Source organism: Sminthopsis crassicaudata, chromosome 5 (assembly GCF_048593235.1).
Source record: "Sminthopsis crassicaudata isolate SCR6 chromosome 5, ASM4859323v1, whole genome shotgun sequence".
Taxonomy (NCBI): domain Eukaryota; kingdom Metazoa; phylum Chordata; class Mammalia; order Dasyuromorphia; family Dasyuridae; genus Sminthopsis; species Sminthopsis crassicaudata.
In genome coordinates this window covers 10,138,948-10,260,843 of record NC_133621.1, presented here as the reverse complement: position 1 = coordinate 10,260,843, position 121,896 = coordinate 10,138,948, and the positions used below count along the sequence as shown (strand labels likewise).

The following is a 121,896-nucleotide window of genomic DNA, read 5'->3' as shown; positions in this document are numbered from 1 at the left end:
TAATAATAGCATCTCCCCCCCCCCCCCCTCCTCCCAGGGTTGCAAAGAGGATCAAATGAGATATTTTTAAAGACCATAGTCAGTAGTAGGTTAGCTGTTAAGGACCATGTCTAAGTGTAAGGAGCAGGTCAATTCTCCAAGAGCCTCCACAGCTGTGAATCAGAACATCTGAAGGAGTTGCAAAGCAGACTTTACTGACACAGGTGTTGCTTGTAGAATGGCAATATAAATGGGAGGCAAAGGGAAGAAGAAACAGGTCAGACAATGCAACGGCCTCTCAGCAGGGAGGTCAGGGAACAGCAACTGCCTCTTTAGTCTCCTTGAATCACCACCATCCTCTCACAAGAAAAGAAGAAAAGGTCTACCAGAGGTAAAGCAGAATTACATATTGTTTTCCCAACAGTTAGCAAATCTTGTTTTCTTTCTCTTCTATCTGGATACTGGCCAGGACTTCTGCCCCTCCCCAGTTCTTGCTTTTACAGCCAAAAATGAAAAAGTTCAATGAATGAATAATTTACCACTTCTATATGTATATGCTCAGTTCTAGCTTAGCACCTTTTGACTTAGCACTTCTGTTTTTATAACCAGTTGGAAGACTTTTCACCATTACACAAGACTAATCCCTTCCTCTTAGACGTGGCTTGAAACATGGTCACTCCAAGTTTCTATATGGTTGGTTGGATCAAAACAAAACAAGGAAGATCTGTTCATATTTAAGGACTGGCCTTTATATTCTTCACGGTACCTTCCTTATGACAGTTAAATAAAGAGTTGATTTTTTTTTTTTTTTTTTTTGGTGGGAGATGAAGGGGGACTTCAGTATTATATTTTTACTATCTATGCTTTGCCTATTAATGAAGAATTAATATTTTCCAGTTACTCATGTCTATCTTTACTTACATATTCATGTTTTATATGTGTATACATGTAGTCTCTGTTTATATCTTAGTAGGAAGAGTCCCAAGTATTTTGTACATTCTATTGTCATTTTAAATGGGATTTCCCTTTCCAGCTCTTTCTGCTGGCTTTTGTTCCTAATAAATATGATGTTTTATGTGGATTTGTTTTATGTCCTACTGATTTTCTGAAGTTAGTTTTTAATTCATTCAATATTTTAGTTGACTTTCTAAGATTTTTCTGAACATATTATGATACCATATTCACAAATAATGATTTTATTTCTTCTTTTCCTCTGCTTATATCCTTCTTTTTTTCCTTCTTTTTTTTTTTTATTTCTAACTAGCATAATCAAATTACCAAAGGGTTTTTTTTTAATAGAACTAAAAAAAAAAAAGGAAAAAAGATAAAATTCATCTGGAAGAGCCAAAGGTCAAGAAACTTAAGAAAAATAACCCATAAACAAAGGAAGAAAGGGATTTAGGAATGGCAGATCTCAAACTATATACAAAGTAATAATTTTTAAAAAATTATTTTATGATTTTTTTTATTTATATTTAATTAAGAGGAGTTGGGGCAGATTAGATAACCTAAAATAGTGAAGCAAGTGAACACCAAGTGTTAATTAACCCAAGTATTCCAGCTACTGGGAAAAAGACTTACTAGATGACAAAAATTGTTGGGAAAATTGGGCAGGAGTATGTTAAAAATGAGATTTAAGCTAGTAACTGATACCACATACAAAGATAAATTCCAAATCTGAAAGGTTACTTAACAAATTAGAGGGGAAAAAAAGAATAAATTACCATTTGGATTTATGGATTGGAGAAGAGTTCATAATTAAAATATAAAATGAACAATTTTTACTATGTAAAATTAAAAATTGTATAGAATGTATAAATGTATAAAAATTAAAAAAATATATAAAAGTTTAATATAGCTAAGATTAAAAGGAAAAGTTGACTTGGAAAAATTCTTTGAAGTGAGCTTCACTCATAAAAGTCTCATTTCCAAGAATTGATTCAAATTCATAAGAATAAAAACAATTCCTTAATAGAAAAAAAAATTCTAAATTTATGAACAGGGAGTCTTCAAGAAAAGAAACCCAATCTATTTTTAGCCACATGAGAAAAGAATGCTACGAATCACTTATATTGGACATAGAAAAAGGAAAACTAAGGCAAATGTGGGATTTTATCCGATATATTTATCTGATTGACAAAATAGACCACAAATGGCATATGTTGGCAGAACTTCAAGAAAGTAGGCAAAATAATGCATATTAATGAAGTTGTTAATCAATACAAACATTCTAGAATATAACTTATTGCTATGCTTCCAGTTGTTAATAGTTTTGATCTCCAAAAACATAACAATAATTCTATTTTAGAAAGAAAAAGAAAAAAAGGTTTTCTTATGTACAAGTTCCTTCATTTTATGTATATTATACCATTTCTTTTTAAAGTGACAATAAACTGGAAAATGAATGAATATGCCTCAGTTGGAATAGCTGAACAAAATAAGGTATATATGTAATATAATTTACTTTGCTTAACTATGCTTAAGTTTTGTTTTTACTTTTTTTTTTTTTTAATTAGAAATGAAATTTTAAAAAAATGAATGCTGCCTATGGGGGGAAAATAATTAAAAAATAAACTAAGTAGTGAGGCATTTTCAGAACTTTTTCTTCAGAACCATGCTCTTTGATGTATAAAGTCTTCTGTCCAAATTACTTAAAAAAAAAAAAAAAAAAAAAAGATGCATTTTACTGGAATCCTGACTCCTTGCTTTCTTGAAACTGCTCTGTGGGAATGAGCTCCTTTTGTCAGGAACAATAAAATTTGAAAACAAATGAAAAGAACAAAAAGCTGTCCTTGCAGAATTGGGTTCAGCTGTTTCTCATGAGCCTATCTGTAATAAAGTAGGTCACTTCTTCCATCAGATTAATGAAATGGTCCAGTCCTTGGCCTTCTATAAAATCACATCCCTAGAGCCAGTATGATCAGTCATGATGTGCTCGGCTTCTTCCTGACTCAGGAAGCCATTATTTTGCCATTCTTTGTTCTCTTTTATCAAAATTGCTTTGGGAAGGTGTGAAGATGGCCCTTCTGACTCTTGAAACATTCCCCTAATGGTGTCACCAATTTCCTTTGCTGGCAATGGCTCTTCTCTGTCTCTGGGAATTGCCCATGAGATGTAGTTATTTCCCAAAGAGAGTGTCTAAAAAGCCACAGCAAAGTTTACAGGCTTTGTTACAGTCCAGAATTCTGGTGAGACTGTTACCTACTCATGCACATATTCCAATCGGGTCAATCTAATCCAACAAACATTTATTTAGTAATGCACTATGTCCTAGTACTCTGTCAAGTATTGTAGATACAAGACAAAAAAACAAGATAATATCTGCCCTCAAGGAGCTTACATTGTACTGGGGGAAATGAGGCATACTGAAACTAGGAGGCTCAAAGTTGGGAGCGACTCTGGAGAACATCTAACCCCTTTATTTTTACAGATGGAAAGAAAAAAATGAGGTCAAGAGATCACATGACCTGTTTAAAACCACACAGGAGATGGGTTAAAGTTGGATCCAGATCATTTGAATTGAGAACACATGTGGTTTCCAGCTAGGCACACAATGGATAGAGTACAGTGCCTGGAGTCGGGAAGATCCTAGTTGAAGTCTGGCCTAAAACATTTATTAGCCCTATATTCTTGGGCAAGGCACTTGACTTCTGTTTACCTCAGTTCCCTCATCTGTAAAATGGGGTGAATAGCATGTATATCATGGGATCAAAGTATTAAGTACAGAGCTTGGCATGTTAATTAATGCTACATTAATATTGTCATTGTTATAATCATTATTTCTAGGGTACCATAGTCAAAATACAAATTTAAGAGGGCTCAGTTGGTCAGTCTAAGGGGTTTCTCTTTGGTCTTGGCTTTCTTCCCTACTGTCATCTCTATCATAAAGGCTTTAGAATTTTTCAAAGAGCTTTCCACACATTATCTCCCTTGAGCTTTCATCCAGCTTTTGTGGCAGATGATTCAGGGAAGCTTCTTCCCATTTATAAAGGGTCAGAGAGACTATGACACACTACGTCACACAGCTAGCAATGGTCAGAGGGAAAATTTGAATTCAGGTCTTTCCAACTACAGCTAACAGTCCAGCATATCACACTATCTCTTGCTAGAGTAAGAGGCACAGTTGCTAAAAGGAACAACTTCCGTGACAATTAGAGCCAGAATTAATTTAAGTCCCTGTTGTTAGAGAAATCTGCCTTGTTTCCTTCCATTCCGGCAGGACCTAGGAGGATCACCTTTTATTCCATTTTCTCACATCTTAGCTTATATTTGCTAATTGGATGCTCTTGTAGACAGATGGTGTTAAGCAGCATTTTTAAAATTTCTTACTTTAGGGGCAGCTGATATTGACCATTTATTACATCCCTATACAATAAAATAATTCATAAAGCTCAAAAAATAAGATAAAATAAAAACAAAATCCAGCAAATATAGTGGCTTCTGGGAACAGATGCTGAAGAAAGAATTTTCTCCTTCTCCTTTTTTGTTCTCTTCTTCCTTTTCTTCTTTGAATTTGAAATAGGATTTTTAGATTTCTGGGAAAGCTTTTAAAACTGACTCACTAGTATTTCATGAGAGGAAACTTGTAGAAAAGTAAATCCCTGTTTATAAAGGCCAGAGTGCTCACCTTAGTTTCCACTCCCTCTTTCTGGACTAGTGCAATCACACAGGACACAAACCACTAGCAAAACATCAGCTTGTGGCTCAAGGGTATCTCATCACATACGACGCCAGGCCCTGAGTCAGGAAGTCCCGGACATTTACAAGTTTTGTGTTCCTGGCTTCTATTTAGTTTCTTGGCCATATCTGACTCTTGTGATCCCGTTGACCATAGCATATCAATACTCTTCTTCAAGGGGTTTTCTTGGCAAAGATGGTTTATTTCCTTCGTTAGTGGATTAAGGCAGTGTTGTCCAGCATCACACAGCAAATGTCTGAGCCTAGAATTTAATTCAGCTCCTTCTGACTCCAGGTTCAAGTACTCTGTCCAATTGAATCATTTGGCTATTTTATATCTTGGACAAGTCCCTTAATCTCTTTTTGCCTCAGTTTCTTCATTGATAAGATGGGGCATAATAAGAGCGTTCATCTTATAGAATTATTGTGAGGATCAAATGACATAATATTTATAAACTACTTAGCATAATTCCCGACTCATAGTAAGTTCTCTATAGATGTCATTATCATCAAAAAACTGGGAGATGGGGTGGAAGTCAGGCAGGAATGACCTGCACCAAAGCTGAAACAAAGGGTGGGGTGACTGGTGTTTTGCTTATGTGTCCCTGATTTTTTAATGGACCATTAAAAGCAAAAGAAACTCAGTGCCTGTCAACTAGTTAACAATAAAAATGACTTAAAATAGGCAACTTCCAGGTGATCCATTTCCTTTCCTTCCCTTCTGGTAATTGTACTCAATAGGAGTTCCTCCTTAGCCCAAACCCGACCCACCCTGCACCCTTCATTCTCTTTTACCAGGAACAGTCTCTATCCATGTGATAAATATCCTAGCCTGAGGCTTCACTTCAGAACATTTGCCCCAAGCCAGCCATAGGTTTGTCCCTTCCTCAGGCAAATGATGTTGTTTGGACCCTTAGAAACATGTGGCTGAAGCCAAAGATAATTAGTGCTAATGGATTGATTAATGATTAAAAAAAAAAATACAAGAATGATGATTTCCTTCCTTTTATGCCTTCCTGTGTCAATACAGAGCCATAAATGAACCACAATTCACTCATACTCTAAATGAATAGCTGAACATATGAGAAGCAGAATTGGCATAGAAAGTCCCTTAATAAGATACGGCTTTCATTTTTCTTTACACTTAAGCTTTTCAGACTGCAGACAACAAAGAATAAGGACAGAAAGTTGCCTTCACAGAACCAGAAAATCTCAGATTTGAAAGGAATCTCAAGGGCCAGAGAGTCCAACCACCACCTGAATAGGAATTCCCTTTCTAGAAGCCCTGAGAGATGGTCATTCAATCTTGGCTTGGAGACCTCCAGTGAGGGAAAATCCTACTCTCTCTCCAAGCCAGACTGACTTTCTGTCCAGTAATAGCAGAACAGGAAGTGAATTAAAAACTTCTCATTTCCTATTCCATGGTCATTCATAGTAAATGGATTAAACATGTTGGTTAAAAATATTTGGTGCTTTCCCCCTTCTGAACCAAGAAGATAGATACTCCGTGCTCCAGGGGATATTTCTTTTCTTTCTTTCTTTCTTTCTTTCTTTCTCTTCTCTTCTTTCTCTTCTTTCTCTTCTTTCTCTTCTTTCTCTTCTTTCTCTTCTTTCTCTTCTTTCTCTTCTTTCTTTCTTTCTTCTTTCTTTCTTTCTTTCTTTCTTTCTTTCTTTCTCTTTCTTTCTTCTTTCTTCTTTCTTCTTTCTTCTTTCTTCTTTCTTCTTTCTTCTTTCTTCTTTCTTCTTTCTTCTTTCTTCTTTCTTCTTTCTTCTTCTTCTTCTTTCTTCTTTCTTCTTTTCTTCTTTCTTCTTTCTTCTTTCTTCTTTCTTCTTCTTCTTCTTTCTTCTTCTTTCTTTCTTCTTTCTTCTTTTCTTTCTTCTTTCTTCTTTCTTCCTTTCTTCTTTCTTCTTTCTTCTTTCTTCTTTCTTCTCTTCTTTCTTCTTCTTCTTCTTTCTTCTTTCTTCTTTCTTTCTTTCTTTCTTTCTTTCTTTCTTCTTTCTTTCTTTCTTTCTTTCTTTCTTCTTTCTTTCTTTCTTTCTTTCTTTCTTTCTTTCTTTCTTTCTTTCTTTCTTTCTTTCTTTCTTTCTTCTCTTTCTTTCTTTCTTTCTTTCTTTCTTTCTTTCTTTCTTTCTTTCTTTCTTTCTTTCTTTCTTTCTTTTCTTTCTTCTTTCTTTCTTCTTCTTTCTTTTATTTCTTTCTTTCTTTCTTTCTTTCTTTCTTTCTTTCTTTCTTCTTTCTTTCTTTCTTTCTTTCTTTCTTTCTTTCTTTCTTTCTTTCTTTCTTTCTTTCTTTCTTCTTCTTTCTTTCTTTCTTTCTTTCTTTCTTTCTTTCTTTCTTTCTTTCTTTCTTTCTTTCTTTCTTTCTTTCTTTCTTTCTTTCTTTCTTTCTTTCTTTCTTTCTTTCTTTCTTTCTTTCTTTCTTTCTTTCTTTCTTTCTTTCTTTCTTTCTTTCTTTCTTTCTTTCTTTCTTTCTTTCTTTTCTTTCTTTCTTTCTTTCTTTCTTTCTCTTTCTTCTTTCTTTCTTCTTTCTTTTCTTTCTTTTCTTTCTTTCTTTCTTTTCTTTTTCTTCCCTTTAAAAACTATATTTATTTAAAACTAAATACAGAATAAGAAAAAAAAAACAATAAATAAAAGGAAAACAAAATAAAAATACACATTGCCATATGCCTGGCAGAATATCAAGGAGGATTCAAATTACATAACAATAAATTTTTGTTTTAAGAAAGCATACGTAATAGAAGAGATTATATATTCCTGACTATCCATTTTTTTTGTTTGCTTCTTTGTAGGTTATTTTTTGCTTTCTACTATACACTTTTTTACTTAATTCTTTTTTTCATCTTTCCTCCTTTTATCCATCCCACCTTTTCTAAGCAAAATACACATTATAGTTGTATATAAACAATATTAATATGACTGACTTATAATATAGATTTTTCTTGACTGAATCTTTAAGTTTGACTTTTGTCTGAGATCAATGATTAGTAGCCTTACTTAAAAAAATACTTCTTATTCTTATTGTATTTGTGTATCTCTCATTTTTTAACCTTGTTAACTCTTTTACTTTAGTTCTATTATTTAATTTGCCTATTACTTAACCTCCCTCTACCCATGAAACCTTCCATTATCTTTTCCTCTTGCCTTATTAATTCATTCTTTATATGAATAAGTTTTTAGACGTACAAGCCCTTCTCCTTCATTTAATGTCTCTGTGTCGGTTTTTCTCTATACCTTATTCATGGCATGAGTACTAATTTTTTTCCCTTTTCCTAGACAATTTTACTTTTTAGAGTCAGATGGATACTCAGTTCTGCTCCGTCTTTCTTTTGAATACCTAGTTACTGATGTCATTCTTAGATATATGGCTTGTATTTCCATGTTTATATTTCCTCAAGTTTGTTCTTGTTCCTTAAAGGAACTCCTTCAAATTCCTTTAAATTAGTCTTTGATGTTGACTCTGTTAATTTTTTTTTTTATTGAGTTCAGATTTGTTTGAGAAAAAATCTTGAAAATTTGTGAGTTCATTGATTGTTCGTTTTTTTTTTTTTTTTTTTTTTTTTCATTCCTTATGTTAGTTTTTGTTGGGTATGATATTTTGGGCTGCAGGCCTACTTCCTTTGATTTTTAATTTATGATATACTTGATGTTGGTTATTGTAGTTGCTGATCCTGTGTAACTCTAATTGTAGCCCCAGCATATTTGATCTTTTTATTATAAAATTTTCTCTTTGATCTGGGGGTTTCAAAATTTAGCAATAGTGTTCCTATGTTTTTTTCTTGTTGTGTCTCTGTGAGGTGGTAATCAATGGATGCTTTTCTATTTCTACTTTCGCTTCATGTTCTATCACTTCAGGATAACTTTTTGGATCATTTATTTCTTGCTTTATTGTCAAAGTTCTTTTTTTTTATCACAGCTTCAAGGTAGTTCAATTATTCTTATGTTTTCTCTTCTTAAAATGTTCTCTGGATTTATTGTTTTCTCTTATAAAGTGTTTCACATTCTCTTTTATTTTTCATTTTTTTAAATTGTTTTGTTATTTCTTGATTTCTTATATCTTCATTGGCTTCCTCTTGCCCAGTTCTAATTCTCAAAGAACTATTTTCTTTAAGACTCTGGATCTCCTTTTCTAGTTAATTGCCTTTCTTTTCATAACCTTCTTGTTTTTCTGGAATGGTCCTCATTTCTTTCTCACTTTAAGTTTCCCCTCAATCTCTCTCATATGATGTTTAAAAGCTATGTTGAGTTCTATAAATTATTTTGGAGCAAGCAGCCACTTAATGTTACTCTTTGGAATAGAAGAGGATTTTTTAAACTTCACTGTCCTCCTCTGAAGATGAACTTTGATCTCACCTATTCCCACAGTAAGTTTCTATGTTTGGGTTCTTTATTCTTATCCTGCTAATTTTTTTTTAAAATGAGAACTATTAGTATAATTATGTCTTGTAGAAGGATGGTGCCTCTAATTTCACATCAGCTCTCTTCTGGCTTGGAACCCCAAATTTAGAGCTCTTCTCTCCTGCAACTATGCACAGCCAGCAGTGTCCTACCCTACTGCTTCTGTATTCCTAGTGTGCTGCTTCGTTCTTGCCCAGGACCATGTCTCTGCAGCACAGATGGATTGGGATTTCTCATTGGTAGTATTCCCTCAGATTTCACAGACTGAGATCCTGGCTCTGCATTCATTCTGGGAGGTGAAAATTTCTGTGGTTCTGGCTGAAGGTCCAATGACATCTATTCCCAGGGTTCCCCACTTGGTGTTTCAACAGATTTTACCTGGAATTGTGTACATTTCACACTGGTTAAATACCATCCTGGAGTTTTCCAATCTTCCCAGGTTTTCCCAGGAGGACCCTTGTTTTGCCCCAAGTCTTTGTTTTTCCCAATTAATGTTCACCCTGAGGCACAAATAAATTTGTACTGTTCATAGGGGAAATCTCAAAATCTTGGAATTTCTGACTAATCCTTCATTTTCCCAGAATCCTCCTCTCCAGGAACTATTTCTAAAGAAAGGACTTTTAAGATCAGAGGCAGAAGGAGGCAGAGGGGTGTATGTATGATGGTTATTTCTGCAGCTTAGTACTACAGAGCCACAGAATTCCAGGGCTGAAAGGGGCCCTTGAGATCAAAAGGGCAGCTTCCTTCTTTTCTTCTCAGGGAAACAGTACAGAGAAAAGTAAAAACTTTCTCAAAGTCCCACAACTAGAAACTGACATGGATGCTGGATTTGAAGCCAAAGGACCAGTTCTGCCAATGACTGCTTGAAGACCTGGTTACTTAGCCTCTGGAACTTTTGATTTCTTAGTCTGTAAATTGGAAGCTTTCAATGAATGACCTCTAAGTTTCCTTCTACTTAAATAAATGAACTACACTGATTTAGAGTTTAGGTTCAAGGTATAGCTAGCATTTACATAAATTGAATGTTACTCATTTGATCTTCATAATAGTTCTATAAAGTATATGTTCTTATCCCTATTTTGCAGTTATGGAAACTGCATTTGAAAGCAATAAAATATCTTATTCAGACTTATAGAGTTGGTTAATGTTAGTTTGGATTTGAATTCAGAACTTCCTGACTCCAAACTCAACACTCTGGCCACATGCATCATCCAGCTGAGACTATGATCTCTAGGCTAATTTATAGACTTGTTCTTTCAAGTATGTCAGGTCAATATATCTGTTGGGATTTGACCCAGATAATTTCTTAAGAATCAGGATGGACTTGATTCAGCTTTGATAATCTTCTGCTAATCCCAAAGCCTGGAAATAAATGTTTATATGTTGGCAGGACAAGCCTTGTGTCTGGAGAAGACTCTTTAGCTTTACAATATTAGAACATATTTTCCCTGTATCTTAACTTTCATTTTAAAAAGCAAGGGAAAAAAAGAAAGTACAAAAGAAAGAAAGGAAAAAAATCATGACTTTAATGAAGATTTTCCCTAAAGCCAATTTCTCTAATGAACTATTACACTAGTTTAAATACAGATTCCCTACTTGTAATTGTCTGTATGTCACAGATCTCTTGGTGGTTTATTCCACTATTATTATCACCCTGTAGTGATAAAGGAGCTAAATGTTTCTTCCTGATGTGCTTGGCGCTGGTGATAGCTATGGGTAAGGACAGAGCAGCAAATAGTACTCAACCTAGAAGAAAACAAGAAGCAGTTGCCTTTTCAGGAGTATGGAAAGATGCACTAATCATCTCAGTATTTGAGGAAGAAGGCTGTGAGAGACAAATCTTTCTGTGGTTCCAGACCCAGAGGATGCCAGACTGAAAAAGATGGGACAAACAGAAACCAGCAGTAACTCAATTGCTATTGTACAGTGAAGTGCCATGTTGAAGTCTAGTTTGGAGATGGGAGAGACTGAGGCAGGGAGGCTGATAATATTGAGGGAATGTAAAGTATGGGCTAGCTCCCTGGAGGCCTCAGGGTCAGCCAGAGTCAAGATGAAGTCTTTAGGGGGAGAAGTAAAAGAGGCAGACAAGCAAAATCCTGGATTCTGGAGTCATCAACCACTCTCCTCCTTGTCCTGCCACCAAGTGCCTCTGGTCTCTCCCTCCACCCTCCAATCCTTTCCTATAATTATCTGAACACCAAACATTCAGAAAGCACCAACAGTGAGAAAAGCCATTTATCCAAATGTATGCTAATAGTCATTATCTCACATTGAATAGGTAATTAGCCTGATTCAAGCATATCTTTTTGGAATTTCACCCCTCTACAGGGGAAGAGGAGATGTGTAATGGTAATAATAGCTAGATGAATAGAGAGAATCAGACAGATACCAAATGTCATGGAGGTAGAATCCAAGCCTTTCTTCAGTAGCAATTATCAAGCATCTACTTTGTCATGTGATGCCCAAGTTGCTAACAATACAAATTAAAAACAAACAAATAAACTCATAGAAGTTTACATCCTATACTGAGGAAGCAATATAAATTAGTCAAAATGATTTCAGGGGTGAAGGAAAACAACTTAAGAGATCAGGAAGGACCTTGCATAAGAGATTATGCATCAGGAAGGACCTTGCTTAAGAGATTATGCTTGAATTGATTTATGAAGTAAGACAGGAATTCTAAAAGAAGGGAGGGATAGAGAGAGGAAAGGGACCAACTTGTAGAAAAGTGCAGATTTGTGTTGGAAATGGAATTTGTATGTTTCAAATAGTGAATAGAATAAAATATCACTACTAATATCGCCAACAATACAAATCTTTACAATAAATCTAGGAGGCAGGTAGCATCATCATGAGCATTATTCCATTTTACAGTTAGGAAAACTGAGGCAGATAGAAGTTAAGAGATCTACTCTGGGCCACCCAGTTAGTAAATGTCAGTGTCTTAGATCTGAACTGGCTCCAAGTTCAGTGCTCTGTTCTAAAGTTTCATAAACTATGGCTCTGACTTCATATGGGGGAAGGTGGTCATGAAAATATTGGCAATAGTAAAAATTATCAAAGATTCTGCCAAGATATAATTCTTCATGTAAAAATAAACAAGCACATCCATCTCATTCTATGCAAATTTGCTTTCATCTTTAACAAATGATAAAATTATGTGCATACCAAAGCATTATTTTAAAATACATTTCTTTATGATTTATTATCAGTAAATGCTTTATTTGGATACCAGTTTTGTATACTTATATACCAGTTTTTACATAAATTTTGGGGGTGAAAAGGGGTCACGAGTGGAAAATATTCAGAGTCCTGTTCTATCCATCTGCCTCTTCCCATAAATATTCAAAATACGATCTATGTGTTGTTGTCTATTTTCTAATCCTGCTAACATTTGTCAGAAGTTGTTAACATTTGGACAATTCGTTGGTTACTTCTTTAGCTACATTACCAGAACACTAAATTTTATTTTTTAATCTTATATATTTTTTGTTAATTCTTATGTACAAATCATATTCAGTCCCATGTCACCATTCACTGTGCATTCCTTTATTGCTCTAGGGGATGCCTGGAATCTTGTTTCTTCAGAGATGATTCAGACAATCTAAGCTCACTGGGGAATTCTTGGGTTGGTCATAGCAAATGATGGTTGAATGTATACTTTTTTTTTTTTTAAATTTAAAAGGCAATTCTTGAGACATGGTCAATATGGAAATGCTTTACTTGACTGCTTATTTTTTCAAATATTTTTGTTTCCTAACTCGCCTCCTTCCATAGGAAGTATGGGACGCTAAAAACAATGCTTAATAATAAAAACATAGTTGAAATAATAAACTAAGAGATATTCTAGTGCATGTTTGTGAATACACACACACACACACACACACACACACACACACACACACACACACACATATACATACACTCACATCCCAAGCCAAGCAGAACCAAACAGGAGATAAATCCTCAATGAGAAGCAGATATGAATGGGGATCACTGGGAGGCTTTTAAGTAATGGGACATCTTTTAATCATTATGCTGGTAGCTGCTGATTTCAGAATGTAATAGAAATAATAAGATTGACACATAAATAAAAATGTTGTAGCAGCTTTTTTGTAGTGGCAAGGAATTGGAAACTGAGTGGATGCCTTTAAGTAGGGGAATTATTGAGTAAGTTATGATATATGAATGTTATGGAATATTATTGTTCTATATGAAATGATCAGCAGATCATAAGAAATGATTTCAGAAAGGCCTGGAGAGATATGAACTGATGTTGAGTGAAGTGAGTAGAACCAAGAGAACATTGTACATAGCAACAATATGATTGTGTTATATTCAACTCTGAGGAACTTAGCTTTTTTTTTTTTTTTTTTTTTTTTTAAACAATGAGCTGATTTTGGCCAATTCCAATAAAGTTGTAATAGAGAGAGCATCTTTACCCAGAGAAAGGATTGTAGAGACTGAACATGGATCGCAACATAGTGTTTTCCCCTTTTTTGTTGTTTCCTTGCCTTTTTTCTTCCTTTTTAATATGATTTTTCTTGTGAATCAGGATAAATGTGGGAATACGTATAGAATAGAATGTTGAACATATAGTGGAGTATTTGCTGTTTGGGGGAAGGATGGAAGAAAATTTTGAAACACAAGATTTTTCAAGGGTGAATGTTGAAAACTATCAAAAAAGAAATAAGATCCAACATATCCTCATTCAAGCAGGTATTTATTCACTCATTTGTTGGTTCATTTTTTTTTTTTTAATACATTTAATGATTGTTACATCCCTACACCTGTCTGTGCCAGTCTCCATGGTAAGTTTTGGGAGGTATAAAAACAGAAAATAGACATTTATGTCATGGGATTCTAAATCTTTGGAAGTTGAAAGGAAGCTCAGAAGTCACTCTAACTCACATATGAAAGGAATCTCCATGTGATATGCATAGCAAATATCGATCTGGTCTCTGTTCTATATGCTCAGTTTGTAGAGTGTTCAGAACTCATTGATAATCATGTGACCCTAGGACACCAGACCAAGCTTTATTTTCCTATACCATCCAAATGTCCACTTGTCAATTTCCCCATCTTTCTGTCTTTCCATTTTCCTCTGCCCAAGCTTTCCTTGACTTTCTTTCTCATACTTTAGTTACAGTAGCCAAATAAGCAGTACTACAAATTTTATATATGAGTGGATCATGTACATTAACTACCTTTTCTGGACTCTAGACCTAAATTCATTTCTGAGTCCACTGCTTTCCAAAACATATTGTATTGCTCTAATAAAATGCAAACCCTTTGAAGTCGGGGACTATTTATCTCTTTATATTTTTATCTCCAGTGCTTAGAACAGTCACCTATAAGTCTTTAAGAAATTTTTTTAATCCATTTGTTCATTCATTTATGTCCATTTTATGAATGAGGAAATCAAGCCTGATTTCAAATAACTTGCTCATAATGATGTAGTTATTGAGTGATAAGAGGCAGCATTTGAATCTAGGACTTTCTAAATCTAGGCCATTCTTGGCTATATAATCTTGCCTATAAGAAAAGGACATGGGATTTGGATGTAGGAAGTGTGCAATCCCATAAGTACCTCTTATTATCCTTGACCCTCATTGCCTTTCTTTGTAAAATGGGTTTGGGGTGGTTTGTTTTTTCATTCCAGCATGAAGAATCTGATATTTTCCCACTTATCCATAAAACCATCATGGAAGGTCTCATCTGTAAGGACATCAAAAAGGAAAAGGTCCAATAAATACCAATATATTCCTAGAAATCATTTTTGTATAGCTAAGAAGGAGAAACAAAGTGAGTTCCCATCAACTGAAGAATAACTGAAAAAAGCTATGGTATAATAATATTCTTATACAATAAAATATGATGAATATGATGAAACACAAAAAAGACCATAAGCACTGATACAGAAACAACTCTGTAAGGCCCAAATTATATGTCCAATAATTATGCAACTGTAATGAAGAAAAATGACAGAACCCAGCTAGATATTGTGTGATTATAATGTCCAATATTGGCCAAGGAGAAAAGAAGAGAAAATGTACCTTTTCCCTTTCTGTGGGAAAGTGGAAAACTAAGGCTACAGAATATTGCATATATTGTGATGTGACCCTAGTTGTAGTCATGGTTGATTTTTGCTTAACTGGTTTTTTTTTTTTTTTTTTTTTTTTTTTTTTTTTTTTTTTTTTTTTTTTGTAGGAAAAGCTCAGTGGATGGGTTATTAGGGCAATGGTTCCCAGGAATTACTGCAAGTTAAAAAAAAAAAAGTACAATAAAACTTTTAAGAAAAAAATAGAGGGACAAACTTGCCCAAGTCAGAAATAGGTCAGGTCAAAAATCCCATACCTGTCGATCGGTGGTGGGAGAGATCTGTGAGTAGCTCCCAAATTTCTGATCTGAGAAAGGAAGACTCGGTCTGGAAGAAAAAAGCAGGGAAAAGGATCTGGGGCAAGCCCCAGAGTGAGCAAGTTAGAGAAGAGAAACCACACTTGGGCTTTCAGACATATATGGCCAGGCAGCCTTACTTCCCTGTGTAAGGAGACTGAACGTTATGTGGTGAGTGGAATCTCGGTCCTTCTTCCCCAGCATCATTTTTATTCCTGTTTCCTCTTCTGTGTTAGGAAGTTGTTCAGACAAAAAAAGTTTCACATTTAGAGAAACCCCCTATAGAGGAGGTAGGAGGAGCAGAGGAGAATCATAAGGAGGTGAGAAAGAGGAGGAAAAGAAAATGCTGTCTAATATTGGTAGCTGTCCAATGACTTTGCCCCATTTGCCAATGTAGCACCTTTAAGTTTTGTCTTCAGATTAAGCCATTAGATCAATGAGTAGCACTCTTGAGGTTCCCTTCCTCTTCTAGGAGTTAGAGCAAATGCTGAGAGGGATGCAAAGATCAATGCAAAGATCAACAGAATCTGATCCCTGCCTTCAAAGCCCTTCCAATTTATTTCAACTTGAGATGATACTTAGCAAATAACTAAAAGGACCAACAGAGGCACAGAAACCTATGGGAGCCCTAAAGAAAAAAAGAAAGGGAGGGATAATTCTTCATGATGTGATGGTCAACCAATAGATTGAAAGACAGTTTCCTTTCTGGACAGAGAGGTCTAGTTTCACTTGGCTCTGAGGCTATTGTTGGCTTTCAATTTGAAAAACTGTAGAGGAAGGCAAAAAATGGTGAAGTGTTATGAGAAGTAGAGCCAGAGCAGCTGAGTTTAAATCCCACCTGAGTGATGCTGGGCCTGTCACCTCTTGCATTAATTTCTTCCTCTGTAAAATTAGGAAGTTGGGCCAGATGTCCTTTGAGGTACCTTTTAGCTTCAGGTCGTTGACTTTCCTCTTAATCCATTCTTCAGCCATTGTACCTCCCTGCCTACCAAGAAAGAGATTTGGGGGTGACTTTGAGGATAAAGATGGAATTCAGGCTTGAACCTTGTGGTTGGGCCTTGTTTCTAAACTTTTCATATGCAATGACTGGGGCTGCCTTAGTTCCACCACCACCATATCATGCAAACATTACCACAGTAACCTGGAGGTTAGGACTTGGGGGTCTGAAAACCTGAGTTCAAAAAGATGGTTAGATGTCTCATCGAGGAGAGGGTTCAACTCAGAGGAACATGAATTCAAAGGCAATTTCTCATACTTGCTAGCTAAGTGATTTGGGCAAATCATTTAACCTCTCTTTGCCTCAGTTTCCTTTTCTATAAACTGAAAATAACAGTCCTTATTTCCCAAGATTCTTTTGAGGATGAAATAAGCTCATACTTCAAAATATTTCTAAATATTTTAGCACTATGTATTGCTAATGTATATTATTATTATGAACATCATTGATAACAAAAATGTCTAAGTGAACTTTGAAATTTTATTCCTTATATTAAAATGGAGATAATCAAATTTGTTTTACATATTATATAGATCTTTTTTGGATTGAATATCAAATGAGATAATATAGGCAGAATCCTTTGCCAACGTGAAGACAATGCATCCATTCTAGACATTATGATGATTCTTGGCCTCCAGTCTCCCAATACCCCAATCTGGCCTTCCTATTTTCATTCATTAAATTCTTATAAAAATCGTTTTTCATTCAGGCATTCCTGAAAAAACTCATTTACTTAATAGCTCAGAATAGCTATTGCCCATTGACCACACCGCCATAAGATCCAATGAAACTTTGCCAGCCCCCTCCATCCCAGGATGTGGTTTCCCATGCTGTAGCTAGCTCTATCCTCATCTGTCCAGTGTAATCATTCACGACTGCCCCATTAAGGTCTTCTGCTAGGGTTTGAATAAATCTTATCAAGTGAAAAAGTATTTTGTTAACTACTTTCTATGTGCTAGACACCATAGTAAGCTCTGAGAAAATGAATTCAAAGAACAAAAATAACTCCTGTCTCAATGAACTTACATTCTTTATTGACAGAACATATGCGTGGGTATTTTTTTTTTTAATAACATTATCACTTGCACTCATTTCTGTTCCAATTTTTCCCTTCCCTTCCTCCATCCCCTTCCCTAGATGGCATGCAGCAGTCTTATACATGCTAAATATGTTATAGTATATCCTAGATACAATATATGTGTGTAGGACAGAACAGTTCTCTTGTTGCACAGGAAGAATTGGATTCAGAAGGTAAAAAATAACTTTGGAAGAAAAATGAAAGTGCAAACAGTTTACACTCATTTCCCAGTGTTCCTTCTCTGGGTGTGGCTGATTCTGTCCATCATTGATCACTTGGAACTGAATTAGATCTTCTCTTGTGGAAGATATCCACTTCCATCAGAATACATCATCATACAGTATCATTGTTGAAATGTATAATGATCTCCTGGTTCTGCTCACTTCCTTCAGCATCTGTTGATATAAATCTCTAAGTCTCTCTGTATTCCTCCTGCTGGTAATTTCTTATAGAACAATAATATTCCATAACATTCATATACCATAATTTACCCAACCATTCTCCAATGGATGGGGATCCATTCATTTTCCAGTTTCTAGCCACTCCAAAAAGAGCTGCCACAAACATTTTGGCACAAACAGGTCCCTTTCCTTTCTTTAGTATTTATTTGGGATATAAGCCCAGTAGTAGCACTGCTGGATCAAAGGGTATGCACAGTTTGATAACTTATGGGGCATAATTCCGGATTGCTCTCCAGAATGGTTGGATTAGTTCACAACTCCACTAGCAATGCATCAATAAATGAACTTACATTCTAATGGGGGAGGGAGAAAGAGAACATATAAAAAGGAACAGAAAAATCAGGGGAAGAATTAATTGGGAACAAGTGCCCACACAATGGAGAAGTTTGAAAGGTCAAAAGAGGAGTGTGGAGAGCCAGATTCTTCCACTCCACTAACCCTTCACTCAAAGGAATTGAAGATCAAAGATCTGGAACCATTAGGTATGATTTAATTCCACCTGTTCATCTTGGGAGATGATTAAGTTAACTTTCACAAAGAAAGAAGTGATTTATCCAAGATGATACAAAAAATGTCAGAGGTAAAATTCAATTCCAGGGCCTTAGGCTCTAAACCCATATTGCTGTTATTTCCTTTCTCTCAGCACCATGCTGCCTGCATTCATTCCAGGTATCTCTGACCATATTACTTACTATCTCCTTATTCCTTCATGTATCTTTCTTGCAGGGTAAGATTTTAGAATCATAGAGCTCGAGTTTGAAGTAACCTTGAAGTTCAACCTCATTGGTTTAGAGATGAGAAAAATAAGAACCAGAAGAGATACACAGCCTCAAAGACACCATCTTAGGTGCAAGATTTAAAACTGGCTTTTCTGGCTCCTCAGCCAGCATACCCTTCAGACCAGCTCAATTCCCAGCTTCTTCATGGAACCATTTTGATTTCTCCCTTCTCCAAAACTCCTCAGACCTACCAGTTTTTCCACTTCTGGTCCCTAAGGATCCTAAACACTCTACAACACTATCTCCATATGGGTGAAAATGACTTGGCCAACGTTGCACACTGAGTAAATAGTTAAGCCCATGTCCTTCTCATGGTACCACAGTAGCTTTAGGGGCAAATGATGTCACAGATAAGCATGTTTTTATATCTAGAGAAAGGACAGGAGCCTCTAACCGTAGAAGTATTCCAGCTCCACCCCCTCACTTTACAAATGAGGAAACTAAGATCCAGAAGAGTTGAGGAATTGGTCATTGTCCCACCTCTTCTATAGTCAAGTCAAAAATAGAATTCAGTTTATCCATCTCCAAGTCTAGGGCTCTTTCCGTTAGTCTATATTTCCTCTCTAAACACAAAATAGTGAGGCCGGGGGTGGATGATGTTAAAGCCAGAAATATGGCCTTAGCCTCGTGACCTACAGTGACCCGACTCAAAGAAGGCAGAACCATAAACAGTAGGAGGAAGTTGCAGAAAGAAGGAATTTAACTTGCTGTGTTCGAGGAACCCATGTTCTAATAATTAGAGCTGCCCCAAAGTGCAAAGGAACACCCTGGGAGGGTACATGTTCTTCCTCCCTGAAGCCTTCCAGCAAATGCTGGAAGAACAGTGTTTGGGACACTGCTGGGGGAATTTCTGTCCAGCACCATGCTGTACAAAATGGTCCCTGAGGTTCCCTCTGACTTGGAGAATCTCTGTAGATGACTTTCCCCTAGGATTTTATGGATGAGACCAGGGTGATTTCCCTTGCTTTGGGGATATTCACAGGCTACCTGCTGCTCATATTTGAATTTGTACCAGAGTCTTGTCCTGATGTATTTTGAGAAGGGACCACAGATGTCAATCCTGAGCAAGGATGTCCTAAAAGTAGCTGTTGCTTAAAGATTGTCAGAGAGAAGGATCCTATTGGTACCTTGGCAAACCTATTCCCCCTTTGGACAACTCTTAGGACTTTTTTTTTTTTCTGCTATAAATTCCCTGAGATTACAGGCTGTTTCAATATTTCACATAGTGGTACTCAAGAAAACAAATTGGCTGAAAGAAGTTAAGTGTAAATTTTCCTCTTGCCAGCTTTTCCTCATTTTTCCTTATTCTTCCTTTTGATGCAAGAAGAACAAGTGAATTCCTTCTGTTGGTTAATTCATAATTAGCACTTACATAGAGCTTTAGGGTTCACCATTTCTGCTGTGTTCAGTTGTGTTTCAGTTGTGCCCAATTCATGATTCTATTTGAGGTTTTCTTGGCAAAGGTACTAGAGTAGATTTTCCCTTTTTCCCCCTTGAGCTTATTTGACAGGTGAAGAAGCTACGGCAAATAGGGTTAAGCTTCTTGCCCAAGGTCACACAGTTAGTAAGTTTCTGAGGTTGGATTTAAACTCGTATTTTTCTTGCTCCAAACCCAACACTATCTACTGTGCCATCTAACCACCCATGGTTTACAAAGCTTTTTATAAATATTATCTCATTCTAGCTGCCAAAGCTGTAATTAAGTGGTACAAACCAGAATTTTTTATTAAATGCTAACATTTTGGGGAGGATCAACTAGAGATCATCTCCTAGATTTACATTGTGTCTGTACCCTAATAAGACTGGTGGAAAGGGAAACCTTTGACAGAGGGTGAGGAAGTAGGATCACAGGTCAACAAAAGTCAGGGAAGTAGAAGAAGTAAGAAGACAGCCCCCTCTCCTGGCAGAACTGAATGCCCAAGTAAGATTGCTCTGCCAAGATACCTAGTTATGGGTCTTTCCTACCCATATGATCATGGGTATCTTGCTTTACTTCACATAGACTCAGTTTCCTCATATGAAAAATCAATCAATAAACATTTATCAAGTGTTTACTATTTTCTAAGTTTTAGATATTAAAAAAAAAGAATAAAAAAAGTACTTGTCATCAAGAACCTTAGAATCAAATGATAGAGGGACATAGTCTAACAAATATATACAAAGGAAGCTTCAAAGAGAAAAAAATGAAATAATTATGAGATGGAAAGCACTAGACTTAAGAGGTCTTGGGGGAAGGCTTCTGGTATAAGATAGGCTTTTATTTGGGTCCTAAAAGCAGTCAGGGAGCTCAGTAGTCTAAGCAAAGCAGGAATAATGTTCCAGGCATGGGGTACAGCCAGATAGAATATCGAAAAGTGAGAAAATTATTGTATTATTTCTGGAATGGCCAGAAGGCCAGTGTCACTGAATCAAAGAATATGTATTGGGAAGTAAAATGTAGGAATACTAGAAATATAGGTTATGAAGAGATTTGAATGTTAGAGTGTACTTAGTCCTGGAGGCAATGGGGACCCATTGCAGTGTATTGAATAGGGGATATGACATGATCAGATTTGTCCTACAGGAATGGATTGGATTGGAATGGACAGAGAGTTGAAGTAGGGAGAACCACCAGCTGTTATTGTAATAATTGAGATGTGAGGGGCTAAAAGCTTGCTCCTGCCTAGGGGCAGTGTCAGCAAAGGAGGGATATTCTGGAAATGTTGCAAAGGTGAAAGTGACAAATCATGCCACCATATTGGATGAGATAAACATAGAAGAGGAATCCAGGATGATTCCCAGGATAATGCTTGGTTGGAAGACTGAAAGACTCGGAGGATGATGTGGCCCTCTACAGTGAGAGGGGAGGTATGTGAGGGAGGGATTAGGAAGAAAATGAATGGATTCAATTAAGATATCTACTAAAAATCTAGATTGAAATTTCTGAAAGACTGTTGGAGATATAAGAATGGAGGTCAACAGAGAGAGTGCATAAGGATAGATTTGAGAGTCATCAGGATAGAGATGGCCATTAAATCTATGGAATGAGCTCACCTAGTGAAAAAGCGTAGAAGAAGAGGAGAAGAGGGTCCAGGACTGAGGTTTTAGAAGCAACTATGATTAGAGGGTGTGATCTGGAGAAGTATCCAGCCAAGGTAACTAGCAAGAAATGGTTAGAGAGATAGGAAGAGAACAGGGAGGGGTTGGATGGGTCCTGAAAACCCAGAGAGAAGGGACTATAAAGGAGAAGAGTACTCAGCTGTATCAAAGGCTGCAGGGAAGTCAAGGGAAATGAGATTGGAGAAAAAGCCATTTACCAACCAAGAGATCATTAATCACTTTGGAGAGAACAGTTTCAGTAGAGTAAAGTCAGAAGCTGGTTTGTAAGAGGTTTGCCACAGAGGGAGAGAAGAGAGATTGGAAGCCCCTATAGTACTTTACTTTCAAGGAATTTAGCTATGAAGGGAAAAAGGATGAGAGTGAAGATGACTAGGTAGGATCAAGGGAAATTTTTATTTTTTTCAGAATGAGGGAGACATGCACATGTTTCGAGGTAGTAGGGAATGATCCAGTAGAGAGTGAGAGAGATTTTTTTTTTCAATGACTACAATTTTATAAAAATATCTTATTATTAAGGAATTAAGTTCTCACTTCGGAGAGGCAACTTAAGCCTTCCAAAGAAGAAAAATTGGGTCACAGTTTGTAAACAGCTTTTTAGGTTGTATCAGAAACATCTTAAATAAATAGGGTGTGTGTGTGTGTGTGTGTGTGTGTGTGTGTGTGTGAGAGAGAGACAGACAGTGTGTGTGAGAGAGAGAGAGCACATGCATCTATTGAATAAAAGTATTCACTCTTAGCTAGTGGATTTATTCTTCTGACGCATTTCTATGTCTGACTTTACAGCTAGAATTCAGTTCACAAAGCTGACTCCAACTTCCGCTGCTATTTCTGGGGCAAGATTCAGTTACTACTTTATCCCTCAGTTTCCTTAGTTGATAGAATTCTGAGTATAGCTCTTAACAGATCAGTTATATTAAACTCTCTGTCTTATGACTTAAATTGTGGTTCTTAACTCTAAACTTCTTTCAAAGCCCATTCAAAAATCTTTTCCTACTTAGTATCTTTTTTGATCATTCCAGTTCGTAACAACACCCCTGTTACTTTGTATTGACTTTGTATATATTGCTGTGCATACATGTTATTTGATCCCCAATAGATGAGGTGTTCCTTAATGTCAGACATTATTTCTTTTTGGGCTTTTACTTTCTAGTTCAAAGCAGAGTGATCAGTGCTGAGATTCAAAATGAGGTTTGTTGGATGAATGAATGAATATCAGGCTGCCTGAAAATCTAGGACGACCACATAAATTAAATATTAATGACCAGCCTATATTTAACAATTCTTAAGGAAAGATATAAAGATTGAAAGAAATACATATACTCTAGTAGAAATTATGTAGCACAAACTAAATTTCAATTACTACAAATCATTGTTTAATAAGCTGTCTTGACTAAAAAAAGGTAAAAGGAATCAATAGTGACCCCTTCTGATAAAATTTGTAACCTTTTGCTCTTGTGGTATCCTTCCTCTTTTTTGAAAATAGGCAATTATGTTTCATTATTTGTTCCCTGGGGCACCTAATTGCTTTTTAAAATTATGTAGGGCTATTTCATTTAGGTTGTTTTAGTAAATGTGTATCCCATTCTTCACTTAATTCATTTTACATCAGTGCATGAGAGTAGTTTTCCCACATTTCTCCAAATCCCTTCTATTTATGATTTCTAACTGAACAATATCATTTCAATAGTACAGATAAACCACTTTGTTTAATCCCTGTATAATTTTCTGTGACTCTAATTTCTGTTTACGAATGCTGAGAGTAAGTTTCAGTGTGGTTTAATATTAATTAGGTATTGGCAGATTATACAGTATTATTTGATCATTCCAAACCCTTCTACACTGGCCAGATGGAAACCTCTGCTCATAGGGTGCTCCTCTCTGCTTGAATTTCCAATTATTTCCCTGACTATGGACCAGGCTGATATACTGTTCACATTGTTGGGATGATGTAGGAATCATCAACGTTGTTCCTTTTGGTGAGATGGAAGACCATGACACCTTCAGACTCATGGTATCTTCTGATTTACTGATGCAAAAAAAGACTTCTGAACATTGCCACCTACCTTGATGTTTTTCCCCTTAGAGTTTCCTGGCCTTCTATACACGGTGCAACGGAACCTCCTTTAACATATTCCCATTCTTTATTAGAACCTGAGCTCTTTGAGAATGAGGAGTACTTCATCTTTCTATTTGTATTCTCAATGCTTAGAACATAGTAAGTCATAGTTTGTAAACAGCTTTTTAGGTTGTATCAAGTGTGTGTGCGTGTGTGTGTGTGAGAGAGAGAGAGAGCCCTAGAGAGAGCTAGAGAGAGGGAGCGAGAGGGAGAGCGAGAGAGAGAGAGCGAGAGAGCACATACATACATCTATTGAATAAATATTTTTATTTTAAAAATTCTTTATTTCTTCATTTATAAGATAGGCCCCTGGAGTTGTGAAATAACTTTAATTAGATAGAGTTAGAATAAGACAACTCTCAAATAAAGTCAGAGGATGCTTAAAGTAGCAGTAAGTAAATTGTTTTTAGCAGTAAATTAAAGTTGGTTGGAAAAGTGTGTTTAAAAGTTAAGTATTTAAGATTTAAGAGTAAAAGATATTTAAAAGAGTTCAGGATTGTGGTGTCAAATGAACCATAGTGTGATTAGGGAAATAACTGTTTCTTTTTGTTCAAGATCCCAGCAGGGGGCTTAAAGATCCTTCCAAAGCCTTTCCTCAGGGTGCCTAGCTGATGTGTTCTCATCCTTGTCTCTACAAAACCCAGTGAGGGAGTCAGCACATCTCTGGTTTTATTTTTTCCCCTGGCACCATCTTGAAAATCTTCACCTAGGTGAAGTTTCTCTTGGACAATTTTGAATGACAGGAATAGATGGTCCTTGGAGATTTCAAAGAACATCATAGTGATAGCTGATGATAAATATCACAAGCCAAACCTGATGATTATATGTGGACTTTTGGAGGCTATTTCCTGGTATTTAGTATCTTGAAAATAACATTGTCATCAACACCACAGCAATAGATTTAAACACAGGAATCTGATGGAGCCTATTGGCTTATGTCATGGAAGGCAGGGCCATATCAGAGTGCCAAATCAACTGGCCAATTTGCTTTCTTAATTCAACAGAAATTGCATCAATCTGCCACCAATAACAGCTGGCCGGAGCACTAGTCCTGAATGTCAACTGCTCCCCAGAATTGACTTGTACAGGACAGGTTGGTAACTACATCTGGAAATTTACAAGGTAATCATGGCTTAAGGACAGTGTGACCTAGGAAACCCATATCCCCAACAATACAGGCTGTCTGTCTGCATAAAGTAAATATAAATAAATCAACCTTGAAAGGGGGAGGAGGGATTCTAGGAAGGATGATTTATGGGGTGGGCAGTCCAATGGGTGAGTGCAAACAAATTTTTTTTTTCCTGCTTTTGTTAAGTTTTATTCTGGGGAAATCAGGCCAAAGGGTGGGGTTTAGGATTGATTCTTTCAGAGATGTTCTCTATAGGGCAGGACCAGATGACATTCTGAACATCTTATGCAAAGATGCCCAAGACCCTTTTGTAACAGTTTTAAACATGACATTGTTTTCTTTGGCAACCTTCCCTTCTCTCTGAGGACTCAGAAGGGCAGGGACTGGGCACCTCTGGGTGCACAAGAGAAGAAATCCACACAATGGGTCTTGGATGTATTTCCTTCCAGCAAAAGGTATATGTGTGTGTGTGTGTGGGAGGGTTTGAGCATGCATGTAAGACAGAAATAAAGACAATCAGACAATGAGGGACAGTGAAGACAGAGAAATAAAAAGACAGAGCGATAAAGAAAGGGAGGAGAAAAAAGAGGGGAAAGAAGAGAGAGACAGAGACAGACAGAGACAGAGAGAGTTAGAGACACAGACACAGACAGAGACACAGAGAGACAGAGACAGAAGCACAGAGACTTAGAGAGACAGAGACAGAAGCACAGAGACACAGAGACAGATAGACAGAAACACAGAGACACAGACAGAGGGACAGAGACACAGAGAGACAGAGGGAGAGAGAAAAACTGAGATAGAGAGATAGACACACACAGAGGAGCCAGAGACCCAGATCTAGATAAACTGTGCTAATCATATGCAAATAAATGAGAGATTTAAGCAGCTTAGTCAGCTGCCCCACTATGTTCTAAAGGGATCCAGGAAAAGCTGCCACAATTATTACCATTACCACCACTCCTATTCCCACTATCTATTATTGCTGCTGCTACTGGCACAAAAGAATAAGCATGTATTTAGCACCTATGGTATGCCAAGCACTATGCTAAGCACGGACCTGTTCGTTGTCTGAACTCTCTGGAGAGTCCAAGTTCTTCCCAAATCCCAGTGACCGAGGAAAGTGGCTCCCCCCTTATTCCCACGGGGTGCGGGGGCAGCAGACCTCGGGCTTCTCCTCTCCACCGCTTGCTGCCCAGATTCCCCCCCCCCCCCACTCAGGCGACAGCTAGAGCTGCCACAGCAATGCACAGAGAAGCGGGCCCCCTGAAAGCACACGCACACTTGGGGAGCTCGGGTCCGTGTGGAGAGCGCGGCTGCTTTCCGAGGCCTGCGGGGGACTAGGCTGCAGGCCCCCCCCCCCCTCAGAGGAGGAGGGGGCCTCCTTAGCTTCTCGCTCACCTTTGGTTCCTGGTTTCCAGGGAGTGCTGGGGGTGGGGTGGGGAGGGCGGGGTGACACCTCGAGAATTGAGAAGAAAAAAAAAAGACCCTCAGTAAGCAAAAGGAATGGGGGAAGGGCTGGCTCCTCACCCCCTGGCACTGACTTCCTTTGAGGTGTCGCAGGGAGGGGTCCCTTTTTGTCTTTGGGCGGCGGTGATCTCTGCAGAACGTTAACTCTGCCCTCCCCCATGTCACCCCGGGACACCTTCTTAGACATTCCCCCATTAAGACACTGACTTTGGGAGTGTTGTCTTCGAGGAAGTTAATCCTTTTAAAGATTTATTAGTCCCTGTCAGTGACTGGGGTGTGTGTGTGTGTGTGTGTGTGTGTGTGTGTGTGGAGAAGAGAGTGTGAAGGGGGCGGGGAGAGAAGAAAGGGGAGTGCTTGTGAGGGGGAGGAAAGAAAGGGGGACGGGGAGTGCAATTGGGGTCGTGGGGTACTCCTTTGGCAGCATACAAATGGTTCTGCAGCCCTCTCCGAAGAGTCTAGACCCAGAAGGAAGCCCGGCCAGTGCAGTCATTTTGTTCTTTCCCTTTTCCTTTTGGCCTTCCCAAGTGGTATGTGCCCACCCCCGCCCCCTCCCCTGGGTGAAACTGCGAGTCCACACCCTTCTCTCCTGGTTTCAGGTAGCAGCCTGGCATTGTGGGTAGTGTAGTTCACCCCCCTCCACTGCTTTTGGCTTGGGAATGACTCGAGCAGCAGCTGGAGGACTTCGAGTCCCAGAGGGCCCTGAGAGCAGGAGCCCGTGGCCCCGGCACTAGGTGTGCTTCAGGAGGAGGTGGCCGTGTCTCCAGCCGGAGTGGCTCCTTTTTTCCCACCCTAGCCAAGCGCGGAAAGGCGAGCGGGCTCCCGGGGTCTGGCCCCCACAGTCACGTCCTGAGCGGTGCCGGGCCCGAAGCGGCTGGGGCTCGTTTCCATCCTTGTAAGTGTGTCTTGTTTGGCCGGGAAATGCCATGCTTGTCTGCTCTGATCTTAAGCTGGCACCCTGGGGAGAACGGGATCATTTCCAGACAGTTCTTGAGCTCTCTCCGTGGGTTTTTTTTTTTTCATCCCTTTCCACAGACAGAATGGGAAGTCACCCCAAAGAAGCCTCTAGAAAATGAATCCCGAACCCTTTACTGAGGGAACCCGGGTGACACGAGGAGTTGAGTGTTCTGGGACTTCTTTCTCTTGGTGCTTTTTCTTCCCTTTCCACAGACAGAATGGAAAGTCATCCCCCAAAAAGCCTCTAGAAAATGAATCTCGAACCCTTTAGAAAATGAATCCCGAACCCTTTAGCTGAGGGAACGTGTGTGACACAAGAGATTGAGTGCTCTGGGGCTTCTTTTTCTTAATGGTTTTTTCACTCCTTTCCGCAAATAGAATGGAAAACCATCCCCAAAGAAGCCTGGAGAAAATGAATCCCGAACCCTTTAGAAAATGAATCCCGAACCCTTTAGAAAATGAATCTAGAACTCTTTAGAAAATGAATCTCGAACCCTTTAGAAAATGAATCCCGAACCCTTTAGCTGAGGGAACGTGTGTGACACAAGAGATTGAGTGCTCTGGGGCTTCTTTTTCTTAATGGTTTTTTCACTCCTTTCCACAAATAGAATGGAAAATCATCCCCTAAGAAGCCTGGAGAAAATGAATCCCGAACCCTTTCGCTGAGGGACCTTGTGTGACAGGAGGGGTTGAGTGCTCTGAGGTTTCTTTCTCTGGATTTGTCTTCCTGAAACCCAGAGAAAAGTGGAAGTTGTCAGCAGCACAGCGGAGCAGGCTCTTGACCCCTCTTGCACAGCTGGTGATTTTCCCCATTCATTTGGATTTGAGCATTAATGACAGGCAGAGGAAAAGGACAGAATTTTGTCCTAGTCGCTGCACAGGGTGACTCATGCCTCCCTTTCCCCTTTTCAGGAACTTTCTGCTTAGAAAGTCTAAGGTTCACAGCAATTTTGGATCATTCGCGCTTGTCTCATTTCCAAATTACGGTCATTAATATGTGTCATTCTAGGTGTAAAAGGGCAGTTCCTGATCAGATAAAGTCTTCTTAGTCCAACAACTGGATTACAGAGTTAATTGAAGAGAGTGGCTGTAAAATTTGGCTCCAGCCACTTCCCTGAGGAGAAGAAAGTGATGAACCTTAAGGAGACCTAAACAATTAGTCCTGCCACATGGCCGACTCACTCAGGAAAGGTGAGATGAAAACATTACTTATCTGGGCTGCTTTAAATTCACTTCCCAAGTGTAATCTAAGAAGAGATGACTACTCATCCAGAAAAATGAAAGGCTTACAGGAGATCTTCATGAGCCCTTCAAACCCTGGATGGGAATAGAAACAAGGAGTGTGGATCTGGGATATTTCATTTAGTATAAGGTGAGGAAACTCCTTTTTACCAAGGTAGATCCCCACCAGCCCTGCAATTTAGGGTGCTGAAGTGACTTTCTCAAAGTCACAAAGCCATTATCTCCTCAGAAAGGCGATATGAGCCCATATTTTTCTGACTTTAAGGCTGTATCGATGACAAATCGGTTACATTGAGAAGGCTTTGATATGGGATGCCTATTCTCTCTAAATGTCACCTTTTTCTTTTTTAATCAAATGAAGCATTTGGGCCATGTGGCCTTTTTTCCCTTTCACCTTCACTGTTTCTTCCTAGGAAGATGAATTCTGATAGGAAGATCAACACTGGATTGATTGGTAAATTCTGGATTCAAATAATCTAAGGCTCCAAGGTTTTCTAGACTTCTCTTCAGTTGTGGGTTGTGACCTTGCATGGGATCACATAACAGAATGTGGAATTGCAAAATTATGATTTATTATCAGCAAATGTTTGATTTGTATACCTATTTTATATGCAGAGGGAAGCGTAAAAAAATTCTGGTGGAAATGGGTCATGAGTGAAAAAAAGTTTAAGAAGCCCTGGGGTAGATCACTTTCATTTAACTCAACCATTCAGGAATGCCAAGCTTTCAGACAAACATGTTGTCTGAAACAACCATGTTCCCACAGTTAATTATTATCCACACTTAGAGTTAATTGAACAATTCTAGTGGTAAAATCTTATCAAGGTAGATAAACAATGACTTTTTAAAACTAGCTATCTAATTGAATAGTCACTTTATTAACAATCCGATATTGATGAATATTTCAATTTCTCAAGTCTCGAATTTCCTCAATGTGAGTAATTCCTCCATGCTACAGGGAAACGTTAGGTGGTCTTTAGAGAGTTGCCAAAGCTACATAATTCAACCTCCCTTGATTAAGCTGGTGAAGAACTTCTCTTTACTTTGCTAGGCTATTCTTCAGTCCTTGCACAGCAGATACACTCTACATCAATCCCTAAGACAGTACTTGAATCATGACATTTTCATTTATTCATTCACTCATTCATAATGATTCCATATTTCATTTGGAATATTTCAACTGGGCATTTCAATGTGGCTTATCTAGTAGGACTTGGGTTTTGTCCTTCTCCCACCAATTTCAGAATGATCCATTCAAGTAAGGCTTTACAGGATTTTAGTTAGCTAAGAATTGTCCTTGAGGGTTTCCATTTTAGGATTCTTATGAAACTTGGGGTAGAAGAGTCAGAAGGAATTTCTAGAGTCAGCTAAATTACTAGCCTTTCCCCCTATCTGTCCCCAAATAATCCTGAGGATAACAATCCCAACAAATCATTACCCAGCCTCTGCTTGAGGACATCCAGTGAGGTTCAAAGCATGATTTTCTTGGCAGTTCATTTCATTGTTGGATATCTCTAGTGGTGAGGAAGAATTGCCTTACAACAAGGAGAAGAATTTCAAATAATTAGAACATTAAAAAAGATTTCTTGCCTCTTTTGAATTTTTGATATCTTATCACAGGAATAATAAAGGACATGGAAAAGGCAACATTGGAATTGGGCTTTAAGGTGGAATTCAAGTAAAGGAGTGAGAGGGAAGACTTTGCAGGCTTAGGCAACAATAAGGGCATGAATAGGGAGTAAGAGAAATAAAATCATGTTCAGAGACATCAAATAATCTAGCTTTCCAAAAATGGAACATGCTATCTTAAATGCCCCCCTCACTCAAGGTTTCCAAGAAACACTGGATGGCCATTTGTGAAGTATTTATATGACCAAATTAATCTACTTTAATTTTAAGTGATTTCCTGTCTCTTGCTTGGTTCAATTTCCCCCCTTAGCTGTACCTGAATTATTGGCAACAACTTGATTCTGGGCATTTCCTCAAATAATGAGGCCGAGCCTTGGGTGACAGACACACAAGTAGGCCATCGCTGGACTCATCCTGCAGCTGTGAAGATTACAGGATCATAGATTCAGAAATGGGAAGGAATTTAGAGGTTCACCTCTAATCCCTTCAATTTATAAATGAAGAAACAAAGGCACACAATGACTATGTGATTATATACGATCTAGGGGAAGGGGTATATTATGGGCCAGAACTTGAAACAAGGTGCTAAGTCACTAGAATTGATAGAGACAATGATTATGTACTTAGTACTTATTAGAGTTCATACCTTTAAGAGAGCATATATAAGGAGAAGCTCCCTTGGAGGTGGAGTCAGATTCATTCCATTTTCCACCTTTGTGCCGGCTTCACTAATATTTTCTTGAATCATCCAAGGGACACTTATAGAATGATGTAAAGTGACATAAATGAGCCTAAATCCATATATTTTAATCTGAAAGGGCATCGGAGGTTGTAAAGCCTAATCTCATTTTACAGATTAAGAGATTGAGGCCCACAAAGGTTGAAATTTACTCAGGGTCACTTAGGTAGCTAAATTGGGATTGGAACCCAGTTTCTTTGGCCCTAAAACTATTAGTCTATCCACTGTCACAAATTACATCACAGACTAGTGGTTTTCTCAGATGATATTGGAGGGTGATATGGGAAAAATTAGTTTGATCACCTGGACTTGGCTCTTCATGACTGCCCAAGCTATTCTAGCTTTCAGCCTTGGGTCCCTTTTGCTCTTCACTCTGATCCCTGTCTGCCTTAGATCCATATTCACTTTGTGGGTAGAAATCCAATTTAGTCAGTCCTAAGCTTCCAGGATGTGTCCTTGGCTTTTTCCCTCGGGCTTCCTCCAGGTTAAGGGGGAATCTCAACATCTCCTGACCTCCATTAGGGCAAGCTTTCTCTGCCTTCTTTCATTTACTTTACAATTCAATAATTATATCCCTGTACACTTAATTTTTAAATTTATTTTCATTTGTAGTTTTATTTTTATTTTTCATTGATATGCACATAATTAAGTGCATATACATGTATATATATATCTCATATATGTTTTTATGTATTTATATATCGAGTGTATATGTATAAATCTTCATTGTTGTTCAGTCATTTTTCAATCATGTCTGAATCTTCAAGACCCATTTGGGGGTTTTCTTGGCAGAAATAATGTGGTGATTTGTAATTTCCTTCTCCAGCACATTTTTTTTTTTTTTTTTGCTGAGGCAATTGGGGTTAAGTGACCTGCCCAGGGTCACACAGCTAGGAAGTATTAAGTGTCTGAAGCCAGATGGCTTATATTTAAAATGTAATTTAAACTTTGTTTTTTTGCTTATTGTGAGAGAGGGAGACAAGGCTATTTATCCCCCTTTTAAAAACAAGGAAACTGAGGTATGAGGACTTTAAGTGACTTGTTATTGCCCACCTAATTTGAGGCTATCAGAGACAAGATTCAAACTCAGATCTTTCTTGACTCCAAATGTGGGCTTTTTAGCATGATCACAATGAATGATGTATCTAAACACTATAACCATTATTCCTCAGAATGAAGAGTTCTTATTTATTCCTAATGTACATTTTGTTGTTATTTTGCCTATTCTTGTTAAAGGTCCTCTCAGTAATTTGATTGACATGGTAGTGAAGCTGCAATTAATTCAGGAAACAACATCATTATTATATTGTTTTAGCCCAACAATGAATACTGAATACTTGCTTCTACAAAGGGATTTCCTTTTCTTTTTATTAAATGGAGTAAAAAAAATCCTATAATTATAGAGCTATAGAGATTATCCAATTTTATCTTCTCATTTTATAGATGATGGCCAGATCAATTCAGTGATTTATTAAGCTATAAACCCCATGAGGTTCAGAGGCTGTGTTATTCTTTTGTGTAGCACTCCGCTCCTGGCACATAGGAAGCACATGCCCTTCATTGAGAAGGAAACAGAATTGATATTTTACTTTTCAGTGATGTAATGAGTTAATAACAAACCCAAGGTGATCCTTTGGATCTTTGAGTACTCAAATTGAGTATTCTTCATTACATCACACCATCATACTCCAAATAGTTAAATAAAAGTCATTTTCTTTACAGTCTACTGCATGAATTGTGATTTCCTGATCTTAGCTTTTAATCCACGAAGCACAAGCAAAATGTCTTATAATTGCATTTCCACACCAAGTGTAAAACCACAGGATTATCTTTACTCAATAATAGTTTTACTTTTTGTGTAGGTCTTATTCTCCTTTCTCTGGCTTTCTGACTTGTAATTAGGGAATGCTGTGATAGTTTATTGTCTTTCTCCTCTCTTGGTTGCTGGAAGGTAAACTTGGTAAAGAATGAATGTGATAAATCGAAGAGAGGGGGGAAAGGGGAGAAAAGTGTCAAATCTTCATTGAGTTAATGTAACTGCAACTACAAATCCATTTTTATAGAAACAAAGGAAGACAAATATTTGTAGAGATATACTCTGTCCATGGTTGGGCCATGCCAATATAATAAAAATGATGATATTATTACTTATTAAATTAATTGCCAATTCAGTGTCATGTTGATCAACCAAGGAGATATTTTATAAGATTATTCAAAATAAAAACAAAACAAAAAAGAAAAATTCTCATTAGGAATAAATGAAGACTTCTCATTTAGAAGTAAAAGTAACTTAAGGCTTATATAAAGGCAGCTAGGCAGTGCAGTAGAATGAGCACCAAACCTGGAATCAGGAAAACTTATTTTTTTTGAGTTCAAATCTGGCCTAAGACACTTCCTAGTTGTGTGATCCTGGACAAGTCACTTAACTTAAGTGTTTTCTCATCTCTGAAATGAGCTGGAGGAGGAAATAGCCAACTACTTCAATATATTTGTCAAGGAACTCCAAATGGAGTCACAAAGTTGGACAGAATTGAATATCCTCATCATCAACAAATGTTTACTTATATATGCATACATACATATATACATATATGTGTGTGTATATATATATATATATATATATATATATATATATATATATATATATAAAATTTCAGTTTTGTTTTCTTCTTTTGGCCTTTTTTGTTTCTGTAATATTATGAACTGTGTGCTTATAAATGGAAAGGAGTTCAGTCATCATCCCGGTTGGTGAGAGTAGACCATGCCTAAATTATCTCATGTCTCTAAGATGGGGGTTATGAAACATGAGAATGAGAAAATTTCCCCAAGTATTACCTGGGGTTTTCATGCTAATGATCTCCTCGGTAGTCTCCAAGGTTTTTAATCTGACTCCAAAAACTAGACCATCAGCAACTGATTTCTGAAAACATTTTTCCCCACATAGAACATTATGTTTTGAACAGACACTGGGACAGAACACTTGAGGTTGTTAGCTGAGATTTAAAGTGGTTCCTGGCACTTATTAAAGATAGATTCTCTTTCATAACTTGTACAATCTCCTGTTAAATATAGGATCTAAGTTCATAATTTATTATTTCCTAGGTTTTTGCAAGAACCCTGTGCTACAGAGCGCTAAATGATGCCTTGGTCATGCATTTCCCATTTCTAGATCCTCTTTCATTGGTTTTTTATTTACTTATTTTTATATCTTGTTCCTAAATGAATATCAACTTAGAAAATCACAAATGAACACAAACTAATTTTTTATTATAGCTTTTTATTTACAAGATATATGCATGGGTCATTTTTCAGCATTGACCCTTGTAAAACCTTTTGTTCCAATTTTTCCCGTCCTTCCCCCATCCCCTCCCCCAGATGGCAGGTAGACCAATACATGTTAAATATGTTAAATTATATGTTAAATACAATATATGTATACATGTCCATACAGTTATTTTGCTGCACAAAAAAAATCAGACTTTGAAATAGGAATACAAACTATTTTGTAGTATATTTTTATTTATTTTGTTAAATATATTCCAATTTTATTTTAATTTGGTTAATAGCACTGGGGAGTTTGGTGGGCTTGAAAGACTTGAGTTTGACACATTTGGTGAGTAAATGGAGAGCCAGCCTTGAGCCCAGTTCAAACCCTATCTCTTCCATACTGCCTTTGGGATTTTGGGCAACCTTTAACCTTTTACTATTCCAGAAAAGAGAGACTAGGATGTGCTTACCTGCATTAGTAGAGGGAGTTTCCCATTTGGGAGTATCCATAAAATCTCAGGTCCACTTTTTTTTTCCAATGTTCACATTTGCTCCTATCCTTCAGTGAGTCTGTTACATCACTCACTTTCCAAAGATGCAGATATTGACCAAATTCCTGGTTGCCTATCCTGTCATCTCTTCTCCATGTCCTCCTTTGATATAGAGTGGGAGGTTGATAATTTGTAGCCACTGTCAGAGTTTTATGCCTCTCCTATAGTCTCAATATGATGCCTTGATATGATGCAGAAATGGTTTTGTATTCTGAGAAGCTATGTTAGCAGAAAACAAACTGTAAGATTCTACCAAGAAAATCCAGTGACTGAAATCTTGTTCCAAGATAAGCCCAATTTGCAATATTTTTCTCTTACAAATCTCTCTATGTGTCTCTGTCTGTTTCTCTCTCTCTCTCTCTCTTTTTTTCCTTCTTCCCTATTTCTTTCCCTTTCTTTCTCTTCTCTCTTTGTCTCTCTCCCTCTCTCTTTCAATATATGTTAAATATATGTGAATTAAATATAATGTAATATACATGTGAGGAAAATATATACATATGTATTTTCCATCACATATAATAGTTATATATAATCATATGTTTATGTTATTCAAATTTATAAAAATAAGAGCTATTCTTCTAGTTGTTACATAACCTAAAGATATGCACAGGCAGCTTAAGAGATGTAAACCAATTTTCCTTTAGTCACATTAAAATGATAAAATCACCAATAATTATGGGAATGTCAATGAAAGTAATCTGAGATTATATCTCACACCCATAAAATTGTCCAAGGTGACTATAAAAAAAGAAAATCCAAATATTGAAGGGACTATAGTGGGGGAAAATCACATTGATAGAACTATGGTTTGATAAACCATTCTGGAAAATAACTAGTAATTGTATATAAAAAATTACATGATGGTGGATATCTTTTGACACAGAGAAACTTCTTTCATATTACATTCAAAAGTAATCAAAGAAAGAGGGAAAGGTTCCATGTATACAAAAATGTTTATAACATTTCCTTTGGTATTGGTAAAAACTGGAAGACAAAGAGATACCCATCAATTAAGGAGTCTGTGAAAAAAATCATGGATGCATGATGGAATCTTATTGTGCTATAGGAAAAGAGGAAATGGCTGATGTTAAAGAGACATGGAAGGACTTATATGAACTGATGTACAAAAAATGAGTAGAATCTAAACAATTTATGTTTTGATATAAAAATATAAAATGATTAAATTTGAAGACTTTTATAAACTGGTAAAGAATGAAATGAAATAGAACCAGGAGAAACATTTTTGTAATTTATGTAAAATTTTATATAATAACAGCACGTGAAGAAAAACCACTCTGATAAATGTAAATGTTCTGATCAATATGATGACCATTCATGATTTTAGAGGACAAATGATAAAATATGCTAACTTCTGATAGAAACATGATGATAAATTTGGAATATAAAATGAAACAAATCTTTCTACCTATCTACTATATCTATCTATCTATCTATCTATCTATCTATCTATCTATCTATCTATCTCATCTATATATTTATCTGTTTATCTGTCTATCTCATTTTAATTAATTTATTCATATATTTTTCCCTCAGTTTCTTTATTATTCATGGGTAATGGAAGGATTGCTTTTCTTGGCTATGACTATTTGTTACCAGCAATGTCTTAATCTTCTACCCCAATAGTTTAGTGTTAGAGGTTAAAAAATGTATTTTTGTTAATTAAAAAAAAAAGCCTCTTTTTTTTTTTTTTAGAGGAAAAGAAGAGAATAAACCTAGCTCATGTAGGAGAGGCTCATCAGCAGCTTAGTTATAGGAGTGATCTAAGTTAGAGACTTCAAATGCCAGCTTAGTTACTTGCTACCTGTGTGAGCTTGAACACTTTGTGTAAGCTCTCTTTGTTCTATTTTCTGCATCTATAGAATTAAGGGGTTTGCCTGGATAACTGTTAGCATCCCTTCCAATTCTGAATCTTTGATCTCTTTTAAGGTAATATAATGGGGTTACCTGGCATCAGGTTATTGAGGAAAGAAAACTATTGTTTTGAACTTCCCTTGCTAGCTTGATAATATTGGGTCAATTAAACCTCACTGGTCTTAATGATCTCATCTGCAATATGAAGAAGTTAGACCACATGGCCCCGAATCTCCTTTCCAAGTCTGTGCTCTATTTGTCTATGACTGTTCACAATTTTTTGGTGCATGGGCTGTTTTGGAGGAACAGGATCCCACAACAGGAAGTTTTAGAACTTTATATCCTTGATATTTAAATATATTGTGAGCTGAAGCCTGGAACAGGTTGGATAGGGAAAACCTAGAAAAAAAGAATGAGAAATGATCCTGTCTTCATCATCCATCTTAATCCTTATAAAATCAATTAAGACTTTGAGAATCATTGGCAAGGGAAAAAATTCTATCAATACATACTGTTCCAACTCCTTCAATGCTATGAGTCATTGTGAAGATGCAGAATTTTAGGCAAACACTAAATTAATAATTAAAAGATGATGATATATAAGAATGTTTTGAATATTGGAAACCAAGAGGAATCATCTATAAAACAAAAAAGCAAATCAAAATATTTTGGTTCCTTTGGCATTATTCCCATTATCTATAATCATCAGCTGGACTTAATGAGATGGTAACATTAATGTTTAATTGGCTATATTCATCTTGCAAATGATTTTAGTTATTTCCATATCTTTTAGACTTGGTTCCCAAGGAGCAGTGGAATGATCAGGAAAAAAACAAACCTAACACTTAGGGATCATCCAGTCCAATCTATTTATTATGTATTTGAGAAAACTGAGGCTAGGAACATAAAATTACTCAGCCATAATCACAAAAAGTTCTAAGTGACAAAAACAGATTATTGTTTGAACCCTGAGGTTTGACATGGATTTCTTCTCCTCTCAGCAGGTTATTTACTGGTTTTGTTTCTACATCCTGGGCTGATTTGTCATGAAATGATATTTCTTTCTAGTCATGAGTTGTTTGGGGTTGTTATTGAAGTCCAGTTGAATTTATTTTCCAATGATAACTTTTTTGGGCTTGGAATCAAAAATTTAACCCCCAAGAGGTATTTTTGAAATTTGAATGGCAACAGATTCAAATGGAAATTCAAACTGTGTGATTTATAGTGGGGTAAACTGAGGGAGGCTGAAATTTCTGGAATTTCCAAGGTCTGGTTGAGGAAATAAGGCTCTGCTGGTCTTGTTGGGATGAATAGAGGGAAGTTAAGGCCTGGGAAGCATAAAATGTGGCCTTTTCTTGGTGCTTTCAACTTTGACCCAGACAGTTCCCTCCCCCACATTTCCTTCTCTTTCTTTGCTTTGAATTGCCTAATTTTTGATAGTGTTGACATTTATTGATAATAGTTGACATTTGTATATCGCACTTTAAGTTTTACAAAGTGTTTCACTCATTATATCCTTTGACTTTCACTTTCTGCTATTTTAAACCTCATTTTACAGATGAGGAAACTCAGTGTGAGAGAGGGAAATGACTTTCTTAGGATCACAGCCTGAGGAAATTTCTGAGGAAAAAAATATTAGCAAAAGTGTTCCTCACCGCAAGCCTTGCACACTATAATGCAGAGGAATAAAAAGAAGGCATGATTTAAAAGAAATATTTTTATAATTGTACTCTTAAATATGTTTCTATTTATATCAAATATATATTTTTGCAAATGCAGCATGAATTTTCATAATCACTTTTAATTAATTTTTATTTATTGAGCTGTCTTGATGGTTCAGTTGCTGATGCTCCAGACCCAATGTAAAGAGAATAAGATCAAATGCAATCTTAGCCTGTTATAAGCTGAGTAAACTTGGGCAGGCCATTTTAAACTCTGTTCACCTCATTTTCTTCATCTATATAATGAAAGTAATTATACTACATACTTCCTCACAGAATTGTTGTGAGCATCAAATGGGATAATATTTATAGAGAGCATAATACAGTGCTTTGTTCATAGTAGGCTCTAACTAAGGTTTTCTTAAATGCAATAAGCAGTATAAAGAAATAGAAGAAAACAATAGAATGGGAAAGACGAAATGTCTTCAAGAAAATTAGAACTATCAAGAGAATGTTTCATGAAAATTTAAGAATGATAAAAGACAAAAACAGTAGAGATTTAACGGAAACAAAATATACAAAAATATACAAAAAAAACTTTACAAGAAAGGTCTTATCACCACTGATAACTACAATGGTGTGGTTACAGATTGAGAGTCAAACATCCTGGAGAAATGAAGGCAAATGGGTTTTAGAGAGTTTTCCTAACAGTAAGGATAACAGAGGCAATGGAATTCCATCTAAGCTGTTGAAAGTCCTAATATATGTTGAGTCCTGTACTCAATATGGTAGCCAATTTGGAAAAATTAACAAGTGCTATTGGATTAAAAAAACAAAACAAAACAAAATAAAAACTTTACATTCCAGTCCTATGGAAGGGAAATGGTGAGGAATGGTCAAATTACTGAACAATTGTACTTCATGTATCAACAAGGTTATGCTTAAGATTCTATAAATTAGGCTTCAACAATATGGTAACCAAGAATTATAAGAAGAAAAGGCTGGTTTTTGAAAAGATAGAAGTAGAAACACAATTGCCAACATTCATTAATTATGCAGAAAGCCAGAGAATTACAGCAAAACTTACTTCTGCTTCATTATTTATACTCAAGCCTATGGCTGTGTAGATCACAACAAAATATAGCAAGTCATTCAAGAGATCATTTTCCTTGTCTCTTAAAGATCTGATATATAGGTGAAGAAGTAATGGAACCAAACAAGAAACAATTAATTGGAAAAGAGTGTGGCAAGGCTGTACATTGTCACTGTTCTTATTTACTTAACTTATATGCAGGGTACATCGGGTGAGATGGCAGGCTGAATGGATTAAAAGTTGGAATTCATTAATCTCAGACATGCTGATGATACCAGAATGATAGCAGAATGTGAATAAGAATTATGAAGACTCTTTATGAAAGTGAAAGAGGAGAGTGGAAAAGATGCTTGAAGCCAAATATAAAAAAATAAAATCACCAAAAGCAAGTTCTTTGTAACTGGTCCCATCACTTCCTGGCAACTAGAGCAAGAAAAAATGGAAGCAGTATTAGAGTTTATGTTTCTGGGCTCAAAGACCATTTTAGATACTCACTGCAGCCATAAAATTAAAAGATGCTTGGTCCTTGGAAGGAAACCTATGGCAAATCTGTACAGTAGACTAAAAAGCCGAGCCATCACTTTGCTGACAAAGGTTTGTGTAGCAAACACTATGGTTTTTCCAGTAACAATGTATGATTCTGAGAGTTGAACAATAAGGAAAGCTGAGTGCTAAAGACCCGATGCTATTGAATTGTAGTGATAGAGAAAACTTTTGAGCATCCATTGGAAGCAAGGAGATCAAATCAGTCAGAGCTTAAAGAATTTAATTCAGGCTATTCACTGGAAGGTCAAATGCTGAAGCTGAAGCTTCGATACTTTGGTCACATAATGAAAAGATTGGATTCGCTGAAAAAGAATCTGGTTTTGGGAAAGATTAAATGCAAAAGGAAAAGGGCAGGGCAGGGCATGAACTAGATAAAAATATGTCATGGAAGCAATGAATATGAATTTGGACTGACTTCTAGAGATAGTGGAGGATAGGAAGGTTTGACATGATTAAAATATGATTCATGGGGTCACAAACATTTGGGCATGACAGAAGATGGAATAATAGCAAATATAAATGCTAGTTATCATCATCATCACCATCTACCACCACCACCACCATCATCATCATTAACTGGCTACCAGAAGAACTTGAAAAGAGAATCTTGCATCCCATTTTAGAGTGCAGGATAAAAATAAATCTTACTCTTTATCATTTTGCAAACCATTTCAGTTCTCCCTGAATAGAGGCCATCTAATTCATTTTCAGGAAGTCGTTAAATGGCTCATTGGACAGAATACGTGGCCCAGAATCAGGAAGATATGAATTCAAATCCTGACTGTGTGATTCTGGGCAAATAACTTAACCTTTGTTTACCTTCATTCATTGGAGAAGTAAATGGAAAACATTTCATTATCTTTTCTCAAAGATACACAGTCAGCTTCTCTCTAGTTATCTCCCAAAGTATATCTCAGTATGTTTTCCATGGGCAGTGCAGTCTACAAGTTCAAGAAAAAGTGGATACAACTGAAGATCAATATATTTTATCAGCAATCTCTAATACAGACCCTGAAGAGGAACTAAACTAAAGAGCTGAAGGGCTAGGGATTGTAGAAATCATGTAATCCAACTCTATTTTTTCAAGTGAGGAAACTGAGGTGCAGAGAGATGGGTGACATCCAAGGAAAGCCAAATAATAACAGCTGTGCTAAGATTACTACAACCTGTGATTCATAATCTTGTGTTTATTCCATTGCCCTGCAGTATTATGAAGAAATTTGAAGAAAAGAATACATTTTCATGTCGTTGTGGATAATCCAGACTGGCCACACATACAGATGAAAATAATTATCTCTGGACAGTTCTGTGGCTGACCAATTATGCTACACTGTCAGCTGTTATCTTGAAAACATTCAGAAGTTAATTGATTATCCCATACGTGGCAATATTTTACTGCAATATTAAATTTGTCTTAAGATATAAATAAAGCTTTTTTTTTTTACCTAAGGTTTTTACCTTATCTTTTTACCCATCTTTTTACCCATGCATGGAAGAGATGTTATAGTTGCAATATATAAAATATTCCAGTTTGTGAAACAAAAGCTCTTCTTAATGTTAATTTCACTGAATCCTCCCCTAGGACCTCATTATTTATTCATTTTTGTTTAACAAACATTTGCTTCTCTTCCTCTTATTTCTTACCCAGTCCACTTCCACCACTCTCCTCCAGAAAAAACAAAATAAAACAAAACCTCTTGTAACAAACATTTAGCCATAAATTCCCACTGACCACGTCAAAAGAATCTTTTTCTCCTTCTGTTTAGTAAGTCCATCACTTCTCTGACAGTGAGTAATGAGCTTTTTTTTTTATAGTGGTAAACACTATAACAAGAGGGAGTCCATTTGGAGTATGCTTGAACAAATGGTCACAGGGATACAGGGTAAAATGAATAGATCCAGGAGGATAATTCATATGATACAATATTATAAAATGAGCCAATTTTGATAGATTTAAGACCTTTGATCAAGGACTAATTGTGTAGTAGATTTTCTGCATGGTAGCCATTCCAGGACCACATCTCTTCCTTCTTTCATTAGCTCTATTCTAATTTGGATCTACTTTCAGCATCATGAGAGAAAAAGAAAGGAAACATTTTGCAATATTTTCTCAAAGACTTGTATAATCACTTCCAAAATATAACATATCTCATAAGGCTTGTCTCCCTCAAAAAGAGGCAACTTGACTCCTTCCACATGAAGGCAGTTGATGTCTAGACATTTTTGAGAGAAAACTGAAGACGAAATTGTAATAACATTTTGATTGTAACTTCAACATCCTTAGCTTTTAGGCACTGATGGCAAAGTTGATTACAAGCAGATTTAACTTAAAAGTGTGTTGTGGATACATCTCTACCCTCACTCCTTATGGAAAGATTTTGGTAAATTGGTGAACATTCAGAAGAAGACAGCCAGGATATGGAATGACCTTGAGGTGGATTAGCTGCATTAAGTTCTGACATTAGTTTCTCACCACAAATCAAGCAATAGATATTTATGAAGCAGCTACTATTTGTTGGACACAAAGGATGCAAAGAAAAACAAAACAATTTCTTCTTCCTAGAGTTAAAAATATCTATCAAGTCTTTTATCTTCTTTAATTTATCATGTCAGCCATCCATTTGAGTGCCTCTCTTGGAGTACCTTGAATTGTTTCTGACACAGACTCTTGTATGATTTCAGGGTGCTTTCCCCCTGGTTTCTCACAATCCCTTTTTTATGCTTGATTGAGGGTGGAGAGGTACACTTTCCATAGGTTTGCTCAGCTTCATGTTCAGCTGTACATTGTGACTGATGAGTGAGATAAAGATTTCCACATTTCATCTGGTGTGTGCTTTTTGTCCAGCAAATGTAAATGCATTTCTAAAAATGCCACACCAGACAGTTCTGACTTCACAGCTACTGAGCATTAAGATTTATTTTCTGTCAGGGAGGACACAATATGGAAATTTTTCACCCAAGTCCTTAATCTCAAACAGATGAACCTACCCTTGTGGGTGTTGAGGGAATGCTTGTTGGCAGATTTTAGGGGGCTTTTTATTTTCCAGAGAATATCCAGAACCTGGTGATTCATTTCCATCTAACAGTAGTGAGCTAATAATAGCTTTCTTGGCAAGGAAAAACCTAGAGTTTACTGGTTTTCCTGCAATAATGAGCAAATCTCTGTAGAAAGTATCCCAGGCTGAATGGGGTTAGTAGACCCTCCTGGAGTGTTTTATTTTGCATTGATCATTCTATGAGTGATTCTGAAAATGTTTCCACAGAGTTGTTGATATTTCATATTTCTTCTTGTGCAAAGTGTTACTATCTTTTGATGGCTTATCCTTTGGAAAATGAATCTCCTTGATAAATTGTGAATACTAGGCTTTTACAGTAAATGTTTGATCCACATCTTTTCTTATTAGAGCTATATTATTTTTTGTTTATGCAAGCATTTTAATGTTATGAATTCAAAATCATCTCTTTTGTTTTTTATGATTTCTCCTATCACTTATTTGATTATGAATTTTCCCCCAAAATACAGTTGTAAATGACTGACTGAATGAATGAAAAAGGATCCACTAAGCACTCATGAATGCCAAAAACTATGTTGTATTAGTGATATGAATTGATTGACTTGTGATTTTTTTTTTCTCAAAGAGGATCAAAATGGCATCACTATGCTAGAGTCAAGTTACAGTATGTCTGACTGTGGCTGATCAGTTCAATATGAACTCAGAAAGCTCTGCCATAGTTCAGGAATAGATCATCCATATGAACATTTGGGGAGGATTTTCTAACCTTCACATCTTGCATTTCTTTTGAGCATTTCAAATCTGCTTTGCTCATAGAGCACAGCATCTTCTCTGATGAAGGCATACCATGCTGGGTAATCCTGTGCCAGTTATGCATGTGAGCACTTGTCCTATGTGAGTTCTCCATGAAAGTCTTTTTCGGCAAATGCACAGTTAGCCTTTAGACAATGTGGCCAGCCTCATGGAGTTGTGTTCTCTGCAGTAGAATTTGAATGTTTGACAATTTAGTTTGAGAAAGGTTGTTAGTGGATGGTATCTTCAGAATCTCCCTAGCACAATTCAAATGGAAGCAGTTCAGTTTATAAAAATTGAGACAAATGGTTGCTTTCAGGAAATTTCAAATATTCTTTAATCACCTCCCCAAATTTTCCTAGAAACAAAGGTCATCTTTTTATATACCGATATTTAATTCTCATTGTTGTATGATTATGGAACATGAAACACAAGACTCTCAGAAGAACTGAAATTAATAGTATGTTTAGGGTAATAGAGAGGTCCAGGTAGTTGTACATAATGGCATGAGAAACGTATATTCAGTTCAGTTTAGTCAATAACAGAGCACCACTCAATCATGAATATTAACTGTTCTCTAGTCCTTTATGTCTTCCTTTTTCTTGCCTCTTATAAATATTGTATTTTATTGTATTCATGCAACTCCTCTGTGGTTATAAGAAAATTAACAAGGCATTTTAAACATTTTACAATTATTGTAAGTGAAAAATATCTATTTTTTTGTTTTTGTCTTTTGTGAGTAATATTCCAAAGTGCTCCTGATTTATATGGATTGAGATTATTATTTGCCAATTAACTTGATTTTTTTCCCTTTGCTTATTGTCTAGAGTTTTCTAAGGAAGTTCTGTCACCTGCAAATGTGGATTATGCTTTCTACCTCTATGCCCTCATTTTATTTTTCTACTTATTTGTTTTAGTATTCTGTAAGTATCCTTTCTAGGACTGTTGAAAGAGCAGATTGGAAGCTGGGGTCATCCTTGCTTCACGGAATTGTGTCAGGAAAGCTTACAGTGTTTGTTTCCTTGTTAGAAGTAAAGTTGGCTCTTAGATTTTGAAAATGGTTATTGCATATTTAAAGAAAACCTCTTTCATTCCTATAATATGAAATTATAAATTAGTGTACCAATTTGTAAAAGACTTTTTTTTTTTCAGTACCATTAGCATGATCCTGTAGGGTTTTTGTTCTTGTTATTTAAATAACTTGTTATATTTATGTTCTAAATTTGGAAATATTTCTATAATCCAAATATAGCCAACTTTACCACAATGAATATTTTTCACATATATTACTATGGTCTTCTTGCTAAATTTTTTTGGTAATTTTTTTTTTTTTGTAATAATATCCATTCAGATGAGCAAGTAGCATAGTATCATGAATAATAGGCTGCTTTTTGACTCATGGAGCCCTAGATTTAATCGCTGTCCATAATATTTATTATCTTAGTTACCCTGGATGAGTCACTTAATCTCTATGTGTCTTGCATAAGTTCCTAGTATTTGACTTGTCACTGAGACTTTCTCTATGCAATTTGAATGGGTGGAGGGAATTTCTAAGCCAGAAATTCCTCTCTCTGATGAAATCACACTTAATTCACCAAATATAATCATTGGATCATAGATTTAGAGCTGGAAGACAATTTAGGGGTCATGCAATCCTAAACCCTCATTTCTTATAAGAGGAAAAAGATGCTCAAATGAATAAGTGATTTGCCTGGAATCACACAGGTGGTAAATAACAAAGCCAGGATTTAAACTCAAGGCCTTTGACATTTGATGGAAAATGCTTTTGTGATAGTGGTTATTTTCTTCTTAATCCTTCTGAGGTCTATATAGCTATCAGCATCATGCATATCTCACTGAGAGAAGCAGGCCTTTCCCCCTTTATTTAATAACAACTTACATAGGATAGGAATTAACCAAACTTTAAATATTTCATGGAATTTCCTCACAAATCTATCCATTCTAGAACTACTTTTCTCTCCACTCCCCTAAAAATTCATTGATATTATTATTTGTTTTTATCTCTCTAATATAGATTCTCTTGGATTTTTAAACTTATTTTTGTTGACCTGAATATTTTATACTTTATATGCATTTCATAGATCCACTTACTTTGTAATCTGTTTCCTAGCCTCTAATTGAGAACACTCATTGATCTATATTTTTAGAGACTATTTCTTCATTGGGAGTTTGCCACAGCAATAACATCACAAGCCCCCAAAACACAATTATGTACAATGGTTTCTGATGATTTCCTTATTGTGAAATAACCATTATCAGTTCTGATTCTGCCAACTTTGTCTTCTTTCTTTTTGTATCAAATCATCTAATGGGTTATCGATCTAATTTTTCAATATAGCTGTGGCTCTCTCCTCTGATAATTTTGAAGTTGATATTCTAAAAACTAAAATGAGACTTTAATCCCTATGGAATTTCATTCTATCAGATCATCAGATTTAACCTCTTATTCTATTGTCTTCTTATCATTTTGTCTACTTCTGCTATTTAAATTAATGTCATCTATAACATACCAAGAACCATTTCTATATTGTTTATTAACATTATCAATCACAGCAACAACAACAATAGACATTCTAGTACAGGAGACAGAAAAATGGCCTCCAGTTCTTGAACATGGATCCAGCTTCTAAAACATCCTCGTCAAGTGACTCTAGGTAAATAGCTCTAAGTCTTAAATTAGAAAGAAGGCGACAAACTTCATTAGTAAAGGGACTTTCCTCATCGAGAAATTCTCTGTACCAATGAAATCTCAGGTTTGATCCCTTTGACTTCTAGATAACACTCTGAGTGTTTTCATAATGAAAATTTTGAAAAGTAGATAGTACAGCTATTATTGTTTCTATCTTGCAGATGAAAATAGAGACATGACATGGCAGCTAAATTTTGTCTGACATGGCATTTCCAAGTTAATGAATGTGAAAAGCCATCTGAACTTTTAAATATATGAAAATGCCAAACTAATGTCATTTGTCTGCCATAAAAATGTGGTAGAGTCATTAAAGCAATAGAATATTACCTCTGAAGTTAGAGGACTGGGTTCAAATCTTGCCTCTATGCCTAATATGAGAGTGACCTTAAGTAAGTCAACTTCCTAGCCCCATTTTCTCTCCTATACAATGAGGGCTTGGATTAGAATATCTCTGAGTTACCTTCCAAATATAGATTTATGATTTTATAATCAATGTAGAAAAAATGAACCAAAAGCACAGATGTAAGAGGGGAATAAGTAATGGCAGTCCAGCAATGAGTAGATAAAAATAATATAGCACAGAGACAATAAATATCAAAGAGCAGCAGAAAGAAAATTAAATTATGTGCCATTGATAAAAATGTTGAATAATAATATATGGTCAAAAGCAGATTCCTGGGAGAATTCTTTCTTCTTGCAGGTTAACCTCAATTCATTGATCCCTGCTTTTTGAGTTCAGTTATTTATTCAAATCTACATTTATCTCAATATACTAACATTTAACATACATCTTTCCTTCTTGTCTGTAAGGATATGTCAAATGCTGTCCTAAAAGCTAGATATTATCTTGATTAATCATTATACCATTAAAAAGTTTCTAAACTTAAATCCAACATATAGTTAGATATTTTTAAAAGTAAAAGAGCCTGATCTAGAGTAATTTGTTCTTCCTAAGCCCATATGTGTTTAGGGTGATCATTACTGCCCATTCTAATTGATCACAATTAGATTCCCTTTAATATTTTACTTCAGAATTTTGCCAGCAGTGAAAGTATGGTTAATTGGTCTATGGTCTGCACAAATGACATAATTTTTGTAAAATTGGGACATATTTAGCCGTATCCATTGACTTAAATAGAAGCCTATCTTTATTGTTATTGTTTTATTTTCTGCCTTCTCAGGAAGAAAGAAAACAGATAGCTAAATGAGCTTACTGTCTGAGTTGATTTCCCCCCTTTTACATGTATTTTAACTTTAAAGTTTACTTTCTGCATTTAGTTCTATTCTTTGTTGAGTTTCATTACTTAATTTTGCTTTGGGCCTATATCCCCATTGTTCTGGCTTGCTGACCTTTTCTTTGTAATGATACTTAGAACATGATTTTCTAGTTCCATCCCTTGTCTTGTGGCATGTAAACACTAACCATCCCAGAGACCCAAGAGAACTTTAATTTTAGATCTCTTTTGATGATCTAGGGCAAAAGAAATAAACCACAGGATTTTGAAGACTCACTAGTGCCTTGAGGGATCAATGTGATTTGCATATTGCAGAATTCAGGCTTCCACAGACCTTTAAAAAATAGTTCCACACAAGGTCTGCCAGAGTAAGCAAACATTAGAGGAAACATTTGATTTTAAACATATTTTTACATTCTCAAGTCTATGAGGCACTTTCTCAATTCTCTGACAATATTTGGAAAACAGTTTATTTCTGCCAGGAAAGACTGTGTCATCCTTTCTATAGGAATGAGTAGAAGTAATGGGTAGAATTTGCAAAAGGGCCAATGTAGACTCAATGTAGACTCAATGTAGAACTATTGAAGTTTTCTCAAAGTCAGATGGGCTACTCCAAGGAATTTGAGCCAAGGAAAAAGTGACCTCTGGAAATGGCCCATTTGACTTTTAGAGATTTCTAATAGCTAGAAAGTTGAGGTTGTGGGTTTCCCTTCCTTGGAAGTCTTTAAGTAGAGACTGGATGACTTCTTGTCCAGGCTGCCATAATGACTTTTTGTGTGTGTGTGACATGGCCTAGATGGACACTGGGATTGTTTCTTTTACTATTTCTTAAATTACTTGAGTCTAGGGTTCTGTAGGCAAATCACTTCACTGATGTCAGCCTCAGTTTCCTCATATATAAAATGATAGGGTTAGACTCAATGGCCTTTAAAGTTCCATTCAGCCTTAAGTCTATAAGTCTAAAACAATTTGCTATTTTTATGTTAGTAAATTGTAATTATTTGCATCTTGAGGAATTTGTGAGTCTTTGTTATTATGTTAACAGTTAATCTATGAGCAAGTTATGATTTAACATAATGAGAAAAGGCCTTTATTACTGGAATTATGGGATTGTTCAGGTTTTCTGATATAGAGGCTAGTGTGATAAAATTACCACTCATTATGGCAGAGGATAGAGTGAGACTTTGATGGCTCTTTGGTAGGTCTGAAAATACATAGCTTTAGCATGAATGTATCCAAGCTAGTAATGGAGTCCAAAGTGAGAGAGAGAGAGAAAGAAGAGAGAAGGAGAAAGAGAGACAGAGACAGAAACAGAGAGACAGAGAGAGAGAGAGAAAAAAAGAGACAAAGAGAGCAAAAGAGATTGAGAGATGGATGACAGAGAGAGAGACGGATGAGAGGGAAACAGAGACAGATATAGAGACAGACAAGGACAGAGACAGAGAGAAAGAGATTGAAAGATATATAAGAGAGAGAGAAATGGAGGAACAGAGATAGACAGAGATATATAGAGACAGATAGTGAGAAAGAGAGAGAGCGGGAGGGGGGAGAAGGGGGGGCAGAGGAGGAGGCAGACAAAAGAGACAGTCACAGACACAGAGAGGACAGAGCTTTTCATTTTCCAACCCAAGGGTATGAAACACAAATGAAAATGGATTCTACTAAACTATTCATAGGAATCCCTGCAGTGACTATTACATTTTATTCGAATGTGAGCAAACTCAGAAGTGTTATGGAATTTATGTGAGCCCCTAGCTGTGTATTTGGCTCCTGTGTTATAGACAACTAAGGAGGGGTGGGCAGTTCAGTAAAAAGAGTACTGAATCCAGAGTCAGATTATCTGGTTTCAAATCTGTACTCCCTTTAATATTAAACAAATTGCTTAACTTCCATGTGCCTCAGTTTGTTCTTGTGTAGATTTGGCCTTTGTTGTCTCTTCTAGCCTTAAATCTATGATCCTTTCAAGGAGACTTAAATATTTGTGCTGAGACTGAAAATAAACTTACATGTAGAAAACTCTTGAGTAGACCAACAGGGAGATACTGAGTTTCAGCTCTCTCTCTCAGGATTATGCTCCATTATGTGCTCTATTGAGGTTTTTGCACTAGAGTGAAGGAAGCTAATAAGGAGTACTGAGAGACATCATAATGAAAAGAACCATGACTCAACTAAGATGGACGATAGAATTGAGTGAATCAGGACATATACTTTGAGGGCTAAGAGATGCTTCTTTCTTAACTATTCTATAGTCTTAATTTGACCTTGAGAGAATAGTGATTGTTTCTTATCTGTAAAATCTATTTGAGAACATTAAGTAATGGCTGGGGAATTCCCAAGTACTTAGATAAGGGCCTTGCCCAGAGCAGGCAATCGATAGATATCTGTTGATTTGATTTGGCTTAAAAAGGTCATTCATAACTGTATTCCCAATATAGCCAGTACAGCTTTGCTCTTAGAGTCTCTTGGGACATACCAGGTATATCCATGCAAACTTATCTGCCTGGACTTGATGGAATCCTTTGCAACAATCATTTCCTTTTCTTTGTTGTCTTGCCTATAATTTTTAACAGAGGAAACTTCTAGAGAACTCCCTTTTTGAATGAAATCTTTGCTTTCTTTACAATTATCATTTTTGAGACGTGTGAAAATGCAGAAAGTTTTTTATAGTATATTCAGAGGCAGGATTCTCACTGAGGTCTTCCTGACTCTGAAGCCACTTCTCAATGACATTTAGTCATTTTAATTGTTATTTGAGTTGGGGAAGCCAGTTGGCCTGGTCTATGGGGACAGAATAAGAGGCACAACTCCCATCTTCTTCTGGGTGTTTTGTTTGTAGTTTGGGATACTGGGTAGACATTGATGTTGGAATCAGGAAGATTCAAATTCACCTAAGACATCTACTAGCCATGTAACCTTGGACAGATTATTTAAGCTCTTGATTTCTCATTTTCCTCTTCTGTAAGAGGTCAAAGTCCCATAGAAATGTGGGAAGATTCACATGAACTAAGAAAAATAAAGCAATTTGTACAACTTGGAAGTCTTCTAAGAATGTCAACCATTTCTATAATTCTTTCTTTACTGAATGGATGTTTACTATTATGAACCAATCAGGTTTGGCTCCCAATGTTAGTGTGTTTCGGTGTTAATCAGTGAAAAAGGTCTCAGCTTCTCTGTAATGTTTTGTGAGTTAATTTTCCTTTGGTTGAGTTCAAATGAGTATTGCTTGTCCTAACCCTGAGAGAAACTAAAGAGTATTAGAAACAAATTGATTTATCCTTTGCACGTCTTTATACTTACTACAGATGGCTGAAATTCAAGAAGTTGCCATTAATACATGAGAACATATTTTTAGTTCCAGAATCTGAAGCCACAATAACACAAAAGAGAGTGATTGAGATAATCAAGATGGGAATGGGAAGAAAGAGCTAATAAAGCCAGGCTGGTTCATGCAAAAGGGCTTTATTGATAAAAGAGCTGAGTGAACTTCAGGTAGTCTCAGTTCTATTCTATGAGGTTGTGTGGGAGATAGAGCACCACACCTGGAGTCTGGATGATGTGCACTCAAATATGACCTTAGACATTAGCTGGGGGCTTTGGCCTTTTCAACTGTAAAATGACAATAATGATAATGACACTGTCTCCCAAGGTTGTTAAAATCAAATGAATTGATAATTGGAAAATGTACATACCTAGCACATAATAGGTGCTTTATAAATGTTAGTTATTGTTATTATTGTGATTTACAGCGGTAATTAGTAAATATGGTCTTGAGTGACCATAGAGAAACTATAATATAATTTAAGATACCCAGAGGACATGGATTCCTTTCAGTGCTTTAAGATTAGTGAGGAGCAGTAGTAAGAATTTGGTCTTATATCAAGGAGAAAAGTTCCATCTTTTAGACTGATGTTAGCTGTGTGACTTCAGGTACCTGAATGTCCCTGAACCTCATTTTCCTCATCTTTAATGTTGAACTAATAAAGCTTGCATTATAAGTCTTTCAATATTGTTAAGAAAAATGCATCTTTGCAAGTTTTAAAATAGCATACACATGACATATTTATAAATATTTATTTATAAATTTATAAAATTATAATTTATATTATATATAGTTTATATTATAAATTTATAAATATATATTTATAAAATATAAATTGACACCCTCCAGAAAGAATCAAGAGGTTCAATTGCCAAACCACTGTCAGTGATCTTTGAAAGAATTTGAAGAAGTGACCAACCCCAGCAAGACTGGAGAAGGGTAGAGGGATATTGATTTTTAAAGTGAAGAGAGTCTAAAAGTTTGGGCCCAAGAACTAAGAAAATTCAAGAAGGTATTTAATCATCTCAACAAGTATCTCTTAAACACTTAATAAGATATTGGCTTAGATTCCAGTGATTTCAATAGAAATTAAGCCACAAAGTCTTCCCCTTCCTCATCCTACTGGGGTTTACATTCTACTGGGGTGGGATATAGAGATATAATGAAAGGATTAGTTGATAAAACAAGTGAAACTGAAATAATACTGAACAAATTTTGCTCCAAGTAAAGATACAATAAGACACCTTTTCTTATTTCAGATCAGACGAGAAAATGCAGGTTTTGAGCATTGCAAGTTACTTTTTGGATAGCTTTATTGGCTGGTGATGGTTATTTTTATTACACTTTCTCAACTTTATCAAACTTTATTTTTTTAATTCTTTAAGTAAGGGATAGATGGAGGGATAAGGGTGATAGATATATTAGAAAGTTCAAATGATGTAAAGACAAAAGAGACTAATGTCACATTGTTTCACAAGGACAGTATGGAGGAAAAAAGGTTTTTTTGGGGAAAAAAATCCACACACAAAAAAACAGATTGGAGGTTTTGTTTTTACCAAAATCCAAATATGGCTCAGTATTTCAATGTGACAGCCAACAAAATTAATATGCTTTGTGTTTAATTAAAAAATATAACATCTAGGACTAGGGAATCAATTTCCCTTCTTTATTATACTCTGCTCAGATTATATCTGTAATACTGCATTTAGTTTTAGAAACATGATAATAAATTATAAAAATTATAATGATAAAAAATTGGTGCTTCAGGAAGACCAACAAAAAGGACAAAAGACTTTTAAGATGTACCATATGAGTATCAAAACCCCCCACCAAAGACAAGCAAAAAGATAACAACAACAATGTGGATAGGTACGGCATAGAAGATAAGATTTCAAGTAGATGTGCCTACTATGTTCATATATTTGAAGGACTTGTCCATTGAGTTCAGGTTTGGTCTGATTTGGTCACAGAATTATGTTAAATTAATGAATAAGGAAACATATTTATGCTTGAAGTAAGAAAACCTTTCAAAGTTTTTCAAAGTGGAGCTATTTCAAAGTGGAATGGTCTCTCTTAGGAAATAGTAGGTAGTTGATATACTGGGAAGCTTAAGAAATGAGTTTATTCTCTGTCACTTTAGACAATTGAAGTCTCTTTCTACACTGAGACTTATGGAGTTTTTATCACTGTCACCATCATAACTTTGCTATTTCTTTGAATTACAGGATAAAAAAAGAAATTACCATCTTGGAGGAGAAATATAGTAAAAGGTAAATATATAGGCGGAGCTACAGTGATATTAATTCAGCATGAATCCATTTTCCTGTAATGATGATTCATTAAAATACCCATGTAAAGACTGATACACTCAAAATTACCGGATCCAAATTAGAATGCCAACTCTAATATTTCCTATCTTTATTGCCTTTGGGGCAATTCTCTGGCTTCAATTCCTTTGCCTGAAAATTAAGGAGATTGTACTGAGTTGCCTCTGAGCTTTCATTGAGCTCAAAAGTTTGTGAACTACCTTGGACACTTTTGGCCTTCAATAACTCTGTAATGGTACCATTTTCACCTGATACTGGTTTTCAAATTAAACTGATTTTTTACATTTTGCAGCATTGAGCCAACTTTTTACTTTTTGATAATTGTATTTCCATATAATTAATTTCCTTTTTAGCCACCTGCATTTTATTTTATGTCTTTAAAAGACTGATTTTAGTAGGATTCTTTCATGTATCTTCCTACTTAAATGATGTAACACTCTTAATTTTTTCCATCTTCATCTTTTTTTAGTTTTTCTTATTTTTAATAGTATGTTTTCCAATTACAAATCAAGAACATTTTTAGTATTCATTTTTACAAGATTCTGAATTGCAATTTTCCCTTCCCTTTTTCTCTTTTCCAAAAATGATAGGCAATTTAATGTTATGCATGTGTTATCATAAAAAACATTTCCATATTAATCACAGTTGTGAAAGAAGAAATAGATCAAAAAGTTTAAAAAAAACATGAAAAATAAAGTGGAAAAATATGCTTCAATCTATATTCAGAGTCCATCAGTTCTTTATCTGAATGTCATCTTTGTGAATTCTTTGTACTTCTCTTAGATCATTATATTGCTGAGAGGAATTGAGTCATTTACTGTTGAACATAACATAATGTTGCTAATACTGTGTATAATGCTTTCTTGCTTCCGGCTTATTTCACTTTCTGTCATTTGCATACACATCTTATTCAGGTTTTGCTGAAATATGCCTGTTCATTATTTCTTTTTGCACAGTGCTATTCTATTACATTCATATATCGCAGCTTTTTTTTTTCTTTTCTCCTATTGATGGACATCCCCTAATTCTCCAATATTTTGCCATCACAAAGGGGCTGATATAACTATTTTGAATATATAAATCCTTCCCCCTCATTTTTCTATCTCTTTGGCATATAGATCTGATAGTAGTATTGCTGGATTAAAGGGTACACACAGTCTATTTGTCCCTTGAGCATGTTTCCAAATTGTTCTCCATAATGGTTGTTCGCAATTCCACCAACAGTGAATTAGTGTCCCAATTTTTCTACATCCTCTCCAAAATTTATCATTTTCCATTTTTGGCATACTAGCCAATTTGATAAGTGTGAGATGATGTTTTAGGTTTGTTTTAATTTGTATTTCTCTAATCAAAAGTGATTTGGGATCTCTTTTCATATGTCTATAAGTAGGTTTTATTTCTTCCCCTGAAAATTGCTTTTTCACATTCCTTGACCATTTATCAGGTGGGTGCATTCTTATAGATTTGACTAAGTTCTCTATATATTTGAGAAATGAAGTGTTTTCCATAACTCAGGATTGCTATCCCCTGTTTTTTATTTACTTCTGCTGAATCATAATATAGGCCTTTTCAGTCTCTTACTTTCATTTTGTGGGTATATCTCTGCTTCAACTGTGTCTTGTAAGCAACATATTATAAGATTCTGGTGTTTTATATACTTTCTATCTACTTCCTTTTTATGGGGGAATTCATCCAATTTATATTCACAGATATGAGTACTATTTTCCTTTATCTAAATTTCCCTCCTATATCCCATTTGTTCTCTCTACTTTCACTCTTTCTTGTAGCGTGCTGTCGTCTCCAGAATTGTAGCGTGCTGTCGTCTCCAGAAGCTGCCGATCGCTCTCTGGGAAGAGATCTGCTGTGTCTACTCAAATCTCTCAGACAGATTCTTCTTCCTGTAACGAACCGTTGTCTCCAGGCAGTTGCTGTTAACTCTTGTCCAAAGAAGTGACTTCCCTTCCTGCAGAGAGCCCCGTCAAGCCTGATGCAATGCAGAGTCTTTCTCTTGAATCCTGGCTCTGAATCTCCTCCAGCTCTTATCCTTCTCCAGGCCGATCTGCTCTCTGCGCCCAGTGCTGTCTCTTTTTATCCTCCCAGAGAATGGGCGTGGGATAATGCAAGGGCTTCTGGGAAGAACCACCCCAGCCAATGAGCTTGCCCCCTCTATCAAGTCAACCTGAGTTCTCACCTTGTAATTGTCCAGAAAACCTGAGTTCTCACTTAGTAATCCTAACACTTTCTTTTATCAGGAAAGTTTTGCTTCGGTCTACCACATCCCCCAATCATTCCTTTCTTCCTTCAGATCCACCTCCTGCATTTACTTAATATTTTCTTCTCCTAATTCCCTGCCAGGTAAGATACATTTTTACATCAGTTGATTATGTACATAATTCCCTTTTTGACCCAACACTGATGAAAGTAAAATTCAAGCAATGCCCTTCCACTTTCTCCAAAGTACATTTTTGTACCTCTTCATGTGAATAATTTATCCTATTTCACCTCTTGCTTCCTTCTGAATCCAGTATACTTCTCTTTCTTATTTAATTATTTTATGTTTCTAAAATTCGCCATATATCCACACCCTCTGTCTATGTATATTTCTTTCAGCTAAACATTGATGATAAAATTTTAAAGAATCACAAGAATCATTTTTCAACACAGGAAAGTAAACAATTTAGTTGTATTAAATCCCTCATATTTTCTTTCCTTTTTTAAAAAAAATCTGCCTATGCTTCTTTCTGGTCTTGATACTGGAGATCAAATTTTTATTTTAATTCTGGTCTTTGCCTTATGAAAGCTTTTCATTTCATTGAATGACCACTTTCCTCCCTTGAATAATTATGCTTCATTTCACTGGGCCAGTGATTTTGGTTGTACAGCTAGCTCCTTTGCCTTCCAGAATATCATGTTCTATGACCTTTGATCCTTTAATGTTGCAGCTGCTAAGTCCTGTGCAATCCTGATTATCACTCATTTGAATTGTTTCTTTCTGTCTGCTTGCTTGATTTTTGGAATTATTATTTTGGGATCTTTCCTGAGGTGACCAGTGGATTCTTTTAATGTCTTATTTTTGCCCCTTTGTCCCAAGATATTAGGACAGTTATTCTTGATCATTTTTTTAAAAGATCCTGTCCAGATCCTCTTTTGGAGGTCATTGGTAGTCCAATGATTGACATTGTCCATTCTGGATCTGCTTTCCAAGTCGGTTGCTTTTTCTAATCAGGCATTTTGTATTCTCTTTTATTACTTTTATTCTTCTGAATTCTTGCTAACTTATAGAATCATTCACTTCCACAATATTAAATTTTAACTGTTGTTTTCCTCAATTAGTTTTTGTACCTCCTTTTCCATTTGGCCAGTTGCTCTTTCTTAAGGAGTTGTTTTGTTCAGTAGATTTTTGTATCTTTTTTTCCATTAGGCAAATTGTACTTTTTTAAGCCATTTTTTTCCTTTTTTTCAACTTGTTGATTCTTTTTTTCATAGTTTCCTTACATCATTCTCATTTCTTTTTTCTATGTTTTCTTCCACCTCTCATATGATTTTTAAGCTCCTTTTTGAGCTATTCCATGATGCTTTTTGGGCTTGAGATGATTTCCCATTTTTGGGTTTTGCCCAGAGGTGTTTTGCTTGACCTTCTTATTCTCTTTCAGATATGTGTTCTGATCATCCCTGTCACCAATTTTCTAAGGCCCAGATTGTTTTTTTTTTTTTTTTTTTTTTTTTTTTTAACAACATCAATGCAGCACCAGGTAAATAATCAGGACCTAGTGCTCCAGTCATTGATGTTGCACTGAGGCCCATGGAGCACTCTCATGTCTGCTGTTGTGCTGAGGGGATGAGGTGGGAGGTGGCGGGTGAGGCAGGATGCTCTGGAAGATTACCTGGTGCTAAACTGGGATTTTGTGCTTGGTGTTTGCCATGTGCTGCGATTGGTAGAGTTATTTCTGCATTTCCTCAGGCATACACTGATGCACATGGCAGCCTGGTCACTGATGGCTGCCTCTTCACCCAAGGCTATGCTGAAGCACTGTGGCAGGTTTGGTGCTGGTGGCTACCTGTTTCCTGGAACACTGAAGTACATGGTAGTTCTCAGTGCAGGAGTCTGCCTAGTCCCCTGCTTATGTTGAGGCAAGTGGGGGTACTGGTGTATGCCTGCTCCACCATACTTTGCTTGCCAGGGCACTTCCTATCCTAGACTGTTCCATGAGTGAGATAGATCTTTGCTGTGAATCTTCCAAGTTTCTTGGGCTCAAATGTTTTTCACTCCATCTTTTTGCTGATCTGTTCCAGGATTTGTTTTGGGGTGCTATTTTATGGTTGTCTATAAGTGAATATGGGAGAACTACAGTGATTTATTGCTTACTTTCCCATTGTGGGTCTCAGAAACTCTAACAATTTTTTAAAATGGAGATTTGTCTTCTTCTACCTACTTTCCACAGGAGAAAAAATGTCAGCCAGTGTTTGTGCTCCTTTGAAGTCTGAAGGAGTTCCAAGGAGTAGGTCTGAAGGAAACTTGGTTGAAGAACAAAACTCTTCCACACACTATAATACAGAAGGTAAAAATATTTAAATCTTTTTTTTTCTAATGTGAGAGATTCAATCCATGAAAGAACAAAAGCAATAAATGCTTATTGATTATTTATAAAGTATAAGTAAAATTATTTAAGAAAAAATCATTATAGCTCATTCTGATATTGCATTTAAGATTCACAAAACAGTTAAAAAACATTAATTTATTTGATACTCACATCAATTGTGTATTAGACATAGGAATTTTTGTACCCATTGTATTGATAAAAAATATTGCAGTTCAGAATGGTAACATATCTTGCTCCAGGCAAGCACATTGGAATTATCTATGACAGAATCTGATCTAAGACCTTCATATACCTTTCATTTGGTCTTCATTAGCTTCCATTTGTCCAACTATAATTTTTAATGAATTATTTTCTTCAGTTTTCTTTTTACTTCCTTTTTCATTTGGCCAATTGTACTTTTAAAAGAGTACTTTTCCTCATTGTGTGTTTGTTTGTATGTGTGTGTGTATGTGTGTGTGTGTGTGTGTATTCTTTCATTTGGCCAATTTTATTTTTTAGGGAGTTGTTTTTGTCAATCTCTTTTTGGTATTTCCTTTTTCAAGCTTTTGACTCTGATTTTTATAATTCTTTTGCATAATTCTCATTTATTTTCCCATTTTTCTTCTATATATCTTTCTTGATTTTTAAAACCTTTTTGAGCTCTTCCAAAAGAATCTTTTGAGCTTGAGATCAATTCATATCCCTTTTTGAAATTTTCCCTGTAGCCATTTTCTTCTCTACTGATTTTGCAATCTTATCTTCCTTGTCATCATAGTAACTTTCTATGCCAGGAGACTTTTATTTATTTATTTATTTTTTAGTTTTATTGGTAGTTTGCTTGAGTAAAATGACTCCTAATACTTCATTTGATTTTATCTTCATTGGTGATGCAATTGCCCTTTTCATTTTGGATGTTGTTGATTTAGTTTTCTTCTTTCTTTTTAAAAATAAAATTAATCAATGGATTATCTTTTATTTTTTCTTTTAAGACTAGCTTCTAGTTTTATTTTGTAGTTCATTATATATTTTTTATCTTTAAATTTTATTAATCTAACTTTTTATAATCAGAATTTTAATTTTGGTGTTTCATCTCTTAACTTTTTATTTATTTTATGGTTTAGGTTTATCTATCTCTCAGAGAGGAAAATTGAGGTCTTTCACTTCTATAGTTTAAATTTCTATTTTATCCTATAATTTATTAATCTTTTCCTTTGAGAATTTCAATGTTATGTCATTTTCTGAATTATTTCATTGACTGTAGTTTCTTTGTAAGATGTAGTTGCCCTGTTTATCTCTTTTGGTTAGGTCTATATTTGATTTTGTTTTGTCTGAGACCATGAATGCTGCTCTTGCCTTTTTCCTTTGCTTTTCTTTCCTTTTTTTTCTTTTAGGGTTCATTTTCCTTCTCTTTATCTTCTTACCTTGCATCCACTTGAGAAACCTCTCCACACCCTCAGTCCTCAATTTCCAGCTCCCTTTTTTTTTTTGTAATTATCTTACCATTTAGAATATAAGCTCTTTAATAAGAGAGATCTTCTTCCTTGCTTCTATTTGTAATGCAGTCCTTAGCATAACATCTAGAACAGAGTAAGCACAATATGTGTCATTATCTATCTTCCTCCCTGCCTCTCTCCTTGTTTCCCTCTCTCCCTTCCTTCTTCCTTCCCTCTTTCTCTTCCTGTCTCCATCCTCCCTCTTTTCCTCCCTTCCTCCTTCCTTTCTCTTTTTCTCTCTCTTTTCTTCCCTTAACTGAAGCATAATAGATTCTGCCCAACCTCTTCTTTTAATTCTGTGTGATTCTCTATTCCAAATGTATTTATTGTAAACAAAATATTTTGAATTCTGGTTCTAATCCTTTCTGCTATTTCCATTTTATTGGCAAGTTAATTAAATTCACTCTGTGCATTTCCCTGCATTTATTTTTCTTGTGTTTATACTTCTTTAAATTCTGTATCTTTTATATTTTGTCCCTCCTCTAAAATGTGTATTGTTTCTGAATACTGCCTTCTTTTATTATTCTTCCTTTTCTTTTTTTTAATAGCTTTTTATAAGTGCTCTATATCACTATCGATCAGAGAAATGCAAATTAAGACAAATCTGAGATGTTGGATTGACTAAGATGACAGGAAAAGATAATTATGAATGTTGGAGGGAATGGGGGAAAACTGGGACACTGATACATTGTTGTTGGAGTTGTGAAGTGATCCAACCATTCTGGAGAGCAATTTGGAAATATGCCCAAAGGGCTATCAAACTGTACATTTCCTTTTTCTCTACTGTCTTTACTGGACTTATATCCAAAAGAGATCTTAAAGGAGGGAAAGGGACCCACATGTACAAAATTGTGGCAGCTCTTTTTGTAGTGGCTAAAAACTGGAAACTGAGTAGAGACCTATTAATTGGAGAATGGCTGAATAAGTTATGATATATGAATATTATGGAAGATGATTGTTCTATAAGAAATGATCAGCAGCATGATTTCAGAAAGGTCTTGAGAGAGTTACATGAACTGATGCTGAGTGAAGTGAACAGAACCAGAAGATGGCAACAACAAGATTATACAGTGATCATATCTAATGTACATGGCTCTTTCCAACAAGGAGATGATTCAGGCTAGTTCCAATGATCTTGTGATGAAAAGGGCCATTTACACCCAGAGAGAGATCTGTGGGAAGTGAGTGTGGCTCACAACATGGCATTTTCACTCTTATTGTTGTTGTTGGCTTACAGATTATTTTCTTTTTCATTTTTTCCTTTTTGATTTGATTTTTTCTTGTGCAGCAAGATAGTTGTATATCTATCTATGCATATATTGGATTTAATATATATATATTTTTTACCAAGTTTAACATATATTGGCTTGCTTGCCATCTAGGGGAGGAGGTGGGAGGGAGGAGAAATTCGAATGCAAAGTTTTGCAAGGGTTAATGTTGAAAAATTATGCATATGTTTTGAAAATTAAAAAGCTTAATCAAAAATCATAAAAAGAGTGATTTTTGTTTTCAAAAAACATGCAAAAATTTCAACTTTCATCCTTACAAAGCTTTGTGTTCCAAATTTTTCTCCCTACCTTCCTCTTACCCTTCTCCCTTAGACAGCAAGTAATCCAATATGTTAAACATATATAATTCTTCTATCCCTATTTTCACATTTATTATGCTGTACAAGAAAAAACAGAATAACCCCCCTCCTTTCCTTTCCTTTATTTTCCCTGATGGTTGATATATTCTTATACTCCAATTAGCATGTGTATGTATACACACATATACATATGTACACATATGCATGTATACACATATATTCTTTGAACCTATTTATATGTCAGCAAAGTCCAAACAGTGTTCCCTCTCTCCCTATTTGTAATGTAAAAGTTCTTCCTTGAAAGCCTTTTTTACATGAGATAATTTCTCCTCATTTTTCTACTTTTTGCTTCTACCCAGAGCATCCTTTTTTCTTACTCTTTTGTTATTTTTTTACATTATTTCCAATATAATCAATTCACTTTAGCAACCCTCTTTCCATGTAGAATCGTACCAATTGGCCTAGTAATCATAAAGTTCTTACAATTGGCATGTATTATTTTTCCATAGAAAAATATGAAGTTTTACTTTTTTGTGTTCTTTATGATTTCCCTTTTTATGCTTCTCTGAAGCCTTGTATTTTAAAGTAAAATTATCTACTCAGTCCTGGTATTTTTATTAATAATCCTGTAAAGTTCTCTATGACATTAAGTGTGCATTTTTCCCCTTGAAAGTTATACTTGTTTTTGCTATGTATTTTATTCTTGATCATAATATCAGTTCTTTTGCCTTCTGGAATATTATATTCAAAACCCTCCACTCTTTCAATACTAACTATTCAATCTTGTGGGATCCTGTCTTTGGTTTCAGAATATTTGAATGTTTTCTCTATCTGCTTAAAGACTGTGAGCTCTGAAATTTGGATAGATTATTCCTGGGAGTTTTCATTTGGGGATTTTATTGATTGGTGAATCCCTCTCCCCCTCCATTTATATGTTCTTCTTCTAAGATATCAGGGAAGTTTTCTTTGATAATGTTTTTCAGTATAATGTCCAGGCTTTTTCTCTGATCATGAAACTGCAAATCTACTATGCACAACTTCCCATTCCTTTCAATTAAACAACAAATTATCATGTGAACTTTTTTTCTTCTCTCCCTCCAGCCTAGAAATGACTACAACTAGACACATGCATGTATATGTTGTAAAATTATTCAATACATATTTCTATTAATTCTTTTTCTCGATGTACACTAATTCTTAAAATCTCTTTCCTTGATCTATTTTTTTGTTATTTTTCTCTTGAGATTCTTTATTTCATTGTTTTCATTTAATTTTATAATTTCTTGATATCTCATTTAATCATTAGCTTCCATTTGCCCAATTTTAATTTTAAGATATGATTTTCTTCAATGAACTTTTGTACTTTTCTTTCCATTAGATAAATTTTATCATGTTATTTTCATCAATGAAAGCTATTTAATTTTTTTTCCCATTAATTTCTTCTATTGACCTAGTTTCTACACCTAAATTTTCCTCTTCTATAACATGCCCTCCTGGCAGTTACAAATGGCGTCCCACGTTGAGCGCCAAAATGCTGGGACTCTGTCTTCCCAGAAATCAGCTGGAGTCAGAATCACTAAACATCTTTATTCTTGATCTTTTACAGTCAAGGTCAGGGGGTTAGGCCTAGCTACCTCACACACACCTTCCTCCCTCAAATGCCAGGAGAGACTGAGTCAGCTTCTGTGTCTCAATTCCTCTCCCTCCTCCTACTCCTTCCACACACGCCACTTCCCCCTCTTTGTCCCACCAATCAAGTCAGCACAGAACAGCTGGGGAGTGTCAACCTTCAAACAAGTTAATAGGGAACTGTCCAATTGGCAATTAGTCTCACGTGCTTCATTATCCAAGTGCATTGCTCAGTTCTAGTCCTTTACACTCTTCTACTTTTATTTGATTATATATATTCTTCCAGGAATTCTTGAATTCTTGTTAGACTTGTTCTAGGTCAGTTGTATTGCTTGCAAATGTTTTGACTTCATATCTTCTATTGAGGTTATTTTTGTCTTCTTTGTCTCTATAGTTCTTTTTGCAATTTTTTTTAGTTCATTTTTTCCTAATCTATTTTTTGAATATAATTTTATATTAAAGTTGGACTTTTTCTTGTCATGGTGGTAGGATGCAATGGCATTGTCCCAACCTTTAGACTTTTTTTCAGACTGCTATTTTCAGAGTCAGTTCTAGGAGTTGGGAAATTTTTAGTACTTTTAAAGTGGCCTGATCTTTGGAGAGTTGGAGAGACATACTGCTCTTCTCTTGTTCTTACCAAAGAAGGGATCTGGTTTACTTGATTTCAATTGATACTGATCCTTAAGGTCCCTTCACCTTCATGGTTGGAAGTGACACTGTTCCTCAGGGTCTCTGCTCCTTTTTGAGTGAAAGTATTCGTGTTTAAACTTTGACCCAGAAGTGGGTACAGGCAATGGAGTTGCCAAACAGTATCTGTTCCTACATCTACTACTAGCTCAGTGATCCTTTGTAATCTCTTTGTGACCAATTGCTCTGTCCCCTTACTGTCTCTGTCTTGAGAGCACACAAAGCATCTGTTATCACCACTTAGATAACCCTGTCTTCTTAAAGATTATATGAGAGAAGAACAAAGTCTAGAGCCTCTACCAAACTAGAGGCACATAATGTTTACTGCTTTGAAAAAATAATTCATAGAGTGTTTTAAGGTTTTCAATGGTCTTTGCATCTTTCATCTCACTCTATTCTAAAAGTAGTACCATTTCTGAAAAAAAAAATGCCACAATGTCAAGGCATACAGATCTGGAGAAACATCTGACCACTAGACACATTTGTTGGTTTTGATACAGATGACTGGCTTGTAAGAACAAATTAAATAATAGTAATGTAAGGGTTAGGGGCTAGCTGTGTGATATAATTGGCATTGGAGACTACTTCTACTGAAACATGCTGTCACTTTTGCTGAAACTGAGATTCTTAGAGAGTTTACTAGAAAGTAAGAAGCTAAGTGCTTTAGTCACGGTCACAAAGCTACTACTATGTGTGAAAGACAACACTTTAAACCCAGGTTTTTCTAACTCTGAAGTCAGTTCTCTGTTAACTCTAATATGCAGTCTCTGAAATCAAGTAAACATAAGTACAATTCTGATTATTCCATTAGCCAAGAATGGCTTTTATTTTTTTATTTTTTTTAATTTTATTTAGAATTTTTTTCCACAGTATATATGCATGAGTAATTTTCTTTATAATATTAACCCTTGTATTCATTTTTCCAAATTATCCCCCCCTCCCTCTAACACCTCCCCTTGATGACAGGCAATCCCATACATTTTACCTATGTTACAATATAACCTAGATACAATATATGTGTGTAAATACCATTTTCTTGTTGCACATTAAGTATTAGCTTCCGAAGGTATAAGTAACCTGGGTAGATAGACAGTAGTGCTAACAATTTATATTCACTTCCCAGTGTTCCTTCTCTGGGTGTAGTTATTTCTGTCCATCATTGATCAACTGGAAGTGAGTTGGATCTTCTCTATGTTGAAGATTTCCACTTCCATCAGAATACCTCTTCATACAGCATTGAAGTGTACAGCGATCTTCTGGTTCTGTTCATTTCACTCAGCATCAGTTGATGTAAGTCTCTCCAAGCCTCTCTGTATTCCTCCTGCTGGTCATTTCTTACAGAGCAATAATATTCAATAACCTTCATATACCATAATTTACCCAACCATTCTCCAATGGATGGGCATCCATTCATCTTCCAGTTTCTAGCTACTACAAAAAAAGCTGCCACAAACATTTTGGCACATACAGGTCCCTTTCTGCTCTTTAGTATTTCTTTGGAATATAATCCCAATAACAGCACTGCTGGGTCAAAGGTTTGCACAGTTTGATAACTTTTGGGCATAGTTCCAAATTGCTCTCCAGAATGGCTGGATTCTTTCTCAACTCCACCAACAATGTATTAGTGTCCCAGTTTTCCCACATCCCCTACAACATTCATCATTATTTGTTCCTGTCATCTTAGCCAATCTGACAGGTGTGTAGTGGTATCTCAGAGTTGTCTTAATTTGCATTTCTCTGATCAGTAGTGATTTGGAACACTCTTTCATATGAGTGGATATAGTTTCAATTTCATCATCTGAGAATTGTCTGTTCATATCCTTTGACCATTTATCAATTGGAGAATGGTTTGTTTTCTTATAAATTAGGGTCAATTCTCTATATATTTTGGAAATAAGACCATTGTCAGAACCTTTACTTTTAAAAATATTTTCCCAATTTGTTACTTCCCTTCTAATCTTGTTTGCATTAGTATTGTTTGTACAGAAACTTTTTAGTTTGATGTAATCAAAATCTTCTATTTTGTGATCAATAATGATCTCTAGTTCTCCTCTGGTCATAAATTCCTTCCTCCTCCACAGGTCTGAGAGGTAGACTATCCTCTGTTCCTCTAATCTATTTATTATCTCACTCTTTATGCCTAAATCATGGACCCATTTTGATCTTATCTTGGTATATGGTGTTAAGTGTGGGTCCATATCTAATTTCTGCCATACTAATTTCCAGTTTTCCCAACAGTTTTTTCCAAATAATGAATTTTTATCCCTAATGTTGGTATCTTTGGGTTTGTCAAAGATTAGATTGCTATAGATGTACCCTTTTTTGTCCTTTGTATCTAATCTGTTCCACTGATCTACTGGTCTATTTCTTAGCCAATACCAAATGGTTTTGGTGACTGCTGCTATATAATATAGCTTTAGATCAGGTACACTTAGACCACCTTCCTCTGAGTTTTTTTTCATTAGTTCCCTTGCAATTCTCGACCTTTTATTCTTCCATATAAATTTTGTTGTTATTTTTTCTAGGTCATTGAAATAGTTTCTTGGGAGTCTGATTGGTATAGCACTAAATAAATAGATTAGTTTGGGGAGTATTGTCATCTTTATTATATTCGCTCGGCCTATCCAAGAGCACTGAATGTCTTTCCAATTATTTAAATCTGATTTTATTTTTGTGGCAAGTGTTTTGTAATTTTTCTCATATAATTCCTGACTTTTCTTTGGTAGATGGATTCCCAAATACTTTATACTCTCAACATTTGTTTGGAATGGAATTTCTCTTTGTATCTCTTGCTGTTGCATTTTGTTAGTGATATATAAAAATGCCGAGGATTTATGTGGATTTATTTTGTATCCTGCCACTTTGCTGAAATTTTGAATTATTTCTAGTAGCTTTTTAGCAGAGTCTTTGGGGTTCTCTAAGTATACTATCATGTCATCTGCAAAGAGTGATAGTTTGATTTCTTCATTTCCTACTCTAATTCCTTGAATCTCTTTCTCGGCTCTTATTGCTGAGGCTAGCGTTTCTAGTACTATATTGAATAGTAAGGGTGATAGTGGGCAACCTTGTTTCACTCCTGATCTTACTGGGAAAGGTTGCAGTTTATTTCTATTGCATATTATGCTTACTGACAGTCGTAAATATATGCTCCTGATTATTCTAAGGAATAGTCCATTTATTCCTATACTCTCAAGCATTTTTAGTAGGAATGGATGTTGGATTTTGTCAAATGCTTTTTCTGCATCTATTGAGATGATGGTTTTTTATTAATTTGATTATTAATATGGTCAATTATACTAATAGTTTTCCTAATATTACACCAGCCCTGCTTTCCTGGTATAAATCCTACTTGATCATAGTGTATTATCCTGGGGATGATTTTCTGAAGTCTTTTTGCTAATATCTTATTTAAGATTTTAGCATCAATATTCATTAAGGAAATTGGTCTATAATTTTCTTTCTCAGTTTTCGATTGACTTGGTTTAGGTATCAGTACCATGTCTGTGTCATAAAAGGAATTTGGTAGGACTCCTTCATTCCCTATTTTTTCAAATAGTTTATATAGCATTGGGGCTAATTGTTCTTTAAATGTTTGGTAGAATTCACATGTAAATCCATCTAGTCCTGGGGATTTTTTCTTGGGGAGTTGATTAATAGCTTGTTCTATTTCTTTTTCTGAAATGGGACTATTTAAGCAATTTGTCTCCTCTGTTAATCTAGGAAGCCTATATTTTTGGAGAAAGTCATCCATTTCACTTAAGTTATCAAATTTATTGGCATAAAGTTGGGCAAAGTAACTCCTTATTATTTCTCTAATTTCCTCTTCATTGGTGGAAAGATACCCCTTTTCATTTGTAAGACTAACAATTTGATTTTCCTCTTTCCTTTTTCTGATCAGATTTACCAAAGGTTTATCTATTTTATTGGCTTTTTCATAAAACCAACTCTTGGCTTTATTTATTAATTCAATAGTTTTTTACTTTCAATATTATTGATTTCTCCTTTTAATTTTTGTATTTCAAGTTTAATTTTTGGTTGGGGGTTTTTAATTTGGTCTTTTTCTAGCTTTTTAAGTTGCAGGCCCAATTCATTAATCTTCTCTTTCTCTATTTTCTTCAAATAAGCCTCTAAAGATATAAAATTTCCCCTTATTACCACTTTAGCTGCATCCCACAGATTTTGGTATGATGTCTCATCATTGTCATTATCTTGGGTGAAATTATTAATTGTTTCTATAATTTGCTGTTTCACCCAGTCCTTCTTTAAGATGAGATTATTCAGTTTCCAATTACTTTTTGGTCTATTTACCCCTAACTTCTTACTGAATGTAGCTTTTATTGCATTGTGATCTGAGAAGAAGGCATTTATTATTTCTGCCTTCCTACATTTAATTTTGAGATCTTTATGTCCTAATGTATGGTCAATTTTTGTATAGGATCCATGAAATGCTGAGAAGAAAGTATATTCCTTTCTATTGCCATCCAGTTATCTCCAAAGGTCTATCATACCTAGTTTTTCTAATGTTCTATTTACTTTTTAAATTTCTTTCTTATTTGTTTTGTGGTTTGATTTGTTTAAATCTGAGAGTGCAAGGTTGAGATCTCCCACTATTATAGTTTTACTGTCTATTTCTTCTTGCAGTTCTCTTAACTTTTCCTTTAGAAAGTTAGATGCTATACCACTTGGTGCATATATGTTTAGTATTGATATGGCTTCATTATTTATGCTACCTTTCAGCAGGATATAGTTTCCTTCCTTATCTTTTTTAACGAGATCTACTTCTGCTTTTGCTTGATCTGAGATAAGGATAGCTACCCCTGCTTTTTTGACTTTACCTGAAGCATAATAGATTCTGCTCCAACCTTTTACCTTTACTCTGTATCTCCCTGCTTTAAGTGTGTTTCCTGTAAACAACATATTGTAGGGTTCTGATTTTTGATCCAGTCTGCTATCTGTCTCCGTTTGACGGGAATGTTCATCCCATTCACATTTACAATTAAAATTACTAATTCTGTATATCCTGCCATCATATTATCTCCAGATTATGCTTTTTCCCTTGACCCCCCTGAACCCTTTCCCTGATATTTAATTTATAGACCCCACTTGTGACGTGCAGCCCTCCCTTTTTTTAGTATCACTCCCCCCTCCCTCCAAGTCCCTTCCCTTATTCCCCTTTTCCTCTCCCCCCTTTTAATGAGGTGAGAGAGAATTCTCTGAAAAACAAATGTCAATTATTTACTCTTTGAGCCTCTTCTGATGAGAGTAAGATTCACACAATGTTTCCCCCCCTCACTAAATTCCCTCAGATATGGTACATTTTCTATGCCTCTTCCTGGGATGTAGTTTCCCTCTTTTTATCACTCCTTCTCCTTTTTCTGATACTACCCCCTTCCCTTTACTACACCCCCTTTTTTATATTAGTAAAATCAAATCATCCATGTGTACTTTCTATATATCCACAACAGAGATACAGTTCTCAAGGGTTCTGTGTACCTTTTTCTGTTTCTCTTCAGTCTTGTGGATGTAGATCAAATTTTTTGTTTAAGTCTGGTTTTTTTCTTAGAAACATATGGAATTCCTCTATTTCATTGAATGACCATCTTCTTCCATGGAAAAAGATGCTAAACTTAGCTGGGTAGTTTATTCTTGGTTGCAATCCTTGATCTTTTGCCTTTCGGAATATCAGATCAAGAATGGCTTTTAGCAAAGGATAATTCCTTCCTTTTTATAAATGACACTAGGGTAGATTCAGAAATGAGAATCTCAAGATTAAAGAGAATTCAAAAACTATGATATTATCTGTTATTTTTTCCTTTCTTTTCTCATGATTAAAAAATTTACCAAACCTAAACCTGCTTTTGAAATTCATGGTCAGATCCTAGAGGGTAGATAGAAAGATTTAAAAAAAGTAGACTCTTGTTGTTGAGACGTGATAATGATTGGTTCAAAATTTTATCTGAGAATGTCAATTCACCTTTATTTTTTTCAAAACCAGTTTGCCAAGACAGCAATGTGCCTCCTGATTGGCCTGATGTTAGCCCCCAGCATATCAGTCCTATTTTCAAGACAACAAATCCATTCTGGCATGAACTCTCTGCTTCCAACCCATTCTTGCATGACATAGCTCAGTTAAGAAATACTGAGAAAAGTACAAACACATCCATCTTAAAAGAAGACCCTTTTCTGTTCTTTCGAGAAGTGGAAGAAGACAGCTCTTCTGGTGATGAGTTAAATGTTCATCAATTGCTCAGGAAGTCTTCATCAAGGAAACCTGGGAAATCCAAGAGTGTTTCAGAACTTTTGGACATTAAGGATGAGACACAGAGTACAGAGATGTCTGACCAGATTTTACCTCATGACACACAATGGCTTCAACATGACCGGGAGGCTTATAAAATGGTCTGGTTGAGTCAACGTCAACTGGCTCGATCATGCCTGGATTTGAACATGATGAGTCATAGTCCAGGTTGGGCTCAAACACAAGTGGCAGACACTGTCATCATTTGTAAATTGGACCACAATGGAGGCTCGGTGCAACTTCCAGGATCACACATCACTGTTCATGTGCCTCAGGGCCATGTAAAGATTGGAGAGTTCCAAGAAGTGACCTTGAGGGCTTTCCTGGACCCTCCAGAAACCCTAAATCATGACCTGTTATGCACTGTGAGCCCACTGTTGGAAATTAGGCTAAGCAATCTCAACACGATGGAAGCCATTCTGTTAGAAATGAAAATTTCAGCTGAAGTGAAGCAGGACCCGTTTAGCCAAGTCATGGGGAGGCTGACTTGTTTGCATAGCTCTCGTAAAGAAGGGCCCTTCAAAGAACTCAGTATCCACTACATTTACAATGAAACAGTCCAAATGAAATTATTAGAACTAAGTCATGTGATGTATATAGTGATCACAGCGCAAGCCAAAGCCATTCAGGCCCCAGCCACAAGTGTGTGGGATTATATCCACAGAACCATGTATGTCGGAATCTATGGACCCAAATACATCCATCCCAGCTTCACTGCCATCTTTACTTTATGGGGACACAGCTATATGCCAAGCAAGCTCACCATTACTGATATTAACAGGAGTGGCAAGAACGTGTCTCCAGTTGTGTTTCAGCTCTGGGGGAAACATTCCTTTTTGCTTGACCAGCCTCATAATCTGCACATTTCAGTCCTCTCAGATGACATAGATTTTGAAGTGAAAGGAGATGACCAAAGGAAAGAAATTAGACAAGAACAGCTAAAAGGTGGAGAAGTCATTTACCAACAATTTCTTTTTTCTGTAGTGGACAACAAGGCCTTGCACACCTTTGTATTTCTGGTCCAGATACGTATTCCCAATGATAATCCTGTGACACAGTTTTATGTTAGGACACCTGAACCGGCTCCCAACTTCAGTAGGATTCCCAGTCAGTCAAATTCCTTGAAAATGGAAGAGATCAAATTCTACCCCTTTCCCTCAGTAATATCTAATAAATATCCCAAGTTTCAAGATAAAAAGTTATGCTTTAATCATTATGGTGTAACCCTGAAAACATTGTTAAGGCAGAGCAAGATTGAATACTTCCTGGAATATTTCAAAGGGGACACCATTGGCCTTCTTGGAAGAGGCACAGTGAAAGCTATTGGTCAGACTAAAGTCAAGGAATGGTATGTAGGCGTCCTCCGGGGGAAGCTTGGTCTTGTGCACTGCAAAAATGTCAAAGTGATTTCCAGGGAACAAGTAATTGATATGTCAGAAAGTGTATTTACAACCCAGAAACTTCTGGAACAGGCTGCCCTGCCCTTTAAGAAGATGACCTATATCTATTCAACTGTGCTGACCTTGGTATCTGAAAAAATTTTGGACTGGAAAGCGTTAGCCGATGCGCTGGGCTATTCTCAGCTGACGACAGAAGATTTTGATCAGATGCAAGTTGACAAAGAGACAGAAAGAGTGTCTTTTGTTGTCAAGAAGTTGAAGGAAGATTGTCATGTGGACAGAAATAGGAGGAGCTTTCTTTATGAACTTGTAGTTGTAAGTATTATTTGTGTGTATTTTTTTTTTTTACAAAGACTTCAACATTTCATCATCCCATCAATTTATTAGCACGCCTTTTAAAATAATGATAAAAAATAGAGGAATTTGCTTCCAAAAGTTAGCAAATTAAGTTATTAAATGCCCCCTGAGGTCTGAATACAGGGTTGTTCTTTCCATTTAATATTCTATTGGATTCTTCTCAGAAAAAATCCCCTCCCCCAGCATCATATACTTCTGAAAGAAGAATAAAGATTCTGTGTGTGCTAAGACATAACACTTAAGAGATTTGCTTTTCCTCTTTTCTCCAATATTTAGACAATTTCTATTCCCTCAAAGCAAATCCATTTCACAAAGGTAAATAATAGCAGGGGCATAGAAAGCACAATTTAACCTTATAATTCATTGGAGGAACATTCTCTCTCTCTCTCTCTCTCTCTCTCTCTCTCTCTCTCTCTCTCTGTCTCTCTCTCTCTCTCTGTCTCTGTCTCTGTCTCTGTCTCTGTCTCTGTCTCTGTCTCTGTCTCTCTCTCTCTCTCTCTCTCTCTCTCTGTCTCTGTCTCTGTCTCTGTCTCTGTCTCTGTCTCTGTCTCTGTCTCTGTCTCTCTCTGTCTCTCTCTCTCTCTCTGTCTGTCTCTGTCTGTCTCTCTCTGTCTCTCTCTGTCTCTCTCTCTCTGTCTCTCTGTCTCTCTCTTTCTGTCTCTGTCTCTCTCTGTCTCTCTCTGTCTCTCTGTCTATCTGTCTCTGTTTCTCTGTCTCTGTCTGTCTCCTCTCTCTCTCTCTCTCTCTCTCTCTCTCTCTCTCTCTCTCTCTCTCTCTCTCTCTCTCTCTCTCTCTGTCTCTGTCTCTCTGTCTCTCTGTCTCCCCCCCTCTCTCTCTGGAGAAGAAATATGTTCTTCTATGTTCCTCACTTTCCTCATTTGTAAAATAAAGGAGTCAGCCTTGATAAATATTTAAGTCTCTTCCTAAATCTCTGATTTGAGATATTAAAATCCTTAGTCTATGGATAAGAGAGAGTGGGTAGCAGTTAGAGGGAAGGTCTTGGAACTGGATGTGACCATATAGAAATGTAAAACATTTCTCTCATATCTAAGACTAGAAATGAGATATTTGGCTGCATTATGGTTGGAGAATTGGGACCCTGTGGAGTTACCTATGGTGATTAAATCATAGAATTAGATCCTAAACTAAAAGAAAGTTCCATGAACCTGGTCTATTAAAATGCTTTTGTCTTTCAATTCCTCTTCTTGGTACAGAGGGCATTCTGTATTCTCAAAATTTTTGCCAGTAAAAAGCTGCTTTAGTAGTGGTTTCCAACAAGATGAGAAGACTTTGATTAAAGGTCATATAGGTCTCATCTATATATGTCATCTTGGGGACCGATCTAGCTATTTCTGGATAAGCTCATTATCACATTGGTTCCAGAGGGGTTACTTTTTAGGCAGAGAAATACAAGATCATTTTCTATTAAATCATCAGTGGGACAGTATTTCCATCAAATACAAAATAATAAATTAATCAGTCTACGAAGCTTTATTATATGTCTAATATATGCTCCCTCACTGTGCCAGGTACTGAGAATATAAAGATAAAAATAAAGTGACCCCTGCCTTTAAGGAGCTTACCCCATGTCAGAGGATGTCCTAAATAGTAATGATACATGAATCCTGGAAAGAAGTTTTCATAATCATACTGCATATTTCCATTGGATGGAACCAATCACCCTATTTTGTTGTTCAGTTGTTCCAGTTGTATCTGACTCTCTTTGGTTCCATTTAGGATTTTCTTGGTACAGATATTGCAATGATTTATCATTTCCTTCTTCAGCTCATTTTACAGATGAGGAAACTGAGACAAACAGGTTAAGTGACTTGCCCAACGGCACATTCCTGGTAATTGTCTGAGACTGGATTTGAATTCAGACGGATGAGTCTTCCTGACTCCAGGCCTGGAACACTATTCACTAGCACCTAGCTTTCCTCTGACCATAATTTGCACAATTATAATTTTGAAACATGTGAATTTTAAATACATTTGATCATTATATCATACTAACTATGAACATACTATATTCATAACTAACATTCATTGGAATCTAACTAGACATATAGGTATTTATCAGTAATTATGAAGCAATTTTTAAGGCCAATGGACAAGGATCTGAAAAAGAAGGATTTATGACAAAATTATAGTTGAGTTAAGCCTTGAAGCAAGATGAAGAAGTTGGAGTTATGAAAGGTCTATTCCCCGTATGAGAGGCAGCATTTATACAATGTTTAAAACTTGCGAAGTCCTTTACCTGTGTAGATTCCTTTCATCCTTACAACAACCCTGCTCATTCGAAGTCCCATCCCTATCCATTAGGCCATCTAATGTCAGTAGCAAGGGTATTGCGAGAGGAACAGTAAGAAGTGGAGGATCCCTCAACCATTCAAGCAAATAAAATATTCTCTGAACACGAGACCTCAATTTAGTTTAACTTATGTTGTCTAAGTATAACTCTCCATCAATGATCCTTGAGTAAAGCCTCAAAGATGTGTGTCAGACTGTTGGAGCATGGCCTAGAGTCAGGCCCAAAGGAGGTGGGAGAGCTTTGCAGAGATCTTCTCTAATGAGAGTACTCATACTAATAGGAACCCAGGGAATTCAAAAATAATCTAAGAGAAAAAAATCATAAGAACATGAGGACTAGAAATATACAAATGTAGAGTTAAATGCTTCCATGATGTGGCTTCCTCTTAGCTATGCTGGTTCATCCCTGTGCCCTTAATTGGAAAATATTCCAACTTGGTTGGGCCTTCCAGAGTTCAACTGGTAAAGGCTTAGAGAACCCAAGTCATCTCCATGACCTTCCAAATCTGCAGTGGAGGATTTTAGGCTATAGATTCAAAAAAAGAATCATACTGATATTTGTTTCCAGTTTAAACTTGGCCAAGCCTTCCAGCCTTTCCATAGCTCAGTTTCCATTTGCAAAAGGAGGGATTTGGACAGTTTGGAATGTAAAATTCCTTCTGATTAAAAATCCAGGAGTCAGTAATATTAGCATGGTCTATATATAGAATATATTTTATTGTCTCTGAATGTGATACATAGAGTATACATGTGTGCCTAGTTATGTGTTCCCTTCCTAGTGTACTAGTATATATTAGCTTCTGGAGAACAGGAATAATGTTTCCATCTTTGTCTCCCCAGAACCAAACATAGTACATGACAAATGGAAAGTGTCTAGTAATTGCTAGTTGATTGGTTATGAAAGAGGAGATGATACACACAGTAGGTGTAAGTAAGCAGCTAAGTAGGCAGTCGGTGGCTGGGGGAACTAAGTCCAAAAAGTCCCTTTTCCTCCTGATTCTATATATCTAAGGGAGAGCAAGCACACCTAAGCTAGAGAGAAAGCAGACAAGGTTTTGTAAAATTTATTTGGTGCTTGCTTAGTGGTCACACAAATGGATTCATCTGTCCACATCTGTCATTTACTCTCTTGGAAAAGTCTGACCAGGCTGCCCAGCCCCACTGAGGTGACACTATCCTGACATTAACAGACCATAGTATGATAGATGTCACCACCTCTGTCACAGACTGCCCCAAGGGAGAGACAACTATCTAAGGAAGACAGATTGCAGGCATGGAGCCTGGGGAACTCGGAGCGCTAATAATTCACCACCAAACTCCTTAGTTTTTTAGGCAGGGATGAATTCCTAAGCAGTTGTCTATGTGGACATGGATGCATGAGACTTAATTAAGAAATATGCAAAAGAAAAACCTAGGTTATACTAGTAGGGTACATAGACAAAGACTAGAGTCCCAAGGGATCATGGGCAAGGCATTATCCTTCTCCATTCTGCTCACTCTCTCAGAATAACTCTGCAATGTCCAAATAACAGATCTTATCTCAGAAGCATCCCTGCTTCTTCTTCCCTTAATATACCCAACAATTACTTCCTCCCTGTTTTACTGGAATAGAAATATAGGTGAGCTTCTAGGAGGAAAAGTGAGCTCTTTCCTTATCCCATTCCACATCTATTGGTCGCTCCATTGTCTGGCTACTATAAACTTGTCAAGACTTACCATAAGAAGGTCAACAAGGTAAACAAGGTAAACGTTTAACATCACATAAGCAAGCTGTGCTTTTATTCCAGCTCTCCCAACATGTGTTGAATAAGTATTTTGAGTTGTTCTACACAACTCAATTACACAACACTGCTTGTTTAATGAGGGCATGTATTGTTTTGTATCATGACAAACACAGTTAAAGTAGAAATTGTTTTTGGAAATACAGTGAAGCGATTACAACAATCAGATAAATATCACCACCAGGCATTGGTCTGCCCTAGACAAGGTTTAAAAATTGTACTCTATTGAGTTGGGAAATTATATGCTGAGTATTTTACTGTTGATAAGAGCTTTTCACCTTGTACTCATGTACTTTGAATTATTCCAGAAATCTGTGGGCAACGAAGGGTGAAAATGCTTGGCATTAGAATTGTTTATTTATACAAAGTAATATGAAAAGTGCCTCTCATGGAGTCTGACCTCTAGACCCAGCCCTGCCTACCCATATCTATCTCCAACTTTGAGAAGGATTATCTGCAAGTTTCAGAAAGATTTGGCTATAAAATGACTGTTCGAAAAATGTACAGCTGAGCTGTAGAAGACAGAATAATGAGGATTGAATTACATGGTGGAAATCATAAATATACGTGGAATAACTCATTAGCTTTGCTGCATCTCACAATGTGCTCATTGAAGGCTGAATTGCACATTTGTTTCATTTCTTTTGTTGGCCTAAAAATGTTTACATGAATACAACTGTCATGTCTCTGGATTTTAAGACTTAATAACTATAATACATTGGATTTTCATAATTATGGCAGGAGTTTGGCTTCTTTGTTCATTTATTTTCATTGTGTCCAACTCTTCATGACCTCATTTGGGGTTTTCTTGGCAAAGATATTGGGGTGGTTTGCCCTTTACTTCTTTAGCTCAATTTTTTTTTCAGATGAAGAAACAGACAAATAGGGTTAAGTGACTTCCTCAGGGTCATACAGTTAGTAAGTATATGAAGTAAATTTGAATTTAGGAAGATGAATCTTTCTGATTCCAGAATTGACACTTTTTCCCCAAACTGTGGGCAATGAATATGTCAGTCTTTGGGAGGTGTGGGGTAGAATGAGCACCTAAAGAAATGCATTCATGCTGCTCATGCAGGTTTCTGGGATTTAACATTAGTGTACCCATTGTAGAGGACACTGAATGTGGGCTCTGAATTTGAAAAGAATGGATCCAAAAGGGTATGGGGAGAGTGTGCACTAAACAGCACAAAGGTATTACACTAAGGAAGAAATCCAGCCTTTGGATAATTGCCTAAGACCAAAACCCAGCTGCTGTCCGCAGTAGCTTACAGTGGAGCTTTTAAACCACAATCCCCATCTCTCCTACATCCCATCGCTACACATACATTCCACTGAAGGCAATTTGGTCCAAAACAGCAGGTTTCATTTGTGAAAGGTCAAAGTTCATTGTTGCTAGAAGATGACTTGGCAATTCCTTTCCTTTCCTTTCCTCCTCTTCCTCTTCCTCTTCCTCTTCCTCCTTCTCTTTCTCTTTCTCTTCTCTTCTTTTTTTGAAGCTGGGATTAAGTGACTTGCCCAGGGTCACACAGCTAGGAAGTGTTAAGTGTCTGAGACCAGATTTGAACTCAGGTCCTCCTGAATTCAAGGCTGGTGCTCGATCCACTGCTCCACCTAGCTGCCCCCAATTCCTTTTCTTAATAAAGTTTAAAGAAAAAAAGATATCTTTAGTTTTGATATCCAGATAAATTCCTCCCCCAACAATCAGCCAAATAAATAAAACAAAAGAGAGAAAACAAAGAACAGCATTGCAGTTCAGTAAAACTACCTAATATATCATTCTCAGGCTGAATTATTTAGACCCCAACCTCTGCAAAAATGGAGATACCATTTCTTTTTTTTTTTTTTGTTCTTTTAGGGAAAATCTTGATAATAAAATATTGCCCCCCTTTTTTTTTTCAGTATAATTACCACAAGTCACATGAACTAAGCTTGTAGGTGCTAGGTTGTACTGATGGGCTCCTGTGATTATGCAAATGTGTGTGTGTGTAGTTAACTGTTTGCTTATGAGTATAGAGGGTAATTTTTTTTCTTTACCCAACAAGATTGGATGGATTTATTTATTGTGTTTTATAGTTGACGCCATTAAGAAATAGAGCGATTTTAGAAGTTTCTGAAGGCTTCTACGAGAAGGAAGAATCAGGTTACAAAACAAAACAAAAAAATGGGAGGAAAATAAGAGTAAGAGAAAAAAATTTGTTCATTTCATAAGAGTGTTGCATGTCTTAAATGTGTACTTATTTAGCTTCAGTTAGTACATGTTAGTATATCTCCTAGAAAATAAAAGGTCTGTCTATCTTTATGTAACAGATCTTTGAAAAGTCATTTGTATATAACATTTTGGCTAAAATTAGAGTCATAGAAATGTAGCAACTACAACGCTAAGGAAGGTTACTCTTAAAAAACCAGCATGGCCAGTTCATTAAAAAAGTTAGTTCTTTCTTGATAAAGTGATTAATTATGCCCTAATTTCAGGGATATATCAGCTATTCAGTCTAGTGAAGCTAATAAGCAACCAATAAGCATTTATTAAGCACCTACTATATATCTGGCACTGCATTAAAAATATAAAAAAGAATATAAAAATATCCAATGACAATTGAGATTTTGCTGTTTGCAAAGCATTTTGTGTCAGTGAATTCATTAGTAAGTCAATAAGCATTTGTGCTCAGACATTGGATGTACAAAAGAAAGGTAAAAATAGTCTTTACCTTGAGGGAACTCAAGTTCTCATGGAATAGGCAATGTGTAAATAACTAAATTAATAATAAAATACTTCCTAGCATAGAGATAAACTCAGAGGGGAAAACATGAGCAGCAGCAGGGTTTGGGAAATCCTCTCTACAAAAAGTGCTATTTGAGTTTGCTCTTAAAATAAGCCATGAAAACAAGAAGAGATGAGGAGCGAGAACATTTAGGGGATGGCGGATAGCCAATGGAAAGGCATAGAGATGGGATATTAGTTTCACAAGTGAAGAAGAGCAGAAGGCAGGTGGGGCTGCATCATGGAGCATATGGTAGAGTTTAAAGTCTAAAGGTATCAAAAGGTGTGATTATGAAGGACTTTAAGTGACAAAAGATTTATTTGATCCTACTGGTAATAGCAACTGAGTGAAGGTTGGAATGGAAGAGGAGAAATCGAGGCAGACAAAGCAGTTAAAATGCTATGAAAAGACTCTAAGTAAAGCCATAGGTGGATGAACAGAAATGATTGTTATGCGTGTAGAGAAGGGAACATACATGAGAGATATGAAGGTAGAAATGACAGATTGATTACAGATTGGGTGTGTTAAGGTGACACTGACACTAGGAGCCTAGCTGATTGGGAGGATTGTGGTGTCCTCCAGATTGCTAGGAAAGTTCAGAATAAGGAAAGGTTTGAGGTGAGCGTGAGATAATGATTCTGGTTTGGACATGTTGGATTTAATATGCTCCAGTTCAAGATGTCCAGATGTGTTCATTAATACTGACAAATGTAGCTGAGGGGTTGAGGATGAGAATCGAAAAAAGGCCATTAAGTTTGTTGATTAAGATATCACTGCTAACGTTTTAGAGGAGAATCCATCATCTGCTCAGCTGTCCAACTGATTTTATTATGTCACCTGCTGATCAATAAACTCCAAGTAGGTCCCTAATTCTTTCAGTCTCAGTTATAGCATTCTCAGTCTTGTTAAAGTCTTTCATTAAAAAGCTCTTTTCTACCTTTCCAGTCTTCTCAAATCTTCCTTCCCTCTGATATCTAGACACAGCGATCTTTTTGCTCTTCTTTGTACTCTAAACTCCATCTTGACTCCAAACATTTAAACTGGCAACAATTACATCTGGAATTCTTCCTCCTCATCTCTACTTCCTAGATTTCCTTCCAGTCCTAGCTAAAGTGCCATCTTCTCTGTGGTCTTTCTCAGTCCTCCTTAATTCTAGTGCCTTCCCTCTGAAATTATCCCTAATTTATTTTTCATATAGCTGGTTTGAATGTTTCTCCTCCATTAGATCAGGGGCTCTCGAGAGTAGAGACTGTCGTTCTCTGTATCCCCAGCACTTAGCACCATGTGGGGCACATTGTAGGGCACTCAGTAAATGCTAGTCAATTGACCATTTCAACTGTATGAAAAGGTTAAAAACCTGGCTTCGTGTGATTGGGAAGAGGGGAGATCAGGTGGAGCTATTGATCATAGACGGTCTTTCCAATGGGTTCAGCTGCAGTAAAGAGGAATCCAAAGAGGATTTGGAATCAAATCCTATGTGATTCCAAAAATAACAGATGAGATATGATATCAGATTAAGTGTGATATCTATTCTATTGATCAAGAAATTAAGGCACAGATGGGGGGTGAGCTGTCCAGGATCTCTGCAAGTTAGTGTCAGAGGCAAGATTCTAGCCCAAGTCTCTTTGGTTGCAACTCGGCATTCTTCGCCTTCACTATATCATGTTCATCCCTCTCATTTTCTGGGTGCTGATCCTACACAGGGAAGTGTCTTATTCAAAGTAGCAGAGTTGGGTGGATAAAACCAAAAGTCAACCTCAGCTTCCTCCCCCTATTCACCATGTGCTGCATCTCCCAACATTAGTAGAGCAGTTAGCATGCTCTAGTGCACTGGCATGTTTTCATATGTATGATTTGCTTGCAGCACAGTGTACAAACATTGCTCACCTGTTATAGTGAATGAAAAAATACTGCTCAGTTACAGTAGCATTTGGTAGAAAGCAAGGAGCAGTTCCCTTGAAGGTGAGTGTGTGTGTGGTGTGAGTGTGTGTGGTGTGTGGTGTCGTGTGTGTGTGTGTGTGTGTGGTATTTTCCATTTATAAGATGAGGCATTGATGACGTGTTTTTAAGGATGGCAACAGCATTCTCACCATGTAACTCTTGCCGCAGGCGCTGCTGAAGATAGACTGTCAAGGGTTGGTTGTGCATCTTATCCGAGAGACTGCGATTCTGACTTCAGCTGTCAAACTAGGCAAAGGCTGGAGGGAGCTGGCAGAAAAGTTAGTGAGACTCACAAAACAGCAAATCGAGGCGTATGAGATCCCTCACCGCGGAAGAGCTGGAGAAGTTGTCACAGAGGTAAAAACAAAACCTCCTTGAATTTTTCTGGGATAGACTTTCACTTGCCATGTGATGGGTGTAGGGCCCACAGGATGAAGATGGGAAGGGCTGACTCTGTGCATAGCAAGAACAGGAGAGATGAGAACACTGCAGATATTTTATGCTGTGCTTCTGTGCTGTCCAAAATGGCCTATGACAGTTACTCCTCTGCTTAACAACATTAAGAGACATTCTTTAAAGAGTGAGTGCCATCTGAAAGGCTGGTGCATTATTCATGGCTTAACATCTGAGAGGACAGAGACAGAGAGTGACAGAAAGAGAAAGACAAAGACAGAGACAGAGAGAGACAGGCAGAAACACAGAGGCAGAGATAGACATACACATAGAGAGAAAAAGAAAAAGAGACAAAGATGCAATAAGAGAAATGTTCCTGTATGATTGCTATTTGCCCTGGGAATAATTGCACTTACCTTCGAGAACCATAATGGGGATAATGTGTGATAATATTTGTAGAGCAGTTAGCATAGTGCCCACCATAATTTCCTGCTCCATTCCTCCTTCTGAGTGGAAGTCCCCTGTATAACAAAAAGCTCAATGAATGGGCAGGGAGGTACACAGGGATGGAACATTGGAATTGTAATCAGGGAAATTGAAGTTTATATCCTGTCTTACACACTAGTTATGTAACTCTGACAAGGTTTCTCTTCTTGCTCATCTGTAAACATGGGGATTATGGTAATACATATTCCCAGAATTATTGTAAGGGTTAAATGAGATAATACTTATAAAGTTCTACGTAAGTTCCAGGTGGCATTATTATTAGCTAAGCAAAACAAACCAACACCTTGGCCATACCTGGTGACGTATGCCTCGTTCTGAATCAATGGACTTCTGATTTTCTGCCAAGATGAGGAGAGTATGTTTTATCCCCAGTTATCTGGAATCAAGGATGCTCATTGCAATGACCAGCATTTTGCTATCATTTAATGTTCTTTTTCTGTGTGTCATTGTGAGCACTGTGTGAAGTATCATGACCCTGATCTCTTCCCTCTTGCATCAGTTCATGTAGGTCTTTTCAGTTTTCTCTGAATTTCTTACATTGCTCCTTCTTTAAAGAAAGGCTGCAGGAAAAGCCCTGACTCTGGCACAAGAGGAACTGGCTCCATTTTCTTTCCCTAACCCTTTCTACCTTTTTGATCCAAGTCTTCCACTGTGTTGGCTCAGCTTACTCCTCATAAAATCAAGGCATTGAACCAGATGACCCTGAGATGACCGATGACTCTTTCAGCTTTACATCAACTCTCCTATTACTCTACGTTCATTTATTCCATTTCCTACCTCTGACAGTGCCAAAAAACTTAATAATCTCCCTATGCCTCAGTTTCCTTATCTGTTAGTGAATGAAATAGATGGCAGCTGAGATTATCTCCAACTCTAGATGTAGTTTCCTATGATCCTTTATCTTTATAATGTGAAATTTATTCAATATCTACGTTGTTTCTACTTGTCTGCTTTTGTTTATTTTTATCACAACAAAATATTGCTATGAATTATTCTGTGCTTGTTTGCATGTAGATATTTTCTCTGTGTATTTCTGTCTCTCTGAGTCTGTTTCTGTTTCTATGTCTCCTTTATGTCTCTATTTCTTTCTATGTTTCTCTGTGTCTCTGTATGTCCTCTCTCTGTCTCTGTTTCTGTCTCTGTTTCTCTCTCTCTCTGTCTCTTTGTGTCTGCCTCTCTATCTCTATCTTTTCCCTTGTCTCTCAGTCTCTCTTTTCTCTCTGTTTCTCAGTATCTCTCTCAATGTCTCTTTTTGTCTCTCTTTTTTCTATCTGTCTATCTCTGTTTCTGTCTGTCTCTCTCTCTTTTCTATCTGTCTCTCTCTGCCTCTCTCTTTTCTATCTGCCACTGTCTCTCTCATATCTTTCCTCTGCTTTTGGTCTGCCTATGGCCATCAGTGCTTTCCCCCTCAGTTTTCTGCTTCCCTTCTAATCTTGGCTCAATTGGTTTTGTTTGTACAGAACCTTTTTAATTTAAAATAAAATGATCCATTTTGCATTCTATAATGTTCTCTAGTTCTTCTTTGGTCAAAAATTCCTTTATTCTTCTCAGATCTTAGAGGAAGGTTATCTCTTGTTCTATAATTTGCTTATAATATCACCCTTTTTGTCTAATTCATGAACCCATTTTGACATTGTCTTGATATAGGGTATTAGGTATTGGTCAATGCCTAATTTCTGTCATATCATTTCCCAATTTTCCCAGCAATTTTTGTCAAGTAGTGCGTTCTTTTCCCAGAAGGTGGAGTCTTTGTGTTTATCAAACACTAGATCACTATAGTCATCGACTATTGTGTTCAGGAGCATTCTTAATGCTGCATTGCCAAAATGATGAACTTTTTTTAGAAGACAATATGCATAGTGAGTTGCAGTCAATTTGTGTTTCCATACTTCTGGTATTTTAATACCTTTCACCTCCTCTTCCTCTCCCTGCTCTGAATCATTCTTGCTTCTTCCTTCCCCTTGTTCCTCATGTCCAATCACTTGTCATGTTCTGCTCCATTTTTCCCTCAATTTAGACAAATACCATTCAAGGAGAAGCCCTCATTAATTCTTACCTAGAATATTGAAATTATATTTTAATTAGTAGTTAATTTCACCCTTTAGTCCCTCCCATTTATTATTCACTGCTGAAAAATAATCTTCCCAAGGCACAGGCCTGGACACAGACCTAGACCATGACCCTCCCATTCAAAAACCTTCACTGACTCTCTGTTACTTAGGGAATAAAATAAAAAGTCCCCAGTTTGGGATTTAAAACTTATTCCTACCAACATTTTCAATATTATTTCATGTGTCCTTCTTCTTGCAGTTCAGATGATGCTGAGCCCTGAGTATTTTTTACAAGCTGTCCTCTTTGCCTGGAATGACCTCCCTCCTCATCTTTTACCTTTTCTGAGACTCAAATCATATACCACTTCTTTTGTGAAATCATCTTTGACCTCTCCTTATACTCCTCCAGCTAAAATTACCTTCCTACTTCATCCTCAGTATTTCCTCCAGTGCTCAGAATTTGATTCCTGATCGTGTCTTCTTTGGGTTGTGTGATTTGGTATTAACTCTTTTTATCCATACTTTACAAATTAGAAAATTAAGATTTAGACAAATAGTTATTCATTGATACTTATCTAGTAAGTTTTGGAGCTGAGGAAGACCCTGTCCTTTCTCTTTTCTCACCAGGGATACAGTTAAGGAGAACTTTATCACCCTCAGTGTAGGCAGAGATGGCTCACATCTTTTTTGGTCACATTTCTGTGTGGCCCAAAGCCTGTCCACGGCTCAGCCAGCCCAGAGTCCATCAGTACAGAGGGATTCTGGAGGATTCTGATTCTACCTATTTTTTCCTCATCCCCATCCCCTCTGCTGAGTCAACAGCAGAAGGAGGCCTCGGGCTAAGACTCTTCTCTTGTTTTGGAAGAGCTGACACAGCAACAGACACTGCAAAATCCTCCAACGGTTGCCTTGCTACCTAGTAAAGAACTCAGGGAAGAAGCTAGTTCCCTCAGGGGTCCCATTCTCTCTTAGATTTCTAACTAGTTCTTTTACATCCCCCATGATCTCTGCTTTTGTTCCCTTTTTTCTTGCCCTTCCTCTCTTCTGTATCCACCTTCTTTCCCCCAAACCAGTAGATGAATAAGGGGATGGATGAAGCATTTGGCTCCTGTTGGGGATGGGGAAAAGAAATAGGAAGTTCCTTTTCCTCATCTCCATCCTTGTTCCTGGATTAACATTTCTCTTAATGCCTGCCTCAAGTCCATTATAGTGTCAAATATATTAGCTGGCAGATATATTACTGAAAAGCTTGGTGGCTCAATGATTAGAGAACTAGGTCTAGACTCTTGAAGATTTAGCCTTAGACACTAATTCTATCTAAGTGCAAGTCACTTAATCACTCTTCCTCAGTTTCCTCTTCTGTTAAATGGATATAACAAATCAAATAGGTAATTTTGTAAAGTGGTAAATTGTAACTGGTACTTCACTATGCTATACTATGTTAGCTATTAATGTTCTTATTACTAATTTTGTGCCTGTTTACAAAATTTGTTGGCTGATGTTAGATCTTTCTGTTTTTTTTTAATGACTTTACATGTGTCAGCATTATGTTTGGGATTTGGAGAAACAGACAAAATCTCCAATGAAATTGGCCTGACTGTGGGATTTATTTGTCATGTGCATAGACATATACATACATTCATTTAAGGAACATCCCCAAAGAGTCACCAAAATAAGCATTCATTAAATGCCTGCTCTGTGCTAAGCCCTAAGTGCAGAATATCTGCATCCTGACTTACTGCCATCTGGGGTTTTTTCCTTGGCTAAGAAAAGAGAAACGCATGTGAAGAAAGTACTCCGGAAGGCCCAATTCCCCCTGTGCGCTCTCTGTGGGCACGTCCCCACTGTGACTCTGGAGGAAGGAGCATCATCTAAGCAGCAATTATCAGCATTTCTTTGGAAAGTTTCTAAGTGTTCACATTCTATCCCCAAGCTGATTTTTTTATGGCATTGGGATTCTTGTACATGAGCAAAATTCAAATTGGAAGTAAGACTTGTAGCTAAATATGTCTCTGAGATGATTTTCTTTGAACTGTTGTACTCGCACTATAATTGTGGTCATCATGTTCCCATAGAAGTTATTGAAAAAAACACACCATAGAGTACACCAAAAAATCTTTGAAATGAAAACAAAATCCAGCCCTGCACCGAATTTTCTACTTTACTGTATACATATATAAATATATGTGATCCTTCCACAAAATTCACCTACAAAAACCTTATGATTTTTACTTCCTCTAGTACATGTGGGGTCTATGGGTGACAGGGAAACTACATATTACTTTAGGTATAAGGGCTGCTTTCCATCTTTGATGTCTATTAACAACCATATCTCAGCTTGGTTCCAGGTAGCTGTAGTGTATATAAAACATTTTGGCAGGTGGGGATAAACCAGCTTGAATAGAGTCAATGGACCTGAAACCCATCAGTGAGTTAGTGGGGTGTCTATCCCCATCGTGTGAAGACTTTCCTCAGTGGAATGAGTGGATGTGAACATTTTTTTTCCTATGGGCTCAATCGGTGCAGAAGCAGGTCCTCTGGAGGAACACTTAGATCTGGCTTAGTCATCAAAAATCCCAAGATTATCTACTTTATCCTGAACCATTGAGAGTGTGTCTTGCTACTGAACTTCAATGATTGAATGAGATCAAACACTTGTTCCACCTCACCTAAATCCAATTTATGTGTGAATCAAAATATATCACTCCTAAAATTTTATCATTTTTACCTACATCAAAGTCCTGTAGTGATAGGCAAATAACAAAGCATCAGATATGAATACATTGGGAACCATAGTCGCAACCCTGAACCCAGGTGGGATGGCCATAGGGTTGCCTTCTCATTGAACTGAAGCAACATAGAATTTGGCAGCCCCTGGTGAATCTGAACAGCTTTTTATAAGGTTCCTAACATGAGGAAAGAGCTAGAATTATTATGTATTTCACCTAAGCTAACTCAAGCAGGCTTGCCGTGGCAGGTTGGGGTCCTATTTTATGACTGAAACACAAAACAAGTATGAAAAAGACTTTTTGGAAGAGGATTCCATCTACTATAAGTACATGGAATGGGCACAGAACTTATGGGTGTGAAAGGTGAATAGCTCTTGTTGCAAGAGAACTCAGCAGGTACAGCATCCAAAGAGCAGCCCCAAAAAAGCAGTGAAAAGTCCTGGAAAAGGAAGATCAGGGAAACAAAGGCAGAACTGGATACAGTGATCACAGTAAAGGGAAGCACCATGAAGTTGGTGTAGATTTTACAATAAAAAGTAAGCAAGTCAACAAGCTTAAATGCCTCTTAAAAGGGAGTGAACAATAGACTTGAAACAATGAAATTGCCCTTTGAAGGAAAGCACATCACTACCATCAGGCATATTCTCACCATGATGAAAGTTAAGGACCTTAAAAATTCTTTTTATGAAAACCTGGAGGCCTTTCCCAACAAGATATCAAAAAGCGCCAAGCTTATCATCTGAGTGACTTTAATTCCAGAAGAGGCACAGTTGATCAGACATGATTGGAAGTTCTTGGGATTAATGGACTCAGAGAAGTGATGGCAAATCAGCTATGACTAAGATTTCTGTGTCTTGTGACTTTCTCCTTACCAACACTGCCTTCCGTTTACCGAAATGCAATAAAACTTCATGGATGCACCCTTACAGCAAAAATTGGTATTTAATGGACTGCATTATTGTAGGAAGAGACAGATTGGGAGAGTGATGGAGGCAATGTGTGGTGCAGTGTTGACTAGTCATTGGCTTGTCCTCTCTAAGCTAAATGTTCTCATTCCACAAGAGTGCTGACCCCAAGGCAAAATGGCTGCTTAATGTCTATCACTTCTCCAAGCAAACCCAGTTCCTTGCAAACTTGTAGGGAATGGTGAACCTATATGTGTTCGGTGATAGTGGAACAAAAAAGTAATGGGCAGCTTTTGGAGATTTGGACCAGAACACTTGCAAACATCAAGACTGGTTCGATAAACAGAGATGATGGGAAAATTCAGAACCTGTTAAATAAATAAAAAAAAAGACAACTCTGCAGGGTTTACCTACAGGGCAGCTTGTCCATTCTAAGAAGCCAGTGTTTATCTTCATCAGAAGTAAAGTGCAAGTGAAACTTAGAGAGATACAAGAGCCGTGGCTCAGTTACAAAGCAGATGAAATTCAGTTTTATGCTGACGGTAACAATCCAAAGCACTTTTATGATATCCTGTCAAATAACTATTGTACATGTCAATTACTCAGTGCTGATGGAGTCACATTGATTAGTAATAAGGACATGCTCCTGGAGAGAGAGGCTGAACACTTCTATAGTGTTCTTCACAAGCCAGCATCAACCAATCCCGAGGCTATTAGATGTGCTACTCAAATTAGTCATTCACTCTTTAGCCATACTTTCAATTGAAGAAGAGTTGACTTCTCTTGTGGGACAAAATGTCTTCTGCTCTAAATAGATTTTGAAGGCAGGCAGTTCACTGCTCATATAAAAGTTGACTGAAATCTTTTAGGTTATATGAAAAGAGGAGATTATCCCCCAGGGGCTCACAGATGCCTCTAATGTCCATTTTTATAAAGGAAAATAAAATAGGTGGTCATATGACTTTCACAGGATAGTCTATTTTAGTTATTGCCAGCGGATCTTGCCAAAGTCCTTAATAGGGTGATCATTCACCTGAGAGCAAGTGTGACTTCAGAAGGGAAAAGAAATGGTTGATATAGTGTTTACAGCTGACAAGTCCAGGAGAAAGGCTCATAATGTAGACCCAATTTTTGTTGACCTGAGGACTTGTGGAAAATTATGGCAGATTTTTGTGGCTAAGACAAATTTACCAGTATTGTATATCAATGGTAGGGTGACACGCTTACAAGAATTCTGAATGGTGGATGATACATTTGCACTTACCAATCACAATGGAGTAAAATTTGCCCACATGATTTTTAGCATGATGCTTCCTGCGATATTGTTGGGTGTCATCAATGGGCACAAAAATGTACCCAGATCAACTTCTCTATTGATGACAAATTCTTTTTTTTTCTTTTTTCTTTTTTCTTCTTTCTTCTTTTTTAAAATTTAATTTATTTAATTTATTTTAAATTTTATAATTAAAAAAATTTTTGACAGCATATATGCATGAATAATTTTTTTATAACATTATCCCTTGTATTCATTTTTCCAAAATTTCCCCTCCTTCTCTATACTCCCTCCCTTAGATGACAGGCAATCCTATACATTTTACATGTGTTACAGTATAACCTAGATATATGTGTGTAAATCCAATTTTCTTGTTGCTCGTTAAGTATTAGATTCCTACGGTATAAGTAACCTGGGTAGATAGACAGTAGTGTTAACAATTTACATTTTTTCCCAGTGTTCCTTCTCTGGGTGTAGTTGTTTCTGTCCATCATTGATCAGCTGGAAGTGAGTTGGATCTTCTTTATGTTGAAGATTTCCACTTCCATCAGAATACATCTTCACACAGTATTGTTGTTGAAGTGTACAGCGATCATCTGGTTCTGTTCATTTCACTCAGCATCAGTTCATGTAAGGATGACAAATTCTTTAACTTGAAAAGGCCACAAGCCAAGACTAAAGTGGAGGGAGTCAGTGCATAACTTTTTTGTTCTCAGATTATTGTGCACTGAATGTAGCCCCTGAGGTTGAGATGCATTAAAATATGGATTATTTCTACAGCTAGTACTAATGGTATCCACCAAGAAAAGAGTGGTCTTCCATTAGTCAGCATCACACCATCCGTACATGGAACCATTGATTGCAGCAAAAGGAGAAAATTTGTGGATGAGTTATCTTGTCAGTAGATTTTCCAGGGATGTATGCATAGAGGATGAGGCTGATGTTTGCACTTCCAGAACTGTTTTAGTGTTTGGAAGGTTCTGAGAGGAACTGTGGAAAAGAAGAAATTTTATGAACATCTACAGAGCCATTGTGCTTACCTCATGGTTGTATGCCTATGAAACTGGGACAGTGTCACAGTGAGGGCCATACCAGGAAACTGAATTGCTTGCATTTGAATTATCGTAGGAAAATTCTGAAGATCACCTGGCAGAATCAGGTACAGGACACTTCAATCTTTCTCCAGCTGAACTGCCAAGCTTTCAATCTCTGTGACACAGAGTACAATTCCGAAAAGCCAGCCATTTTATTTGATTACCAAATGTATATTTGATTAAAAGATTATTTTACAGATGGCTCACAGGGCTGGTGCTCACACAGAGGGCAAAGAAATGCTACAAGGACTCTCTTAAGGAATCTCTGAAGAATTTTGACATTGATTGTGAGACATGAGATACACTGCCCAAGAGTGCCCAACATGGCATGTCTGTACCAAAGAAAGCTTGGTGTTCCATGGAAAAAGCAGAATTGTAGCAGCTCAAAGGAAACATGAAATATGCAGACTGAGAGAAAGCTCCACTCTAAATGGTCATGTGGACTATTTTTGGTCAACCTGTGGTACAATCTGGCGAGCTTATAATGGTCTCATCAGCCATCGTCAGAGCCAATGGACAACATAGCGATGTCATTTTGGTCCTCTTCAAGAGTAAAGGAGCACAATTAGCCAAAATAAACACAATATACTTATGTATATATGCACGTGAGTATTATATATGTGTAAATATAGGCATGCATGGGATGTAGTAAAATGAGAAACAATATATAATACATGTTTAGACACATAGCATACATGTGTATATACTTATGTGTGTTCATAATAGACATATCTATGTGCATACTTTAAACCCATTTTATACACCCAAACCCAAAGAGGCAGAGAGAGAGATAAAGATAGACACACACACACACACACACACACACACACACACACACACACACACAGGAACAGAGGCATAGAGAAAGATCTAGTGAGAAACACAGACAGACAGAGACAGAAATAGAGACACAGAGAGAGAAGAGACAGAGAGGCAGAGAGACAGAGATAAGATAATTGGGGTTCAAAGAGACAAATGTATGTATTCCTGCCTACTTCCTTCATCCTCCTTTAGCTCATCATTGTATTTTACAATTAATTTCCTCCTTGCTATTAGAATTTCATCTCCTGAGTTCCCTAAGGCTCTGCTCTCATTCCCCTTCTGGTGAAAACACATCGCGGAAGAGAGCTTAGAGAATTTCTCCTTTTCCAATTACCTTGTAACTGCTCCCATAAGACCTCACCCCAACCTACAGATGCAAATATTTTTGCCTCTTTTATGTTCCCTATGAAGCCCAGAGGTCTGATATTGATTTTCTGTAAGTTCAGTAGGGGGCAGTCCCTCAGCGTCCATGGTCAGACAAAAGTGGGTTTTCTATTTCAAGATGAGCTTTTCCCAGATTTAGAAGTTTTGTGGTATTTGGAGGAGTCTCATACGGCCTGGACACCCAGAATCTATCCCAGAAAGGATTACCTGTCCAACACAGCCTATATTAAGTTATTTAAGACAATTCATCAAGGAAGGAATCTTCTTTGTGGAGATCATATTATTAGGTAGAAAAATTGCAGAGTTTATATCAGACATCTTGGATTAAAATATTAACTCTGATAATTATAGACAATATACAATTATAGACAATAGCAGACAAGTTATTTCTTCTTATTATGCCCAGTATTCCACATCCATAAAATGAGGAGAGGTTGATGGTATAATATAATGGCTAGCATTTATACAGTATTTTAAAGCAAAGCAGTGAGCTGCTCTTTTGAGGACACTGGGCCTTCAGAGGTATTAGATCAGATCTACAGAATGTGCAGGTTGTGTTTCTGAAGACTTCAAATTCCCATCTCTATAGTGTTTCTTTATCAGAATGGCCTATTTCCCAAATTAAAAAAAAACACCAATATTACAGGTCACAATCCTAGAATTGTAATTTTACTTGTGTAGGGACTCTATCCACTCACTGATGCAGATACAAGACCTCTGTGACTCTCTGAGATATCTTGAGAATCACTATGGCCCAAAACTCCTTAGACAACAATACCTGCAAGTCATGAACAGATTTTTGTTGACTTGTCAGCACCAGACCTTGTACTATATTAACATAGCTTTGGAGGAATCAGGATCACCATCATATTATAAAAAGGATTGGAGTAGATTTCTTGGGAAGAAATTGCCTTAGAAATCTAGGTGACTGGATGGGATGTGCTTTGCAAGATGGGCCCCCAATAAAACCCAAGTTCAAACTGTGACTGAAAAACACATGTGGTCTTGTCCATTCTACAACCAACCCCTGAAGCCATCCCACCACCAACAGGGGTACCTTTGCTACTTTGCTCTATCATTTTGCCCCCTCCACAGCCCTGGCTATCCTGACTAGGTGAGATGACTCATTTTAATGTGTTCTACTTCTTTCCCTTGCTGCTTTGACCCTCTCATATGGGCTACCCAGAACTCATTCAAGTTTCTTGATAACTCACACAACTTGGAAACTAAGGGAGCCACCAACTCTATTTCTTCTAAATAGATGGAGAAGTACTCCTGCATTCCCCATGCCTCATCATGTGCTTTTCCTATATTATTTATAGGCCTCCACCACACATATTTATTATATGAAAATAGACCGAGGACCCATGAATCTTTCTATTGTAATCCATTTGGACTTCTGGGCCCTGTTTCTACTCTCTAGCTTAATTTTCTTTTATGTGTTATCATGTTATCGTTACAAAGAGAGTCACTTTGAGAGGAGAGGTTGCTTTGCATTTTCTATTTGTATCCTAGTATTTAGCACATAGTTATCATCAATATCCTCATCATCTTCATCACTAACATTTATGTAGCACCTACTGTGTACTAGACACTGTGCTAAGTGTTTTATACACATCTCATTGGAATGTGTGCTGTTTTATTTCCATTGTACAGTTGAAGAAACTGAGATTTGTTTAGGTCACATAGCTAGGCAGTGCTTGAGGCTAGACTTGAACTCAGGTTGGGAGCCTGGTGCTCTCTCCTGTAGTGAGGGAGGACTCACTCCTCTTGAGACAGTCCATTCCATTTTGGCTTTAACTGTTAGGAAGTCTTTATTTGTATCCAGCCTGAAAGCTCCTTGCAACTTCTAGCTTTTGGTCTTTGTTCATCCTCTGGAGTTAAGAAGAACACCTCTAATCTCCTCCACAGAAATCCCATCAGATGCTTTCAGATAGTTACCACATCCCTTCTAATACTCTAAATCATTCCCCCCAATCTATCCAGCTTTGGGTCAAAGCCAGCTCACTGGAGCATTATGCTGTAACTGCTACTAAGCTCACATGAAACCCTATGGGACTAGGCTTTGGGCCTGACAGTTCAGCCACTTTCAAGCTCCCCAACTCTCTTACCATTCAGCTCATATCTCTTCATCTTATTTGTGAGAATAGCATGGGATACTTTGTCAAATGCTTTCTTTAAAACTAGCTAAGCTATATTGACTTTATCTGATCCATGCTTTCAGTAGGCCTTCCAAGAAAGAACATGAAGTTGCTATGGCAGGACCCCTCGACGGGGGAGCCAAGCAGATTCTCAGGGACTCCTGCTTCCTTTCTCAGAGAGTTACTGGCCATCTTTGGGGAAAATGGTTGTAGAAATTTTCCAGGGATCAAAGTCAAGCTCAGAGTCCAATAATGGGCTTGCTTAACTTCAGTGTTCTGGCAGCTACTCTAATGTGACAATAAGTCACACTTCATTAGCTGTCATCCTTCATTAGCTGACCTTGCTTGGGATCTTAGACCTTGAAATTCATTTAATCCAATTCCTACATTTTATGAAGAAACTGAGGCTCATACATGGGGACTGGCTCAGATGGCTTTGACTCCAATTATAAGTCTTTCTAATGAGTCATGCTTCCTCCAAGATTTTATTCATGGTTTTTAAAAACGTAAAATGGATGCTGATTTTCCTTTACACACACTGGCCTTCTTGAGAGGAATCCTAATCAGAGATGTCTCACTTTATGCCTCCAGAATTAAAATACTGAGTTTCCTAACCAGAAAGCAGCTCGGCAGAAATGCAGACATAGACTAACATCTTACAACACATATCAAGATAAAGGGTGACAACATTAGCAAATTAGGGAAGCGTAGAAAACTTTCTCTCTTATATCTATGAATAATAAAGGAATTTTTGACTAAATTAGATATAGAAAGGATAATTAGAAGTACAATATGTACTTTTCATTATGAGAAATTAAAAAAGGGTTTGCCCAAATAATATAAATGTAGTTAAAATCAGAAGGAAATCAAATAATTGGAAAAAAAAGTTTTATAGCAAATTTCTCTGATAAATGAAGGCCTCTTTACTCAAATATATAGGGGACTGAGTGAAAGTAATAAAAATAAGAGCCATTCTCCACTTGATAAATGGTCAAATGATATGGACAGGAAATTCTCAGAAGAAAAAATGAAAGCCATTAATAGTTATATGAAAAAAAATGCTCTAAAGCACTACTGGTTAGAGAATGCAAATTAAAACTTACTACCTTACCTAATTAAGGTTGACTAACACGAAAGAAAAACAAAATAATGGATGTTGGAGGGAATGTAGAAAATAGAGACTAGTACGTTGACAGTGGAGTTGTGAACTATTTGAAACTATGGTCGAAGGATAATCAAACTGTGCGTGTGCATATTCTTTGATCCAGCAATATCACTACTAGGTTTGTATCCCAGAGATATTTTGAAAAGGTTGGGGGAGGGAGAGGGAAGAACCCATTTGCACAAAACTATTTATAGCAGTTCTCTTTGTAGTGGCAAAAATGGAAATGTTAAATGTTCATCTTTTGGGAAATGGATGAACAACTTCTGGTACATAATTGTAATGGAATATTACTGTGCTATAAGAAATGATGAGCAAGTGGATTTCAAATATCTGTAAAGACTTATATAAGCTTGAATCAAGAAATTCCAACAGACTTAAGATGAAAAATGCCATCTGCATCTGAAAAGAAACCTATGTGGATCAAAAGAGACAATTTTCACCTTTTATTGTTGTTTGTTTTCTTTCTTGTGTTTTTTCTACTTTGTTCTTACCTTTCTTTCACAATATAACATGTGGAAATATGTTTAAAATGACTGCACATATCAGATTATTTGTTCTTTTGGGGATGGGGAGATAAGGAAGGGAGGGAGAAAAAAACTTGGAACTCAAAAATCTTAGAAAACTGAATGTTGAGAACTATCTTTATATGTAAATGGAAAAATAAAATAATATTGAAAAAAGAGACAAATTGAACTAATACAGAGTGATATAGGAAGAATCAGGTGAACATTGTACACATTAACAGCAATGTTGTCCAGTTATCAACTCCAAATGAGTTAATTTTTCTTGCTTTTTTGGCAACATGGAAATGTTTTGCATAATTTCATATGTATAATTGATGCCATTTTGCTTGCTTTCTTAATGGGTGGGTGAGGGATCATAAGAGGAGAGAATTTGGACCTCAAAAATTAAAAAAAAATAAGAGTAAGTTAATAGTAGTGTTTTTAAAAGAGTTGCCTCTCCTGTAAATTTTAGGTTATATGGCCCTCTCTTCTTTATCTGAAAACTTAAGTCTATTCTCCTGAAATTTAGAATGTTTCTTATTATATCCAGATTTCCTCTTTCAATCATAGATTCTAAGATGGAATACTTACTCTTGCTCCCATTTCCTAAACTGTCATTCCATCCAAATAAGCATTTTCTTCTTGTTGTGAAAAAAATGTCCAAAATATGTATTCTTTACAAATGGATTCCTCTGATTTTTGAAAGATGATATTATTATTAAGATAAATCAAGAAGATATTAACTAGAGGCTCTATTTGTAGAGCGTGAGAAAGAATAAGTGTGCCCAACTGTGAACACATCTACTCATAAGCCTATTTATTTAAAGTAATAATCATTACTTAATTAATTAAGTTTGTCTTGTGATACAAAACTCTATAAACCTTATCAATGTCAAAGGTCAATATTATAATATAGGGTTGTGGTGTCAAACTCACACAGAAAGAGATTCTTGTGGCCACATATTGACTTAGAAACCACAAATTAATATGATCTTTGTTGGAATATATTTTTATCAATTTTGTTAAACATTTCCCAAATATTTTAAAATTAGATTCAGGTTTCACTCATTCAAGGAGCCATAAGATCTGAAGCTTTTGAGTCTGATATGTTTGGCATAAGGCAAATATTCCTACCCTGGGAAAACAGGATACCTGAGTTCAAATCCTATCCCTGCTTTTAGTGATCCCTTAACCTCAGAATTCATATCACTTATCAATTTTGTCATCTGTAATATAGGATAGTTATAATATACCACTGACTTAGTGAAGCAGTAGCAGCAGCAGGAACAGGAACAGCTGAAGCAGTAACAGATGTAGTAGTAATATATATAGGAAAGCAACTAGGCTAAAGTGGAAGCTGAAGACTAAACTGAGGATATTAAAGGAAGATTTGGAGGAAAGAAGTGTTGAGGAGGATAGAAAGTGTATGTATTGGGAAAAAACCTCTCTGTCAACTATAAATTGCTATGCAAATGTGAGCTTTTACTGTAATAAAACTCCTATGTCATCTTAATGTTATAACTAATGAAACCTTTCAAAAAGCCTTTATTCATTGTGTTTAGTGCATGAGGGATTTAGGTGGATTAATTTCTGAATACATCAAAATGTAATTATTTAAGAGAAGTTTAAACCAACTATACTCTCTTCTCTATTATTTTAAAAGCAAAAGAAGTCAGAAATATAATGTTTAAGCTTAAATTGCCTTTATCTGCAGTGTTCTTCAATATCTGGTGCATTAGCTAATGATTCTGTACTGAGTTGAAATGAATAATTCCAAACTGAGAAATCTTTAGCATTTCTTTTGTTGTATCTTGCTTTGATCTTAAAAAAGTAAAAAGTAAAAAAAAAAGTAACAGACAAGTTACTGTATACTCTCATCTTAATTTTGCACATTATAAATTGCTATTAAATGATTCCTGAAATCTTTTATTTATCCTCTGCTGCCCACAGGCCAGGTCAAAGAAAATTGTATTCTGATTTTCCCACATCCTCTTCAACACTTATCATCTTTCTTCCTTCCTTCCTTCCTTCCTTCCTTCCTTCCTTCCTTCCTTCCTTCCTTCCTTCCTTCCTTCCTTCCTTCCTTCCTTTTCTTTCTTCCTTCCTTCCTTCCTTCCTTTTTCTCTTTCTTTCTTTCTTTCTTTCTTTCTTTCTTTCTTTCTTTCTTTCTTTCTTTCTTTCTTTCTTTCTTTCTTTCTTTCTTTCTTTCTTTCTTTCTTTCTTTCTTTCTTTCTTTCTTTCTTTCTTTCTTTCTTTCTTTCTTTCTTTCTTTCTTTCTTTCTTTCTTTCTTTCTTTCTTTCTTTCTTTTTCTTTCTTTCTTTCTTCCTTTTTTTTTGTCAAATAAATCAATCTTATAAGTGTGAGGTAGTAACTCATCGTTGTTTTAATTTACACTTCTCTAACCAAAAATGATTTAGAGCACTTTTTCATATGACCATAGAAAGCTTTGATTTCTTTAAAAATTGCCTGTTCATTTCTTTTGATTATCAATTATGAAATGACTTATACTTCCATAATTCTGACTCAATTCTCTATATATTTGAGCAATGAGGCCTTTATCAGATACACTTATTGAAAATCCTATCCATGCCCCCCCAGTTTTCTGCTTTCCTTATAATTTCCTTGCATCGGTTTTGTTTGTGCAAAATCTTTTTAATATTATATAATCAAAATTATCTATTTTACACATTGAAATGTTCTTTACCTCTTATTTGGTCCTAAATTCTTCCTTTATCCTTAACTCAGATAAATTATTTCATGTTCTTTTAATGTATTTATAGTATCATGTAAATGTGACATTATCTAGGTATACATTATTAGATGCTGGTCTATACATAGTTTCTGCCACACCATTTTCCAGTTTTATTAGTAGTAACAAATAATGAGTTTTTGTTCCAAAAGCTTTTATTTTTGGATTTGTTATATAGTAGATTACTATGGAAATGTTATGGTGTGACCATTGCTATAGCCACTTACTATAATATAATTTGTACCAAATTAATTTCACTAATCTAGCATTCTATTTCTCAGTACCAAATTGTTTTGATAATTATGCCTTTATAATACAATTTGAGAACTGCTTAAGCTTCTTTTACATTTTCTCCTTGATGTCCTTGAGTTTGTTTTATTCTAGATGAATTTTGTTGTTTTTCTAGCTCTATAAAATATTTTTGATAGTTTGGTTGATATGGCACTGGATATCTTGATAAGATAGAATTTTCATTTGGTTATATTGGCTCAGCTTGCCCAAGTGCAATTAATATTTCCCTGATTGTTTATATGTGACTTTATTTATATAAATAAATTATTATATGCAATTTCCTTGGGAGCAGGGACTAGCTATGTAATGAGGGATAAAGGTTCACATTCTGTGAATTTTTGTAACACCCAATTAATGGAGAATGGGGGAGGGACTTGCTCTTCAGGATAGGAAATAAAACAGTCTGCAGTTCCAAAAATTATGTCTACTAGCCTAGTCACCCATTCTTATAAGAATGTTAAATAAATCTTTCTTGCTTTTAAAAAAAATATGTTATACTTATGTTCACATAGGTCTTGGGTGTGTTTAAGCAGATAGACTTCCAGGTACTTTATATTGTCTATAGTTACTTAAATGGAATTTTTTTTATCTCTTGTTGCTGGACTTTATCAAGAGAAATGGTGATGATTTATTTGGGATCATTTTGTATTCTGCAACTTTGTTAATATTGTAAATAATTTCAAATAGTTTTTATTTGCTTCTCTAAAATTCTCTGTCTACCATCATAGCATCCACTAAGAGTGATAATTTTGTTTTTTTTTTTAATTGCCTATCATGATTCCTTTATTTTTCCTTTTTATGGCTATAACTAAATGTTCTAGCATGATATTAAATAAAAAAAGTTATAACAATCAATCTTGCTTCACTCCTGATTGTATTGGGAAAGCTTCTAGATTATCCCCATCAGCTTGCTGATGATTTTAGGTAACTATTACTTATGATTTTAAGGTAAGCTCCACTTATTCTCTGGTATTTTAATAAGAATTGGTATTGTATTTTAGCAAAGACTTTGTCAGCATCTCTTGAAATAGTCAAATAGTTTCTAATGGTTTTGTTATAGGTATAGTCAATTCTGCTGATAGTTGATACCTGCATTCCTTGTATAAATCCCATCTGTTCATAAGGTATAATCCTTGTGATAATATTACTGTAATCTCTTTTCTAATATTGTATTTAATATTTTAATATTGATATTAAGGAAATTGGTTCTTGATTTTATTTTTTTTTGTTTTGGCTCTTCTTGGTTTGGCTATCAACACATAAAAATAATTTGGGAGTACTTCTATTTCTCCTATTTTAGTTAGTTTAATACAGTATTGGGATTAATTGTTCTTTAAATGTTTGATAGAATTCATTTGTGCATCCATCTGGGCCTAAGGATTTTTTTTCTCAGAACATTCATAGATGGCTTGTTTAATATGTTTATTCTAAGATTTAGTTATTCAAGTATTTTATCTCTTCTGTTAATCTGAGTAATATATATGGATAGATATTCATCAATTTCATTTAGATTGTCAAATTAATTGGCATATAATTAGGCAAAATATTTCCTAACAATTGTTTTAATTTCCTCTTCAATGGATGGTAAATTCACCCCTTGCATTTTTGATACTAGTAATTTGATTTTATTCTTTCATTTGTTTCCCCATAAAATTAACCAATGTCTTATCAATTTTATTTTTTTTTTCATAAAACCACCTCATTGTTTCATGTGTATTTGTTTAAAATGAGTTTCTTATAAACAACACATTGTGAAATTCTGATTTTTTAATCCATTCTGCTATCCACTTCTGTTTTATGATAACTATGTATTTCTCTCCATGCGATTTTTTTCTTGTTTATCTGCTTCTTTCTCTTACTCCTCACCCTTTCCCTCTTCATAAGTTTTACTTCTGATCACTACCTTCCCAAATATACTCTTTCTTTTAGTCTCTCCCTCCTTCTATTATCCCTATCTCTTTTTACTTCCTTAGAGTGTAAGATAGATTTGTTTACTGAGTGTGCATAATTTCCCCTCTCTGAGTTAATTTTGATGACCCTTCCATCTTCCCTTCCATTATAATAGCTCTTTCATGCCTCCTTCATGTGGGATAATTTTACCCAATTCAATCTCTTTTCCTACTCCCTGCTTTATTTTTTTTTTTCATCTCCTTAGAGTCTCTTATATCCAAATCCTCTCTGTACATATAACTCTTATAAGGTTTTCTTATAGTAATAAAGATTTTAAGTTACAAATATATTGCTATAAGCAATTTAACCTTCTTGATAAATGCTTTTCTTTTAAAATTTCTTTTCTTGTTTACCTCTTTATGCTTCTCTTAAGTCTTTTTGAAAACTGAATTTTTCATTCAACTCTAATATTTTCATCAAGAATATTTGGAAGTCCCTTATTTTTTAAATATTCATTTTACATATAAATATTATGTTCATTTTTTCTGGGTAATCTAGGCCCATTTGCCTTCCAGAGCATCATGTTTCGAGCTCTCTTATCCTTTAATGTAAAGTCTATTAAATGTTGCACATTGATTGTCTTCTCAATATTTGAATTGTTACTTTCTAATTATAAGCAATATTTTCTCCTTGATGTAAGAGTTCTAGAATCTATAGATAATGTTTCTAAGAGTTTTCATTTTGGGATTTCTTTTAGGAGGTGATCAAAGGATTCTTTAAGCCACTACTTTACCTTCTGGTTCTAGAATATCAGGACAGTTTTCCTTGATAATTTCTTAAAAGGCAATGTCCAGGCTTTTTTTTTTTAATCATGGCTTTCATATAGTTCAGTAATTGTTAAATCATCTCTTCTGGATCTATTTTCCAAGTCAGTTATTTTCTCCCTGAGTTATTTTCCTTTCTCCCAGGATTTTCCTCTCTTACCCTTCATTCAATGAGCAACTGTGTCCTCTGGCCTCTCTCTCTCTCTCTCTCTCTCTCTCTCTCTCTCTCTCTCTCTCTCTCTCTCTCTCTCTCTCTCTCTCTCTCTCTCTCTCTCTCTCTCTCCATATATAAAGTTTCTTCTAATAATGAGAAAGTTTTTGTGAGGTACAATTGATATTTTCCTTTGTAGGAATGTAAACAGTTAAAGCTTATTAAGCTCCTTATGATTTCACTCTCCTATTTACCTTTATATGCTTCTCTAAAATCTTATATTTGAAAGTCACATTTTCTATTCAGCTCTGGTATTTTCATCAAGAATGCTCGAAAATCCTTTATTTCACTGAATATCATTTCCCCCCTGGAGGATTATACTATATTGCTGGCTAAGTAATTCCTGGTAATAATCCCAACTCACTAGTCCTCCAGAATATCATATTCCAAGTCTTTCAATCCTGTAATGTAGAAGCTGATAAATCTTATATTATCTTCACTACTTTTATTATTTGTTTCTGACTGCTTGCAATATTTTCTCCTTTACTGGAAGTTCTTTAATTATGATTATAATATTTCTGGGAGTTTTCATTTTGGGATCACTTTCAGAAAGTTATGGGTGGGTTCTTTCAATTTCAATTTTACCCTTTGTTTCTAGCATATTAAAACAGTTTTTCTTTGACAATTATTTGAAAGATGTCAAGGCTCTTTGCTCTTTGTAAAAATCATGGCTTCCATGTAGTCCGATATTTTTAAACTTTCTCTCCTAGATATATTTTCCATGTCAGTTGTTTTTCCAATGAGATATTCCACACTCTCTTCTATTTTTTTTTCATTCTTTTGATTTTGTTTTATTGTTTCTTGATTTTTCATAAAGTCATTAGCTCCCATTTTCCCAGTTCTAATTTTAAAGGAATTATTTTCTTCAATGAGTGTTCTTATCTCCTTTTCCATCTGGAAAATTCTACTTTAAAAGGTTTTTTTCTCCAGTGGATTTTCTTCCCATTTGGTTGTACTTCCTTTCCCAGTTAGGCTTATTTGTGGTATTTACCAATTTATATTTGTTGTTAAGTGTCTCTTGCTGTCCCCTAATACTTTTATCAGAGAAAATATGTTTCAGTGGAAAGAGTCTGGGTTCAAGTCTTGATTCAGTAATTGCCTAATCACGGATCATTGAACTTTAGTTTCCCTACCTGTAAGAGCTCTAATGGTTTGGAGCTTTCTGTTCCCTTGCATCATGTTACAATCTGGTTCCCTATATGTTCTATCCATCATTCCTATTTCTGAACTCTGAGATGACATTCCGATGGTGGACAAGGTTTGCATTTGATTGATAGTATTGTCTAGCTTTGTCTTTATCTTATCTGTTAGAATTGTCAAAAGCTCTGCTAGAAAGTAAGTAAACTATGTGCATAGAATGGCTCTCATGTACTAGTGGATAATACTGTCAATAGGAAAATAAGGTTGGTCTGTCATGACCTGCTCTTGATGAAACCCAATTGGATGTTTGCTTCCTTTTTTAGACCATTTTCAATGACCATTTCAAAAATTTTCCCAGAAATTAAAATCAAGTTCTCTGGCCTCTAGTTGGTAGACTTTACTCCTTTCCCTTTTTGTAAACCAGGACACTACTTTCCTTTTCCATTATTGTGGTACTTTTCCTGTTTTCCATTTTTCAAGCATCACTGATGGTGTCCTGGTCATCACATCTGTCACTTCTTTCAGGATCCAGTGATGTAGTTAATCAGACCCAGATGAGTTGATCATCAAGCTCTTAGGAGCTGCTGACTTAGCTTAAACACAGATTCTGCTAATGACTTTTCTGTTCTTTCCAATGCAAAAGATTGAGCTTTTCAATGGCCATATCATACTGTTGACTCATATTGAACCTGAAGTTCCTTGAAACTTCCAGATTTCTTTCCCATGTATTACGGTGTAATTGCATCTTCCTCATTGTTTTTAAATAAAAGGGTAGAATTTTACATTTATTTCTAAGTACAATACAGAGTCCATGAGAGAATTCTAGGCTTAGGGAGTGGAAGACAAGTTTAACCCCCCCACCTCTAATACTTAGTACCTGTGGAAGGGTCAGAGCAAGTACTTTTATCTTTCTTTTGTTCATACAGTTATCTACTGAGTTATGATTGGGTCACACTCTGAAGTGGTGATGGAAATCTGGCCATGCTTGATTCCCATCTGAAACTCCTTGCCTTGAAGAAATTACAAATCTTTCAAGTATTTGCTTACATTTCCTATGTTGAATTTGTTTCCATGTCTAAGCTTATATCAATATTTGGGATTTCGGTTTCCATCTCATTCAATGGAGAATGCATAGTGTGATGGAAAATATTCTGAATTTGGGAACAGAAGATCTGAGTTTTAACCCCAGCCTGCAAATGTACCCCCTGTATGAGTATATGACTGTATTTCCTAGTCTGTAAAGGAAGGGGCTTGAACCAGCTCTGATTCTAGAATAATGTTAGGTCATCCTCCAATTTTCATTGCACAGGGAAATTTGATGAGCCCTCCATCTATGTCCTCATCCAAGAAACAGAAAAAATGCTGAGATAGCCAAAGATTATAAATAAAAAAGTGATAATGATTATACTCCCAATGTCTCTGGATAAAGTACTTTACAAGCTGTAAAATACCATCAGGTAAAGTATTAATATGGCTACATCTTGCTTCAACATAAGCATCACTCTTTCCTAATTCAGACATGACTTAAACCAACCTAGTTTAGGGCCTAAACTGTATATTAAGAATGTCTGGTAAACAAAGGAAAACTCATTGTTTTCCCATAAGTTCCAAAGAATTGATGGCGTTTGTGGAGTTCTTTGTTTTACCACTCATCCTCTGCTCACAAAGACCACTTATCTCTACCTCATACTTTGATACTGAAATAGGTTCTCTTATATTGTTTCTCATGGTTTCATTTGTATCCATCTTGCCTTCCAAAGGCTATTCTACTTTCCCCCTAGTGCCTCTGGTTCTGACTAAAAGGCTAGGAAGAAGGTAGAGTCATCCCTTCCCTGCAACATGCTACCAGGATTAATATTGTTAATTACTCTTAATCATTAAATTATTAAATAGTGTACTTTTATCACCATCGTTACCATCTCTGGGATTTTGGCTACTCAAAATGTTTCTTCCACTGGTTTCTTCTGATTCATTAATAAATGTGCAGATTTTCTTGAGCTGGGAGCAGACCTTCATGTAAATAAACCCTTTGCCCAGCTGATCTTATTTCCCTTATTCCTTTCATAACCAGACCTGTACAATGAGAAAGCTCTCCTTGCTGCCTATGTTTCTTCCTAACTATCTCAATATATGTTCTGGCTTTAGTTCCACTTCTCAAAGGTCTTTAAGCTAGTTTTTATTTGGTCATTTTTTAGGCATGTTAGACTTTTTATGATCCCATTTAGGGATTTCTTGGCAAAGATACTGCAGTGGTTTCCCATTTTCTTGTCTGTCTCATTTGACAAATAAGGAAATAAGACAAATAGGGTTAAGTGACTTGACTGGGTCAAATATCCAGTGTGAGGGTTGATCATATGTCACCTACATCTCCTTTTAACATAACTATTAATCCCACTAGCATTTTCTCAGCTTTTTTCTTTTCCACTATCTCTGAAGCTTTGAAAACTGTCTTTCTTCTCACATTAAGTTATCTCTCCATTTGGCTTCTGCATTGCCATACTAACACAGGTTTCCTGTTTTTTGTCTCTTTGGCTAATTGAACACACAATGAGTTTAATATAAGTGAACAGTAAGATGTGACAATCAAGAGATCCAGTGCCATTTTATTCTGGTTTCGTAGTCCTAACATACAGGATTAGAAAGTAGATGGCCATTGTACTCTGGCCTGATCAGGCCATATTTTATATTACTGGGTTCTGTTCTGTATCTTAGTGTGAAGGTCCAGGCTTGCTCCTCTGAATGGCTCAGAATAAGGCCTGGCCCCATGTTGGGCGCCAAAATGTAATGGTCTGGTTGTCTCTAAGTTATCCTTCCAAACTGCCGTCTCAACTCACTCTCCCAGCCTAGACTCTCCTTCCAGACCACTGTCTAAACTCAATCTCCTAGTCAGACTAACTCTCCAGGCTCAATGATGCCTCTTTTATCCTCACAGAGAATGGGCCTGTGAGAACTCCCACAGCCAATGAATTTGCTCCTTTTAAAAGTATAAACTCCTCTAAACATGTAAACTCTCCCCCAGAAGTCCAAAGGTGCAAACTCCTTTCAAAAGCCTGAACCAAAGGTGTGAATTCTGAGCTAGAGAATTGCCCAGACAACCTGAGTTATTACCTTGTAATCCTAACACCTTAGATTTCAGATGACTCAGTAGATAAGAATAGGAGGGAGTTAGTGTCAGGAAGACCTCTCTTCAAATATGTCCTTGGCTACTTGCCAGCTATGCAGACAAGTCTAGGTGAGTTACTTAGTTGCTGTTTGCCTCAGTTTCCTTCCAGCATCTATTCTCTAAGATTGTTGTGAGGATAAAATGACATAATATTTGTAAAACACTTAGTTTCTGATATATGTAAGAGCTACATAAATATTAGCTATAATTATTGTCATTAATAATGATTATACTACGCAGGAGAGAATCTAGAAGAGGGCATTTATGCTATTGAAGGCCCGAGATCATGACCCTGGAGCATCAGCTGAAAGAAGGGAGAATGTTTAGCTTGACATAGAGAAGATATGGGAGTGAGGCAGGCAATTTGTGTTCAAGTATTTGAATATATATTACCTGGAAGAAAAATCAGGCTTGTCTCTAGTGGGGACAATAAAAAGGTAAGGGTGGAAATGACCATGAAGCAGACTTAAGTTTGTAGTAATAAGGAGAGCTAGAAGACATCTGAGTTTTCTTCCATCTCATTGTGTGAAAATCCTAACTTCAGTTCACATGCATTTGCAATGTTGGGGTTGAGGGGAGATGATTTCCAATCTATGTCATGGCTGAGGTTATTGACAGTAATGTGATTATGAATAATGATGATGAGATTCTTAGCATTATCCAAGGCACTAATCTAGGATGATTCATTATCTAAGGCACTAATCTGAGGATGATTCCTTCTCTGAATGCCCCCAAAGGAAGTTAGATGATGAATCCTCCTTAGGATTCTAACTCCCTCAGAAACTCTACCTGATTTTCCCATCCATATTCTTCGGATTTCCCAGAGCTGGTCCACTTAGTCTCACTGAGACTGACTCTCATGAAGCTCTAACACCCATAGAATCAGCCAGAAGCTATAGGAAGATGAGATACTTCTAGAGTGGATGCTGTGTTGTTTCAGAATATCCCACTGCCCTTGCTACTAATGCTGAGATTGAGAAATGGCCATCCTATCTCCCTCAATCTAGGATTGCCATTAATGATATCACCCGTGTATATTTAATGAAAGGATCTGAAGTTCAGGTTGTTGTAGGAGGGAAGGTGCCTCAGGGCACTGTGTGGCAGCTGTGGAAGCCATGAGAAGAGTGTCAAATCTGCTGCCTGGGAGAAGTTACCTGTGGTCATCTCCTCTGTCTCTGACTGAAGCAATCTCGGATACATACACTAGAAACTAATTGGCTAACACCAAGCTTTCATGTCAGACATGATGGACTGCCACCTTGGCACAGTGTTGTAGGCCTGATCTTTACACTAATCCACTGATCTCAGAATATCTTTTAGTAACATAAGGGCCCCCGGGAAGGAAGGCAAAGTTTTTTTCCTGGAGTAGATTTCTTGTCATTAACTGTGAGGTAAAAAAAAAAAAAATAGCAATTTTACCTTAGCACTGAGGTAAAGATGTGCAATCTGGTTAGAATGACTATCTTTAAAATCAGTACCTTATAAGGACAGCCTGGACCAATGAGGACTTTTACATCACATTGAACTTTAGCAATCTTTAATTCAACAAGCTTTGTTAAGTACTCAGTCACTGAGCTCATTGCTAGGGATACAGAAATAGAAATAAGATTATATCTGAATAAAAACACAATGTTTCTGTTATTCTTGGTGATATATAGATGGTACAGTGTTTAGGGCATTGGAAATGAGTATCAACTGTGTGGCACTGAGTAAATAACTTTTCTCAACCTCACTTTCCTTATCTGTAAAATGGGGATAATAATAGTTATTTCTTTACTGAGTTGTGAGATGAAATGAGATGAAATTTGTAAAGTGAGCCAAAGACCTTACTTTGCTATAGAAATGTTATTTCTCCCACCTTCTCACTTTCCTCTTCCTTCTCTTCTTCCTCCTCCTCCTCTATTTCTGAGCAGTAGGCTGGATTCTTGAGGCCGACACGGCAGTCCCAATCTCCTATTACTAAACTATTCCTGTAAGCTCTTTCCAATCACATCTTTAGGCAAATAGGAGATTATTTTAGTCACATTGTCACCCTAGGAATATCATCACAAATATTACCCCAACGTGTTCAGTCCTCCAGAAAACCAAACATGCATCATCTCACAGCCAAAGACACAGTATATTTGTTTCCTTTAACATCATGAATGGAAGTATGAGAGAGGCCTGATATGTGGGCTTGATGGAAGGAAAATTCTCATCACAAGCCCTCCCTAGAAGTGAGTGAAAGGGGTTCCTTTGGTAATCAATAGTTCCTCACCTTCCTCCTCCCCACCCTGAGATCTTCAACCAGAGGTTCTTGCTTCCTTGTCTTCAGAGTGATAGGATTCTTTTTAGCTGGGGGAGCTTCTTTTTTCATGTATCTTGGAAACCTTGGCAGTCTCGTGTAGCCTATGAATTCCTTCAGAGAATAATGCTTTTAGTTGCATAAAAATAAAAAAAAATAAAGAGATTTCTCTCTCTATATATATATATATAGATATAGATCATATCTATATCTATATATATTTATATCTATATCTATATCTATCTATCTATATATATACATATACACACACACACACACAGAGAGAGAGAGAGAGAGAGAGAGAGAGAGAGAGAGAGAGAGAGAGAGAGAGAGAGAGAGAGATGTATAGGTATATCCATCTATCTATTAAAAATTGATAGGTCTCTGGTTTTGAGCTCCTGGTTCAGACAAGTCCTAAGATGTCACCCACCTTGGAAGTATTGTGATGTGAAAACCTATATTAAGAACTTTATGTCAGTGTGATATCACTGCACCATGCAATTGTAGGAACCTGCAAAGGTACAAAACATGGACTGGAACCAAAGTCACTGAACTCATGGTGTACCTCAAAATAGTGAAATGAAAATAATGTGACCACAGAATATCGCCTCTCCCCCACAGCTAAGAATTTTGTGGTTGTTTTTCTTGTTTACTATTAGGGTAGTATGTCTCTCTTCTACAGTGGGATATTTAGAATTAATCCACTTTTTGTGCATCTGCTTTCATTGGAGTAGGGGGACTTCTGGTGGTAAAATTTCCTTCACTAATGCAGTTTAGGAACTCATAATTTGTCCATCCATCCATTCATCTGTCTATATTTACTATGGCCTCCTATGTGCCCAGACAATGTGCCTAGTCCTGGGGAATGGTGTGTCTCTTCAAAATTATTTCATCAAGCTCCTATACAGAGAGGTGCATTTATTCAAATTAGTTAATTTTCTTGGGAAAATCTAGAAACAAGAAAGGGAAACAAGAAGAGAATCCTTCAGGACACTTCCTTCAAGCTGTGGAAAAAAAGATTTTCAATTCCTCTGACAGTCAAATGAAGCAAACCAATAATTTGAATTTTCTAAACCCATAAACTAGAAAATATGGCCTAAGATTGTCCCTGGAAAATACAGAGAATACTTAATAATACTATAATTTTATACCTATAGTTTGGTTTAAATCATTCCGTTGAATTCATCTAATATTAATGAATAATCATGGCCATGTCCTGTTTTTTGAAGATCTTGGTTATTAGCTAGCTATGAGGGGGTCTCAGTTAGTACGATAACTTTTTACTATTGTTTACTCTTCCCTTCACCTCCCCTCCACCCCCGAGTCAAGCCTATGGCATCAGTGAGTGCTGTGTGTGTCAGGGACACTGCCACTGAGTGTGGTGAATCAGCAGTCAGCTGACAAAGCCAGGGCCTGCCATTTACACCAGCAGTGTGCACAAGCTGTCTTGTTTTCCATCCCTAAACCTTGGGAGTATATGGGGCTCTAGGGGAGGGAAAGGTTCATTGATGCTCAGGGTTTCCCTCTCTTCTTCCTTATCTGTTAATGAATCCCCTGTCCTGAGCCACCTCATATCCTATTTTGACTTTCATGATTTGGGAGAGTCTGCCTTTTGCCAGTGGGACAAATGTCTGCGTGAGAAGAGTGACCCTAGAGAAGCATCAGGGACAAAGTTGGCATTCTCGTTATTTGCCTCAGAGAAGCTTTCTGCTTCCTCAGCCCTCATCTCCCCAACATGAATTCGGAATCATTTTTCTTTTCATGTTTTATAATTTGTCTTATTTGGCCTGTCTTTGTCTCTATCCTCACTGGAAGTCTGGTTACCATGGTTACCATGACATCCTCACTTTGTGTGTGAGGTTCTTTGACGCCATCAGATCACTATGGAAACAGTGATGTCATTGGGCCAGTCAGGTGCTGGGCAGAGTGCCCTGGAGGGGGAGGGGACTTAAAGCAGTCCACTGATCCCCCTCTGGAATCACAGCCTCCCATCACTTGTTTTTAGAGAATCAGAGAATTGCTTTCATTTGGTCAGATCCCCTGGATTATTTATTAAATTGTAATTGCATAAAATGATGTGCAATATTAAGTATCATTCCATTGCACCCTCAAGAGATTTGATAAGAAAAGAGCAAGTTCCTAGACACTTCATACAAAGGACTACATTTCAAAAGACATTGACCGAATAACAAAAAAGGCAACTTATCTTTCATCACGTGTGCCCCTATGAAGCCCTATTACATGCACTACTTGAGTATGCAATGTACACGTAATTACTATGTTTTTCCTTTTATTCTAAGTCTATGGACTTTTCATTCCTATATATCTAGATGGAGACTTGTCAGTTCTACAGTCTTCAAAGCAGATTTGTCCGTTCTATTCTAGAGAGCTTCCTGCCAGTGCTGGTGGGAGGCTCAGTGAGTTGCCCAGCCTCACAGAGCTGGTATGTTTCAAACGAAGACTTGAATCCAAGTCTAATCAAAGGTAATTGCTTAGGATGCTAAGCAGTAAGGCCATTATGGGTCAGAAATGGGCCTTTCTGACCCTAAGGATCCTATAACACATTGCCACGCTCAAATGACAGAATTCCTGTCAACTCTGCATAAGCACCAAGGTTTGTCAAACAGAAATGGAGAAGATTGGGCTCTTTTTAAAGCTCTCATGGCATCTCTAGTGTGTCAGGCTACTATTTGCTCCTAAAGCATTCATTTTTAAAAGGTAAAAACATTCCCACCATTCTCCATCTTGCAAGTCTCCCAGGAGGCTTTGCTTTCCCCTTTTCCCTATGGGTCCTGGGCTTCCATTCAATGACTTCTCCATTTTTCTTTGCAGATGATGTGGAAGCCTGCATACGATTTCCTTTATACTTGGGGAGCACATTATGGAGAAAGTTACCGGGATGTGCTGCAAGATTTACAACTGGCTTTGGACAGAATGAAAAATCCTGTGACCAAACATTGGCGAGAATTAACTGGGGCCTTGATCTTGGTGAAGTGCTTGGAAGTTTTGAGAGAAGAAGACTTCCATGTCTCAGAGGAGGAATGATTTTCTTTTGTTTTTAAGGCAGGGGAGAGTGGGATAGATCATGTGCAAAGACTTGGTTTATTTTTTATTTTTTTCATGTTTTTTAGGAAAAAAATCTTGTTCTTTTGACAAGGACATGACAAATAAAACCATTTTAATTACTTTCTGTCAAATGCATGGATGGGTGTCATTGATAGAAAAAAAATTCCTTTCATTTCACATAAGAATCTCTAGAGACCCAGTTTCCTTTAAAAAATACCTTTTAAAAAAATACTAACATATGGAAGCAGGTCGCAGGGCTAATAGAATGAGTTACCTCCATGTGCATTAATTCTGGGATACCTCGAATATTCATAGCTCTGAACACTAAGCATTTTTATTATTTCATTATATTTATATGGAAAATTGCTTTCCAATAAAATGCAATCTTTCAGTGGTACTTAAAGACCTAAGCAAATCTGATAGCTAACAATTGTTGATTATATATTTCTATAAATATAAATACAGATATATAAAATCTAAAGTGATTCTCATATATATATGGATCATGTAATTCAAATTATACATACATGCTTATATACATAGATACATATATTGATTTATAAATGAATAACACAATGAATTATTCACCCACATATATTTATATGTACAACTGTATATGTGCATAAGGTTAGCTTAGTGGTTTATTAGATAGAGTGCTAGGCCTGTAGTCAGGAAGACTCAACTTTGTGAGTTTAAATCTGTTCTCAGCTAGCTGTGTGACTCTGGGAAGTCATTTTTATCCTATTTGCCCATCATTTTATCCAATTTCCTCATCTGTAAAATGAGCTTGAAAAGGAAATTATAAACTACTCCAGTATCTTTGCCAAGATAATCATGGAGAATGGGACACAATTGAAAAATGATAGAACAATAATAAAATATGTGTACCAAGTGATTCATATATACAAATCATATATGTTTGTCTATATATATTATACATATATTACTTTTTATACAGAATATATAATTATTTATAAGCACATCCACTATACCCCAAGATGTTTGTATGTTTGTATGTGTTTATATATATATATATATATATGTATACACACATGTATATTTGTATATGTATTGCAAAGGTATGCATACATATATTATCACATATATACACAATCACATATCCATATGTTTGTGTATACACACACACACGTATATATATCTATCTATATGTAGTATATATATAGATATATAGATACACACACACACACACACAAACATAATTATCTCTCTGGACCTCAGTTTCTTCAAGAATTCAAAAGAGTGTGCATTCAGTGCCCCAAGGTTCCCCTTCATCTAGGATGCTCTCCATCCCTCACAATAGCTCAGTCTGTAGTAATTTGCTGTAGTTCTCATCCCAAATTTTGAGGTGAAAAAAATCGATTCAGAGGCCAAGTAACTTGGCCCCCAGTTCCAGTTGTGTAACTATCAAGCATCAACATTGAAAATAAACTCTAAATTCTTCTGATTCTAAGGCCAAGTAGAACTTAACCTAACTATATTATAGCTTTCTTCTCCAGCCTCTTGTAACACTCATCCTGTTAACAAAGGTAATGGATGTATTTTGACCTTCCTCCTTCTTGGTGAATTTCTTCTTATTCTTTGTGGTCTCTGCTTCCTTTTCTAGATATTATCCATCGTCATCTCTTTAATAATTGATTACAATTTTTCCCACCAAGAATTGAAGTCAAGCTGTCTAGCTCATTGTTAGCAGATTCTGTTCTATTCCCTTTTATGAAAATTGGGACCTTTAACCTCTTCTAATCCCATGATACTTTTCTCCTTTTCCATGATATTTTAAATCGCATTGGCAGTGGCTTTTACCACTACCCCTCTCAGTGTACCACCTTTAGCTATTAGGACTGAGAGCATACATGAAACTTTTCTAACAGGATGTTGGTGGAGACTTCCTGCCCTCCAGCAGACAGAGATCTCCACCACTGTCCTGTGACACATCCATTCTGTTCCCTTAATAGCTAACCATTCCTTCACAACAATTTTTAATCAATTCAGGAGCATTGCGTCAATGTCTACTATGTGCTTGCTCATGTGCTAGACACTGGAGATATATAGACAAAAGGAGAACAGTTATTGAAAGAAATATGTATTAATTCTTTCTTTTGGAGTTTCACATTGGCCTTTGAGTTTAACTTCAGGTCTAATGCCTTTAAGTGGTATATTCATTCAAAGTATTGTACATATATAGTGTAAAAATGAATCACGGGAGATAAATTTAGAAAAAAAATACAAAAAGGACCTGTTGGTAGAGAGCCTTGAATGCTATGTTCATGTTCAAGATGATCAATTTGCTGCATTGGGTGGCCTGATAGTGAAAAAGGCAGATTTGATGAGAAACTGCAATACATATTCTAAGAAAGAATATCCAACCATGGAAATACAACTGTTCAAGTTGAAGGGAAGGCAGCAGCCATCTGGTTTAAATTCTACGTCAAAGCACTCCTTAGGATAGCATATTAAAGAAAAGATTATTTAATCTCTGACAGAAGACCTCCAAGAAAAAACCTAATACCTTCAAAGGCAGCTCATCCTCCCTTTGAACAGCTCTAATCGTTAGGAAGTAGATCCTAACATCAAACTGTAGATCGTGTGGAAGAACTGCCTAGGACTAAATTGGCCACTTTGCAATTTCTACACATTTCTTCATGAGCACCATCTGAACCCTCCAGGGCCAAACATAATCAAGTTAATCCTTTCTCCAAAAGACAGTTCTTCAAACACTTGAATGCAGTCATTATAATTTCTCCTAATGCCCTTCCCCTCTTCTCCCCAGGTTCTTGCCTATCAAGAAATCAAGGCCTTCCTCTACCCTGACTGTCCTTCTCTGGACCTTTTCCAGCTTAACAATGTTTTTCTTAGGCATCGGGGATGCAATTAAGATCGAGTGATGGTACAGTCCAGTGACCTACCTTCTCCCTATTTCTGGGAGTTTGGACTCTCAATGTAGCTCAAGTTCACTTCAGATATTTTGACAGTCATATCATTCTGCTAAGTCATATAGAACTTGAAACCTCTACTGAACTTTTTCAGAAAAAAAAAAGAAAAAAAACAAAAACTGCTATCTGCCATGCCTCCCTCTATCTGTAAATTTGGTTATTGATACTCAAGGACATTCATCTCCATTGAATTTAACTTATTAAATTCAACTCAATGCTCTGGCTAGTCAAGTTGTTTTGGGAACTTGATACTGCCATCCACTAGGTTAACTATCTCTCTTGCTTGGTATCATTTCTTATATATGTTTTTACCAAAGTCATTGATAATGTTAAAGAGAAGATACCCAGAATCCTTCACTGGACATCTGTCATGCTGACATTATTGAAATAACCCCCTAATAATTAGTCTTTGAGTTCAGCCATACAACCAGGAGTGCATCCATTTCAATTATGAAAATAGAATCCAGGTCTCTTCCTTTTTCCCGTAAGAATGGTTTCACATGGTCTATCAAAAGTTGCTAAAATATAGATAAATCACATTTACAGAATTCTCTTCACCAGTTGAATAATCCTGACAGAAAAGAAAATGTTACTTTGGTATGAGTTGTTCTTGAAGAATCCCGGCTTTCTCTTTTGAAATCCTGCATTCTGTCCTGGCTGTTCCCCATCCATCTTTTTAATGATCACTTCTAGAACTTCCTCAGGAATCAAAAAGAAGCTCACTGGCCTGTAATTCATAGACTCTGTTCTCCTTCCTTTTTAAAAATAAGGACACCAGACAAGCCGAGCTAATATAATAAAAAAGACAATACTACCTAAATTAATCTACTTATTCAGTGCTATACTAATTAGACTCCCAAAAAATACTTCACAGACCTAGAAAAATAATAACAAAGTCCATCTGGAAGAACAAAAGGTCAAGAATTTCAAGGAAATTAATGAAAAAATGCAAATGAAGGTGGCCTAGCTATGCCAGACTTAAAACTATAATATAAAGCAACGGTCGTCAAAACCATTTGGTACTGGCTAGGAAATAGAATGGTTGATCAAGGAGACAGGTTAGGTTCACAATACAAAATAGTCAATGACTATAATAATCTACTATTTGACAAATGCAAAGACCCCAGCTTTTGGGATAAGAATTCAACAATCAACAAGAATGTCTGGGAAAATTGGAAACTAGTATGGCAGAAACTAGGCATTGACCCACACCTAAGACAATATACTAAGATAAAATCACAATGGACTCATGATTTAGACAGAAAGAGTGATATCATAAGCAAATTAGAAGAACAAAAGATAGCCTATCTCTCAGATCTATGGAGAGGGAAGGAATTGTGGCCAAAGAAGAACTTGAGTACATTATTGAATGCAAAATGGATGATTTTGATTATATTAAATTAAAAAAGTTTTATATAACCAAAACCAATGTAGACAAAATGAGAAGGGAAGCAATAAACTGGGAAAAATTTTTACATCCAAGGGTTCTGATAAAGGCCTAATTTCTAAAATACATAAACCATTGACTCAAATTTTATATGAATTCAAGCCATTCTCCAATTGATCAGTGGTCAAAGGATATGAATGGGCAATTTTCAAAGGAAGAAATTAAACTATTTCTGTTAGGTTCTTACTAAGTGCTAATGAGATAATGAGATATTAGGTTTTTACTAAGTGCTAAGTTGGTACTTAACAATTCTCTAGTTCCGGCCTTTCCTGGGAGTTTGACTTGTGAATTCCTGGGGAAGAGCTTGCATGCTTAGGAGGAGCAAGTTCATTGGTTGAAGTAATTTTTCCCAGAAGCCCTTGCATTATCCCATGCCCATTCTCTGGGAAGATAAAAGAGGGAAGTCACTACTCTGGACCAGAGTTAAGGGTAACTATCTGGAGACAACGGTTCTCTACAGGAAGAAGAATCTGTCCGAGAGATTTGAGTTGACACAGCAGATCTCCTCCCAGAGAGCGATTGGGCAGCTTCTGGAGACAACAACACATTACAAACTGGCGTCCACAATGTGGGGCAAGGGCTTTTGCTTATCCTGACAAGGACTTATTCTGAGCCCTTCAGAGGAGCTAGACCGGACCATTTCTAGTCATAAGAAAATATGCTCTAAATCATTATTGATCAGAGAAATGCAAATTAAGACAACTCTGTGGTACCACTACATACCTCTCTAAATTGGCTAAAATGACAGGAAAAAATAATGACATATCTTAGAGGGGATGTGGGAAAACAGAGAGTTATGGACTGATCCAACCATTCTGGAGAACAATTTGGAACTCTGCTTAAAAAGCTATCAGACTGTCCATATCCTTTGATCCAGCAGTGTTTCTGCTAGGCTTATACCCCAAAGAGATCTTAAAGGAAGGAAAGGGACCCACATGTGCAGAAATGTTTGTAGCAGCCTTTTTGTACTGGCAAGAGACTGGAAACTTAGTGGATGCCATCAGGTGGAGAATGGCTGAATAAGTTATGGTATATGAAGTTTATAAGAAATGATCAGAAGGATGATTTCAGAAAGGACTAGAGAGACTTACATGAACTGATGCTGAGTGAAGTGAGCAGAACCAGAAGATCATTATATACGGCAACAACAAGATTATATGATGGTCAATTCTGATGGACATGACTTGTCAACAATGAGGTGATTCAGACCAGTTCCAATGGTCTTGAGATGAATAAAGCCATCCGCATCCAGGGAGAAGACAGTGGTGACTGAATGGGGACCATAGCATATTATTTTCACTCTTGTTGTTGCTTGTATTTTATTTTCTTTCTCATTTTTCCCCTTTTTGATCTGATTTTTCTTGTGTAGCACGATATTTGTGGAAGTATGTATAGAGTAATTGCACATGTTTAACATCTATTGGATCACTTGCCAACTGAGGGAGGGGTTGGGAGGGAAGGGAGGAGAAAAATTAGAACCCAGAGTTTTGTAGGGGTGAATGTCGAAAATTATTTATTATTTTGAAAATAAAAAACCTTAATTAAAAAAATAAAAATAGGGACGTCATTTGCCCTTCTCTGATTTTATAGCATTTCTCCCATTCCCCATGACTTTCAAATATCATTTCCAGTGACTCACCAGTCATATCTGCTATCTCTTTCAACAACTATGTAGTTTATCTGGGCCAGGTAACTGAATTCCTTAAGGCAATGCTATCTTGCTATCTCCTCACTTATCTTGGGTAGCAAATCCCTATTTGTGTTTTTGTTTTGTCATCTCTAGTGCAAAAGTCTTCTCCTTTGCAGAGAAAACAGAAATAATCTAAAAACTGAGTAGCTCTCCTGATTGGTGATCACCTTCTTCCCTGAAATTTCAGGAGAGAAACCAACCATATTTTACTCCATTTATGATGAGACTCTTAGCGTTTATTTCCTTTCTCTTTATCTTACCTTGCATCCACTTGAGAAACCTCTCCACACTCTCATTCCTTTATATCCAGTTCCTTTTTTTGTAATTATCTTCCCCTTTAGAATATAAGTTCTTTAATAAGAGTGATCTTTTTCCTTGCTTATATTTGTATATGCAGTCCTTAGCATAACATCTGGAACAGAGTAAGCACAATATGTTTAGTTATCTATCTTCCTCCTTATTTTTCTCCCTCCCTATTTCCTTCCCTTCCTTCCTTCCTTCCTTCCTTCCTTCCTTCCTTCCTTCCTTCCTTCCTTCCTTCCTTCCTTCCTTCCTTCCTTCCTTCCTTCCTTCCTTCCTTCCTTCCTTCCTTCCTTCCTTCCTTCTTTCCTTCCTTCCTTCCTTCCTTCCTTCCTTCTTTTCTCCTTTTTGAGGCTGGGGTTAAATGACTTGCCCAGGGTCACACAGCTAGGACGTGTTAAGTGTCTGAGACCAGATTTGAACTCGGGTCCTCCTGAATTCAAGGCTGGTGCTCTATCCACTGCACCACCTAGCTGTCCCCCTTCCTTCTTTTCTCAAAGAAGTTTGTATTATGTGTGATCAGTTTTCAAAATATTTAAGGGTGGACATCTCTAATAAGATAGGCATGAAACTGTGATTTGAGCCACAGATTTCTGAGCATTGGCCATAGTAGATGCCAGGGTGGGTTCTTCCTTCCTTCCTTCCTTCCTTCCTTCCTTCCTTCCTTCCTTCCTTCCTTCCTTCCTTCCTTCCTTCCTTCCTTCCTTCCTTCCTTCCTTCCTTCCTTCCTTCCTTCCTTCCTTCCTTCCTTCCTTCCTTCCTTCCTTCCTTCCTTCCTTCCTTCCTTCCTTCTTTCCTTCCTTCTTTATGTCTTTTCTCTATTTCTTTAGACATCAAATAGAAGAGATTAGTAGACTATGGCCTTAGGCCAAATTTATACCACCACCTATTTTGTATTTCTGTGAGTTAAAAATGGTTTTCACATTTAATGTAATAAAAATACAGGAAGTAGAGTACCAAATCCTTGCTAGCAATGTAGCTTATTTCTTGGAGAGAGCACTAGACTGCCAATAATACTCTATTTCAAATTTGACCCTCTCTCCCAGGTAAAATGGCATCACAGGATATAGGCTTTGTTTCTTAGGTGTGAATAAACCCTGTCTGTTTGGCTTAAAAGCATATTTAGGAGTATTTTGAATGCTTTTAAGCAGCTTGTCCTGGGTGGGTGGGAAGTTGGAGAGCAAAATACAGGATAAGGGCTTGGGGGAGCTCCTTATAACTTCCTATATTTATATTTGGTGATAAAGGAATATGGCTTGCCTTGGTAATTATAATCATGTGTTTGAGAACCAAATTTATTTTAGATGAAAGTGTTTTAGGGATGGGGTTGAGGGGAACATTTGTGAACTTAGAACACAAACAAGTCCTTTCTAGCAGAGATTTTGTTTTCTTTAGAACATTCTTGAATCGTATTCACATTTCAGGAGACCTAAGAAATTCTGGGAAACATGGGCCAAATTCACAGGGTGATATTTTTGTTGTTTTTCTCTTTCTTCCCCAGGCTTCTGGATGTTAGAAGAAAAGCAATCTTGATAGCCAGTTCAGGATATTGTGAAAAGCTTAAGCCATCTCAGGTTCCACAACATCGCGTGTTGTAACTTTCTGTGCTCAGGATGTTTATAGTTATGAATAGTTTAGAAAAGAAGCAAAACAGGCCTGGGGTGGGGTGGGGCTTATGGGAGCGACAGTGGTTCAGCTGAGTATCAATCTATGACAAAGAACAGTTTTAATCTCTCGTCAAATCTTTCAGAGGAATTTTCAACCATGTTGAATTGAGTGTGTGGATCTTAGGCTCATGTTTTCACATACACTGACCGCTTCTACTCCAGATTTTTAAGTCTCCTTCCTCATGTAAGGGATTTTCCTAATCACAGTGGGATTAACTCTGTATTTATGAATTACCTTGAGCTCTTTAGCTGTTTATTCCAAATATAATTCAGAGGAATTAAAATAGCATTTCGACATAGGTCTCAACATCTCTAAGTACACCAAAACTCCATTGAACAAAGCCCCTCTAAGCTCTGTGGATCTCTCAAGCTTTTCATCAATTGATGTGGAAATCAAAATGGGCTTTTCTTGGAGTTTTTTCTTTGGACATTCCATACTTGGGACGCAAAGTCTTCAGCCGAAAGTTAGTAAGAGTCTTCCTAGAAAACCACTGAGTCACTCCCTGAATGAAAGTTACTGTAAGTACCGGAGCAGGTGTGTTCACTTTTTAAGGTCACTAGGCTACCATGGTGGTGGATGGAGTAAGTTCCAATCAGTGGAACTGGAAAAAAAATGATCAAATTAGGTCATAGGTATACTATAAGATATTTAATATGTATGGGAATGCCTGCCATCTAGGGAAGGGGGTGGAGGGAAGGAGGGGAAAAATTCGGAACAGAAGGGAGTACAAGGGATAATGCTGTAAAAAATTACCTATGCATATGTACTGTCAAAAATGTTATAATTATAAAATTAATAAAAACAAATTAGATCATAGGCTTTAGAAGGGCAACTTAAGAATCACAACTCCATCTAGGCTAATTCTCATTTAATAGAGGAGAGAATTGTAGTCCTGAGAGAGGACATCCCTTGCCCAAGGTCCCCCACCAAGGAGTCACAGAGCCAGATTTCAAAGCAAAATTTTGCAATTCAAATGCCAGGGACCCTTCTATTCAACTAAATGGTCTTGTCTGCTTCTGAATTTATCATCAAATAGACAATCCAAAGGTACTCGACAAAGGGTAGACACTTGATTGATTGCTCATTTGTTGAATGGATCTGAAGGTGCTGGCCAATAGGAAAGATTAACACACATAAATGTGTGGGAAGGGACGGGGAAGAATACAATATTTAAAATGATTTTTTCCCTAGATTGGAAGGATTTCCATTTTTCAAATATGGAAGTCCCACAGTGGGAGAGTGACCTGTTTATGGTCTTATTAGTGTAGATTGGAATAGGGTGACCTTAGGTTTTTTTGTAGCCCACAAGTTTTAAGCAAGGGTCTATGGGACCCCAAAGAAAGGGTAGATAGATTCATTACAGTTCTTTTAGTTAGTGACATTTCCTGAGGATGTTAATGTTGAGTTTGGCATCTGGCAAGAGGTAAGAAGTGAGTTGACCACCAGCACAACTAGACTTAATATAAAGTGCTTTTTATTTGTTTATTTGTTTTTCCAGGATAGATCAGTGATTTTATTGATTTAAGGAACTAGAAATTAGAAAAAGCTTCTGCTAATTCAGGTAGGATGCCACTCTCTAATTTATCATCTTCCAGATTTTCCTGAGAAATTGAGAAAATCATGATGTGACTAAAGTCACCCAGTTTGTGTCAGAGAGGGATCCTGAATGACAAAAATCAGAATAATGGCAAAAGGTGACTCCTGCCATCTCCCATTCCCTCCCATATTCTGGGCTCCAATTGGAGCAGACCGCAGCCAACCCCAAGATGATAGCCCTGCTGTTCTCCTGAGCTGTGTCACTGGCTGGTCTTCTGCTTATTTCCATCTTCTGGCCCTAGCTTGTGCAGAAGCCTATCCTTCCCCCATTCACCTTGGCACCTCCTCTCTATGACACACACCCAGTGTCCCTGTCTAGATCTTGTTTGGATGCATGACTCTTTGCATCTTGTCTTCCTTATTAAATTATGAGTTCCTCGAGAGCAAAGACTGATTTTTGTTTTAATTTGCAAAATCAGTGTATAGCACAGTGCTTGGAACATAGCAATAATAATAACTGCCATTTAATGTTTGCGAGGGCTTTATGATTACTCTCTGATTTATTCCTCATAGCAACTCTAGCAACTAAGTGCTATTGATATCCCCATTATAGAGATGAGGAAACTGAGTCAAATAGATCTTTGCTTTGCCCAAGATCACACAGCTAATCAGTGTCTGAGGTCTGATTTGAATTCAGATTTTCCTGAGTCCAAGCCCACAGCTCTATCCATTGCTACCAAATATGGGGGTACACTTCTATCTTGTATGCCCTCTCTCCTCTCTCCAATCCACTTTGTGCACTGTGGTCAAAATGTTCTTCCTTCTCATGTCTGTCTTCTGCGCCGAACCTTTCAATAGCTCCCTAGTGTCACCTGAACAAAGTTCCAAGTCCTCAGTTTGGTATCCAAAGCCTCCTCAACCTAGTATAGAGATACCTTTCTGACTTGACTCTGTTAATCTTCTCCCCCATATAATGCACCTACACACAGCCTGCGATTTTTATACCTTTGCTCAAGAAAATTCTTCCCATGGAGTAAAGTTCTCCCTTATTGAAAGCCTCCTCATCTTTTAGAGCCTCATGAAAATCTCTCTCCCCCAAGAAGTCTTCCTGGATTTTCCCAAGCTAATAATGGACTTCTCATTCACAGAGTTCTTAGTTTACTCATTTTTCCTCAGTTTCCCATGTCAGAAGGTGTTTGAGAACGTATTGTAAACTTAGAGATTTGGATTTGGGAAAGACTTTAGATGTTATGTAGCCCTGGCGTCCTTAAGCAAGTCTATGGAACCCCAAAGAATGGATGGATATATTCCAGAGCTAATCCACCTCAATTAGCATTTACCGAACACTGAGGATGCAAGGAAAGGCCAAAAGAATCCATATCCCTGAATGATTCACACTTTATTGGAGAACAAAAGTGCAAACAGCTAAGAGAAAGCATGTTATTGACAGGACATAATTATCATAAGGCAAACACTAGCACTAAAGCCTTCATGTCGATTATGGGGTTTTAGGTATGATTTGAAGGGAGCCAGGGAAGCTACAAGGTGAGCTAAAGAGGCTTAGAGGACCATCAAAAAAGAGGATCATGAAGAGAGATGGAATATCTGCTCTGAGAAATAGGATCTGGGAAATGTTGCATAGAAGAAGGGGAGGAAGGGCTAAGAAGACTAGAAATATAAGAAGAGACTGGGTTATAAAGGAATTGAAAATCCAAAGAGTGGTTTTTTTTTTTTGTTGTTGTTGTTGTTGTTGTTTTTTGTTTTTTGTTTTTTTGTTTTTTTTTTTTGTTTGTTTTTTGTTGTTGTTGTTGTTGTTGTTGTTGTTGTTGTTGTTGTTTTTGATCCCGGAAGCAATAGGGAGCCAGTGTAATTTATTGAGTAAAGGGATTGGATGTGGTCATACCTGCCATTTAGCAAGATTACTGTGATCATTTAGTATCAGATGGACTGAAGGAGGGGAAGATATAAGGCACGTAACCTCCCACCCCCAGAAACTTTTGCAATAATCCACATGAGAGGTGACGAGAACCTGTAAGTATAGGAGAGTGTCAGAGGAGAAGAGAGGAAGAGCTATATTCCACAAATACTGCAGAGATGAACTCAGCAGACCTATTATAGCTTTCTAAATCTAGGCAATATGATTTGAATGTAGGCTACAGAAACAGATTATGATCTCTTTTGGAGAACTCAAAAACATATGGGTATGCACTCCAGAGTTATATCTGCTGCAAAACTGCCCCTAGGTTTTCTACAAATTAGACTTGGAAACAAATGTAGTCTATGATGTTAATAATCTAATCTCATCACATAGTAGCCTCCCAATTCCCACCCTCGAATTCCCACTACATCCCCACTTTGGCAATGA

At 36.5% G+C, this 121,896-nt stretch overlaps 1 protein-coding gene across 6 annotated transcripts; it reads left to right on the top strand.

Annotated features, from left to right (window-relative positions):
* The first annotated feature begins 266 nt into the window (after positions 1–266).
* On the top strand, positions 267–110,070 carry MACC1 (MET transcriptional regulator MACC1). Of its 6 annotated transcripts, none has more exons than XM_074271371.1 (7): positions 267–370; positions 24,982–25,099; positions 28,540–28,721; positions 57,970–58,086; positions 69,500–71,517; positions 80,522–80,710; positions 109,706–110,070. In XM_074271371.1, the coding sequence occupies exons 3-7, from the start codon at positions 28,700–28,702 to the stop codon at positions 109,916–109,918; spliced, it is 2,559 nt and encodes an 852-aa protein (XP_074127472.1). In that variant the 5' UTR covers positions 267–370; positions 24,982–25,099; positions 28,540–28,699; the 3' UTR covers positions 109,919–110,070. The 6 variants fall into 6 exon arrangements, with proteins under 6 accessions (XP_074127472.1, XP_074127474.1, XP_074127471.1 ...); XM_074271374.1 differs by lacking the exons at positions 267–370; positions 24,982–25,099 and adding exons at positions 27,256–27,468; positions 53,426–53,470; XM_074271375.1 differs by lacking the exons at positions 267–370; positions 24,982–25,099 and adding exons at positions 27,256–27,468; positions 53,426–53,470 and having other exon boundaries at positions 28,540–28,902.
* Positions 110,071–121,896: the final 11,826 nt, after the last annotated feature.

Coding starts and splice junctions, on each gene's coding strand:
- MACC1 (XM_074271371.1), top strand. CDS start 28,700: ATGGCCGACTCACTCAGGAAAG. Junction 58,087..69,499: donor CACACACTATAATACAGAAG/GTAAAAATATTT, acceptor TTTCAAAACCAG/TTTGCCAAGACAGCAATGTG. Junction 80,711..109,705: donor CTGGAGAAGTTGTCACAGAG/GTAAAAACAAAA, acceptor TTTTCTTTGCAG/ATGATGTGGAAGCCTGCATA.